The sequence below is a fragment of the Ranitomeya variabilis genome, chromosome 2 (assembly GCF_051348905.1).
Source record: "Ranitomeya variabilis isolate aRanVar5 chromosome 2, aRanVar5.hap1, whole genome shotgun sequence".
Taxonomy (NCBI): Eukaryota; Metazoa; Chordata; class Amphibia; order Anura; family Dendrobatidae; genus Ranitomeya; species Ranitomeya variabilis.
In genome coordinates, this window is record NC_135233.1 from 665,812,527 (window position 1) to 665,956,705 (window position 144,179).

Below are 144,179 nucleotides of genomic sequence, written 5' to 3' on the forward strand. Positions count from 1 at the left end.
GGGTACAACCTACTTCTCTAAAGAGTCTTCAGAAATTCTTGGGATTTGCTAATTTCTATCGCCGATTCATAGCGGGTTTTTCTGCCATTGCTAAACCTTTGACTGATTTGACCAAGAAGGGTGCTGATGTTGCTAATTGGTCCTCTGCGGCTGTGGAGGCCTTTCGGGAGCTTAAGCGCCGCTTTTCTTCTGCTCCTGTGTTGCGCCAGCCTGATGTTTCGCTCCCGTTCCAGGTTGAAGTAGATGCTTCCGAGATCGGAGCAGGTGCAGTTTTGTCGCAGAAAGGTCCTGACTGCTCAGTGATGAGACCATGTGCGTTTTTCTCTCGAAAGTTTTCGCCCGCTGAGCGAAATTATGATGTTGGAAATCGGGAGCTCTTGGCCATGAAGTGGGCATTTGAGGAGTGGCGTCATTGGCTTGAGGGTGCTAGACACCAGGTGGTGGTCTTGACTGACCACAAAAATCTAATTTATCTTGAGTCAGCCAGGCGTCTGAATCCTAGACAGGCGCGCTGGTCGTTGTTTTTCTCTCGATTTAACTTTGTGGTTTCATATCTGCCTGGGTCTAAGAATGTGAGGGCGGATGCCCTCTCTAGGAGTTTTGAGCCTGACTCGCCTGGTGATTCCGAACCTACTGGCATCCTGAAGGATGGGGTGATATTGTCAGCTGTCTCCCCAGACCTGCGGCGCTCTTTGCAGGAGTTTCAGGTGGATAGGCTGATCGCTGTCCGCCTGGTAGACTGTTTGTCCCTGATGACTGAACCAGTAGAGTTATTTCGGAGGTTCACTCTTCCGCGTTGGCAGGTCATCCTGGAATTTTTGGCACCAGGGATCTGGTGTCTAGGTCCTTCTGGTGGCCTTCCTTGTCTCGAGATGTACGTATTTTTGTGCAGTCTTGTGATGTTTGTGCTCGGGCTAAGCCCTGCTGTTCCCGGGCCAGCGGGTTGTTGTTGCCCTTGCCTATTCCTAAGAGGCCTTGGACGCACATCTCTATGGACTTTATTTCTGACCTTCCTGTTTCTCGTAGGATGTCCGTCATCTGGGTGGTGTGTGACCGTTTTTCCAAGATGGTTCACTTGGTACCTTTGCCCAAATTGCCCTCCTCCTCTGAGCTGGTCCCTCTATTTTTTCAGAATGTTGTGCGTTTGCATGGTATTCCTGAGAATATAGTGTCTGACAGGGGTACTCAGTTTGTGTCTAGATTTTGGCGGGCGTTCTGTGCCAGGATGGGCATCGACTTGTCTTTTTCGTCTGCATTCCATCCTCAGACTAATGGCCAGACTGAGCGTACTAATCAGACCTTGGAGACTTACTTGAGGTGTTTTGTGTCCGCTGATCAGGACGATTGGCTTGATTTTTTGCCATTGGCAGAGTTTGCCCTTAACAATCGGGCCAGTTCTGCCACTTTGGTTTCTCCATTTTTTTGTAATTCAGGGTTTCACCCTCGCTTTTCGTCCGGTCAATTGGAGTCTTCGGATTGTCCTGGAGTAGATGCTGTGGTTGATAGAATGCATCAGATTTGGGGACAGGTTGTGGAGAACCTGAAGTTGTCCCAGGAGAAGACTCAACAGTTCACTAATCGTCATCGGCGTGTCGGTCCTCGTCTTTGTGTTGGGGACCTGGTTTGGTTGTCTTCTCGATTTGTTCCTATGAAGGTCTCGTCTCCTAAGTTTAAGCCTCGGTTTATCGGCCCTTATAGGATTCTGGAGGTTCTCAATCCTGTGTCCTTTCGTTTGGACCTCCCAGCATCTTTTACTATTCATAATGTTTTTCATCGGTCATTGTTGCGGAGGTATGAGGTGCCGGTTGTTCCGTCTGCTGATCCTCCTGCTCCTGTGCTGGTTGAGGGTGAGTTGGAGTATGTGGTGGAAAAGATCTTGGACTCCCGTGTTTCCAGACGGAAACTTCAGTATCTGGTTAAGTGGAAAGGCTATGGTCAGGAGGATAATTCTTGGGTGACAGCATCTGATGTTCATGCTCCTGATTTGGTTCGTGCATTTCATAGTGCTCATCCAGATCGCCCTGGTGGTTCTGGTGAGGGTTCGGTGCCCCCTCCTTAAGGGGGGGGTACTGTTGTGAATTCTGTTTGTGGGCTCCCCCGGTGGTGTTTTATGGTAGTGCCACTTATTTGCCTTCTTCTATCCTTGATCACCTGTTGACACCCATTAGGGGAGTTTCCTATTTAAGGCTGCTTGGCTGCTGGTCTGATGCCGGCCAACAATGTATCAGTAGCATTCTGTTGCATTCTCCTGCCTCAAGATCCTGTTCAGCTAAGTTGAATTTTGTTTCTAGTTTATGCTATTTTTGTCCAGCTATTTGCAATGTGACTCTCTGTAGCTGGAAGCTCTCGTGGACTGAAATTGCCACTCCAGTGGCATGAGTTGTCACTGGAGTTTTAAAGTAATTTCAGGATGGTGTTTTTGAGTAGTGTTTTGAAGTTGACCGTGAAGTGACTCTTTCCTGTACTTCTGCTATCTAGTAAGCGGACCTCACTGTGCTAAATCTGCTGTTCATCCTACGTATGTCTTTTCCTCTTGACTCACCGTCAATATCTGTGGGGGGCTGCTATCTCCTTTTGGGGTTCATCTCTGGAGGTAAGGCAGGCCTGTATATTCCACTGATAGGGGTAGTTAGATCTCCGGCTGGCGCGTGGTGTCTAGGGCATCGTAGGAAACACTCCCCGGCTACTTCCAGTGTCGTGTCAGGTTCAGGTCACGGTCACTTTAGTTCCCATCACCCGAGAGCTAGTCCGTTGTTATTTTGAGTTCCCTGCCATTGGGAAAATCATAACAGTTGCCCTCACCAAGAAGGGAGCAAATCCCGAATTGTGGTCAGAGGAGGTCTACAAGGCCTTTCTCTCTATCAAGTTACACTTTTCTAGTGCTCCCATTTTACAATTCAATTTTGCAAATGGACCTCATCACCATTCTTACTCATTGGTGAATAATACAGCATTGTATAACCATCACAAAGAATCAGAAAACCATGGTGTTTATCTTCTTTGCAGATTCCAAACATTCAATGTATAAAAAAAATGTAAAAGTTACATAATAGCCCCAAAGGACATCTCAACTAAAAACTATCAAATATAAATTAAAATAAAAAACCTAATTTAATAATTGGTGTTTCCTTGGTACCATTATTCACTGCAGTACCCCATCTCCCCGATATTATCCTGTATTTTCTATACACTCATTTAGGCCCTCTGGTTTGAGTGCAGATAGACTAAAAATCCAATATGATTACCTGTTTATCAATCTCTGCAGTCGGTTGGGTGAATTTTCAAGTATCTGTTCTACTATAATCAATTTAAGATTAGTGGAATCTTTATTGTGTTCAGCTAAAAATGTCTGGAGAGACTATGCTGGATGACACCAATTCTTATGTTGTGTCTATGCCCATTCATTCTGTTGTGTTTGGCCTGAGTGGTACGCCCAGTGACTTGCAACCTGCATTCGCAGTATAATAAATAGATTGCATAATTGGAGTTGCAATGGATGAACTGTTTGATAGAAAAGGATTCACCTGTTGAAATTGAAGAAAACATTTTTCTCCATGTCTCCTCAACTTATAACACAGGCAGTTTTTTCCATTTCATCGATAAGAGTCAGCAGTTATATTCCCAGTATTGGATGCAGAAATTAAGGATGGTATTTTTGGCTGATGAAGTCTTATTCTACTAGGAACAACATGATTTTTGATGTTCATTTTTTTCTAAAAATAATATTAGGATGTGTAGGGATATTTCCCGATAATATGAGGTCATTGGTGAGTAAACCCCAGTATTTTGATAACACATCTCTTATCAGTTTATAAGACTGATTGAAGGTGTTTATCAAGCCTAATTTTATTCTATTCTCTCTCCAATTGGTGTCTTTGACTGAAGATGATATTATTTTATCTTTTTTTTTGTACTTTAGTCCTGTTGCATGGTTACTGTACATTTAAAGGCATCAATTACGAGGTTTGTTTTATACTGAGGGAATCGACCTTATATGCGCAATTTTTCTGTATTTTTCTATATTGTCCATATGAAATGTTGGTAATCCATTTTGGGTGATGACCACTGTTAAATTCTATGCAGCTATTCCCATCGACACTTTAAAAAAATTTTGAGATAAAAATAGCATCTTGCGGGCCCTTGAAAATCTTTAGATCTAGGAATTTGGTGCTTGTGGGGGAAAAGTTATTGGAAATGTATTTCCCATGAATTTTTATTGAGATCCCATACAAAAAAGCCTGCCTCATCTGAATGATGATCAGGTCATCTATGTACCTTTTGTTGTAGTAGATGAAGAAAAAAGCTTTCCTTCCATTTCAACAGGGGAATAATTCCCTATCAGTTTGTCCATTGCAACTCCAATTATGGAATCTATTTATTAGAATGTGAAAGAAGTGGAGAAATACTTAGAGCACTACAGAGTGAAAAATGGGATTACTGACCACACACTTTATGAAGCACAAACAACTTGGAGTACAAGACGTGTGACATGGCAAGGATCACTGAAGTATACAAAATGAAATAAACATATTAAGGTACAAATATGGAAAAATGACAAAAACACATATAAAAACAATTAAAAAGCCCAAAGGCTAGAATATGTAACAGCCGGAGGACCATATAAGGACTCCTCCGCTGTGTGTACCAGGGGTGTGTTATAAATAATGTACAATCAGGGTATCCTGGGAAAATAACTGTTCAAGCAGTGTAACAAACAATATAATGCAAGATCACAATCTTCAAGTATGAACAGGTACAAAATAGTATGAATTTAACACATAAACCCCAAAGATGTATTGAAGAGGAACAGAGGCAAATATTGCGGTATCCCAAAATAAAAGAAGTCCCAGGAGAGCATGGCTGCATAAGACCTATTGGTAGGTAAGTCAAGTGAAGGCCACCCTGTCACAACATAATGCATGGAGGAAAGAGCCCCACGCATATAGCCACATAGCATGGCTTCCTCAGTGGAAAGTAGAGAGGGAAGAGTTATTGTCCATCTTATATAGTAGGTTTTAATTGCCCATGAGGCAGGTGTGCAGAGGTAGAGTGGGCGCAAGTGCGCAGTAAACAAAACCACTTCCTGGTACACAATGAATGACATAAGTGCGCATACGCAGCGGGAGTGCCGTGATCACACAATGTCCATTGAAATATGGTGGAGGCCTAGTGGCACTTGTGCATAAACAGTAGAGTGTGTAGGACTTGGTGGTCACGTGCTAGTGTATGTGCAGTGGAAGTGCCTTAGGGCGAATCTTGAATAATAGAAGGAAGAAGACGTAAAAACACACAGCGCGTGTGTAAACATTAAAGGATGCATTAGATAGAAAAAACAGGTATCTAATTGGTGGTGAGTGTGAGAAAGTGAATAATTGCTTACAAAAAATTATTGTAAGACTCACATAAAAGTATCTGCCCACAAAAGTATGGGCTAAGACAAAACGGCGCATTAATGCCTATTTGGTATAGGCAACCACAATCTGAACAAAATAAAAACTAAATAGATACATTTGTAAGAAGGCAAATACACTATTAAGAAAGTATGTAGCTCTTTCCATGGGAAAGATAAGATTTACCAGACACGCACTCAGCCAAATGATGGAAACTTGAGCATGATGGGGCATACGTACCAAATTATTATAAATAACCATAATGGAACAAAATAAACGTAAGGGTAAACATATTTATAAATAACAAGTGTCATAATTTGCACAAGCACAAGGAGAGCAAGTTGAAATAAGCTTGTGTCAAAACCATGAATGATAACATGATGGGACAGCAGATAGGCTGAAGAATACTATATACATCAGAAAAAAATATTATTATAAGTAAGGTAGTGCACAAGGTTTAAAAGATGGTGGAAGCAAAATTATTAAGATGAATAGGCACAGTTTGTTTTTCCATAAGTTGAAAATATTTTATGTCATGGTATTAGGGACCAGAAGAATAGGATAAGAGGTGTGTCAATATTGGAATGCGAATGCTATCTATGTTTTGAAGATTATTTTGTTTTAAAAACGATGTGTACAGTTGTATTTTACAATGGTATTTTAACATGAGCTTTTCCATACAGAACTGCTGTATGTAAAGCCTTCCCTGTTCCTTCTTTCTGAATTTTCCTCAGAAACTGGTCCTTCCTATTCATCCTCCATGAACCCAATGCCACTTGGTAACTGTACTTAGACAGATAGTGGCTGATGACTTGTTCATGCAGTTTATTTGAAATGCCCTTTTTATTATAACAATGGCATGTCAAGAACTTTTGTGTCCAGCACTATTGTGTTCCCCCTATTTCCTTATAGGTTGTAAATTTGCAAGCTGGGCCTTCACTCCTAATGTAACTGTTGAACTATGTGTTACTTTCTAATTTCTTTATTGTTTTTACATGTGTCTTCTTAACCCCTAGTGACAAAGCCAATTATGTCCTTAATAGTGTTGAGCGATACTTTCCGATATCGGAAAGTATCGGTATCGGAAAGTATCGGCCGATACCGTCAAAATATCGGATCTAATCCGATACCGATACCCGATCCCAATGCAAGTCAATGGGACGAAAATATCGGAATTAAAATAAACCCTTTATAAACTTGTAGGTTCATTCTACATGAAGGAAAACAACTAAGAATAATGTAGGATGTATTGGGGGACGTGGCGGAGACATTAAAGGCACAGAGGTTTAGCCCAATGTAATAGAATAGCAGGATTTTTTTTTTTTTTATGACGTTCGGCGGTAGAAAGATTTTGACTGTTAATTTTTTTTTTATTTTGTCAGATATTGATGTTTCACTACTTCCACGCCCTTCACCTTCTTTTTTACTTCTCCCACACTTTCTTCTTCTTTATCCTCATCATCAGCTTCTTTGACATCAACTTCTTCACCTTATTCATCTTCTTCTTCATCTTCTACCTATTATTTTTTTGGTTACATTGTTCATATTCTTTTTATTTTACTATTATCTTCATCATATTCTACTTCTTCATCATATTCTTATTTGTGACAGGCATTCCCGTAGTTGTTATCTATAAAAGTTTGAAGATTACACCTTCCGTTCTGCCTGTCACAAAAGAGTTACATTTGTCCGTGTTCAGTTTGGCCTGCAGCATCAGGCTTTATCCAGGGGCACCACGAGGAGGAACGGACTCACCCCCATACACTGCTTAGTCTTCTTCTGCTTATAATTTAGATAATATTTTTTGCTCTGATATTTAGTGTTATGCTTAATGTTCTTCTGCTCTTTGTTCTGCAGCCTCTTGTTCTTCCAGGTCGTCGTCGTCTCCAGGGTCGTCGTCTCCGGGGTCGTCGTCATCGGGGTGGTCTTCAGGGTCGTCGTCTCCGGGGTCGTCGTCATCGGGGTGGTCTTCAGGGTCATCGTCTCCAGGGTCGTCGTCATCACGGTGGTTGTCGTCTCTGGTGTCGTCGTCATCTTAGGGGTGGTCTTCCGGGTCATCGTGTTTAGTCTCTTGAACTTGGAAATGTAGCAGAAGGTACAAGAAGGCTGAGAAAATGCCGAGAACCAGCTGATGGAACTGGAACTCGGATGGCTACCCGAAGGTCCAAGAGCCAATGGAACTACCGAGGACCAGCTGACGTTACTGGAACCCGGTTACTAAGCAGGAGGTACCCGTGCCTGAAAGCACTACCAAGGACCACCTGACGTTGGTGGAACTCGGATACCCAGAGGGAGGCACCTAAGCCAAAGGCTCTGCCCGGAACCAGCTGACGGTACTGGAACCAGGATGGGGAGCAGAAGGTACAAGAGCAAGTGTCTGCGTGGCTTTTGCAGGACACGATGCCGGCTGCACAGCAGGGGAACAGCTGGCGGTGCTGAACCCCACTGACACATTGGCTGGTGTTTTTCTCTGTGCAGCTAGCAGTACCGGGCCCCAACTGGCGGTGTTAGAGCCCGGGTCAGCAGGAGGAGGAGATGGAGCAGAGTGTAGGCCGAAGCCTGCACTGGCGGCAGCTTTGGGTCTGTTGTGCCTGCGTGGCTGTTGCAGGACACGTTGCCGGCTGCACAGCAGGGGAACAGCTGGCGGTGCTGAACCCCACTGACACATTGGCTGGTGTTTGGCTCTGTGCAGCTAGCAGTACCGGGCCCCAACTGGCGGTGTTGGAGCCCGTGCTCTGCAGGGGGAGCAGAGTGTAGGCCGAAGCCTACTTGAACCAATTTCAAAGGTAACCTTTAACCCCCCCTCAGGGGTTACAAAGTAGAAGAGCCACAGCTTATGCAGCAGTAGTGCTGCACAAGTCAAAGGTTGCTCTTTTAATTTTGCTCCTTGCACACGCTGAATGAAACACGTATAACATTTAGCCCTTTATACAGTCAAACTGTGTTGGAGGCGCGAGTTCCCTTTGTAATGAGACGCAGCACAGATGTCAAGAATCCCACCTTGGTGCTGGGTGCAGCCTCCTGAGCGTTGTTATTTGCTGTACAGGAGTCTGCGCTGTCGTGTTATCCCCTGGCCTAGCGCTGTTAGCGCTGCCCATCTTCTGACCTCATTTAATGTCGGCCGCTGCGGTTCGCGATGACCGTGAATCCCAGCCCCGCGGTGTCTTAACATTGTTAAAACACTGCGGGGCTGTGATTCATGGCCTGGCGCAGCACATATGTTCGCCTCTCGCACTCGGGTCCTTACACCCGCTGCAGACTGTGCGGCGTCAGCTGATCCCTTATCGCATGCCACGGCCATGAAGCCGCACAGTCCGAAGAAGGCGGAAGGAGATGAGGGACAGGCGAAGAAATGCACCGTTCATGCCCATCAATCACACCCTCGCAGTCCAAATAAATAAGACACTGAGGGGCGTTGTGTGGGGCAAGGCGGCCGCAGAGGCGCACCCAGCCAAACAATGATGCCAGAAGACGGGCAGCGCTACCAAGGAGCTTGTTGCGTGTCAATACAAAGGAAAATCACACCTGAGGGACGTTTTAATGGTCGCAGAGGACTCATTTTTAGACGTGTTCACTTCAACATGGGCAAGGAGATTAAGTTTCTGAGCCACCTTGCACACATGCAGCATTACTGTCGTACAAGGTGGCTGTAAAACGTAAAAACGCCTGGGGGAGGGGGGACAGGTTTCCTTCAATTTCAGTTCTTGTGTCTGCGTGGCTGTTGCAGGACACGTTGCCGGCTACACAGCAGGGGAACAGCTGGCGGTGCTGAACCCCACTGACACATTGGCTGGTGTTTGGCTCTGTGCAGCTAGCACATCTGGGCCCCAACTGGCGGTGTTAGAGCCCAGGGTCAGCAGGAGGAGGAGAGGGAGCAGAGTGTAGGCCGAAGCCTGCACTGGAGCAAGTTGAAAGGGAAACTTTAACCCCCCCCCCCAGGCGTTTGTAGCTGAAAGAGCCATCGTGTACAGCACTAATGCTGGAAAAGGTAAACTTAGCTCTTTTAATTATGGTCCTTGCACATGCTGAACCTAACACTTATAAAAAGTGTCCCCTCCTACCGTGATACCGTCCGGTAGGTGGAACTTTCCTTTGTGATGTGACGCAGCACAGCCGTCATTCTTACCCCCTTGGCGCCGTGCGCCGCCTCCTCAGCGTTGTTTGAATCAGTCCCGGAGCCTGCGCTGTTAGGTTAGCCCTTGGCCATGCACACATTTTGCGCTGCCCGTCTTCTGACATCATTTGGTGTCAGGCTGGCTGCGCCTGTGCGGCCGCGCTGGCCGAGAGCCCGCCTCGTACTGTCTTCTGATTTAATCCCACTGGGGGCCTGAGATCCATGGACATGCGCAGTGCATATCTGAACCTCCACCTCTCACTCATCTCCCTACGGCTTCTTCTGACTGTGCGGTGTCACGGCCGTGGCATGCTATTAGGGACCAGCTGACACCGCACAGTTTGAATAAGCCGTAGGGAGATGAGTGAGAGGTGGAGGTTCAGATATGCACTGCGCATGTCCATGGATCTCTGGCCCCCAGTGGAATTAAATCAGAAGACAGTACGAGGCGGGCTCTCGGCCAGCGCGGCCGCACAGGCGCAGCCAGCCTGACACCAAATGATGTCAGAAGACGGGCAGCGCAAAATGTGTGCATGGCCAAGGGCTAACCTAACAGCGCAGGCTCCGGGACTGATTCAAACAACGCTGAGGAGGCGGCGCACGGCACCAAGGGGGTAAGAATGACGGCTGTGCTGCGTCACATCACAAAGGAAAGTTCCACCAACTTGACGGTATCACGGTAGGAGGGGACACTTTTCATAAGTGTTAGGATCAGCATGTGCAAGGAGCACCACGAAAAGAGGCACTTTTTCCCTTTGCATCATTACTGCTGCACAAGGTGGCTCCTTCAGTAACAAACGCCTGGGGGGGGAAAGGTTCCCTTAAATTTAACTTGTTGTGCCTGCGTGGCGGTCGCAGTACACGTTGCCGGCTGCACAGCAGGGGAACAGCTGGCGGTGCTGAACCCCACTAACACATTGGCGAGGTGTTTGGCTCTGTGCGGACAGCACTTCTGGACGGCAACTAGCGGTGTTGGAGCCCAGGGACAGGTGGAGGAGGAGGAGGTAGGAGGAGGTAGGAGGGATTGCCACACACACAGCAGGGGAACAGCTGACGTTACTGAACCCCAATAACAGAGGAGGGACTGTTGGGACTGTGCGTACAGCACTACCAGGCAACAACTAGCGGTGTTGGAGCCCAGGGACAGGTGGAGGAGGAGGAGGTAGGAGGAGGTAGGAGGGATTGCCACACACACAGCTGGGGAACAGCTGACGTTACTGAACCCCAATAACAGAGGAGGGACTGTTGGGACTGTGCGTACAGCACTACCAGGCAACAACTAGCGGTGTTGGAGCCCAGGGACAGGTGGAGGAGGAGGAGGTAGGAGGAGGTAGGAGGGATTGCCACACACACAGCAGGGGAACAGCTGACGTTACTGAACCCCAATAACAGAGGAGGGACTGTTGGGACTGTGCGTACAGCACTACCAGGCAACAACTAGCGGTGTTGGAGCCCAGGGACAGGTGGAGGAGGAGGAGGTAGGAGGAGGTAGGAGGGATTGCCACACACACAGCTGGGGAACAGCTGACGTTACTGAACCCCAATAACAGAGGAGGGACTGTTGGGACTGTGCGTACAGCACTACCAGGCAACAACTAGCGGTGTTGGAGCCCAGGGACAGGTGGAGGAGGAGGAGGTAGGAGGAGGTAGGAGGGATTGCCACACACACAGCTGGGGAACAGCTGACGTTACTGAACCCCAATAACAGAGGAGGGACTGTTGGGACTGTGCGTACAGCACTACCAGGCAACAACTAGCGGTGTTGGAGCCCAGGGACAGGTGGAGGAGGAGGAGGTAGGAGGAGGTAGGAGGGATTGCCACACACACAGCAGGGGAACAGCTGACGTTACTGAGCCCCAATAACAGAGGAGGGACTGTTGGGACTGTGCGTACAGCACTACCAGGCAACAACTAGCGGTGTTGGAGCCCAGGGACAGGTGGAGGAGGAGGAGGTAGGAGGAGGTAGGAGGGATTGCCACACACACAGCTGGGGAACAGCTGACGTTACTGAACCCCAATAACAGAGGAGGGACTGTTGGGACTGTGCGTACAGCACTACCAGGCAACAACTAGCGGTGTTGGAGCCCAGGGACAGGTGGAGGAGGAGGAGGTAGGAGGAGGTAGGAGGGATTGCCACACACACAGCTGGGGAACAGCTGACGTTACTGAACCCCAATAACAGAGGAGCGACTGTTGGGACTGTGCGGACAGCACTTCTGGACGGCAACTAGCGGTGTTGGAGCCCAGGGACAGGTGGAAAAGCAGAGGAACACAATGCAGGCCGAAGCCTGAGAAAGTCAAAAGGGAACCTTTAACCCCCCCCAAGGCGTTTGTAGCTGAAAGAGCCAGCTTGTGCAGCACAAAAGATGCAAAAGGAAAAGGTGGCTCTTTTCATCATGCTCCTTGCTAACACAGAACTAAACACTTATAAAATGTGTCCCCTGAAACCGTGAAACCGTCCCGGAGGTGGGACTTTCCTTCGTAATTTGACGCAGCACAGCCGTCATTCCTACCCCCCCGGCGCCGCGCCCCGGCACCTCAGCGTAGTTTGATTCCGTCCCGGAGCCTGCGCTGTTATGTTATCCCTTGGCCAGGCACACTTAGCGCTGCCCATCTTCTGACATCATTTGGTGTCAGGCTGGCTGCGCCTGTGCGGCCGCGCTGGCCGAGAGCCCGCCTCGTACTGTCTTCTGATTTAATCCCACTGGGGGCCTGAGATCCATGGACATGCGCAGTGCATATCTGAACCTCCACCTCTCACTCATCTCCCTACGGCTTCTTCTGACTGTGCGGTGTCACGGGCGTGGCATGCTATTAGGGACCAGCTGACACCGCACAGTTTGAATAAGCCGTAGGGAGATGAGTGAGAGGTGGAGGTTCAGATATGCACTGCGCATGTCCATGGATCTCTGGCCCCCAGTGGAATTAAATCAGAAGACAGTACGAGGCGGGCTCTCGGCCAGCGCGGCCGCATAGGCGCAGCCAGCCTGACACCAAATGATGTCAGAAGACGGGCAGCGCAAAATGTGTGCATGGCCAAGGGCTAACCTAACAGCGCAGGCTCCGGGACTGATTCAAACAACGCTGAGGAGGCGGCGCACGGCACCAAGGGGGTAAGAATGACGGCTGTGCTGCGTCACATCACAAAGGAAAGTTCCACCAACTTGACGGTATCACGGTAGGAGGGGACACTTTTCATAAGTGTTAGGATCAGCATGTGCAAGGAGCACCACGAAAAGAGGCACTTTTTCCCTTTGCATCATTACTGCTGCACAAGGTGGCTCCTTCAGTAACAAACGCCTGGGGGGGGAAAGGTTCCCTTAAATTTAACTTGTTGTGCCTGCGTGGCGGTCGCAGTACACGTTGCCGGCTGCACAGCAGGGGAACAGCTGGCGGTGCTGAACCCCACTAACACATTGGCGAGGTGTTTGGCTCTGTGCGGACAGCACTTCTGGACGGCAACTAGCGGTGTTGGAGCCCAGGGACAGGTGGAGGAGGAGGAGGTAGGAGGAGGTAGGAGGGATTGCCACACACACAGCAGGGGAACAGCTGACGTTACTGAACCCCAATAACAGAGGAGGGACTGTTGGGACTGTGCGTACAGCACTACCAGGCAACAACTAGCGGTGTTGGAGCCCAGGGACAGGTGGAGGAGGAGGAGGTAGGAGGAGGTAGGAGGGATTGCCACACACACAGCTGGGGAACAGCTGACGTTACTGAACCCCAATAACAGAGGAGGGACTGTTGGGACTGTGCGTACAGCACTACCAGGCAACAACTAGCGGTGTTGGAGCCCAGGGACAGGTGGAGGAGGAGGAGGTAGGAGGAGGTAGGAGGGATTGCCACACACACAGCAGGGGAACAGCTGACGTTACTGAGCCCCAATAACAGAGGAGGGACTGTTGGGACTGTGCGTACAGCACTACCAGGCAACAACTAGCGGTGTTGGAGCCCAGGGACAGGTGGAGGAGGAGGAGGTAGGAGGAGGTAGGAGGGATTGCCACACACACAGCTGGGGAACAGCTGACGTTACTGAACCCCAATAACAGAGGAGGGACTGTTGGGACTGTGCGTACAGCACTACCAGGCAACAACTAGCGGTGTTGGAGCCCAGGGACAGGTGGAGGAGGAGGAGGTAGGAGGAGGTAGGAGGGATTGCCACACACACAGCTGGGGAACAGCTGACGTTACTGAACCCCAATAACAGAGGAGGGACTGTTGGGACTGTGCGTACAGCACTACCAGGCAACAACTAGCGGTGTTGGAGCCCAGGGACAGGTGGAGGAGGAGGAGGTAGGAGGAGGTAGGAGGGATTGCCACACACACAGCAGGGGAACAGCTGACGTTACTGAGCCCCAATAACAGAGGAGGGACTGTTGGGACTGTGCGTACAGCACTACCAGGCAACAACTAGCGGTGTTGGAGCCCAGGGACAGGTGGAGGAGGAGGAGGTAGGAGGAGGTAGGAGGGATTGCCACACACACAGCTGGGGAACAGCTGACGTTACTGAACCCCAATAACAGAGGAGGGACTGTTGGGACTGTGCGTACAGCACTACCAGGCAACAACTAGCGGTGTTGGAGCCCAGGGACAGGTGGAGGAGGAGGAGGTAGGAGGAGGTAGGAGGGATTGCCACACACACAGCTGGGGAACAGCTGACGTTACTGAACCCCAATAACAGAGGAGCGACTGTTGGGACTGTGCGGACAGCACTTCTGGACGGCAACTAGCGGTGTTGGAGCCCAGGGACAGGTGGAAAAGCAGAGGAACACAATGCAGGCCGAAGCCTGAGAAAGTCAAAAGGGAACCTTTAACCCCCCCCAAGGCGTTTGTAGCTGAAAGAGCCAGCTTGTGCAGCACAAAAGATGCAAAAGGAAAAGGTGGCTCTTTTCATCATGCTCCTTGCAAACACAGAACTAAACACTTATAAAATGTGTCCCCTGAAACCGTGAAACCGTCCCGGAGGTGGGACTTTCCTTCGTAATTTGACGCAGCACAGCCGTCATTCCTACCCCCCCGGCGCTGCGCCCCGGCACCTCAGCGTAGTTTGATTCCGTCCCGGAGCCTGCGCTGTTATGTTATCCCTTGGCCAGGCACACTTAGCGCTGCCCATCTTCTGACATCATTTGGTGTCAGGCTGGCTGCGCCTGTGCGGCCGCGCTGGCCGAAAGCCCGCCTCGCAGTGTCTTCTGATTTTATCCCACTGGGGGCCTGGGATCCATGGCCATGCGCAGTGCATATCCTCGCCTCTCACTCCCCTCCCTACGGCTTCTTAAGACTGTGCGGTGTCACGGCCGTGGCATGCTATTAGGGACCAGCTGACACCGAACAGTCTGAAGAAGCCATAGGGAGATGAGTGAGAGGTGGAGGTTCAGATATGCACTGCGCATGTCCATGGATCCCAGGCCCCCAGTGGGATTAAATCAGAAGACACTGCGAGGCGGGCTCTCGGCCAGCGCGGCCGCACAGGCGCAGCCATCCTGACACCAAATGATGCCAGAAGACGGGCAGCGCTAAGTGTGCCTGGCCACGGGATAACATAACAGCGCAGGCTCCGGGACGGAATCAAACAACGCTGAGGAGCCGGGGCGCGGCGCCGGGGGGGGGGAGGAATGACGGCTGTGCTGCGTCATATTACGAAGGAAAGTCCCACCTCCGGGACGGTTTTACGGTATCAGTGGACACATTTTATAAGTGTTAAGTTCTGCGTGTGCAAGGAGCTAAACCACAATAGCTACCTTTTCCTTGTGCAGCATTACTGCTGCACAAGGTGGCTCTTTCAGTAACAAACGCCTTGGGGGGGGGGGACAGATTCCCTTACATTTCAGTTGTTGTGTCAGCGTGGCGGTCGCATGACACATTGCCGGCTACACAGCTGGGGATCAGCTGACGTTACTGAAACCCAATAACACTGGGTCGTATGTTTTGACTGTGCAGACGGCACTTCTGAGCCTCAACTGGCGGTGTTGGAGCCCAGGAATTTAAGTTCAGGTGGTAGAAAGATGAACACAACAGGAGACCTGGATAACGTATACAGTGACCTAATTATTTAATCAGGAGGAGGAGTGGCAAATTCCTGCGAGATCCAGGCCTTGTTCATTTTCAGGAAAGTAAGCCGGTCAACGTTATCGGAGGATAGTCGCATGCGACGGTCAGTTAGTACACCACCTGCAGCACTAAAGACACGTTCCGATAATACACTGGCCGCAGGGCAAGACAGCACCTCCAATGCATACTGGCTTAGCTCTGGCCATGTATCCAGCTTTGAGACCCAAAACTTGAAAGGGGAAGAGCCGTCTGGGAGTACAGCAAGAGGGCAAGACATGTAGTCTGTCACCATCTGACGGAACCGTTGCCTCCTGCTGACTGGAGCCGTCTGTGATGGTGTAGACTTTTGTGGGGGGCACAGAAAACTGTGCCACAGTTGGGCCATACTGGTCTTGCCTTGGGCAGAGGCACTGCTTCTGCTCCCTCTTTGTGCAGAGCCTCCACCACTGCCTGGACGCACTGAGCTGCTTTGGAATGCACTAGCAGCACTTCTCTCAGTTGGAATGGAGAAGATGATGGAATTGACCAGTGTGTCTTGGTACTCCCACATTTTTCGCTCCCGGTTCAACGGTGTGATGAGGCTTTCTACGTTGTCCCGGTAGCGAGGATCGAGGAGGGTGAACACCCAATAATCAGACATGTTGAGAATGTGGGCGATGCGGCGGTCGTTTCTCAGGCACTGCAGCATGTAATCCACCATGTGCTGCAGACTGCCAACTGCCCAAGAAACGCTGTCCCCTGCTGGAGGCGTGATCTCTGCCCGCTCGTCATCACCCCACCCTCGCTGTACACACTGAGTACTGGACAATTCGGTAACTCCCTCCTCTGGACGGATGTCTTCCTCCTCCATTGACTCCTCCTCATCCTCCTCACAAACTGTCCCCTGCCTACGCGTTTGTGAGGAACCACGTGGCGCTGACTGTCCAGAAGATGATGGAAATGGTGAATCCTCATCCTCCACCTCTTCCACAACATCATCCCTTAGCGCTTGCAGTGATTTTTCAAGCAGGCAGATAAGGGGGACAGTCATGCTGACTAGTGCATCATCTGCACTCGCAATCCGCGTGGAATAATCAAAGGGACGCAAAACCTGGCAGACGTCATTCATAGTGGCCCACTCTGTGGTTGTGAAGTCTGTATGGCGCTGACTGCGACTTTTTTGCGCCTGAAGCAGCTGGTACTCCATTACAGCTTGCTGCTGCTCACACAACCGCTCCAACATATGTAACGTGGAATTCCACCTGGTAGGTAGGTCACATATGATGCGATGTTCCGGCAGGCGGTGTCGGCGCTGCAGAGCCGCAATGCGCGCTTTTGCCGTGCTGGAACGCCGCAAGTGAGCACACTCTAGGCGGACCTTGTGCAGCAGTGCATCAAGATCCGGATAGTCCCTCAAAAAGCTCTGCACGACCAAATTGAGCACATGTGCCAGACATGGGATGTGAGTGAGGTTGCCGAGGCCCAGAGCTGCCACCAGATTTCGGCCATTATCACACACTACCATGCCTGGCTGGAGATTCGCTGGCACAAACCACACATCGCTCTCCTGCTTGATGGCATTCCAGAGCTCCTGCGCTGTGTGGCTATGATTCCCCCAAAAAATTAATTTCAAGACGGCCTGTTGACGTTTGGCCACGGCTGTGCTCATGTCGGTCGTAACAGGTACACGTTCATCACGGGTCCATGTGGAGGTGGACTGTGACGGCTCTTCTGCTGTGATGATTCTGAGGAACTGGTGTAAGAGGAGGAGTCAATGCGTACAGAATGGATTCCTGCAATCCTTGGAGTGGGCAGGACACGTCCTGTGCCACTCGCACGGTCTGTACCCGGCTCAACGACATTAACCCAATGGGCAGTGAGGGAAAGGTATCGCCCCTGTCCATGCTGACTGGTCCACGCATCGGTGGTGAGGTGGACCTTGCTACTGACGGCGTTCAGTAGCGCGTGTTTTATATGTCCCTCCACATGCTTGTGCAGGGCAGGGACGGCTTGCCTGCTGAAGTAAAAGCGGCTGGGCACATTGTACTGTGGGACTGCCAATGACATCAAGTCACGGAAGCTGTCAGTCTCCACCAGCCTGAATGACAGCATTTCCAGTGAAAGAAGTTTGGCAATGCCTGCAGTCAGAGCCTGTGCTCGTGGGTGGTTTGACGAGAAAGGCCGCCTTTTCTCCCATGCCTGTACTACCGATGGCTGTAGACTGGGCTGGGAGTGTGTGGATGACTGGGAAAGTGGTGCTGCGGGTGGAATTACAGCGGGTCTCTGGACAACAGGGCCAGAGGTTCTTCCACGGCGATCCTGGGAGGAAGCCGAACCAGCTGCGTGTGAGCTAGAGGAAGAGGCAACACGAGCTGAAGAGGTGGTAGCTGCCGCTGTTGGTTGGCCTAGCTCTTCAGTGTGTTTTTCTAACTCCGCCGGGTGCCTGTTGCGCACATGTTTCCACATGTTGGAGGTATTGAGGTTGCTGACATTTCGACCTCTTTTGACTTTTTGATGACACACCTTGCATCTGACATAGCAAATGTCATCTGCAACTGTGTCAAAAAAGGCCCAGGCACTGCAAGTCTTGGGAGCGCCCTTTTTGGCTTTTGGAAGAGACATGCTCCTAACGGGTGCCAAAGCGGAGGCTGCAGGATCCGCAGTCTTCCCCCTCCCTCTCCCTCTTTGGGCCGTACGGGGAATCTCTTCCTCAGAGCTGCTCCCACCACCTTCCTGTCCCTCACGCCAAGATGGGTCAAGGACCTCATCATCTACACTACCCTCTGCCCCCAACTGCTCCTCCTGGGTAGTCTCAGCAGCAGAGCACGCACCAGTAAGTGGCACCTGAGTGTCATCATCAGCTGATGCGGCCTGCGATGTGGTGACCGGAGCCACTGGCCCACCCGCCTCTTCAGAGGAAGAGAGAAAAAGCTGTTGGGCATCACTGCACCCTGCCTCTTCTTCCATTTCTCCAATGCTGCTTGGCTGGCCCCCTGTTTCCAAGCCAAGAGATTCAGAGAACAGAAGTAGATACGGCTCCTGTCCTGGGCTCTCTGTCTGCCTGGGCAATTTGGCAGGTGGTGAAGAGACAGATGGCTGCTCTCCAGTGCTCTGTGTCTGAGAGGATGTGGCACTAATTGAAGTTGATGCATTAGCTGCCATCCATCCGACAACGGCTTCAATTTGTTCTTCACGCAGCAGCGGTGTACGGCGCTCTGACACAAAGCTGCGCATGAATGACTGTTGCCTGGTGAAAGTGGGTGCTGATGAGTCACCGGTGCCCGCAGCAGGCACAGAATCCCCACGTCCCCTCCCTGCTCCGCGCCCACGCCCACGCCCACGTGCCTTACTCACTGCCTTCTTCATCTTGGTTGACTGATAAAGATAAGCAGAAAAGTACTAACAGCTTTGTGTGCTTATTCCTGAGCAACTCCTCCTAACAGGTATAAGAAACACTAATTTTCTAAAGTGTGGACTAGACTTTAATATGAGCTAATGTGGCCTACACAAATGTAAAGTGGTGTAACTGGTGTGTTTGGTGAACTTTATTATTTATTTATTTTTTGGGGGCTGAACTGACAACGGATAGAGCTGCAGTCACACGGAGACCGTGCAGACAGACGTAAACGGCGCTGCAAGGCCCAAAAACCCTCCTCTACGTTATCCTATGTAGTGTTTTTCCACAAGTTAGCTGGAGACGGGTGGAAAGACACTAATAGGATTTTTTGGAAAAAATGTGCAGCAGCCTGCACTACTTAAAACAAAATGAAAATTGATTTGGCGGTATGACGCAGTGAACAACCCTGAGCTGGAGACAACCAGGCTATGGCTGCTCACAGACTACAGGGCGAGCTGCAGTCACACGGAGACCGTGCAGACAGCCGTAAACGGCGCTGCAAGGCCCAAAAACCCTCCTCTACGTTATCCTATGTAGTGTTTTTCCACAAATTAGCTGGAGACGGGTGGAAAGACACTAATAGGATTTTTTTGAATAAATTAGCAGCAGACTACACTACTTGAAAAAAAAAAAAAAAAGAACAGTATGAGGCAATGAACCACCCTCCCTGAACTGAATACAACCAGCTATGGATGGCCTATGTGGCTGCACGCAGACTAGAGAGTGGGCTGCACTCACACACACACACACACACACAGACCTTGCAGATCGCTGTGAAAACAGCGCTACAAGGCAAAAGCAAGGTGAATAGTAGGTGAACACAGCGGTTGCTAAATTAGCCTTTGGAAAGCACAAAGAAGCAAATCGCTATCTCTAAACTGTCCCTCAGTCAGCAAACAGCGTCCTGTCACTAACTGAATTCACAGCAGAGTGATCGCAAAATGGTGCCAGCGACTTTTAAACTGCATCATGACATCATTTCAGCAGCCAATCACAGCCTTGCCAGTAGTTTCATGCCCTCCATGCTAAACAGGATGTGCCCACACTTGGAATCATTCTCATTGGCTGAATTTCTGCATTTTGAATCTTGGAAATTCCGATTCCGGTATCCGATACGCGGCAAGTATCGGAATCCCGGTATCGGAATTCCGATACCGCAAGTATCGGCCGATACCCGATACTTGCGGTATCGGAATGCTCAACACTAGTCCTTAATGACCAAGCCAATTTTTACAGTTCTGACCACTATCACTTTATGAGGATATAGCTCTGGAACTGTTCTATGGATCCCTCTGATTCAGAGAATGTTTTTTTTCATGACATATTGTACTTCATTTTGGTGGTAAAATTTCTTCGATATGACTTGCGTTTATTTATGAAAAAAATTGAAATTTGGCAACTATTTTGAACATTTTGCAATTTTCAATCATGAAGCATCATGAAGATCAAGGAACACAACAGGCAGGTCTGTGATACTGTTGTGGAGAAGTTTAAAGCCAGATTTGGAAACAAATTGATTTCCAAAACTTTAAACATCCCAAAGAGCACTGTGCAAGCGATCATATTGAAATGGAAGGATTATCATACCACTGCAAATCTACCAAGACCCGGCCGTCCCTCTAAACTTTCATCAAAAACAGGGAGAAGACTGATCAGAGATGCAGCCAAGAGGCCCATGGTCACTCTGGATGAAGTGCAGAGATCTTTTCTTGGGTGGAACGCATAGCTCCCAACAGCGTGGAAAGCACGACCATCTTACTTCCGGTATGTCACTTCCGGTTTTGGATGGGAACCTCTTCTATTGGTTCCTGTGTGTGTCTGTCCCGCCACTTCTCTGTTTGAGCATCGCGCGCTGCTCTAAATTCAGACAAGTGGTGGACACCCCATCTGAGGCACGCAAGCCTTCACAACACAAGTATAAGGTAATTAAGGGACAGAGATCAATCTTGGCTCTTATCTGGATAAATGAACTATGACTTAGTCCACAGGAACTGCGACCTGGTACTATTTATGGCCATATTTTTCAACTTGCGTTTCAGATTATCCACTCTCTCAAATAAATTAAAAGTAAGTGTCCCCTTCAGCGTACTTATTACGCACACATATAAAAAGTATATACTACTAATGATAAATCTTTAATTAGACACAGCCTTACCAGGAACTATCCTTACGGATATCCTCAAATATATTAGTGCGGTACATCACATATGTCTGCACGACCTCTTTCCTTAAGATCTATCTCTCTGGAAACTGGGCACTGATGAATTGTGTGTATGCTGTGATATGAACTGCATTATATTTATATACTGCTATGACTGAAATGATGTAAATACTTTTGTTATATTTGTTAATATTTTTTTCATTTGCTTGTTTATTTGCATTTCACTGTTTCACTATTGTAGTCACTGATGAAGGTCAAACGTGACCGAAACGTTTGTTAAGTGTACTATGATAAATCATCACAAATCTCAAAGTTGAGTGCTAGGTTTCATTTTTACCACTATACGGTTTGGGTACTTACCTTAGCACCACCCATAGTAGTGCTCACTGTGATTTTCCATTAAAAAGTTTATTTCAGACCCAAACTTTTTTATTTTCACAAGGATAACAAGAGAAAATGGACAGCAAAATTTGTTGTGCAATTTCTCCTAAGTACACCGATACCTCAAATATGGGGTAAATTCACTGATTTGGTGAATTGCAGGGCTCAGAAAGGAAGGAGCATCGTTTGACTTTTTGAACCCAAAATTGGCTGCAATCAATGGCACATGCTATCTCATGTTTGGAAGATGTACCTAAACAGTGGACACCCCAATTCTAACTCCAACCCTAACACAGCCCTACCCCTGACTCTAATCCCTGCCCTAACCCTAATCCCAACCCAAACCCTAACCACAACCCTTATCCCAACTCCAACACCACCCCCTGAAAAAGGCAGATGCCGAAAAGCGCATCGGGTGGATGCATCCAAGGGACAAACACGACAAACAGGTAATTATGAGAGGATTTCATCCAACTTTTACAGCATTATTTTTAATACCTTCATCATGTTACTTGATCAAGCTGTGACTATTTAGCCTCTCATAAACTCTTTGGCACATGCAATTGTATTTCTTCATTACAATCCTCCATCCTTATATTTGCACATATCTACTATTTACTGTTTGCCCTACCGTTACCTTTATGCCATCTATTGTTATTCAGCACATAGGCACTTTATTTTCTTTTTCTTTTTGTATAACATCAATTGTACTGCTTTCAGTGATATAACTTGCAATCTTCCTTGTCCCTTGTGGTGTGTCCTTTTTCTGGTATCCTTTCCCCCATCCCTGCCTCACTTGTTGTTGTATACAATAATAATAAAAATATTTAATTCATCATAATACTGGACTTCCATATTTGCTGCTTTCCTTTGTTCTTTAACTCCAACCCTAACGCAGCCCTACCCCTGACCCTAATTCCAACTCTATCCCTAATCCCAACCCTAACGACAACCCTAACCCCAACTCCAACACCTCCCTAACCAAACACCCCAACCGCAACCCCAACACATCCATAACCTTAACCCTAACCCCAAAATAACCCTAACCCTAACGCCACAATCGTATCCCCAACAGCACAACCATAACCCCAGCCGTAACCCCAACACAACCTTAACCCTATCCACAACCCTAACCCTATCCCCAACCCTAGCCCCAACCCTAACCCTAGCTCTAAACCCAACCCTAACTCTAGCCCCAACTCTAGCCATAGCCCCAACCCCAACCCTAGCCCCAACGCTAACCCTAGCTCTAACCCCAACCCTTGCACCAACCATAGCCCTACCCCCAACTCTAACCCTAGCTCTAAACCCAACCCTAACCCTAACCTCAACCCTAACTGTAATGGAAATAAATACATTTTTCTAATTTTATTATTTTTACCTAATTAATGAGTTGATAAAGGTGGGTTTGAGTTACTATTTTTTTACTTTGATTACTGTGATAGGGTCTATCACAGTGATCAAAATGAACCAATATGAAAAATCTCCTATTGTTGCCGGATGCAGACCAGCAGATCTCTGCTGGCACACTGCGCATGCACCTGCCATTTTCTACCCTTAAGAAGATACTGAGGGCCGGGGAACCGAGCCGGAGGGTCCAGAGACATCAGAGGTACCAGGGGGTGGGACCCAATTTCTCTCTCCTCTGGCTAGATCACATCAGACAAGAGAGAAATGAATGGGAAATTTGACTCTTTTTTTGCAATTGCTGTTATTCCGTGAATAACTGTAATCACGAGACTAGGGACGGTAAAAACAGACCCGAATCATGTTCTCTCGGGTGTCAGCTACCCCCAGTAGTTGAGATCCAGGAGATTTTCAGATGCTGGAGGGCATTATTACCTTATTTCTCACCATTGTTAAAAAGCGGCCGTTAAAAGGCATATTAGCAGTCATTAAGGGGTTAATTGTCATGTTCTCTGGAATATATTGGCACTATATAAATAAAGTTGTTATATTATTATTTTTACTAAACTTGTAGACATTACATTTACTAATGACGCATACCAAAAATCTTTTTTGTTAGTACCAATTCTTTTTTTTCTGTCTTTTCTGTAAAGTAGTTCAGCCAGAGTTTTCTAAAGCTTTATTAACCCCTTTCTGACATGTGATGTACTATTCCGTCAAGGTGGGGTGGGCCCGTATGCCCACCGACGGGATAGTACGTCATAGCGATCGGCTGCGCTCACGGGGGGAGCTGACTATCGCAGCAGACTTTCGGCACTATGTGACAGGAGAGGTCACGAACCACTCCTGGCACATTAACCACCGAAACACTGTGATCAAACATGATCGCAGTGTTGTGGGAGCATAGGGAAGCATAATGCAGGGAGGGGGCTCCCTGCGGGCTTCCCTGAGACCATCGGTACAAGGTGACTGTGCTCGCATTGTACCGAGCGTCTCCTCCCTGCAGACCCCAGATCCAAAATGGCCGTGGGGCTGCATCTGAGTCCTGCAGGGAGGTGGCTTACCAGTGCCTGCTCAGAGCAGGCGCCGGGAAGCCTCTCTGAAGTACACGTCAGATCGCGGATCTGAGACACAGTGCTCTGCAAAGTGTCAGATCAGCAATCTTACACTATAACATGATGCCCCCACCTGGGGCAATGTTATAGTGTAAAAAAATATATTCAGATGTGTAAAAAAAAATAAAAAAATAAATCCTAAAGAAAAAAAAAAGAAAAAAGATATTGTTCCCATAAATACATTTCTTTATCTAAATAAAAAAAACCAATAAAAGTACACATATTTAGTATCGCTGCGTCCGTAATGACCCGACCTATAAAACTGTCCCACTAGTTAACCCCTTCAGTGAACACCATAAAAAAAAATGAGGCAAAAAACAACTCTTTATTATCATATCGCCGAACAAAAAGTGGAATAACACGCGATCAAAAAGATGGATATAAATAACCATGGTAGCGCTGAAAACGTCATCTTGTCCCGCAAAAAATGAGCCACTATACAGTATCATAAGCAAAAAAATAAGAAAGTTATAGTCCTCAGAATAAAGCGATTATTTTTTCTATAAAATAGTTTTTATCGTATAAAAGCGCCAAAACATAAAAAATTATATAAATGCGGTATCGCTGTAATTGTACTGACCTGAAGAATAAAACCGCTTTATCCATTTTACCAAATGCGGAATGGTAGAAACGCCCCCCCAAAAGAAATTAATGAATTGCTGGTTTTTGGTCATTCTGCCTCACAAAAATCGGAATACAAGGCGATCAAAAAATGTCACATGCCCGAAAATGCTACCAATAAAACTGTCAACTCGTCCCGCAAAAAAGAAGACCTCACATGACTCTGTGGACCAAAATATGGAAAAATTATAGCTCTCGAAATGCGGTAACGCAAAAAATATTTTTTGCAATAATAAGCGTCTTTTAGTGTGCGATGGCTGCCAATCCTAAAAATCCACAAGAATACCCGCTATAAATAGTAAATCAAACCCCCCTTCATCAGCCCCTAAGTTAGGGAAAAATTTAAAAAATTAAAAATGTATTTATTTCCATTTTCCTATTAGGGTTAGGGCTAGGGTTAGGTTTAGGGCTAGGGTAAGGGTTAGGGTTAGGGCTAGTGCTAGGGTTAGGGTTAGGGCTACTGTTAGGGCTAAGGCTAGGGTTAGGGTTGGGGCTAGGGTTAGGGTTAGGGTTTGGATTACATTTACAGTTGGGATTAGGGTTAGGGGTGTGTTAGGGGTCGAGTTCCCGCCTCTGCACAGGGGGAATCTCGGGCCATCTCCGCTGCGGTCTCCTATTCGTCTCCTGCCGCAGTGGAGTCTGCTCAGTGGAGACGTCGGTCCCAGCGTCTCACTCAGTCTGACTCTGTACAAAGGGTTACTGCTGCTTTTCCAGCTTCTGCCATTGAAGCCAGTGCTGGGCAGCTGCTTTTGGGACTAAGTCCTGCTTTTCTCCTTCTGAGCATGCCCAGGGTAAGATCTCTCATTGGAGATCGAGGGTCACATGCTTGGATACTGCAGCAAAGCCCATTGGTTCTCCAGGAAGGTCCTGAAGGTGCTCAGGCACTGTGACAGCATCTAATTGGTCCTTCTAGGAAGGTCTTGTACTTGCTGCAGCTATATAAGGTAGCGCATGGCCGCTAGTATCAATGCATGTTATGAGTTTTGCGCCAATGTGGTCACGCTTGTGTGGATTCAGGGACCCGGCTGAAATAGGCCACTTAGAATACCGGCACCTCTGGTGAGATTGTGTGTATGGTTTCAGGGCCCCGGCTGAAATAAGCCACCTAGAATACCGGCTCCTCCGGTGAGGAGATTGTATGTTTGCCTCCTTGACTGCGCGACGACAAGCTGCTATCTGCTCAGCAGTTACTGTGTATTCCTGTGGAGTTTAACAGGACACAGTCCTTTCTTTATAGCAACTCTGTGAAGCAACAGAGATCACTTCTACCGCCATATAGTGCCACCATTTGCCAGCAGCAGTTTTTTTTCCTGCACGGTGGACCCCGGGCTGCGAACGCACCAAATAACATCTCTATATTTACTTGATGCGTTCCGCCAGCCCTAACCGCCGCCAGGGTGTGTCAGGGTTAGGAGTGTGGTTAGGGTTATGGTTGGGATTAGGGTTAGGGGTGTGGTTAGGGTTGGGATTAGGGTTAAGAGTGTGTTGGGGTTAGGGGTGTGGTTGGGGTTAGGGGTGTGTTTGGGATTAGGGTTAGGGTTGTGTTTGGGTTAGGGTTTCAGTTAGAATTGGGGTTTCCACTGTTTAGGCACATCAGGGGCTCTCCAAATGCAACATGGTGTCCCATCTCGATTCCAGTCAATTTTGCATTGAAAAGTCAAACGGCGCTCCTTCCCTTCCGAGCTCTGCCATGAGCCCAAACAGTGGCTTACCCCCACATATGGGGTATCAGCATACTCAGGTCAAATTGCACAACTTTTGGGGTCCAATTTCTTCTCTTAATCTTGGGAAAAGAAAAAATTAGGGGCAAAAAAATCATTTTTGTGACAAAATATGATTTTTTATTTTACGGCTCTGCATTATAAACTTCTGTGAAGCACTTGGTGGGTCAAAGTGCTTACCACACATCTAGATAAGTTCTTTAGGTGGTCTGGTTTCCAAAATGGTGTCACTTGTGGGGGGTTTCAATGTTTAGGCACATCAGGGGCTCTCCAAATGCAACATGGCGTCCAATCTCAATTCCAGTCAATTTTGCATTGAAAAAGTCAAATGGCGCTCCTTCCCTTCCGAGCTCTGCCATGCGCACAAACAGTGGTTTACCCTAACATATGGGGTATCGGCTTACTCAGGACAAATTGTACAACAACTTTTGAGGTTCAATTTATCCTATTACCCTTGGTAAAATAAAACAAATTGGAGCTGAATAAATTTTTTGTGAAAAAAGTTAAATGTTCATTTTGTTTAAACATTCCAAAAATTCCTGTGAAACGCCTGAAGGGTTAATAAACTTCTTGAGTGTGGTTTTGAGCAGCTTGAGGGGTGCAGTTTTTAGAGTGGTGTCACACTTGGTTACAAAAAAAAAATGTTGGTTCCAAAATTGTGCTGATGTAAAGTAGACATGTGGGAAATTTATACTTATTAAGCATTTTGTGTGACATATCTCTGTGGTTTAAGGGTATAAAAATTCAAATTAGGAAAATGTTAACCAAATTTCCGTTTTTTTCACAAATAAACGCAGGTAATATCAAAGAAATATTACCACTATCATGAAGTACAATATGTCACGAGAAAACATTGTCAGAATCACTGGGATCCGTTAAAGCGTTCCAGAGTTATAACCTCATAAAGGGACAGTGGTCAGAAATGTAAAAATTGGCCCGGTCATTAACGTGCAAACCACCCTTGGGGGTAAAGGGGTTAAAGGAACTATTCGTATTTCTACCTCCACAGCAACTGATATTTAATATTTCTTTAGTTTTATTGCTTTTGTTTCCAAAAGCTATGCTCAATTGAACTTGCTTAGTTACAGACAATGTTTATTATGCTTTCAGGGAGGGCACAAAGTGAAATATTAAAGATTCAATTTCCAGAAAATAACTTTGCTACAAATCAAATTTCTCACTAAAAGCAGCACAATGTGGTGAATTTGAATATTGACAGATCCTCTCATCTCTAATAGGCATTGTATGGAATTGTACCCTCTTTTGTAGGTATTCCACAAATTCCACTTTACTTTTAAGATTTTCTACAAGACTTTGGAGTATGCCTGTTAGAAATATGGCGTATTCACATGGTTGAGTATTTGTGAGGTCAGACTATGATGTCCAAAGTCAGAAAAGAGGTCTTGGTTCACAATCCCCATTCTAAATTTCACCAAAGGTGAGGGTTGAGGTCAGAGCACTGTGGAGGCTAGGCATGCTCTTTTACACCAAACTCCACCAATTGTGTCTGAACTTTGCTTTATGTATTAGGATACAGTCATGATGAAACAGAAAAGTGGTTTTCCCTGATCTGTTACAACAAAGTTAAAATATTAATATAGTCAGAATTTAGGGGCCTCTGCCAACCCTTGAAAAACAACTACCGTATTTTCCGGCGTATAAGGTGACTTTTTAACCCCTAAAAATTGTCCCAAAAGTCGGGGGTCGTCTTATACGCCGGGTACGGCGTGTGCAGGGAGCGATCCTGGATGTTCCCAGGGTCTGAAGGAGAGGAGACTCTCCTTCAGGCCCTGGGATCCATATTCATGTTAAAAATAAAGAATAAAAATAAAAAATATGTATATACTCACCCCTCCGAGAAGCCTGGCTCTCACCGGTGTAAGCATCTGCCTCCGTTCCTAAGAATTGCAGAGCGTGAAGGACCTTCGATGACGTCACGGTCAGGTGACTGGTCACATGAGCGGTCACGGACCAATCACAGGCCAGTCACCTGACCGTGACATCATCGAGGGTCCTTCATGCTGCAATTCTTAGGAACGGAGGCAGACGCTTACACCGGTGAGAGCCAGGCTTCTCGGAAGGGTGAGTATATACATATTTTTTATTTTTATTCTTTATTTTTAACATGAATATGGATCCCAGGGCCTGAAGGAGAGTCTCCTCTCCTTCAGACCCTGGGAACCACACGCTGTATAAGATGACTGGGCGTATAAGATGACCCCAGTCTTATACAGCGGGCATATCCCAAATTCTATATTTTATATGGAAAAGTTGGGGGTCGTCTTATACGCCCAGTCGTCTTATACACCAGAAAATATGGTAACAACTGTAGCATTATCCTTCCTCCATCAAACTACAGCTTTCACACTGAAGTCCGTCAAGTAATGTTCTTCTTGCAGTTACCAAACCCAGACTTATCTATTAGACTGCCAAGTATAGAAGAGCAATTCATCACAGAACATGCATCCACTGCTCTAAAGTCCAGTGCAATTGTGATTGGTGATTTAAGACCTGCACAAATCTATTCAAATATGGAAACCTATGTCATAAAACTCATAGTGCACAGGTTTTGTGTTGTTGTTTAGAAGAGGTGTGGAACTTCTCAGATGGTAGTAGAAATGAGGTTGGCTCTCCATTTCACGTAAATTTCTCAGGTAAACTTTATTCCTTAGACATACAATGTAAACAAAGTAGCCAGGGAGCGGGATTCCTGAGAGATAACGGCAGCTTCTCGTTGGGGCAGGCACTTCAAAGAGTGCAGGTACGGACAATACCTGGACCCATTTTGCATCTGCCTTGATACGAAATGGCCATCGTCCCACAGGAATCCCGCTGCTCGCTTTTTCACTTACATTGTATGTGTAAGGAATAAAGTTCACCTGACATATTTACGTGAATTGGAGAGCCAAAATCATTTCTTCTACCGTCTGCATTCTAGATTCGCTTCCTTTGGGTTGATCAGCTATTCGTCATGGTGTGGGCCAGCTGCTAAAAAGTCTCCAGGGATCACAGCACAAGGTATACAGTTGGAATAGTGACAGTTTTTGTTTTTTGTTTTGGCTTGCACTGTTGAGGTTTGGAACTATGAAGTCATTAAGTATACAGAGTGCTTTGGACTTTTGTGCACTTTATGCCCCAGCACTCTGCATTCCCGCTGTGTAACTTTATGGGAATATGACTGAATTAAACACCTCCAAAAATGCTGTTTTCATTCCTACATTAATAAAAACACTATTATTGTAGTAAACATTATTTTAAGTTTGCAAAGATATCATTATTCATAACATAGCAAAACAAGTCAAGTAATAGTGTTTTTTTTTTCTTTTTTCCTAAGTAAATACTCATCATTTTATAGCCACAATTTTTATATTAATTTAGACTAATGTTTTATTGTATTCCCCCCCAAACAAGTATTAGTATATCACCTAAGGGACCTATTATGTATCTATGCTCCCTGCAGTATCAACTGGGTTTTGCAATTTATTTCACTACCTGCAGTCAATAAGAACTTTTTCATTTCTTCAAAGATTGCATTTGCTTGCGGTTGACAAATTGTGCTGAATAAGCATTATTCTCTACAAAACTATATGAGCTAAGAAATTAACTTGTTTTTACTGGTAACCATGCTGCCAACTTCAATGATAAATAATAATAATAATAATAATAATAATAATAATAATAATAATAATAAACTACCATTAAATATTAACTTCAGAGTTCTACTTGTTTCCACACCAATTTTTTAATGTTATATTAAAATCAATATACACCTTAGTAAATCTATAAGCAAATGCATAAATAAAATATACAAATCTATAATAAAAAAGATGTGTTGGGCAAATTTCATGTTCTTCTAAATTCATGTTCATTCATTTTAGGTGTTGCTTAGCAACATTAGCTGTAACAGCTAGAACACCTTTGATCTTTTTATCTAATATATTAAAAATAAGTGATAGAAAATGATACCATGGAAACAGTTTTGAACTAAGAATAATTTTTTATTAACTTTGAATACACATATGTAATCTACCAGAAAAGACAAACTTATAGTATTTCAGAATATTTGAGCGACTATTTTTAAAGCCGTATTTAAATTTGTCCTAGCAAATTTAATGAAAAATATTTAATGCACAAGTATAGTAAAGTTAAAAACAACAATAAACTAACAGATGGCAAAGAGATGGATGATGCCAATTATTTATTTGCCACACTACTAGAAAAAAAACAGTGATACTGAAAAATTATTACTTTGACCTAGAAATGGCAACTAGATGGCTGATGCCAATTATTTTTTTGCAACAATACTAGAAAACACACAGTGGTCCTGGAAAATTAATTTTGGGCCTAGAAATGACAGCAAGGTGGCTAATGCAAATTATTTATTTACCACATTACTTGAAAAGACAAATTCGGAAAGACATATGTAATAATCTGTTACCCCTGCTACACACCAAGTGGGGGAGCATAGAACAGAAAAAAGAAAGGACACTTCAAATACTGAATCAATGCATTCAAAAGAATAAGTGGAGTACAACGCCAAAATAACAAAAAGATATATTTATTACATAAATGATCATATATTCACATACAGAGAAGGAAAAATAAATAATAAATACTAATGACAATTGCATATTCAGCAAGGAACCAAGTGGAAAAAATGGTGTGTCAGCCAGAAAATACCACACACTTCATATAATAAAGTGCATAGTGCTTTGTGATCATGTCGGTGGGGAAGGACACCAGGAAAAGGGTGGCAAGTACGGAAAATGCAGCAATCCTACATGCCTAGAGCTAATTGCCCCAAAAGTATAAAGACTTCCCAGGCCCCGGGAACCTTACCCATTTTGTGGTTTATCTGGGTCCACACAGTGCTGCCCCAATGCGGGTTTCGTGCTGGCAGGGGGTTTACTTGAAAAGACACAGTACTCAAAAATTATTTGGCCTATCAATGGCAACTACGCTGCTGATGGCAATTATTTATTTCACAAAGTTGTTAACACATACTAGTCGATTAAAATTATTTTTTGTGCCTAGAAATGGCAGCAAGATGGTCCTTTCTTGGACTACTAATGGCAATGAGGTAGCTGATGCCAATCATTTATTCAGACTACTAGAAAACACACAGTGGCTTAAAAGACAGTACTTCCACAGGTAGGGAAGTGCAGAGTACTCAGCAGCTTTTAGCAAAGAGCTAGCACATTACAACCACAGATATGGGTTGCAAAGTGCACACAGCTTTTTTTTGCAGTGTACGCAGTCACTGTCTGTCCCTCACTCCAGCTGCATCCTATCCCTACACTAATAAGAGCATAATGGCAGCAGCACTCATGATCCAGCCTTGATACACATGCTGCACCGGCCAATCACAGCCATCCCAACACTTCTCATGGCTGTGATGGCTCCAGAAGTGCCCACAGTCTGAAAGCATTTTGATTGGCTGCACTGCAGCCTCTCAACCAGCTTCATTAGAAACCGAACAGGAAACCGGACATACAGTAAAAGTCAGTGTACGGGGTTCGGTAAAGGACTCTGCCCATTAAGGACCTCACAGTTTCCCATTTGGGTTTGTGGAGCACCCGCTAGGACAGTAGAGTACTCGGAAACAGGCCAGTTCCTAAAGGGATGTGTAACTGCAGCAGTGACCCAGTCCACGGCCCTGGGTGTCCAATAAAAAGTGAATTGAGATATGGATATAAAGTCTATGGTAGTAGTGTTTGAGATGCCACCTATGGTATTTGGTCAGGGATGACTGACGCTGCTTCAATGTGTCCTCTGGGGATGATGGTACGGCAGCAGGCATGGTATGACTGCCCACAGGTGAAGCTTAATCCCCAGGGCTCCCAGTGTAGTGGGCAAAGATGGTGTAGTGCTAGAAAGAATTAGAGGACACAAGGTTGCAGTCTCTTTACCTTTTACTGGTATGAAGCAGCCACAGTCCAGGGTATGGATCACAGGTGATGGTGGGGTCCAGCCAGCCTGGAAGCAATTCAGTGATCCCCCTAGCCAGGTGGGGTTGGAAGCCTTCCTTTCTGCACTATGCTGTAGTCCCTTGCTGCCTAAGGCTTCACACAAGGTCCTCACTTCCTCTCTGTCCCCTTTTGGTAGGACACTACCCACATGGCAGGCAACTCGATCTTTTTACAGGTATCTGGTTATAACTCTGGGCTCTATGTGTTGTTGTGCATTTGGGTGATAATGGTGAACAAGTAAACAAGCGACTTGCAATCTCCTGTCCACTGGTTTCTGCTGTGGGGCAGCTCCCCTCCAGCTCTTTCCTCTCCTCTGCTTCTCCACCCCTATCAGTCTCCTACAGACTGCGCTGTCTCTCTTTTCTCTTCCAGGAGCTGCTGAACCGCCTGTCTGCACGGCCCCAGTTTTCCACTTCACACTCCTCTCTCTCCTCTCACAATCTGACCTAACTCCTCCTCCAGTCAGAATATATATAGGGAAGTCCCCCTTAAACTGGGAATAGAGCTCCCCCTTCTGTCCTGGAGTCAGAACAGTGTTGAATGTACTTGTTACCTGTTAAAGGGATCCTTCCTTGCTTCCAAGCATGGCATCACCCTCCCCGTGAAGAAGGCAATACCACTGTAACAACCGGTTAACTGGAGTGTTACACTTGCTTATCCCTAGTTTACATGACTGTTTCTCTCAGGGTTCTTCCTATCCAAAATCAGGTGTGCTAATTCGATTATAAATTTTTTACTCCAATTAATTGTATGTGTGTGATGAAGTAGTTGTATTATTCTATGTATAAGCTGACAAAAGAAAGTTTAAATGTCTAAAGCAATATGAGTAAGTGCAAAGAAATAGATTAAGGTGTATGCAGATATTGGATAATCAATCGGTAGCATGTTACTGGAATGTGAATAGTGTGATGAAAAGAAATGTGTTGTCTGATAAACATGGTGATGCTTCCTGTCTATTGGTGGAAAAAGAAGCATTGGATTTTTCTATGCTTTAGTCTTTTGCAAACACTATGAGTAATGCCACGTTTACAAGTTCAGTATTCGGTCAGTATTTTCCATCAATATCTGTAAGCCAAATGCAGGAGTGGTTGAGGATGATAATAAAAGTAACTTTTACTCTAAAATTACAAATAACCTAATTTACATACAACATAGTGCACTCATGTATTTCAATTCCTATGGTGACTTAAAGAATTGATAATACAAAATTACCTACAAAATGGAGAATTAGATATAATATTTTTGGAACATAATTATGACATATCTGAGACATGGCTGGACGAGAGCAATGACTGGGCTGTTAATTTACAGGACTATAGTCTGTTCAGAAATGACCATACAGATAAGTGAGGGGGAGGTGTGTGTATGTAAAATCATCCTTAAAACCCATCCTGCGTGATAACATATGTGAATCTAATGAAAATGTAGAGTCCCTGTGGGTGGTGATAAGGGGAGGGGGAAAAATATGAAATTACCGATAGGGATTTGTTATAAGTCCTCAAAAATAATGGAAGCAACAGAGAATATCCTCATAAAGCAAATAATAGATGAAGCAGCAGCTCAAGGAGAAGTCATTATTATGGGGGACTTCAACTTCTCTGAAATAAATTGTGGGACAGAAACCTGCAGTTCCAGCAGAGGTAATAGGTTTTTTACATCTATGAGACACAATTACCTTTCACAACTGGTTCAGGACCCAACAAGAAGGGGGGCACTGTAGACCTAATATTAGCCAACAGGCTGTTAGGGCTGGCGTAACGCACCAAGTAATTAAATGGATGATATAAGGTGCGTTTGCAACTCGGGGTCCACCGTGCAGAGATGACACCTGCTGCTCTGTAATGGTGGACAGTATATGGCGGTATAATGTGAACATACACGGGTTACCTTCACCCGGTATGTAAAGAAGCGAACCCTGTGGCGTCAATACCGCACAGAGAGCGCAAGCAAGGAGTCACAGAACTCAGCCCCAAGACTCAGGGTCAGAGTCCCTTGAGACCTCTTGCGCTCGACTCCGCCAGAGTGGTGTCAGGAGTAAACTAAAAATAGATTTAGCGCACTGGGTGCGTGCAGCGCTGCTCTGGCTAACGCGGCTGATTGACGCTATAGATTGTGCCTGGTGCTGGATGGCACTAACTGGCGCTAGACAGATCCAACATCCGCGAGCATTCATCAACACTAGGAATGGGAATAATTTGGAGATTTCACCAGAACAGGCATACATCTACACACACACAATAATTGATTCATATATGTAGCCTTCCAGGACCTTCCTAGTGCTCCAATTGGAGCTGCTACAGGACCTGCGTGGGTATGTGTCCATGTTCAGGATTGCATCAGGATTTAGTCAGGATTTTTCATCAGTATTTGTAAGCCCCGCAAGGCATAACACAGGGCCCTATGGCAGGGGGGCGATGATCCCGGATGTGTACAGTTAACACATCCGGCATCATCGCGTCCAAAAAGGGGGCGGGGCTTAGCGCCGAGTGGCTTCGCCGCTCCGGCAGTACCGCCAGCCATCCTGAACGTGGACACGCAGCCTCAGGACACGCAGCCACGTTCAGGATTGCTTCAGATTTTGGTCAGGATTTTATGCAGGTAAAATCCTGACCAAATCTGCACCTGAGGTCACTGGCAGGTCACCTGCGTTGTCCTTGAGTTTTTCTGCAACGTAAGGACATGCTGCGTTCTTAAAAGAAGCGCAGCATGTGAGTTTTCTCGGGTGTACCGCAAGCGTCTTTTACTGCATAGTGGAGACAGGATTTCATGAAATCCCCTCCACTATGCTGTAACATCTGGACGCTGCGTTTTTTATGCATGCTGCTCAACGCTGCGTCAAAAACTCAGCGTTTCCTGAACGTGGACACATACCCTCAGAGATACCATACAGGAGTATCTGAAGAGGAATAACCTCATGACCCAATATCAACATGGATTTACTAGGGACTGTTCCTGTCAGACTAATCTGATTAGCTTCTGTGAAGAGGAAAGTTCCGGACTGGACCAAGTGAACCCAGTGGACGTAGTGTATATGGACTTTTCCAAAGCTTTTGATATGGTGCAACACAAAAGGTTGTTACATAAAATGAGAATAATGGGGATAGGGGAAAATATGTGTAAGTGGGTTGAGAGATGGCTCAGGGATAGGAAACAAAGGGTGGTTACTAATGGAGCACACTCGGACTGGGTCGCGGTTAGCAGTGGGGTACCACAGGGGTCAGTATTGGGCCCTCTTCTTTTTAACATATTTATTAATAACCTTGCAGGGGGCATACAGAGTTGAATTTCAATATTTGCAGATGACACTAAACTCTGCAGGGTAATCAATACAGAGGAAGACAATTTTATATTACAGGAGGATTTACTTAAACTAGAAGCTTGGGCTGATAAATGGCAAACGTGCTTTAATGGGGATAAATGTAAGGTCATGCACTTGGGTAGAAGAAATAACATGTATAATTATGTGCTTAATTGTAAAACACTGGGCAAAACTGTCACTGAAAAAGTATGGGTGGATGACAAATTCACATTTAGTGGCCAGTGTCAGGCAGCTACTGCAAAAGCAAATAAAAATTAAAAGAGACATATGTGTTCACGAGGAGAGCATAATTTTACCTTTACACAAGTCACTGGTGCAACCACACTTAGAATACTGTGTACAGTTCTGGTCTCCGGTGTATAAGAAAGACATAGCTGAACTAGAGCGGGTGAAGAAAAGAGCGACCAAGGTTATTAGAGGACTGGGGGGTCTGCAATACCAAGACAGGTTATTACACTTGGGGCTATTTAGTTTGAAAAAACGAAGGCTAAGGGGTGATCTTATTTTAATGTATAAATATATGAGGGGACAGTACAAAGACCTTTCTAATGAACTTTTTACTCATAGACACTGAGACAGGGACAAGGGGCATCCTCTTCGTCTGGAGGAAAGAAGGTTTAATCATAATAACAGACGTGGATTCTTTACTGTAAGAGCAGTGAGACTATGGAACTCTCTGCCGTATGATGTTGTAATGAGTGATTCATTACTAAAATTTAAGAAGGGACTGGATACCTTTCTTGAAAAGTATAATGTTACAGGTTATATACACTAGATTCCTTGATAGGGCATTGATCCAGGGAACTAGTCTGATTGCCGTATGTGGAGTCGGGAAGGATTTTTCTTCCTCAATGTGGAGCTTACTGTTTGCCACATGGCTTTTTTTTTCCTTCCTCTGGATCAACATGTAAGGGCATGTTAGGTTAGGATATGGGTTGAACTAGATGAGCTTAAAGTCTTCCTTCAACCTTAAAAACTATGTTACATGTTACTATGTTACTATGTTAAAATAAATATAGATAATGGAGACTACAAACTCTAAAAACATTTAAATATACAGTACAGACCAAAAGTTTGGACACACCTTCTCATTTAAAGATTTTTCTGTATTTTCATGACTAAGAAAATTGTACATTCACACTGAAGGCATCAAAACTATGAATTAACCCCTTTCTGACATCTGACGTACTATCCCGTCGAGGTGGAGTGGGCCCGTATGACCACCGATGGGATAGTACGTCATACGCGAACGGTCGCGCTCACGGGGGGAGTGCGGCCGATCGCGGCCTGGGTGTCAGCTGCATATCGCAGCTGACATCCGGGACTATGTGCCAGGAGCGGTCACGGACCGCCCCCGGCACATTAACCCCCGGCACACCGCGATCAAACATGATCGCGGTGTACCGGCGGTATAGGGAAGCATCGCGCAGGGAGGGGGGCTCCCTGCGGGCTTCCCTGAGACCCCCGGAGCAACGCGATGTGATCGCGTTGCTCCGAGGGTCTCCTACCTCCCTCCTCGCCTCAGGTCCCAGATCCAAGATGGCCGCGGCATCCGGGTCCTGCAGGGAGGGAGGTGGCTTACCGAGTGCCTGCTCAGAGCAGGCGCTGGTAAGCCTGCAGCCCTGCACAGCAGATCGCAGATCTGACAGAGTGCTGTGCACACTGTCAGATCAATGATCTGTGATGTCCCCCCTGGGACAAAGTAAAAAAGTAAAAAAAAAATTATCCACGTGTGTAAAAAAAAAAAAAAAAAAATCCTAAATAAATAAAAAAAAAAAAAATTTATTATTCCCATAAATACATTTCTTTAGCTAAATAAAAAAAATAAAAAAAAATAAAAGTACACATACTTAGTATCACCGCGTCCGTAACGACCCAACCTATAAAACTGCCCCACTAGTTAACCCCTTCAGTAAACACCGTAAGAAAAAAAAAAAAACGAGGCAAAAAACAACGCTTTATTATCATACCGCCAAACAAAAAGTGGAATAACACGCGATCAAAAAGACTGATATAAATGACCATGGTACTGCTGAAAACGTCATCTTGTCCCACAAAAAACGAGCTGCCATACAGCATCATCAGCAAAAAAATAAAAAAGTTTTAGTCCTGAGAATAAAGCGATACCAAAATAATTATTTTTTTCTATAAAATAGTTTTTATCGTATAAAAGCGCCAAAACATAAAAAAATGATATAAATGAGATATCGCTGTAATCGTACTGACCCGACGAATAAAACTGCTTTAACAATTTTACCAAACGCGGAACGGTATAAACGCCTCCCCCAAAAGAAATTCATGAATAGCTGGTTTTTGATCACTCTGCCTCACAAAAATCGGAATAAAAAGCGATCAAAAAATGTCACGTGTCCGAAAATGTTACCAATAAAAACGTCAACTCGTCCCGCAAAAAACAAGATCTCACATGACTCTGTGGACTCAAATATGGAAAAATTATAGCTCTCAAAATGTGGTAACGCAAAAAATATTTTTTGCAATGAAAAGCGTCTTTCAGTGTGTGACGGCTGCCAATCATAAAAATCCGCTAAAAAACCCGCTATAAAAGTAAATCAAACCCCCCTTCATCACCCCCTTAGTTAGGGAAAAATAAAAAAATTAAAAAATGTATTTATTTCCATTTTCCCATTAGGGTTAGGGTTAGGGCTAGAGTTAGGACTAGAGTTAGGGCTAGGGTTAGGGTTAGGGTGAGGGTAAGGGTTAGGGCTAGGGTTGGGGCTAGGGTTAGGGCTAGGGTTAGGGTTGGGGCTAGGGTTAGGGTTAGGGCTAGGGTTAGGGCTAGGGTTGGGGCTAGGGTTAGGGCTAGGGTTAGGGTTAGGTCTAGTGTTATGGCTAGTGTTAGGGCTAGTGATAGGGCTAGGGTTATTGCTAGGGTTAGGGCTAGGGTTAGGGCTAGGGTTGGGGCTAGGGTTGGGGCTACAGTTAGGGTTGGGGCTAAAGATAGGGTTAGGGTTTGGATTACATTTACGGTTGGGAATAGGGTTGGGTGTGTCTGGGTTAGAAGAGTGGTTAGGGTTACTGTTGGGATTAGGGTAAGGGGTGTGTTTGGATTAGGGTTTCAGTTATAATTGGGGGGTTTCCACTGGTTAGGCACATCAGGGGCTCTCCAAACGGGACATGGCATCCGATCTGAATTCCAGCCAATTCTGCGTTGAAAAAGGAAAACAGTGCTCCTTCCCTTCAGAGCTCTCCCGTGTGCCCAAACAGGGGTTTACCCCAACATATGGGGTATCAGCGTACTCAGGACAAATTGGATATCATCTTTTGGGGTCCAGTTTCTCCTGCTACCCTTGGGAAAATACAAAACTGGGGGCCAAAAAATAAGTTTGGGGGAAAAAAGAGATTTTTTATTTTCACGGCTCTGCGTTATAAACTGTAGTGAAACACTTGGGGGTTCAAAGTTCTCACAACTAGTGTTGAGCGATACCGTCCGATACTTGAAAGTATCGGTATCGGAAAGTATCGGCCGATACCGGCAAAGTATCGGATCCAATCCGATACCGATACCCGATACCAATACAAGTCAATGGGACTCATGTATCGGACGGTATCCCTGATGGTTCCCAGGGTCTGAAGGAGAGGAAACTCTCCTTCAGGCCCTGGGAACCATATTAATGTGTAAAATAAAGAATTAAAATAAAAAATATTGCTATACTCACCTCTCTGACGCAGCCTGCACCTTACTGAGGGAACCGGCAGCGTTGTTTGCTTAAAATTCGCGCTTTAACTTCCTTACGCGAAGTAATTTTAAAATGCGCGCGTGTCCAGCCTCCCGTGACGTCACGGCTTGTGATTGGTTGCGTCGCCCATGTGACCGCGACGCAACCAATCACAACGCCGGAACTTAATTTTAAAATCCTGAAGGACCTGAAATTACGTCACGGCTTGCTGTGATTGGTTGCGTCCCGGCCACATGGGCGGCGCGCGACCAATCACAAGCCGGGACTTCGCGTAAGGAAGTTAAAGCGCGAATTTTAAGCAAACAACGCTGCCGGTTCCCTCGGTAAGGTGCAGGCTGCGTCGGAGAGGTGAGTATAGCAATATTTTTTTATTTTAATTCTTTATTTTACACATTAATGTTGTTTCGATACCGATACCCGATACCACTAAAGTATCGGAATACCGGTATCGGAATTCCGATACAGCAAATATCGGCCGATACCCGATACTTGCGGTATCGGAATGCTCAACACTACTCACAACACATCTAGATAAGTTCCTTGGGGGGTCTAGTTTCCAATATGGGGTCACTTGTGGGGGGTTTGTACTGTTTGGGTACATCAGGGGCTCTGCAAATGCAACGTGACGCCTGCAGACCAATCCATTTAAGTCTGCATTCCAAATGGCGCTCCTTCCCTTCCAAGCTCTGTCATGCGCCCAAACAGTGGTTCCCCCCCACATATGGGGTATCAGCGTACTCAGGACAAATTGGACAACAAATTTTGGGGTCCAATTTATCCTGATACCCTTGTGAAAATACAAAACTGGGGGCTAAAAAATCATTTTTGTGAAAAAAAAAAAGAATTTTTATTTTCACGGCTCTGCGTTATAAACTGTAGTGAAACACTTGGGGGTTCAAAGCTCTCAAAACACATCTAGATAAGTTCCTTAGGGGGTCTACTTTCCAAAATGTTGTCACTTGTGGGGTTTTTTAATGTTTAGGCACATCAGGGGCTCTCCAAACGCAACATGGCGTCCCATCTCAATTCCTGTCAATTTTGCATTGAAAAGTCAAATGGCGCTCCTTCCCTTCCAAGCTCTGCCCTGCGCCCAAACAATGGTTTACTCCCACATATGGGGTATCAGCGTACTCAGGACAAATTGCACAACAATTTTCGGGGTCCAATTTCTTCTCTTACCCTTGGGAAAATAAAAAATTGGGGGCGAAAAATAATTTTTGTGAAAAAATATGATTTTTTATTTTTACGGCTCTGCATTATAAACTTCTGTGAAGCACTTGTTGGGTCAAAGTGCTCACCACACATCTAGATAAGTTCCTTAGGGGGTCTACTTTCCAAAATGGTGTCACTTGTGGGGGGTTTCAATGTTTAGGCACATCAGGGGCTCTCCAGATGCAACATGGTGTCCCATCTCAATTCCAGTCAATTTTGCATTGAAAAGTCAAATGGCGCTCCTTCCCTTCCAAGCTCTGCCCTGCGCCCAAACAATGGTTTACCCCCACATATGGGGTATCAGCGTATTCAGGACAAATTGTGCAACTAATTTTGGGGTCTATTTTCTCCTGATACCCTTGGGAAAATAAAACAAATTGGAGCTGAAATAAATTTTGTGTGAAAAAAAGTTAAATGTTCATTTTTATGTAAACATTCCAAAAATTCCTGTGAAACACCTGAAGGGTTAATAAACTACTTGAAAGTGGTTTTGAGTACCTTGAGGGGTGCAGTTTTTAGAATGGTGTCACACTTGGGTATTTTCTATCATATAGACCCCTCAAAATGACTTCAAATGAGATGTGGTCCCTAAAAAAAATGGTGTTGTAAAAATGAGAAATTGCTGGTCAACTTTTAACCCTTATAACTCCGTCACAAAAAAAAATTTTGGTTCCAAAATTGTGCTGATGTAAAGTAGACATGTGGGAAATTTTATTTATTAAGTATTTTGCGTGACATATGTCTGTGATTTAAGGGCATAAAAAATCAAAGTTGGAAAATTGCGAAATTTTCAAAATTTTCGCCAAATATTCATTTTTTTCACAAATAAACGCAAGTTATATCGAAGAAATTTACCACTATCATGAAGAACAATATGTCACGAGAAAACTTTGTCAGAATCGCCAAGATCCGTTGAAGCGTTCCAGAGTTATAACCTCATAAAGGGACAGTGGTCAGAATTGTAAAAATTGGCCCGGTCATTAACGTGCAAACCACCCTTGGGGGTGAAGGGGTTAACACATGTGGAATTATATACGTAACAAAAAAGTGTGAAACAACTGAAAATATGTCTTATATTATAGGTTCTTCAAAGTAGCCACCTTTTGCTTTGATGACTGCTTTGCACTCTCTTGGCATTCTCTTGATGAGGTTCAAGAGGTAGTCACCGGAAATGGTCTTCCAACAATCTTGAAGGAGTTCCCAGAGATGCTTTGCACTTGCTGGCCCTTTTGCCTTCACTCTGCGGTCCAGCTCACCCCAAACCATCTCGATTGGGTTCAGGTCTGGTGACTGTGGAGGCCAGATCATCTGGCGTAGCACCTCATCACTCTCCTTCTTAGTCAAATAGCCCTTACACAGCCTGGAGGTGTGTTTGGGGTCATTGTCCTGTTGAAAAATAAATGATGGTCCAACTAAACGCAAGCCGGATGGAATAGCATGCCGCTGCAAGATGCTGTGGTAGCCATGCAGGTTCAGTATGCCTTCAATTTTGAATAAATCCCTAACAGTGTCACCAGCAAAGCACTCCCACACCATCACACCTCCTCCTCCATGCTTCACGGTGGGAACCAGGCATGTAGAATCCATCCGTTCACCTTTTCTGTGTCGCACAAAGACACGGTGGTTGGAACCAAAGATCTCAAATTTAGACTCATTAGACCAAGCACAGATTTCCACTGGTCTAATGTCCATTCCCTGTGTTCTTTAGCCCAAACAAGTCTCTTCTGATTGTTGCCTGTCCTTAGCAGTGGTTTCCTAGCAGCTATTTTACCATGAAGGCCTGCTGCACAAAGTCTCCTCTTAACAGTTGTTGTAGAGATGTGTCTGCTGCTAGAACTCTGTGTGGCATTGACCTGGTCTCTTCTCTGAGCTGCTGTTAACCTGCGATTTCTGAGGCTGGTGACTCAGATAAACTTATCCTCAGAAGCAGAGGTGACTCTTGGTCTTCCTTTCCTGGGGCGGTCCTCATGTGAGCCAGTTTCTTTATAGCGCTTGATGTTTTTTTCACTTGCACTTGGGGACACTTTCAAAGTTTGCCCAATTTTTCGGACTGACTGACCTTCATTTCTTAAAGTACTGATTGTTAGCGGTCGAGTTCCCGCCTCTGCACAGGGGGAATCTCGGGCCAATTCCGCTGCGGTCTCCTATTCTCCTATTCTGGAGTCTGCTCAGCGGAGACGTCGGTCCCAGCGTCTCACTCAGTCTGACTCTGTACAAAGGGTTACTGCTGCTTTTCCAGCTTCTGCCATTGAAGCCAGTGCTGGGCAGCGGCGAGCAGATGCTTTTGGGACTAAGTCCTGCTTTTCTCCTTCTGAGCATGCCCAGGGTAAGATCTCTCATTGGAGATTGAGGGTCACATGCTTGGATACTGCAGCAAAGCCCATTGGTTCTCCAGGAAGGTTCTGAAGGTGCTCAGGCTCTGTGGCAGCCTCTCATTGGTCCTTCTAGGAAGGTCTTGAACTTGCTGCAGCTAGCGGCCATGCGCTAGTATCAATCCAAATATGTGCTTTGCGCCAGTGTGGTTATGTATGAGTGGATTTAGGGACCCAGCTGAAATAAGTCCCTAGAATACCGGCACCTCCGGTGAGGAGATTGTATGTATGTATTTAGGGACCCGGCTGAAATAAGCCCCTACAATTCCGGCACCTCCGGTGAGGAGATTGCGTGTGTGCATAACCACTGACTCAGTAGCGTAGCTACCAGGGGGGCAGAGGGTGCGGCCACCCCGGGCCCACCGCTCACAGGGGCCCACCCGGAGCTACACTACACTTAATTATATCAGCATGCACAGCCCGCCGATATAGTTAAGCTCCATGCTCTGTTGTAGAGCAGGGAGACACAATCTCCCTGCACTACCGCGGGCAGTGACCGGGGAGAGCCAGAGGAACTCATGCCCGAGGGACGATAGGTGCCGGCACTGTACCTGTCTGCTGGCTCCAGCATACAGCAGACAGTCACTCCCACATTGCTCGCTGTCTGAGCGTGTGTGCTCTGCTGCAGAGAAGTCAGGAGGACCACAGCACGGCTTCTGTGAGTGTCCAGAGAAGAGCAAGACAGTCACAGGACAGTGGTGCTGTAAGTAACAGTACAGGTTTCTGCAGGTACTGGCCGGAGATGTCTGCACCGTGCAGTGAGGATGTGGCAGGACACGGCTCCCCTCCTGATAAGACCCTGCCTCGTGCTGTATATCTGCAGTCTATATCTGAGAAACTGTAGATTTATGGGGGCTGCTTGAACTACAGACCGGATCACTGTCAGTGCGGGTCAGCCAAGCATGACCCGATCTGTAAAATACTTCAAAACAGCTGCTATAAGTCTGATGGTGTCTCAGACAGAGACTGACAAGACTGGTCAGTAGGGTTGAGCGAAACGGGTCGATCATTTTCAAAAGTCGCCGACTTTTGGCTAAGTCGGCGTCTCATGAAACCCGATCCGACCCCTGTGCTTGTCGGCCATGCGGTACGCGACTTTCGCGCCAAAGTCGCGTTTCAATGACGTGAAAAGCGCCATTTCTCAGCCAATGAAGGTGAACGCAGAGTGTGGGCAGCGTGATGACATAGATCCTGGTCCCCACCATCTTAGAGAAGGGCATTGCAGTGATTGGCTTGCTGTCTGCGGCGTCACAGGGGCTATAAAGGGGCGTTCCCGCCGACCGCCATCTTACTGCTGCTGATCTGAGCTTAGGGACAGGTTGCTGCCGCTTCGTCAGAAGCAGGGAGAGCGTTAGGCAGGGTCCACTAACCACCAAACCGCTTGTGCTGCAGCGATTTCCACTGTCCAACACCACCTTCGGTGTGCAGGGACTGTGGAAGCTATTTTTTTTTTTTTTTCCCCTCAGCGCTGTAGCTCATTGGGCTGCCCTAGAAGGCTCCGTGATAGCTGTATTGCTGTGTGTACGCCACTGTGGAAACCAACTGCTTTTTTCAAAGCACATATCCTCTTGTTCCTTCCTTTCTGCACAGCTATCTTTTTTGTTTGTCCACACTTTTTATTTAATTTGTGCATCAGTCCACTCCTATTGCTGCCTGCCATACCTGGCTTACATTACTGCAGGGAGATAGTAATTGTAGGACAGTTTTTTTTGTTTTTTTGTTTTTTTTTGTGGGAGATTAAGATTGGCATTTCTGCTACAGTGCCATCCCTGTGTGTGCCATCTCTCACTGAGTGGGCCATAGAAAGCCTATTTATTTTTTCCGTGATTTGTGTTCTAAAATCTACCTCAACACAAAAACACTACATCAATCAGTGGGAGAAAAATATTGGCCTCAGTCAGGGCTTGTGTGCCACTGCTGTGTGTGCTATCTCTCATTCAGTGGGCTATAGCAAGCCTATTTTTTTTATTTTTTTTTTAATATTATTTGGTTTCTAAAGTCTCCCGGAAAAAACAAAAAAAACCTAAAAAAACAGTGGGAGAGTAATATTGCCCTTTCAGCTTGTGTGCCAGTCTTGACTCCTGGGTGTGCCACCTCTCTCCCTCTCATTCAGTGGGCCATAGAAAGCCTATTTATTTATTTTTTTAAATATTATTGGGTTTCTAAAGTCTCCCTTAAAAAACAAAAAATACATAAAAAAACAGTGGGAGAGTAATATTGCCCTTTCAGCTTGTGTGCCAGTCTTGACTCCTGGGTGTGCCACCTCTCTCTCTCATTCAGTGGGCCATAGAAAGGCTATTTTTTTTTTGGTTTTTTTAATATTATTTGGTTTCTAAAGTCTCCCTGAAAAAAAAAAAAACATAAAAAAACAGTGGGAGAGTAATATTGCCCTTTCAGCTTGTGTGCCAGTCTTGACTCCTGGGTGTGCCACCTCTCTCCCTTTCATTCAGTGGGCCATAGAAAGCCTATTTATTTTTTCCGTGATTTGTGTTCTAAATTCTACCTCAACACAAAAACACTACATCAATCAGTGGGAGAAAAATATTGGCCTCAGTCAGGGCTTGTGTGCCACTGCTGTGTGTGCTATCTCTCATTCAGTGGGCTATAGCAAGCCTATTTTTTTTTTTTTTTTTTTAATATTATTTGGTTTCTAAAGTCTCCCTGAAAAAAAAAAAAAACCCTAAAAAAACAGTGGGAGAGTAATATTGCCCTTTCAGCTTGTGTGCCAGTCTTGACTCCTGGGTGTGCCACCTCTCTCCCTCTCATTCAGTGGGCCATAGAAAGCCTATTTATTTTTTTTTTAAATATTATTGGGTTTCTAAAGTCTCCCTTAAAAAACAAAAAATACATAAAAAAACAGTGGGAGAGTAATATTGCCCTTTCAGCTTGTGTGCCAGTCTTGACTCCTGGGTGTGCCACCTCTCTCTCTCATTCAGTGGGCCATAGAAAGGCTATTTTTTTTTTGGTTTTTTTAATATTATTTGGTTTCTAAAGTCTCACTGAAAAAAAAAAAAAAAACATACAAAAAACAGTGGGAGAGTAATATTGCCCTTTCAGCTTGTGTGCCAGTCTTGACTCCTGGGTGTGCCACCTCTCTCATTCAGTGGGCCATAGAAAGCTTTTTTTTTTCCTTGATTTGTGTTCTAAAATCTACCTCAACACAAAAACACTACATCAATCAGTGGGAGAAAAATATTGGCCTCAGTCAGGGCTTGTGTGCCACTGCTGTGTGTGCTATCTCTCATTCAGTGGGCTATAGAAAGCCTATTTATTTATTTATTTATTTTTTTTCTTATTATTTGGTTTCTAAAGTCTCCCTGAAAAAAAAAAATACATAAATTAGGTGGGAGATTAATATTGACATTAGTGCTTGAGTGACAGTCCTGCGTGTGTGTCATCTCTGTGATTTTGTGCCACAGAAAACAGAGTGTGTAACATTGTGCCTGATTTTCCTTGTGGTCTCACCAACCTGTTAAGGGATATTGAAATCATACTGAAGTTATAGCTCACCGTGTAAGTTGTTTGACAGCAACAAATAAAGTTACTTTGGTTAAGATTTTAAAACAATGAGGAAGTCTGGTGCAAGAGGTCGTCGTGGGCGTTCATTGTCAGCTGGTAATGATGGTAGTGGTAGTGGAGCATCAGGTGGTCGTGGGGATAAAAATATTCCACCTAAGTCTGGAGCTGTGGAGCCAGTTTCGTCGTCAGGCTACACAAGGCCTCGAACGCTCTCTTTTCTGGGAGTAGGAAAACCGCTTTTAAAGGCGGAGCAGCAACAGCAAGTTTTGGCTTACATTGCAGACTCAGCCTCTAGCTCTTTTGCCTCCTCTTCCGAAACTGGTAAATGTAAAAGCAGCGCGTCGCTTGTGGATGTTCACGGTCAGGGACAAGTCGCTTCCTTGTCCTCCTCAGCAAAAACTACAACAAGAGAGAAGGATGCAGCAGGCGACACAACGGGTCACTCCATGGAGCTCTTTACACATACCGTCCCTGGCTTAGAAAGTGAAACATTTAACAGGCCATGCCCATTACAAGTATATTCTGACATGGAGTGCACTGATGCACAGCCACAGCCAGAGTACTATGCTGCTCCTTTGACTCAGACCACCACATTGCCCTCTCAGGGTACAGATCCACAATCAGACCCTGATGAGACTATGTTGCCCCGCCACGAACGCTATACCACCGACCGACACAGTGACACAGACGAAGTTGCACACGAGCTCGAAGAGGAGGTAATAGATGACCCAGTTATTGACCCCGATTGGCAGCCATTGGGGGAACAGGGTGCAGGCGGCAGTAGTTCAGAAGCGGAGGTGGAGGAGGGGCCGCAGCAGGCATCAACATCGCAACAGGTTCCATCTGCCGGGCCCGTATCTGGCCCAAAACGCGTGTCAAAGCCAAAACCTGTTGGAGCACAGCGTTGCCATCCGGTTAAAGCTCAGTCTGCAATCCCTGAAAAGGGATCCGAGTCTAGGAAGAGTGCAGTCTGGCATTTTTTTAAACAACATCCAACTGATCAGCGCAAAGTCATCTGTCAAAAATGTTCAACTAGCTTAAGCAGAGGTCAGAATCTGAAAAGTCTAAATACTAGTTGCATGCATAGACACTTAACCACCATGCATTTTCAAGCCTGGACTAACTACCAAACGTCCCTCAAGGTTGTAGCACCCTCGGCCAATGAAGCTAGTCAGCAACGCAACATCCCTTCCGTCACTGTAAGGCCACCATTTTCCGCACCACCGGCAGTATCTGTGCAGGTTTCTTTGCCAGCCAAAAGCAGTCAGGGTCAGGGAATCACCAGTTTTGTAGGAGGAAATATTGCATCTAGGGCACCGGCGGAAACAATACCGTCTCCAACCGTCTCTCAGTCTGCCATGTACACCGGCACACCCGAAAGTTCCACGATCTCCAGCTCTCCAGTCCAGCTCACCCTACATGAGACTCTGGTTAGAAAAAGGAAGTACTTATCCTCGCATCCGCGTACACAGGGTTTTAACGCCCACATAGCTAGACTAATCTCGTTAGAGATGATGCCCTACCGGTTAGTTGAAAGCGAAGCTTTCAAAGCCCTGATGGAGTACGCTGAACCACGATACGAGCTACCCAGTCGACACTTTTTTTCCAGAAAAGCCATCCCAGCCCTGCACCAGCATGTTAAACAGCGCATCGTCCATGCACTCAGGCAATCTGTGAGTACAAAGGTGCACCTGACTACAGATGCATGGACCAGTAGGCATGGCCAGGGACGTTATGTGTCCATCACGGCACACTGGGTGAATGTGGTGGATGCAGGGTCCACAGGCGACATCAATTTAGGGACAGTTGTGCCTAGCCCACGGTCTAGGAAACAGTTGGCTGTAGGCGTTCGCACCCCCTCCTCCTCCTCCTCCTCGTCCTCCTGCAGAAGCTACAGCTCTTCCACAGAACGCAGTCTGCCAACCACTCCATCGGCAGATGACACTGTTGCACACCAGTTGTCCCATTATGGGCCAGCTACTGCCAAGCGTCAGCAGGCTGTATTGGCTATGAAGTGCTTGGGCGACAACAGACACACCGCGGAAGTTCTGTCCGAGTTCTTGCAACAAGAAACACAGTCGTGGCTGGGCACAGTAGATCTTGAGGCAGGCAAGGTAGTGAGTGATAACGGAAGGAATTTCATGGCTGCCATCTCCCTTTCCCAACTGAAACACATTCCTTGCCTGGCTCACACCTTAAACCTGGTGGTGCAGTGCTTATTGAAAACTTATCCTGGGTTCTCCGACCTGCTCCTCAAAGTGCGTGCACTTTGCTCACATATCCGACGTTCGCCTGTACACGCCAGCCGTATGCAGACCTATCAGCGGTCTTTGAACCTTCCCCAGCATCGCCTAATCATAGACGTTGCAACAAGGTGGAACTCAACACTGCACATGCTTCAGAGACTGTGCGAACAGAGGCGTGCTGTTATTTATTTGTGGGAGGATACACGGGCAGGCAGTAGGATGGCAGACATGGAGTTGTCAGGTGTGCAGTGGTCTAAGATACAAGACATGTGTCAAGTCCTTCAGTGTTTTGAGGAATGCACACGGCTGGTTAGTGCAGACAACGCTGTAATAAGCATGAGCATCCCCCTAATGCGTCTGCTGATGCAAAGTTTGACGCACATAAAGGAGCAGGCGTCTGCACCAGAGGAAGAGGAAAGCCTTGATGACAGTCAGCCATTGTCTGGTCAGGGCAGTGTACAGGACGAGGTAGCGGGCGAAGAGGAGGTGGAGGACAAGGAGGATGATGGGGATGAGTATATTTTTAATGCCGAACCTTTCCCGGGGGCACAGGAAATTGGTTGCGTGTCACGGCCGGGTTCTGGTTTTTTGAGGGACACAAGTGACGTAGATTTGCCTGCAACTGCCCCTCAACCAATCACAACCGGAGATTTGACAACTGGAACTTTGGCCCACATGGCGGATTATGCCTTACGTATCCTAAAAAGGGACACACGCATTACGAAAATGATGAACGATGACGATTACTGGTTGGCCTGCCTCCTTGATCCACGCTATAAAGGCAAATTGCAAAATATTATGCCACATGAGAACTTGGAACTAATATTAGCAACCAAACAATCAACTCTTGTTGACCGTTTGCTTCAGGCATTCCCAGCACACAGCGCACGTGATCATTCTCACACGAGCTCCAGGGGGCAGCAGACTAGGAGTGTTAGGGGTGCACACATCAGAAGTGGCGTTGGACAGAGGGGTTTTCTGACCAGGTTGTGGAGTGATTTTGCTATGACCGCAGACAGGACAGGTACTGCTGCATCAATTGAAAGTGACAGGAGACAACATTTGTCCAGTATGGTTACTAACTATTTTTCATCCCTTATCGATGTTCTCCCTCAACCGTCATTCCCATTTGATTACTGGGCCTCCAAATTAGACACCTGGCCAGAATTGGCAGAATATGCATTGCAGGAGCTTGCTTGCCCGGCAGCAAGTGTCCTATCAGAAAGAGTATTCAGTGCTGCAGGTTCAATATTAACCGAAAAAAGGACTCGTCTGGCTACCCAAAATGTTGACGATCTAACATTCATTAAAATGAACCACAACTGGATTTCGAAATCTTTTGCCCCACCTTGCCCGGCCGACACCTAGCTTTCCTATGAAAAGCTCTTGCCTGTGAATTACTTTTCTAATGTCTAATTTGCTGCAGCTGATTGTACAGCATACGACATGTTTACACCTCCCTAAATGGCAAAACTCCCCACACGGGGCCGTGGTATCGCGACTTGGCGCAAGCACCCGTGAGACTGCTGTTTGTCTGAAGAGGTGGGTGTGCTCGCTTTTGGTTGACGGCATTGCTACTGGGTCCCTCATAGTACAATGTAGTGTCTCTGGCGGTGGTGGTGCGCACCCAACGTCAGACACACCGTTGTAACATGAGGGGCCCTGGGGCGGTCCCGCCGGCCTCAAGAGAGTTCCCCCCTACCCCAGCTCAAAATGTGCTCTACCACGTCCAAAATTATGTCGCACAGCTCCACCAATCTTTAGTCTATTCGCTGACATCATTCAATGTCTGGCACTGACAATACAAATTTGTAGACATCTATGATGCAACTTAAAGTAGTCTGTGTCTGTGTCCTATATTGGCACCATTAAATAGTTACTGCCAAATTACTATGTCAGAAACTCAGTAGATGAGCCCACCCCTGTACCTAAGTATGCCACCTTTTTTTTTGTTGTGGTTGTTTTGCGAGACATTAACATCTATTTATATTTTGGGAGTACTGGGACAGACACTCCTTGCACTACTCCTCCACTCACCACCAAGCTGCCTGTGTATCCATGTAACCGCTGTAAAGCTGCCATGAGCCTATTGTTTGTTATTTTAGGCCTTTGATAGCCTGTCTGCGGTCCCTACTTTAAATACTCCTCCACTCACCACCACCAAGCTGCCTGCCCGTGTATCCATGTAACCGCTGTAAAACTGCCATGAGCCTATTGTTTGTTATTGTAGGCCTTTGATAGCCTGTCTGCGGTCCCTACTTTAAATACTCCTCCACTCACCACCACCAAGTTGCATGCCCGTGTATCCATGTAACCGCTGTAAAACTGCCATGAGCCTATTGTTTGTTATTTTAGGCCTTTGAAGCCTGTCTGCGGTCCCTCCTTCCACTAGTCCTCCACTGACCAGACCACTGCTGCCCGTGTACCCCTGGAACCAATTATAAAGTGCCTACAGCCAGCCCATTTTCTTATGTTAGGCCTTTGAAGCCTGTCTGCGGTCCCTACTTTAAATACTCCTCCACTGACCACCAAGCTGCCTGCCCGTGTATCCATGTAACCGCTGTAAAACTGCCATGAGCCTATTGTTTGTTATGTTAGGCCTTTGATAGCCTGTCTGCGGTCCCTACTTTAAATACTCCTCCACTCACCACCAAGCTGCCTGCCCGTCTATCCATGTAACCGCTGTAAAACTGCAATGAGCCTATTGTTTGTTATTTTAGGCCTTTGATAGCCTGTCTGCGGCCCCTACTTGCAATACTCCTCCACTGACCACAATGCTGCCTGGAGTGCCTGCCTGTGTATCCATGTAACCGCTGTAAAACTGCCATGAGCCTATTGTTTGTTATTTTAGGCCTTTGAAGCCTGTCTGCGGTCCCTCCTTCCACTAGTCCTCCACTGACCAGACCACTGCTGCCCGTGTACCCCTGGAACCAATTATAAAGTGCCTACAGCCAGCCCATTTTCTTATGTTAGGCCTTTGAAGCCTGTCTGCGGTCCCTACTTTAAATACTCCTCCACTGACCACCAAGCTGCCTGCCCGTGTATCCATGTAACCGCTGTAAAACTGCCATGAGCCTATTGTTTGTTATTTTAGGCCTTTGATAGCCTGTCTGCGGTCCCTACTTTAAATACTCCTCCACTCACCACCACCAAGCTGCCTGCCCGTGTATCCATGTAACCGCTGTAAAACTGCCATGAGCCTATTGTTTGTTATTTTAGGCCTTTGATAGACTGTCTGCGGTCCCTACTTTAAATACTCCTCCACTCACCACCACCAAGTTGCCTGCCCGTGTATCCATGTAACCGCTGTAAAACTGCCATGAGCCTATTGTTTGTTATTTTAGGCCTTTGAAGCCTGTCTGCGGTCCCTCCTTCCACTAGTCCTCCACTGACCAGACCACTGCTGCCCGTGTACCCCTGGAACCAATTATAAAGTGCCTACAGCCAGCCCATTTTCTTATGTTAGGCCTTTGAAGCCTGTCTGCGGTCCCTACTTTAAATACTCCTCCACTGACCACCAAGCTGCCTGCCCGTGTATCCATGTAACCGCTGTAAAACTGCCATGAGCCTATTGTTTGTTATGTTAGGCCTTTGATAGCCTGTCTGCGGTCCCTACTTTAAATACTCCTCCACTCACCACCAAGCTGCCTGCCCGTCTATCCATGTAACCGCTGTAAAACTGCAATGAGCCTATTGTTTGTTATTTTAGGCCTTTGATAGCCTGTCTGCGGCCCCTACTTGCAATACTCCTCCACTGACCACAATGCTGCCTGGAGTGCCTGCCTGTGTATCCATGTAACCGATGTAAAACTGCCATGACTGCCTACTGTTTGTTATTTTAGGCCTTTGATAGCCTGTCTGCAGCCCCTACTTGCAATACTCCTCCACTGACCACACCAATGCTGCCCGTGTACCCCTGGAACCTATTTAAAAGTTCATAGAGCCTAGTTATATATTTTATTTACTATTAATAAGGCCCTGATGGACTACGCTGTACCACGCTACAAGCTAACCAGTCGACACTTCTTTTGCGAGAAAAGCCATCCCAACCCTCCACCAGCATGTAGAAGACCGCATTGTCCATGCACTCTGGCAATCTGTGAGTACAAAGGTGCACCTGACAACAGACGCATGGACCTGTAGGCATGGCCACGGAAGATTACGTGTCCATTACGGCGCAATGGGTTAATGTGGTGGATGCATGGTCCACATGGGACAGCCTACTAAGTCTGTCTGCAGTCCCTAATTCAAATTGTCCTCCACTGTCTAAATCGGAGCTTCCACCTTCTGGCTTTCGGCCTATAGTATCAGAAATTAAACTGCATTTGGCCTTCAACTTTGGTTAGGGCCTACTAACGGCTTCTGCCCCTCCCTGGTGTTGCCCTCAACTAAATAAAGCTGAGCTTCAACCTTCTGCTCCAAATTACCATTTTGAAAAATGCAATAGGCTTTTCCGGCCTACTAAAGGTGTCTGTCTGTGTGCCCCTGCCTGGTGTTGTCCTCAACTAAATAAAGCTGAGCTTCAACCTTCCGGCTCTCATTAAGTGGTTTTAAAAAAAAAAATGGTGGTTAGGGCCTACTAACGGCTTCTGCCCCTCCCTGGTGTTGCCCTCAACTAAATAAAGCTGAGCTTCAACCTTCTGCTCCAAATTACCATTTTGAAAAATGCAATAGGCTTTTCCGGCCTACTAAAGGTGTCTGTCTGTGTGCCCCTGCCTGGTGTTGTCCTCAACTAAATAAAGCTGAGCTTCAACCTTCCGGCTCTCATTAAGTGGTTTTAAAAAAAAAAATGGTGGTTAGGGCCTACTAACGGCTTCTGCCCCTCCCTGGTGTTGTCCTCAACTAAATAAAGCTGAGCTTCAACCTTCCGGCTCTCATTAAGTGGTTTTAAAAAAAAAAAATGGTGGTTAGGGCCTACTAACGGCTTCTGCCCCTCCCTGGTGTTGCCCTCAACTAAATAAAGCTGAGCTTCAACCTTCTGCTCCAAATTACCATTTTGAAAAATGCAATAGGCTTTTCCGGCCTACTAAAGGTGTCTGTCTGTGTGCCCCTGCCTGGTGTTGCCCTCAACTAAATAAAGCTGAGCTTCAACCTTCTGCTCCAAATTACCATTTTGAAAAATGCAATAGGCTTTTCCGGCCTACTAAAGGTGTCTGTCTGTGTGCCCCTGCCTGGTGTTGTCCTCAACTAAATAAAGCTGAGCTTCAACCTTCCGGCTCTCATTAAGTGGTTTTAAAAAAAAAAATGGTGGTTAGGGCCTACTAACGGCTTCTGCCCCTCCCTGGTGTTGCCCTCAACTAAATAAAGCTGAGCTTCAACCTTCTGCTCCAAATTACCATTTTGAAAAATGCAATAGGCTTTTCCGGCCTACTAAAGGTGTCTGTCTGTGTGCCCCTGCCTGGTGTTGTCCTCAACTAAATAAAGCTGAGCTTCAACCTTCCGGCTCTCATTAAGTGGTTTTAAAAAAAAAAATGGTGGTTAGGGCCTACTAACGGCTTCTGCCCCTCCCTGGTGTTGTCCTCAACTAAATAAAGCTGAGCTTCAACCTTCCGGCTCTCATTAAGTGGTTTTAAAAAAAAAAAATGGTGGTTAGGGCCTACTAACGGCTTCTGCCCCTCCCTGGTGTTGCCCTCAACTAAATAAAGCTGAGCTTCAACCTTCCGGCTCTCATTAAGTGGTTTTAAAAAAAAAAATGGTGGTTAGGGCCTACTAACGGCTTCTGCCCCTCCCTGGTGTTGCCCTCAACTAAATAAAGCTGAGCTTCAACCTTCTGCTCCAAATTACCATTTTGAAAAATGCAATAGGCTTTTCCGGCCTACTAAAGGTGTCTGTCTGTGTGCCCCTGCCTGGTGTTGTCCTCAACTAAATAAAGCTGAGCTTCAACCTTCCGGCTCTCATTAAGTGGTTTTAAAAAAAAAAATGGTGGTTAGGGCCTACTAACGGCTTCTGCCCCTCCCTGGTGTTGTCCTCAACTAAATAAAGCTGAGCTTCAACCTTCCGGCTCTCATTAAGTGGTTTTAAAAAAAAAAATGGTGGTTAGGGCCTACTAACGGCTTCTGCCCCTCCCTGGTGTTGCCCTCAACTAAATAAAGCTGAGCTTCAACCTTCTGCTCCAAATTACCATTTTGAAAAATGCAATAGGCTTTTCCGGCCTACTAAAGGTGTCTGTCTGTGTGCCCCTGCCTGGTGTTGTCCTCAACTAAATAAAGCTGAGCTTCAACCTTCTGGCTCTCATTAAGTGGTTTTAAAAAAAAAAATGGTGGTTAGGGCCTACTAACGGCTTCTGCCCCTCCCTGGTGTCGCCCTCAACTAAATAAAGCTGAGCTTCAACCTTCTGCTCCAAATTACCATTTTGAAAAATGCAATAGGCTTTTCCGGCCTACTAAAGGTGTCTGTCTGTGTGCCCCTGCCTGGTGTTGTCCTCAACTAAATAAAGCTGAGCTTCAACCTTCTGCTCCAAATTACCATTTTAAAAAATGCAATAGGCTTTTCCGGCCTACTAAAGGTGTCTGTCTGTGTGCCCCTGCCTGGTGTTGCCCTCAACTAAATAAAGCTGAGCTTCAACCTTCTGCTCCAAATTACCATTTTGAAAAATGCAATAGGCTTTTCCGGCCTACTAAAGGTGTCTGTCTGTGTGCCCCTGCCTGGTGTTGTCCTCAACTAAATAAAGCTGAGCTTCAACCTTCCGGCTCTCATTAAGTGGTTTTAAAAAAAAAAATGGTGGTTAGGGCCTACTAACGGCTTCTGCCCCTCCCTGGTGTTGCCCTCAACTAAATAAAGCTGAGCTTCAACCTTCTGCTCCAAATTACCATTTTGAAAAATGCAATAGGCTTTTCCGGCCTACTAAAGGTGTCTGTCTGTGTGCCCCTGCCTGGTGTTGTCCTCAACTAAATAAAGCTGAGCTTCAACCTTCTGCTCCAAATTACCATTTTAAAAAATGCAATAGGCTTTTCCAGCCTACTAAAGGTGTCTGTCTGTGTGCCCCTGCCTGGTGTTGCCCTCAACTAAATAAAGCTGAGCTTCAACCTTCTGCTCCAAATTACCATTTTGAAAAATGCAATAGGCTTTTCCGGCCTACTAAAGGTGTCTGTCTGTGTGCCCCTGCCTGGTGTTGTCCTCAACTAAATAAAGCTGAGCTTCAACCTTCCGGCTCTCATTAAGTGGTTTTAAAAAAAAAAATGGTGGTTAGGGCCTACTAACGGCTTCTGCCCCTCCCTGGTGTTGCCCTCAACTAAATAAAGCTGAGCTTCAACCTTCTGCTCCAAATTACCATTTTAAAAAATGCAATAGGCTTTTCCGGCCTACTAAAGGTGTCTGCCCCTCCCTGGTGTTGTCCTCAACTGAACAAAGCTGAGCTTCCACATTCTGGCTTTCGCCCTATACTATCAGATATTAAACTGCATTTGGCCTACTAGTGTGGTTAGGCCCTTGAAACAGTGTCTGCTGCTCTTGGGTTTGCTACTCCACTGAACAAAGCAATGCCGCCTGTTTAGTCCTGTTACCAATTTTGAACTGCATGTAGCCTACTTTATTCTTTGGCCCTATATCTGTTTCCTCCTCATCCTGCCCATTGCCCAGCCACTGCTAAATGAGTCTGCTGGTACATTGACCTAGACCACTACATTCCCCTTGTACTCTACACAGCCAGAATCTGTCCCTGCTGAAAGTAAGGTTCCCCTTCCCGCATGTTATACCACCTTACACAGGGACAAAGAGGAAGGTGCAGATGAAAGTGCAGGTTCCTTCATCAGGTGGGGGGGCATACTCGTTGGCGACGTCACTGGCACAGGGCCCCTCAGAGTACGCAAAAGTGTCGCTGCTGGTGGGAGGTGCCCCCGCCATGCAAACACACCGCCGTACTTTGAGGGGCCCTGTGCCAGTGGCAATGCGAACGAGTGGGCCCCCCCCTGCTTGCTCAGGATCACAGCACTTCAACTTTTAAATACTTACCTTTCCCTGCAACACCGCCGTGACGTAGTCCGCATTTCCTGGGCCCACGAAAAACTTGAGCCAGCCCTACTCCCCCCACAACTTTCCCCCAATTCCCTATGCCCAACTATTATTATACAGTTAATTAAGATTGGCAAGCTTCAGAAACAAGAATGGATGTTTTTGGCATTAAAATGGGCACTGTAGGTGTTTTCCTGGCCTCCACTCACTGCCGACTATGCTTCCCCATTGACTTGCATCGGGTTTCGTGTTTCGGTCGATCCCCGACTTTTAGCGATAATCGGCCGACTGCACTCGACTCGACTCTGGACAAAATCGGGTTTCCCAAAACCCTACTCGATCTTAAAAAAATGAAAGTCGCTCAACCCTACTGGTCAGTAATGTGCACTGATAGATATGACCCCGGCTGCAGGACCCCACAGATGAGGATATGTATATATATAGATATACAGTATATATACATACACATATATATATATATATATATATATATATATATATATATATATATATATATGTGTGAAAGAGACATATCCTTCTGTGTGGGGTCCTGCAGTCGGGGTCATATCTATCAGTGCACATTACTGACCAGTCTTGTCAGTATATACATATATATATATATATATATATATATATATATATATACATACACACACTGCATTTACAGATATGAGATCACACGAACATTGGTCTGATAGATATCCTATAGCCGGGGTCAGGGTCCTATCTATCCATCCATCCTATAGCGAGGGTCAGGATCCTATCAGTCCAGTGTCTGCATGATCTCATATCAGTAAATCCAAGGTGGTAAACATGAAAACCCCATTATGAAACCTTTTATTAAAAATAAAAAAGTTGAGGCTGAATATATGGTAAATAGCAAGACAGAATAAAATAGAAACAGCAAATAGGTGCGTATAGGAGATTATATATTTTTGCAGGACCCTGAACATATACTCTGTCTAGACAACAAGACCCCCAAAGGGGGAGAAGGGGAAAAGGAACAGACAAACCAAGGGGTGTACTTCTTTAGATTGGTAATATTCTACTTCCCTCTTTTTCTTCTGGTTGCCTTCCTTTCCGTTTCTCTCTTTGGGTTCTTGTCCAGACAAGAGTATTCCTTTAGGGTTACCTGGATACATTCTGGGAGGTATACCCATATGCTGGCCTCTATACGCACCTACTAGCTCTTTCTATTTTCTTCTAATTAGCTCTTTGTCATATATATCAGAGCTGTGCAAGTATCAGCCCACAGGATACAAGGAGTGGGAGCTATTGGGGTCATTATACAACATGGGAGCTATTGCAGGTACCTTTATACAGCGTGAGAGCTAATACGGAGTCATTATACAGCATGGGAGCTAATACGGAGTCATTATACAGCATGGGAGCTAATACGGAGTCATTATACAGCGTGACAGCTAATACGGAGTCATTATACAGCGTGGGAACTAATACGGAGTCATTATACAGCGTGGGAACTAATACTGAGTCATTATACAGTGTGAGAGCTAATACGGAGTCATTATACAGTGCGAGAGCTAATACGGAGTCATTATACAGCATTGGAGCTATTACGGAGTCATTATACAGCATGGGAGATAATGCAGGGGTCATTATACAGTGTGGGAGCTACTGTGGGGGCCTGTAAAGAGTTTGGGGCTACTGTGAGGGCACATAGGAGACATTTTACCATGTACGGGCACAGTGGTGGTATTACTATGTGAATCAGTATGAGGAGCATTTCTGTTGTACCACACTGCAGGTGCAGTAATAGGGACACATACGGCAGCGGCTCAGTATTGGGGTGACATAAGGATGAGGTGTTTGTGCAGGTTGAGAATAGTCCCATTGGGGACAGTGCTGAAAATGTGAAAAGTGAAATGTGTCTTTGTTGTAATCTCTGCAGCAGAGTCCTGGCTGCAGAAGTCGCCATGTCGGTCTGGACCAGATGGAAAAGACGAGAAAAGTGAACGATTCCATCAGAAAGAACGTCAGCGGTAAGTCAGCATCTATAAGTGTACTGTAATCACTTGTATGCTTTGTATGACTGGTATCCACCACTATATGGTCACTGTATGGCGGTAATATCAGTGTTAGTCTTTGTGGAGATGTTTTTTTACCTACAGCAGGATCATCTGCTGACGTTCTGCTATACCCACGATTAGAGTGCACTGCCATAGTTGTAATCAGGGGTTAGGGGCCCACTGAGAAGTTTCGCCCCCCCTGAGCTGAACCCCTAGCTACGCCTCTGCACTGACTGCTATCAGTTCGGCAGCAAGCTTGTGCTCCTGTGAGGCTAACAGGGCTAATACAAATTCTAACAGTCTATTCAGTAGGACTATCAGCTGTGTATCCACCAGTATTCTGCACAACACAACTGATGGTCCCAACCCCACTTATAAGACAAGAAATCCCACTTATTAACCCTGACAGGGCACACCTGTGAAGTGAAAACCATTTCCGTTGACTACCTCTTGAAGCTCATCAAGAGAATGCCAAGAGTGTGCAAAGCAGTCATCAAAGGAAAAGGTGGCTACTTTGAAGAACCTAGAATATAAGACATAATTTCAGTTCTTTCACACTTTTTTGTTAAGTATATAGTTCCACATGTGTTCATTCATAGTTTTGATGCCTTCAATGTGAATGTACAATTTTCATAGTCATGAAAATACAGAAAAATCTTTAAATGAGGTGTGTCCAAACTTTTGGTCTGTACTGTAGTTGATTCCAATACTCTTATTTGTCTGTCACAACCATATTATAGACATTGGACATCCACTGTAGTATGTGGAACATATATTGTGCCTTTACATGACTACAACTCACCTCTATATAATCAAAAAATTAATCTGCAGAACTGGACTATTAAGGTGAGTGCAACAGCATGTTTGGAGGATATGTTCCTAGACGAGTTCCCTAATTCATTTTATAGTGCACTTATCCACACGCCCATCAACAACTAAACCTACAGTTTACATGCATCCAAAGTAAGTTCAACATGCTATGGGATGTGCAACTACTATCCTTGCACTTAAGTCTCCTTCGTGGACATTGTGTCATGAACGCGGACACCACAGCCACAGCCGCACCCTTCCCTGATACTTACCTCTCCGCTCTGGCACCTCGGCGTCTTGCTGGTCAGGGGTCGTGGCATGTCGCAGCCTGTCTCCCTACTACCTTCTGACAGCTATCCTTTCTGTCATTTCCGTGTTTGTCCTCTGCTTCCCTGTGAGCCACCTCTCTTGGTATCTGCTGTCTCGGTGTCTGACTCCTCCGGGTCCCTATAGGGATCAGGTCCACCTGGTTCGCTCACCCGGAGGAGGTTCAGCGTCGTGACCCACAGGGTCCACTCTTGGAAGCTCTCCTCTCCTAGGCTTCACACATTGCTTCTAATCCCTACTGTAGATATTTCACCTTCTCCCATCTGTTACTCTGTTCTTTGATAGCTATGGCTTAGTTTTGTCATTTAAACAAAACATCAGTGTTTGTCTCTAAATTCATGTGGGACTCCACACTTCATTTACATTGCACCTTGTCAGATTTCACCTCCATAATACATAAAGTCAGCATGATACCAGTAATGCTTCCTGCTAGTGCATTAGCTTATATCAAGTGGCACCGCCAGGAAGTCAGTTATTTGAAGGCTCAGCCCTGCCCAAACAGTGACTTGAACCCCCAATCTAAGCCTGGGAAATAGACGACCTGAAAGATATATGCAGCTAATGAATTCTTTTGAAAACCATGCTAAGAGAAGAAGAAAGGAAGAGCAAAAACAACAAATTCTAAATGAAAACAGGAGAAAGAGAGCTGACTACAAACTAAAATGTGTTCATACAAATGCACATAGCATGGGAAACAAACAAGCAGAATTGGAGCTGATAACAAAGGAAGAGAGATATGATGTCATAGGCATCACTGAAACTTGGTGGGATGATACACATGCTTGGAGTGCAAACCTTGAAGGCTACAACGTATTTATTAGAAACAAGATTAACATGAAGGGAGGAGATGTTGCATTGTATGTTAGGAAAATGTATATCTCCACAGAGATCCAAGCTTCAGAGACAGGTAGCACTGTATAAACTGTTTGGGTAAGAATTCAAGGAGAGAAAAACAAAAAGGACACTATTGTAGGTGTTTACTATAGGCCACCTGGTCAGATAGAAGATGTGGAAGAACTACTTTTACATCAGATGCCTCTGTTTTCAAAAAGTATGACATAGTGAACATGGGAGATTTTAACTATTCAGATATTTGTTGAGAATCTCTCTCAGGCAAAAGTACTCGGTCCAAAAAATTCCTATCTTCTGTTGCTTACAATTTTATTTTTCAAAAGATAGAAGAGAAAACAAGAGAATCTTCAATCTTGGACCTAATTCTTAACAAAAGGGAGGAAATGGTTGAGGAATTAAAGGTGGCTGGGTATTTAGGAGGAAGCGATCATGCTATCCTCAAATTTTGGAATACAAGGGGGAGAAGACCAGCGAGGACTCAGACATTATGTCTGGACTTCATAAAGCCAGATTTTAATGGACTCAGAAAGAGGGTAGGAAAAGTCAAATGGCTGGATGTTCTAAAGGACAGGAATGTCCAAGAAGGATGGGAGATTTTGCTAAATGAAATTCTCATCACACAACAATCCTGAAAATGTTGGCAGATATGCAACAGATACAGACTTATTTGTGTGCAGGAGGAGTTTACACTTTTCTTACAGTAGATGGCAATGTTGTTACTGTTACATGCTTAGTTGAATGTAATGCATACACTTTGGTTTTACTTCGGTCCTTCAGACTTCCTGTTATGCTGTATTAAGAAGCTGATGTATGTACCTTATGTTCTGTGTAGATAAAAGTTGAATTACCCCATATAATCTACTCGCACAAGTTTCTTCTGTGACCAAAGTATGCAGCAGGTTATGGGCCCAGCTTAGAAGACAAAAAGGGCTTGGTGAATGCAAAAGAATACTTCAGAGCACTTCTCTCCAAACAAGTAAGACACATAAGTTAAAGATAAGCAGCAGTTCAGAGCAGAGACTTAAGGTACCGTTACACTAAGCGACTTACCAACGATCACGACCAGCGATCGTGATTGTTGGTAAGTCGTTGTGTGGTCGCTGGGGAGCTGTCACACAGACAGCTCTCTCCAGCGACCAACGATCAGGGGAACGACTTTGGCATCATTGAAACTGTCTTCAACAATGCCGAAGTCCCCCTGCAGCACCCGGGTAACCAGGGTACACATCGGGTTACTAAGCGCAGGGCCGTGCGCTTAGTAACCCGATATTTACCCTGGTTACCATTGTAAAAATAAAAAAAAACCAATGCATACTCACCTTCTGATGTCTGTCACGTCCCCCGGCGTCCACGCGCTGCTGCAGAGAGCTTTCCCTGCACTGAATGTGTCAGCGGCGCCGGCAGTAACAGCGGTGATGTCACCGCTGTGCTCTGCTTTACGGCCAGCCGGCGCTCACACAGTCAGTGCAGGGAAAGCTCCCTGCAGCAGCACGTGGACGCCGGGGGACATGACAGACATCAGAAGGTGAGTATGTAGTGTTTTTTTTTTACTTTTACAATGGTAACCAGGGTAAATGTAATGTTTACCCTGGTTACAAGTGAACACATCGCTGGATCGGTGTCACACACGCCGATCCAGCGATGACAGCGGGTGAGCAGCGACTAAATAAAGGTCTGGACTTCTAGCTCCGACCAGCAATATCACAGCAGGATCCAGATCACTGCTGCATGTCAAACACAACAAGATCGCTATCCAGAACGCTGCAACGTCACTGCAACGTCACGGATCGTTGTCGTTCTCGTTGAGTGTGACGGTACCTAAACAGTATCGTAGCTAAGCTAAACAATGAGATCCCCGTCAGTAATCAGTAATGGAAGTTCAAAGTGGAGATGTTATTGTCTAAAGATAATTTATGAGAGGTAACCACTACAGACAGACTCAATGATAATAATGACATGGGATAAGAAAAACAGACAAGCGATCAGCTTAAGGTACCATTACATTAAACGACTTACCAACGATCACGATCGTTGATAAGTCATTGTGTGGTCACTGGGGAGCTGTCACACAGACAACTCTCTCCAGCGACCAACGATCAGGGGAACGACTTCGGCATCGTTGAAACTGTCTTCAACGATGCCGAAGTCCCCCTGCAGCACCCGGGTAACCAGGGTAAACATTGGGTTACTAAGTGCAGGGCCGCACTTAGTAACCCGATATTTACCCTGGTTACCATTGTAAAAGTTAAAAAAAACACTACATACTCACATTCTGATGTCTGTCACGTCCCCCGGCGTCCACAGGGTTAAAACTGCTTTCGGCAGGAGCGCTGCTAATATGCACGCGCTGCTGCCGAGAGCTTCCCTGCACTGAATGTGTCAGTGCCGGCCATAAAGCAGAGCACAGCGGTGACGTCACCGCTGTGCTCTGCTTTACGGCCAGCGCTGACAGTCAACCCTGTGGACGCCGGGGGACGTGACAGACATCAGAATGTGAGTATGTACTGTTTTTTTTTACAACTTTTACAATGGTAACCAGTGTAAATATCGGGTTACTAAGCGCGGCCCTGCACTTAGTAACACGATATTTACCCTGGTTACAAGTGAACACATCGCTGGATCGGCGTCACACACGCCGATCCAGCGATGACAGCTGGTGATCAGCGACCAAAAAAATGTCCTGATCATTCCCATCAACCAACGATCTCCCAGCAGGGTCCTGATCATTGGTCGCTATCACACATAACAAGATCGTTAGCGGGATCGTTGCTTACATCACCAAAAGTGTGACGCTGCAACGATATCGTTAACGATATCGTTATGTGTGACTCAGCCTTTATTAGTGGAGGATGATCAGTTAATCCACATAAGGAATGAGAATAGAGCAAAGGGAATGTGGGAAGCATTGATAAAGCTACATGAAAGATCCAGCTTAAAACACAAACTATTCCTGCTAAGAAAACTTTACAAGATGTGATTAAGTGCAAGGAAAGACATGCAGGAGCATATGAACTCCATGATGGAGGTGGTAACACAGCTTAGATCAGTTGGTGAAGACATTAAGAAAAGTCATGTAGCAGCAATATTATTGTGCAGTTTACCAGATTCATACACTGCTCTGATAAACGCACTAGAGACAAGACTTGAAGCAGACATTACACTAGAGTTTGTAAAGACCAGACTTAGGCTAGGTTCACATTGTGTTATGGCTGTACGTTAAATGGACTACGTTACACCACGGCATAACGTGAGTAAAGTAAAACAACAGACATTACACCAAATGGAGAATAAACAAAGCAAAAAGCACAATTTCTAACCCACATGCAGATCACTGGAATGGTACATTTAAAGTAACTGATAAAAAGTCATCCTCAGGCTGGTTTATTGACTGAGGAGCAACAAGTCACATGACTAGTGATAAAAGCTTCTCTACTGAACTTGATGAAAATAAGAAGGAAGCAATTTATCTTGCAGATGGGAGTGAAATAACTGCAGAAGGTATTGGACAAAGAATCCTTATCTGTCCTGATAGATTTGGGCATGATTAAAATTACTAGTAAAGGATGTGTTATATGTTCCAAGACTAGAAGGAGGATTGTTATCTGTAAAGCGTCTGACAGCCAAAAAGACTTACTGTAAAATTCAAAGATGAAAATTGTAAAATCCTAGATGGAGCTAAGGTAATAATTATCGTCAAAGAAGGTGAACAATTATATCATCTAGACACATTAAAGGAACAGATGAAGTTATGTACACATGATCACAAGAATTGTATTCACATGTGCCATAGACGTCTAGGACACAGACATCCTGAGAGCATAATGGCATTACAAAAGAAGAATTTGTCAAAAGACCTATTGATATCTGATTGCTTAATTGCCGTAAAATGTGAATGTTGTATAAAATCTAAAGCTACAAGATTATCTATACCTATAGAGTGTGAGACAAAAAGCACAAGACCACTTGACTTGGTACACACTGATGTATGTGGACTCATGAAAGTGAACACATCAAGAGGTAATAGATATATGGTGACCTTCATAGATGACTATTCAAAATACACAGTCACGTACTTGATAAAGAAAATAAGTGAGGTTTTTGAAAAATTAGAAGACTATGGGACAAATAACAAGTTTCAGAGGAAGCCAATAATCAGAAGTGATAATGGAGGTGAATTTACAGGACACCAAATAGAAAACGACTTAAGACAAATAGAATAGAGCATCGAAAGACTGTTCCATACACACTTCAACAGAACGGGGTAGCAGAAAGAAAAAAACAGAACTCTTACTGAAATGATAAGATGTATGCTAACAGACTCCAAACTACCAGAGAAATACTGGGGTGAAGCAGCAATGACAGCTACTTATCTGCAAATAGACTTTTTTCAAAAAACTGAAAAAAAAACATATGAACTGTGGCAAGGTAAGAAACCAAGTGTGAATCATTTAAAGGGAACCTGTCACCCCGTTTTTTGAAGATGAGATAAAAATAGCGTTAAATAGGGGCAGAGCTGGGCGTTACTTTAGTGTCTTTTGTGTGCCTTTATTACCCACCTATGCTGCCGAAATACCTTTGTAAAGTCGCCGTTTTGGGCTGTCACTCACGCTGGTCTGGTCATATGGGCGTGGTGACAACGCTGTTTCTCCCCCAGATCCTGGTCATCATTCCGTTGGTGGCATAGTGGTGTGCACATGCCCAACTGGAGAATCCACTGCATTTGGTGATGAAAAAGAGCGCAATCTGCGCTATTCATCGGCGTATCTGTGGGCGCGGCCATCTTCCTGTGGCCGCGCGTGCACAGATGGTATTGCTCGGCTTCCCGGGGCTTCAGGAAAATGGCCGCGGGAAGCCGCATGTGCGCAGATGGAGATCGCGGCGGCCATTTTCCTGAAGCCGAGATGCGAACTCAGCTTCAGGAAAATGGCCGCCGCGATCTCCATCTGCGCACGCGCGGCATCCCGCGGCCATTTTCCTGAAGCCCCGGGCAGCAGAGCACTCCATCTGCACACGCGCGGCCACAGGAAGATGGCCGAGCCCACCGATACACCGATGAATAGCGCAGATTGCCCTGTTTTTCCTCACCAAATGCAGTGGATTCTCCAGATGGGCATGCGCACACCACTACGCCACCAACGGAATGATGACCAGGATCTGGGGGAGAAACAGCGTTGTCACCACGCACATATGACCAGACCAGCGTGAGTGACAGCCCAAAACGGCGACTTTACAAAGGTATTTCGGCAGCATAGGTGGGTAATAAAGGCACACAAAAGACACTAATGTAACGCTCAGCTCTGCCCCTATTTAATGCTATTTTTATCTCATCTTCAAAAAATGGGGTGACAGGTTCCCTTTAAGAGTTTTTGGTTGCAAAGTTTTTGTGTTTATTCCAGAAGAAAAATGCTACAAACATCAAAACAGAGCCATTGAAGGAATATTTGTCAGATATAGTGACAATTGCAAAGGATACAGAATCCTAGATCCCAAGACAGACAGAATCGCAGTGAATAACAGTGTTACATTCATTGAAGATCTAAGTGATGACATAATGACATCACTGGAAACTAAAAATTAGAGAAATGACAGTGATATAACTGCAGGATCATCTGCTGAGAAAGAAGTGGAAATCAATGAATAACAAAAAACTGAAAGTCAAGAGATGCAGCGCCATACAGACACAGAACCAAGATGCTCAATGAGAGAAAACAAGGGAAGACCACCTCAATGTCTTGCATGCAAGGCAAGTACAAATAAAATGTATGACCCTACATCTTGGGAGGACATAGCTCAACTTTCAGAAGAAGAGGCCAACAAATGGATAAAGGCTGCAGAAGCAGAAATAAAATCCATGCATGATTCAAAGACATGGACACTGACAGAACTACCATAAGAAAAAAACCTATAGGATGAAATTTTTTTAAAGTAAAATACCAAGCAGATGGCACAGCTGATCGATACCAAGCAAGACTCGTACCTAAAGGCTATTCTAAGAAATATGGAGATGACTATGATGATACATTTGCTCCTGTTGTCAAACATACCACAATCAGAACTTTGGAGTGGCAGCAACAAAACAAATGTAGTTGAAACATCTGGATGTAAATGCAGCATTTCTGAATGGAGACTTGCATTTACATGGAACAACCCCCCTGGATTCAAGGATAAAAGGAAACCAAACATGGTTTGTAAGCTACGGAAAAGTATATATGGTTTAAAACAAGCCGCTAAAGCATGGAATGATAAAATCACAGAAGTACTCATAATTGAACATTTTCAAAGAAGCAAAGCAGATCCTAGTCTATATACAAAGAGACTGACAGACAGATGGATCTATGTGCTGATATATGTGGACGATATTTTAGTTTGTTTTGAAAAAGTAAGGGATGAAGCGGAGATAGGGAAAACTTTGTATGAACACTTTGAGATCAAAGATCTGGGAAATGTGAAAAAGTACTAGGAATAAAGATAGAAAGAGAAGAATACCGGAGTTTCCTTCTTAATAAAAATCACATGACTCAAGACATAATTGAAACATTTAGATTGAAAGATGCAAAACCAGCAAAGTCTCTAATGGAAACCAACAATCTGTCACGGGGAGAGTAGGTGGGCAAGAGCTAATAACCCGGGCCCCTGCAATTTCCCTCAGACTAGGGAAATCCTGACTGACCCTCTACCTAGAGTTTACACTGATGGTGTGCATGTCTAGGCCTCAATCCTCGCCCTGTCTCCTGTTTCAACCCTAGGCTGAAACCACCGCCCACCACCCAGTGAACAAATAATAAACCAAAACCCACAGTTAGCACAGACAAGGATATCGGAAAATATGCACCACGCCGCAGTCACTCAGGAATACACTATAAATGCGCAGGGCAAAATAAATACAAATATAGGAAGGAGTAAATAAGACAAAGGGAAATACACCATCAGCAACTATACTCCAACTACTAGCTCACCACTCCAGACCGAGATAACAACGCACAAGACAGAAGCTATAATCGGCGACGCCCAATGTTCAGGAGAACTATTTAAAGGCAATGGGCATGGCCCAGCTTCCAATCTGAGCATCAGGTAAATTAACCCCGGACCAGCTAGATAAAATCTATCCGACGCCAATGAGCACATAGTGGTCAAAAGCGGAATTACCGCTGTCTGACGAACGACCTGGTCTGAACAGCGTCCGACATGACACAATCTGAAGGAAATAAATAGTGAACAGAATCTGTTACTGAAAAATGAACAATACAGAAAGGCAATGGGGAAATTATTATATCTTGCAACTATTACAAGGCCAGACATTGCAGCAGCAGTGAGAATTTTGAGCAGTAAGGTGTTAAAGCCAAACCAAATTGACTGGAATGCAGTGAAGAGGGCAATCCATTATTTGAAAGGGACTAGCAGCATTAAACTGAAACTACCTGCAAGTGAGAAATGTATTTTAACCGGATACGTTGATGCAGACTGGGCTGGAGATCCAACTGACATGAAATCTACCAGTGACTATCTTTTCTTGCTCTCAGGTGGACCAATTAGTTGGACTAGTATGAAACAATCTATAGTAACACTGTTTTCAACAGAAGCAGAACATGTCACCACAGCACATGCCAGTCAAGAAGTTCTATAGTTAGGACAACTGCTAACAGACTTAGGACAGCAACAATTGTGACCAATAAAGATGTATGAGGACAACCAAGGATGTCTAGTTCTTGCTGAGATGGAAAGAGTTAATCCAAGAACTAAACACATTGATGTGAAATTTCATTTCTTGAGAGCTCATCGGGAACAAGAAATCCTAAATTTAGAGTACTGCCCAACTGAAGATATGACAGCAGATATTTTCACAAAGGCATTGAATGCTGAAAGACATCAGAGACTGAAAAAATTAGGCTTAACTGTTGAGAAAGGGTGTTGGCAGATATGCAACAGATACAGACTTATTTGTGTGCAGGAGGAGTTTACACTTTTCTGACAGTAAATGGCAATGTTGTTACTGTTATATACTTAGCTGAATGTTTGAATGTAATGTATATACTTGTTGTACTTTGGTTTCACTTTCTCTCTGGAAAAGGTCCTTCATACTTCCTGTTATGCTGTATTAAGAAGCTGATGTATGTACCTCATGTTCTGCATAGATAAAAGCTGAATTACCCCATATGATCAACTCTCAAAAGTTTCTTCTGCAACCAAACTATGCAACAGAAAAGAAAGAAGAATTGGAAGCTTTTAAAGAGATCAGGATAAATGAACACAGAACTTAATCACTTTTTAAAAGGAAAAAAGAAATGTATATTAAATGGAAAGAGGGGGCATATCTAAAGATGAATATAAAGCTGTTTACAGGGAATGCAGGGCAAGAGTTAGAAGAGCTAAAGACTGTAATGATGGAAGGCTTGCAAGGGAGACCAAAAGCAGCAAAAAAGGATTTTGTGGGTATGTCAAAAGCAAAAGAAAAGTCAAAGAACGATTTTTACGGTTGAAACTGGTGGTCAAAAATGACGTTGAGAAGGCCAAACTTTAAAATTGCTATTATGCATCTGTGTTCTCTAAGAAAGCAAAAGCAACATCAACTGATATTCACGGTACCATCAATGGAATAAAATAATCCACACTATCTATAAACAGAGAGCTGGCGAGGAAACACATAGCTAATTTAAATTAATTTAAATCTCCTGGTCCAGATTAATTACCTCCTGAGAGAGTTAGTAGTGGAAATTGCAGAACCTCAAGCCAAAATCTTTGAAAAATTCAGGAAAACAGGAGAAGTCCCAAAAGATTTTACAAGGGCTAATGTTGTCCCTATCTTCAAAAAAGGAAAGAAGACGGAGCCAGGAAATTACAGACCAGTGAGCCTTACTTCTATACTAGGAAAGATCTTTAAACAAATTATTAAACAGCATGTATATAAGTACTTGGATAATAATACAGTAACTAACAAGAGCCAGGATGGGTTTATAGCAAACAAGTCACGCCAGACTAATCTAATTTCTTCCTATGATGGAATCACTGACTGGGTGGATCAGGGAAATACAGTAGATATAATATATCTCAAATTATGCAAAGCATTTTTATTATTATTATTATTATTATTTATATAGCACCATTGAATCCATGGTGCTGTACATGAGAAGGGGTTACATACAAATTACAGATATCACTTAAAGTAAACAAGCTAACAATGACAGACTGTTACAGAGGAACGAGGACCCTGCTCTTGTGGGCTCACATTCTACAGGATTATGGGGAAGGAGACAATAGGTTGAGGGTTGCAGGAGCTTCGGTAGTTATGAGGAGGCAGCGGGGTCAGTGCAGGCTATAGGCTTTCCTGAAGAGGTGGGTTTTCAGGTTCTGTCTAAAGGATCCAAATGTGGTTGATAGTCAGACGTGTTGGGACAAAGAATTCCAGAGGATGGGGATATTCGGGAGAAGTCTTGGAGGCGGTGGGATGAGGAACGAATAAGTGTGGAGGAGAAAAGGAGGTCTTGGGAGGACCGGAGATTACTTGAGGGAAGATATCGGGAGATTAGTTCAGAGATATATGGAGGAGACAGGTTATGGATGGCTTTGTAGGTTAGTATTAGTAATTTGAACTGGATATGCTGAGGGAATGGGAGCCAGTGAAGAGATTTGCAGAGGGGGATAGCGGAGGAGCAGTGAGGAGAGAGACAAATTAGTCGGCAGCAGAGTTAAGGATGGACTGGAGAGGTGAAGGGGTGTTACCAGGGATGCCACAGAAAATGATGTTGCAGTAGTCAAGGTGGGAGATGATGAGGGCATGCACAAGCATTTTAGTAGATTGACAAGTGAGGAAAGGATGTATTCTGGAGATATTTTTGAACTGGAGGCGACAGGAGGTGGAGAGAGCTTGGATGTGTGGCTTGAAGGACAGGGCAGAGTCAAAGGTTATTCCGAGGTAGCGGACTTCCGGTAAAGGGGGAAATCGTGATGTCATTAATTGCGATAGATAGGTCAGGTAAGGAAGATCTATGGGATGGAGGAAAGATGATGAGTTCAGATTTGTCCACATTGAGTTTGAGGAAGCGAGAGAAGAAGGAAGATATGGCTCATAGACACTCCGGGATTCTGGACAGCAGAGCAGTGGCGTCTGGGCCAGAAAGGTAGATCTTAGTGTCATCAGCATAAAGGTGGTACTTGAAATCATGAGACTTTATGAGTTGTCCCAGGCCAAGTGTATAGATTGAGAAAAGAGTAGGGGTCCTAAAACAGAGCCTTGGGGGACTCCAACAGAGAGAGGGTGGGATGAGGAGGTAGTGTGGGAGTGGGAGATGCTGAATGTGCAGTTGGAAAGGTACAAGGAGATCCAGGATAGGGCGAGGTATTTGATGCCAAAGGAGGAAAGGATCTGTAGTAGGAGGCAGTGGTCAACTGTGTCGAAAGCAGAGGACAGGTCTAGAAGGAGGAGTACAGAGTATTGTCCATTAGCTTTGGCTGAAAGTAGGTCATTAGTGATTTTGTTCAGGGCGGTCTCAGTTGAGTGATGGGGTGAAAACCAGATTGTAGATTGTCAAAGAGCAAGTTAGATGAGAGGTGGGAGGAAAGTTCAGCGTGGACATGCTGCTCCAGGAGTTTGGAAGCAAATGGGAACAGCGACATTGAGCGATAGCTGGACATAGCAGTTGGATCGAGGGTTGGCTTTTTAAGGATAGGCGTGATTGTGGCATGTTTGAAAGCAGAAGAGAAGGTGCCAGAAGTTAGTGATAGGTTGAAGAGGTGGGTTAGGGATGTGATAAGTGTGGTGGTGAGGTTGGGGAGGAGGTGGGATGGCATTGGGTCAAGCGCACAGGTGGTGAGGTGCGATTTGCAAAGGAGACAATTAAGCCCCCCTTTAGTGATGTTGGGTAGGGAGGTTATGGGGTTTGGGCATTGGTCTGGTATACAAAGTGGTTGTGGTGGTTGAACAATGAAGACTTGCCTTGTCTGGTCGATCTTATTTTTAAAGTGTGTGGCAAAGTCCTCAGCAGAGATGAGGGAGGTTGGAGGGGGCAGTGGGAGGCAGAGGAGGGAGTTAAAGGTTTTGAATAACTGTTTGGGATTGTAGGATAGGGAAGATATGAGGGTTGTGAAGTAGGCCTGTTTAGCAGAGGTGAGAGCAGATTTAAAAGCGAGTGTTGCCTGTTTGAATGCAGTGAAGTATCTCATGCTATCCTTATTGAAAAAAATGAGTCTCTATACCAATGTCGTTGGCTCAGAGACTCTGTTTTGAGAATGAAAAAGAAAGACTTATTAAGTCCCTTTAACATCTTCCACCCTTGCATAGGATATAGTTTTCACTTGGTAGTTTCTAAGGTATGTGTTGTATTTATGTATTAGTAGCAATGCAAGTGGTACATCGCATTGTGACCTATTGGCACTAAGCTGCTTGTTTGCTGGATAAGTTAATCACTGTTCTTTACCATTTGTGTTTAGACACGTGCTGGTAATGTGACTAGTGCAGGCTCTATTAGGTGCATTCATTGATGTTATGTTTAGGGTTTAGATCAACACTAGGGTTGAGCGTAATGGGTCGGCCATTTTCAGAAGTCGCTGACTTTTGGCAAAGTCGGGTTTCATGAAACCCGAACTGACCCCTGTGTGGGGTCGGCCATGAGGTCGGCGATCTTCTGAATCTGGTATCGGAATTCCGATACCGAGTTCCGATATGTTTGCGATATCGGAAATCGGTATCGGAATCCATATTTAAGTGTAAAATATAGAATCAAAATAAAAAATATTGACATACTCACCCTCGAACGCACCCTGGTACTAACTGGCAGCCTTCTTTCCTAAGAATGAGCGCGTGAATGACCTGCGGTGACGTCGCGGCTTTTTTTTTATTGAGTTATAAGGGTTAAAAATTGACCAGCAATTTCTCATTTTTACAACACCATTTTTTTTCAGGGACCACATCTCATTTGAAGTCATTTTGAGGGGTCTATATGACAGAAAATACCCAAGTGTGACACCATTCTAAAAACTGCACCCCTCAAGGTGCTCAAAACCACATTCAAGAAAATTATTAACCCTTCAGGTGTTTCACAGGAATTTTTGGAATGTTTGAAAAGTTAAATGTTCATTTTTATTTAAACAAAATGTATTTCAGCTCCAATTTGTTTTATTTTACCAAGGGTAACAGGAGAAAATGGACCCCAAAAATTGTTGTACAATTTGTCCTGAGTACGCTAATACACCATATGTGGGGGTAAACCACTGTTTCGGCGCATGGCAGAGCTCGGAAGGAAAGGAGCGCCATTTGACTTTTCAATGCAAAATTGACTGGAATTGACATGGGACGCCATGTTGCGTTTGGAGAGCCCCTGATGTGCCTAAACATTGAAACCCCCCACAAGTGACACCATTTTGGAAAGTAGACCCCTTAAGGAACTTATCTATATGTGTGTTGAGAACTTTGACCCAACAAGTGCTTCACAGAAGTTTATAATGCAGAGCCGTAAAAATAAAAAATCATATTTGTTCACAAAAATGATATTTTCGCCCCCATTTTTTTATTTTCCCAATGGTAAGAAAAGAAATTAGACCACAAAAGTTGTTGTGAAATTTGTCCTGAGTACGACGGTACCCCATATGTGGGGGTAAACCACTGTTTGGGCGCATAGCAGAGCTCGGAAGGGAAGGAGCGCTATTTTACTTTTCAATGCAAAATTGACTGGAATTAAGATGGGACGCCATGTTGCGTTTGGAGAGCCCCTGATGTGCCTAAACATTAAAAACCCCCACAAGTGACACCATTTTGGAAAGTAGACCCCCTAAGGAACTTATCTAGATGTGTTTTGAGAGCATTGAACCCCCAAGTGTTTCACTACAGTTTATAACGCAGAGCCGTGAAAATAAAAATTCCTCTTTTTTTTCACAGAAATGATTTTTTAGCCCCCAGCTTTGTATTTTTACAAGGGTAACATAATAAATTGGACCCCAAAAGTTGTTGTCCAATTTGTCCTGAGTACGCTGATACCCCATATGTGGGGGGGGGAAGCACTGTTTGGGCGCATGACAGAGCTCGGAAGGGAAGGAGCGCCATTTGGAATGCAGACTTAAATGGATTGGTCTGCAGGCGTCACGTTGCATTTGCAGAGCCCCTGATGTACCCAAACAGTAGAAACCCCTCACAAGTGACCCCAAATTGGAAACTAGACCTCCCAAGGAACTTATCTAGATGTGTTGTGAGAACTTTGAACCCCCAAGTGTTTCACTACAGTTTATAACGCAGAGCCGTGAAAATAAAAATTATTTTTTTTTTCACAAAAATGATTTTTTAGCCCCCAGTTTTGTATTTTCCCAAGGGTAACAGGAGAAATTGGACCCCAAAAGATGTTGTCCAATTTGTCCTGAGTACGCCGATACCCCATATGTTGGGGTAAACCCCTGTTTGGGTACACGGGAGAGCTCTGAAGGGAAGGAGCACTGTTTTACTTTTTCAACGCAGAATTGGCTGAAATTGAGATCGGATGCCATGTCCTGTTTGGAGAGCCCCTGATGTGCCTAAACAGTGGAAACCCCCCAATTATAACTGAAACCCTAATCCAAACACACCCCTTACCCTAATCCAAACGGTAACCCTAACCACACCCCTAACCCTGACACACCCCTAACCCTAATCCCAACCCTATTCCCAACCGTAAATTGTCATGATCTCCATGGCCAGAGAACTAGCATAAGCCTCAATAGGAACAAGCTCTTGGAAGATGTAACTGTACTGACCATGAACTAAACCTACCGCATCATCTAGAAGTAGCCAGGTAGCATGTCCTACTTTTTATCCCTATATGCCCAGCGCCGGCCGGAGAACTAAATAATGCTAGCAGAGGGAAATATAAGACCTGACTCACCTCTAGAGAAATGCCCAAAAAGGAGACAGAAGCCCCCCACATATATTGGCGGTGATATGAGATGAAACAACAAACGCAGCAGGAAAATAGTTTTAGCAAATTTGAGGTCCGCTTTCTAGATAGCAGAAGACAGAAAGCATACTTTCATGGTCAGTAGAAAACCCTAACAAAACACATCCAGAAATTACTTTAGGACTCTGGCATTAACTCATAATACCAGAGTGGCAATTCCTGATCAACAAGAGCTTTCCAGACACAGTAACGAAACTGCAGCTGTGAACTGGAACCAAAATACAAAAACAAAACATGGACGAATGTCCAACTTATCTAGTAGATGTCTGGGAGCAGGAACAAGCACAGAGAGGCTTCTGATAACATTGTTGACTGGCAAGCATCTAACAGAGAAGCCAGGTTATATAGCGACACCCAGATCTAATCAGAACAGGTGAACAGGGAAGATGATGTCACAAGTTCAATTCCACCAGTAGCCACCGGGGGAGCCCAGAATCCAAATTCACAACAGTACCCCCCCCTCAAGGAGGGGGCACCGAACCCTCACCAGAACCACCAGGGCGATCAGGATGGGCCCTATGAAAGGCACGAACCAGATCAGAGGCATGAACATCAGATGCAGTGACCCAAGAATTATCCTCCTGGCCGTATCCCTTCCACTTGACCAGATACTGGAGTCTCCGTCTGGAAACACGGGAGTCTAGGATTTTTTCCACAACGTACTCCAACTCACCCTCAACCAACACCGGAGCAGGAGGCTCAACGGAAGGCACAACCGGTGCCTCATACCTGTGCAATAACGACCGATGAAAAACGTTATGAATAGAAAAGGATGCAGGGAGGTCCAAACGGAAGGAAACAGGGTTAAGAATCTCCAATATTTTATACGGACCGATGAACCGAGGCTTAAACTTAGGAGATGAGACCCTCATAGGGACAAAACGAGAAGACAACCACACCAAATCTCCAACACAAAGCCGAGGACCAACACGACGGTGACGGTTGGCAAAAAGCTGAGTCTTCTCCTGGGACAACTTTAAATTGTCCATCACCTGCCCCCAGATATGATGCAATCTCTCCACCACCGCATCCACTCCAGGACAATCCGAGGATTCCATCTGACCGGAGGAAAATCGAGGGTGGAACCCCGAATTACAGAAAAACGGGGACACCAAAGTGGCAGAGCTGGCCCGATTATTGAGGGCGAACTCCGCCAATGGCAAAAAAGCAACCCAATCATCCTGGTCAGCAGACACAAAACACCTCAGATATGTCTCCAGGGTCTGATTAGTCCGCTCGGTCTGGCCATTAGTCTGAGGGTGAAAAGCAGACGAAAAAGACAAATCTATGCCCATCCTAGCACAGAATGCCCGCCAAAATCTAGACACAAATTGGGTTCCTCTGTCAGAAACGATATTCTCAGGAATACCATGCAAACGAACAACATTTTGAAAAAACAGGGGCACCAACTCGGAAGAAGAAGGCAATTTGGGCAGGGGAACCAAATGGACCATCTTAGAAAAACGGTCACACACCACCCAGATGACAGACATCTTCTGAGAAACAGGCAGATCTGAAATAAAATCCATCGAGATGTGTGTCCAAGGCCTCTTAGGAATAGGCAAGGGCAACAATAATCCACTAGCCCGAGAACAACAAGGCTTGGCCCGAGCACAAACGTCACAAGACTGCACAAAGCCTCGCACATCTCGTGACAGGGAAGGCCACCAGAAGGATCTTGCCACCAAATCCCTGGTACCAAAAATTCCAGGATGACCTGCCAATGCAGAAGAATGTACCTCAGAGATGACTCTACTGGTCCAATCATCAGGAACAAACAACCTATCAGGCGGACAACGATCCGGTCTATCCGCCTGAAACTCCTGCAAGGCCCGCCGCAGGTCTGGAGAAACGGCTGACAAGATAACTCCCTCCTTAAGAATACCTGTGGGGTCAGAGTTGCCGGGTGAATCAGGCTCAAAACTCCTAGAAAGGGCATCCGCCTTAACATTCTTAGAACCCGGTAGGTACGATACCACAAAATTAAACCGAGAGAAAAATAATGACCAGCGCGCCTGTCTAGGATTCAGGCGCCTGGCGGTCTCAAGATAGATCAAATTTTTGTGGTCAGTCAATACCACCACCTGATGTCTGGCCCCCTCGAGCCAATGGCGCCACTCCTCAAACGCCCACTTCATGGCCAAAAGCTCCCGATTCCCCACATCATAATTCCGCTCAGCGGGCGAAAATTTACGGGAAAAGAAGGCACAAGGCCTCATCACGGCGCAGTCAGAACTTTTCTGCGACAACACTGCCCCAGCCCCGATCTCAGAAGCGTCGACCTCAACCTGAAAAGGAAGAGTCACATCAGGCTGACGCAACACAGGGGCAGAAGAAAAACGGCACTTAAGCTCCTGAAAGGCCTCCACAGCATCAGGGGACCAATTAGCAACATCAGCACCCTGTCTAGTCAAATCGGTCAATGGCTTAACGACATCCGAAAAACCAGAAATAAATCGACGATAAAAGTTGGCAAAGCCCAAAAATTTCTGAAGACTTTTAAGAGAAGAGGGCTGCGTCCAATCACAAATAGCTTGAACCTTGACAGGATCCATCTCAATGGAAGAGGGAGAAAAAATATATCCCAAAAAGGAAATTCTCTGAACCCCAAAAACGCACTTAGAACCCTTGACACACAGAGAATTAGACCGCAAAACCTGAAAAACCCTCTTAACTTGCCGGACATGAGAGTCCCAATCATCCGAAAAAATCAGAATATCATCCAGATACACTATCATAAATTTATCCAAAAAATCGCGGAAAATATCATGCATAAAGGACTGGAAGACTGAAGGGGCATTAGAAAGACCAAAAGGCATCACCAAATACTCAAAGTGGCCCTCGGGCGTATTAAATGCGGTTTTCCACTCATCCCCCTGCCTGATCCGCACCAAATTATACGCCCCACGGAGATCAATCTTAGAGAACCACTTGGCCCCCTTTATGCGAGCAAACAAATCAGTCAGCAACGGCAATGGGTATTGATATTTAACCGTGATTTTATTCAAAAGCCGATAATCAATACATGGTCTCAAAGAGCCGTCTTTTTTTGACACAAAGAAAAAAACGGCTCCTAAGGGAGATGACGATGGACGAATATGTCCCTTTTCCAAGGACTCCTTTATATATTCTCGCATAGCAGTATGTTCAGGCACAGACAGATTAAATAAACGACCCTTTGGGTATTTACTACCCGGAATTAAATCTATAGCACAATCGCACTCACGGTGCGGAGGTAGCGAACCCAGCTTGGGTTCTTCAAAGACGTCACGATAATCAGACAGGAACTCAGGGATTTCAGAGGGAATAGATGATGAAATGGACACCAAAGGTACGTCCCCATGAGTCCCCTTACATCCCCAGCTCAACACAGACATAGCTCTCCAGTCAAGGACTGGGTTGTGAGACTGCAGCCATGGCAATCCTAGCACCAAATCATCATGTAGATTATACAGCACCAGAAAACGAATAGTCTCCTGGTGATCCGGATTAATACACATAGTCACTTGTGTCCAGTATTGTGGTTTATTATTAGCCAATGGGGTGGAGTCAATCCCCTTCAGAGGAATAAGAGTCTCCAAAGGCTCTAAATCATACCCACAACGATTGGCAAAGGACCAATCCATAAGACTCAAAGCGGCGCCAGAGTCGATATAGGCGTCCGTAGTAATAGATGACAAAGAGCAAATCAGGGTCACAGACAAAATAAATTTAGACTGTAAAGTGCCAATGGAAACAGATTTATCAAGCTTTTTAGTACGCTTAGAGCATGCTGATATAACATGAGTAGAATCCCCACAATAGAAACACAACCCATTTTTCCGTCTAAAATTCTGCCGCTCGCTTCTGGACAGAATTCTATCACACTGCATGTTTTCTGGCGTCTTCTCAGTGGACACCGCCAGATGGTGCACTGGTTTGCGCTCCCGCAGACGCCTATCGATCTGAATGGCCATTGTCATGGACTCATTCAGACTTGCAGGCACAGGGAACCCCACCATAACATCCTTAATGGCATCAGAAAGACCCTCTCTGAAAGTAGCCGCCAAGGCACACTCATTCCACTGAGTAAGCACAGACCATTTACGGAATCTTTGGCAGTAAATTTCAGCTTCATCTTGCCCCTGCGATAGGGACATCAAAGTTTTTTCTGCCTGAAGTTCCAAATGAGGTTCCTCATAAAGCAAGCCCAAGGCCAGAAAAAACGCATCCACATTGCGCAACGCAGGATCCCCTGGTGCCAATGCAAAAGCCCAATCTTGAGGGTCGCCGCGGAGCAAGGAAATCACAATCCCAACCTGCTGTGCAGGGTCTCCAGCAGAACGAGATTTCAGGGACAAAAATAACTTACAATTATTTCTAAAATTCTGAAAGCTAGATCTATTCCCTGAGAAGAATTCCGGCAAAGGAATTCTCGGCTCTGATACCGGAGCATGAACAACAAAATCTTGCAAACTTTGTACTTTCGTGGCGAGATTATTCAAACCTGCAGTTACACTCTGTAGATCCATTATAGACAGGTGAACATAGAGCCATTCAAAGATTAGAAGGAGAGAGAAAAAAAAGAAAGACTGCAGCATAGACAGACTGGCAAGTGATCCAATTAAGAGCACACTAACTACTAGAGAAAAAAAAAAAAAAAAAAAAATTTTCAGCAGACTTCTTATTTCTCTCCTTTCTCAGCCAAAGATTTTAACCCTTTAGTGGGCCGGTCAAACTGTCATGATCTCCATGGCCAGAGAACTAGCATAAGCCTCAATAGGAACAAGCTCTTGGAAGATGTAACTGTACTGACCATGAACTAAACCTACCGCATCATCTAGAAGTAGCCAGGTAGCATGTCCTACTTTTTATCCCTATATGCCCAGCGCCGGCCGGAGAACTAAATAATGCTAGCAGAGGGAAATATAAGACCTGACTCACCTCTAGAGAAATGCCCAAAAAGGAGACAGAAGCCCCCCACATATATTGGCGGTGATATGAGATGAAACGACAAACGCAGCAGGAAAATAGTTTTAGCAAATTTGAGGTCCGCTTTCTAGATAGCAGAAGACAGAAAGCATACTTTCATGGTCAGTAGAAAACCCTAACAAAACACATCCAGAAATTACTTTAGGACTCTGGCATTAACTCATAATACCAGAGTGGCAATTCCTGATCAACAAGAGCTTTCCAGACACAGTAACGAAACTGCAGCTGTGAACTGGAACCAAAATACAAAAACAAAACATGGACGAATGTCCAACTTATCTAGTAGATGTCTGGGAGCAGGAACAAGCACAGAGAGGCTTCTGATAACATTGTTGACTGGCAAGCATCTAACAGAGAAGCCAGGTTATATAGCGACACCCAGATCTAATCAGAACAGGTGAACAGGGAAGATGATGTCACAAGTTCAATTCCACCAGTAGCCACCGGGGGAGCCCAGAATCCAAATTCACAACAGTAAATGTAATCCAAACCCTAACCCTAACTTTAGCCCCAACCCTAACTGTAGCCTTAACCCTAGCCCTAACCCTAGCCCTAACCCTAGCAATAGCCCTAACCCTAGCCCTAACCCTAGGAATAGCCCTAGCCCTAACCCTAGCCCTAGCCCTAACCCTAGCAATAACCCTGGCCCTAACCCTAGCCCTAACCCTAGCAATAACCCTAGCCCTAACCCTAGCCCTAACCCTAACCCTAGCAATAACCCTAGCCCTAACCCTAACCCTAGCCCTAACCCTAGCCCTAACCCTAATGGGAAAATGGAAATAAATACATTTTTTTTATTTTTTTATTTTTCCCTAACTAAGGGGGTGATGAAGGGGGGTTTGATTTACTTTTATAGCGGGTTATTTAGCGGATTTTTATGATTGGCAGCCGTCACACTGAAAGACGCTTTTTATTGCAAAAAATATTTTTTGCGTTACCACATTTTGAAAGCTATAATTTTTCCATATTTGAGTCCACAGAGTCATGTGAGGTCTTGTTTTTTGCGGGACGAGTTGACGTTTTTATTGGTAACATTTTCGGGCACATGACATTTTTTGATCGCTTTTTATTCCGATTTTTGTGAGGCAGAATGATCAAAAACCAGCTATTCATGAATTTCTTTTGGGGGAGGCGTTTATACCGTTCCGCGTTTGGTAAAATTGATAAAACAGTTTTATTCTTCGGGTCAGTACAATTACAGCGATACCTCATTTATATCATTTTTTTATGTTTTGGCGCTTTTATACGATAAAAGCTATTTTATAGAAAAAATAATTATTTTGGGATCGCTTTATTCTCAGGACTATAACTTTTTTATTTTTTTGCTGATGATGCTGTATGGCAGCTCATTTTTCTGCAGGACAAGATGACGTTTTCAGCGGTACCATGGTTATTTATATCTGTCTTTTTGATCGCGTGTTATTCCACTTTTTGTTCGGCGGTATGGTAATAAAGCGTTGTTTTTTGCCTCGTTTTTTTTTTTTTTTCTCACGGTGTTTACTGAAGGGGTTAACTAGTGGGACAGTTTTATAGGTTGGGTCGTTACGGACGCGGCGATACTAAATATGTGTACTTTTATTGTTTGTTTTTTTTTTATTTAGATAAAGAAATGTATTTATGGGAATAATATATTTTTTTTTCTTTATTTAGGAATTTATTTTTTATTTATTTTTTTACACATGTGGAAAATTTTTTTTTTAACTTTTTTACTTTGTCCCAGGGGGGGACATTACAGATCGGTGATCTGACAGTGTGCACAGCACTCTGTCAGATCGGCGATCTGCTGTGCAGGGCTGCAGGCTTACCAGCGCCTGCTCTGAGCAGGCACTCGGTAAGCCACCTCCCTCCCTGCAAAACCCGGATGCCGCGGCCATCTTGGATCCGGGACCTGCGGCGAGGAGGGAGGTAGGAGACCCTCGGAGCAACGCGATCACATTGCGTTGCTGCGGGGGTCTCAGGGAAGCCCACAGGGAGCCCCCTCCCTGCGCGATGCTTCTCTATACCGCCGGTACACCGCGATCATGTTTGATCGCGGTGTGCCGGGGGTTAATGTGCCAGGGGAGGTCCGTGACCGCTCCTGGCACATAGTGCCGGATGTCAGCTGCGATATGCAGCTGACACCCGGCCGCGGTCGGCCGCGCTCCCCCCGTTTGCGTGGCCGATCGCGTATGACGTACTATCCCGTCGGTGGTCATACGGGCCCACCCCACCTCGACGGGATAGTACGTCAGATGTCAGAAAGGGGTTAAGTACCATGAAACTGAAATGTATGTTTAAATAGTCTGCTGGTAACCACTAATTACCATCTGCTTTCTCCTAGTAAGGTAGGATGAGGTTGCTCACACATTAATAAAGCTGTGTTTGCATGAATTCAAAACAGGTTCAATACACATCTATGAGACAATAGTGTTATGCAAGGTGGATCAGTGGTTAGCACTGCAGCTTTGCAATGCCGGGCTCCTAGGTTCAGTTCCCACAAAGGACAACTTCTGCAGGAGTTTATATTGTCACGATCCATGTTTGGATCTGTGGCAGATCTTTTTTCCTTCTGATTATAACCTTTTTTCCTTTCTGGTCATTTGGGGTTAATGCAGTTTTCCCCCGGTGGCCGCTGGTGTTATTGCATTTCTTTGCTGCTGGGTCAGCTGATGTTGGTGGTTACCACTCCCACCATCCTTCATAAGGTCACCTGATGCATCAGCTGACTGTTGGTTATACAGGTCCTTTGGATACCAACCTTGCTGGAAAATGAGCTTGCTGAGTGCGGTTGTTCTTCAGCTGAATTCTCGTACCTGGTACATTACTCTGCTGTACGGCGCATTGCAGCAGAGAAAGCTAAGTGTGGTGTTATTGTTTCTTTGTCCCTTTGTTGTGTACTTTCCCTGTGTTGTATTAGTGCAGCAGTGGGACCAGTGCTCTCACCTGCCAATTCCCTACCCAGGGATAGGTACAGGGCGAGTGAGGACTAAGCTGGGCGACAGGTTGAAAGAACCTGTATAGGGACATCAGGAAGATTAGGGCACATCCTTAGGAGAGTGCAGGAGGTGTCTATTTCCCCATTCCCTTTTGCAGGGCTCACCGTTGTTATTGTGTCCCCGGTGTACCCTTGGGTGTTCTGCTGTTTTGTGACCGACCTGTTGTCGGGTCGTGTCACGCTAGGACAGTTACTTCTTGACATGTATGTTCTCTAGATGTTTGCATGGTTTTTCTCCTGGTACTCAAGTTTCCTGCCATGCTCCCAGATTTTAAAGACATATTAATAGGGAATGTAGATTGCGAGCCCCAACTGAGACAGTGATGAGAATGTATGAAAAGTGATTTATGTGATAATTTGCATTTTGTCTTCAGACTTATATGTTTTTTTTTTTCATTTATAATATTCTGAATATAATTGTGACATAGCATGAAGTGACATAGCACGCATAACAACAACATTCCCAAAAGACTAATATTTATAATTTCTCCAAAAATAATAATTAAGTTGTTAGGTGTCGGGATTCTCCCGCTGCACAGGAGGAATCCCAAGCCATGTCTTCTGCGATCTCCCATTCAGCCACAGAAGATCCTGCTCAACAGAGACATCAGTCACAGCTTCTTGCTCAGACCAGAGCTGTGTGTCTGGTCGCTGCTGTTTCTACAGGCTCAGCTATAGTAACCAGCATTAGGCAGCAGCGAACAGACGTTCCTGGGACTAAGTCCAGCTTTTACCCTTCTGAGCATGCCTGTGAGACAATTACTCATTGGTGGTCAGAGGTCACATGCCCAGGTCCTCAAGCGAGTCCAGATTGGTCCACTAGCAGGGTCCTTGCAGACTGGCATCTATAAAAGGATCTCACGGCCGCACGGCTGTGCGCTAGTATAGACCATGACAAGTGTTGTGTGTGCATGTGTGAATAACTGGTGCAAGTTCCTAATGATCACTTACCCTATGGTAGTGCATGAGTACTAGGGTGTTTGGAATCAGAGTCAGCACCAGGTAGTGGCATCGCCAGTGCGAAGTGGTGCGCATAGTGGGTCCAGTCCGACTCTAATCCCCGCTTCCAGTGGGAGTCTTGTGACCTCACTTGCGCTAAATCTGGCTAGTTAGCAACAAGTAGTGGCATCACCAGTGCAGCACCGTGCGCACAGGGGGTCCTGTCAGACTCTTATCCCCACGTCCTAGGGGCTGAGTCCTGAGTCCTCACTCACACCTAATCTACTGTGCCCTGTGACAGGTAACAGGGAACAGCATTATAGTATTCAGTGCACTGCGACTCTGTGGAGTAACAGAATTTGCAGCTGTTCACACCGGGTGATGTTTAACCCGCGTGTTTTAGTACTCTACCGCTATCTACTGTCTGTCATTACCTAGCTGCAGGTTCCATCTCTGCACAGTGGATCCCAGGTTGCGACCGCACCTTATTAATATCTTTTATTTGGTGCGTTCCGCCTAACATAAGTTTTCACTGACTAATCCAATTGGAGAGAAGAAAAATTGTTAAGACATAACTTTTATTAATAATATTAAAAAATTTGCTGTGTAATTGTGAAGTTTAAAATACTCAAAGTGCACAGCAAATGTTTGAATATTATTATTAATAATTATGTCTTAGCAATTTTTCTTCACCCCAATTGGACTAGTCAGTGATAACCTAGCATGCATCTACACAGTAAAAGCTCAAATGGAGAAAGTCTCCTGTAACTGCTGTGTGACTACAGTTTAAACTTGTTTTTTCATAAATTGGTTTCTAGAAATCTTATATTTATGTGTGCCAACAAGAGAATTTTGCCTCATTAGAGTTTTCTAAACTATCTACAAAAGAATGAATGGATTTTGTGAGCCTAAAAATACAGGCGTGGGCCAGTCAATTAAGAGCTGGCGGACGTAAAAAAAAGTACCTAATTTCACCTATTATGCATTTTTAGACTGTCTGGACTAATTTTTGCAACCTACATATTTAACATCATTATCAGGTTCTGGTAACCGCCCCAAATTTTATTCCAAAGCTCGGTTTGGGTACCAGAACTGTACTCGAACTTGAACCAGAACACAAATCTCATTGAAAATAATGGTAACCCCAGCTTTTGAGCTGCAAAATTTTCTCCATCTCCCCCGACTTCCCCTGGAACGCTGAACATTGTAACAGACTTCCGGAAGAAGTTTGTTTTTGGCGTTTAGCACTGATCACTAACTGTCCAGTACAAACCCCAAACATTTAAGTTCGGATTCACTGATCTCCTATCTTTAGTTAATGTATGAACAATTTCTGTTGTTGTTTTCATAAAAATACACATATAGAAAATTACAAGAACCAAAAAGTGCCATGTTTATAAAATTAACTTATTTTTTTTTTTTAAATAAGTTAATTACAATAGGTTATTTTCTGTATATATATTCCTGTACATAGATGAGACACAACAGGTAATAAAGGGAAAGTAACTGCTTTACACAGGCATCTTGTCTTATCATGATCTAAACATAAAAATGTTTTCTTCACACACGGAATTCTAGCATCCCAAGCTGACCATTGAATATAAAATATTTTGCTTAATGAAATTTGAATCATTTTATTCTACAAACAAGTTAATAGTTAAAGCAAGTCTAATTGATCAATAAAACCCTTTAAACGGTTTACTATCTTTGGGCGATTTCAAATGAGATTCAAAAATGTTCAAAGAATAATATTAATGTGGAGAAGTGATATAAAATAATTATTTAATCTATTAAATAACAATTAGATTTGTGAAACAATGCCTAATAAACTAAATATACTTGTAGATAGAATTATAAATATAATATTTATTTTGAAGTCCAACTTAAATAAAATATTTATCTTACTATATATACTAAATTAGATCAGATCTCTTCAGTTATAAATATATAATCTTATGCAGCAACTGTTACAGTTATTTTGCAAATGCTTCATAGTATTTTGTTAATCACCATTAATAGTTCTGTTTAAAGTAGGATGAGCACATATTAAAAGAGTACTTTGGCACATTATCTGATGGAAAAATAACATTTAATTGAACAGCATTACTATCTATTATTTTTACAGGGAAAATTTGACATTGTAAAATGATAAATGGATGTGAAATTTTATTCTTAACAGACTAAAATGTTAAGAAATAGAGCACTGAATGAATTTACCATTAGAAATAATTTAAAAAGACCAGAGGCAATTAATTAGTCGCTGCAGCTGGAATAGAGGTATATTTATGGTAATGTAAAAGAGCTCTTTCCTAAGAGAAAACAGACAGCAGCAATATGTTTCAAATAGAAGCAATTTACATTATAGATTAACAGCTTCGTTTTACTCACTGCTGTCGGAATGTGCTTACTGCACAGCAATATTTCATGCAATGAGCATCAAAAAAGTCTACAATTTGCTAAACCATATCACACTATTTGTTTGAAGTACAAATTTATTTGAAACACAGAATTAAGTATTTTACTATATTAACCCCTTAATGACCGCCGATACGCCTTTTAACGGCGGCAATTAAGGATACTTATTCATCAGCGTAGCTTTTAAACGGCGCTGAAAAATAACTGTATAGCACCCCCCGTGTCAGAACTTCATGATTTGGGTCGGTTTTTACCGACCCAAGTATTGCGATCTCCATTCAGCAACCACCTAAAATTTCTGAATTCCCATTTAATTTCTCTCTCCGCTGATGTGATCGTACATTAGAGGAGAGAGAAATCGGGTCTTCCTATCCCCCCGGTACCTCCGGTATCCCTGCATCCCCCTATGAAGTCCCCCTGATGCAGGCATCTTCTTCTGGGAAGAAAATGATGGTCGCATGCATAGTGCGCCCACAGAGATCTGCTGGCCAGCACCCGGCAACAATAGGAAATTTTTCCTAATTGGTTCATTTTTATCACTGTGTTAGACCCTATCATCACAGTGATTAAAATAAATAAAAATAGTTAATCAAACCCCCCTTTATCACACCCTTAGTTAGGTAAAAAAAAAAGAAAAGAAAATAAAAAAATGTATTTATTTTCGTTTTTCCATTAGGGTTAGAGTTGGGCTAAAATTAGGGTTGGGCTAAAGTTAGGGTTAGGGTTGGGCTAGGGTTAGGGTTGGGCTAGGGTTAGGGTTGGGACTAAGTTTAGGTTAGGTTAGGTGAACTAAAGTTATGGTTAGGCTAAAGTTAGGATTGGGCTAGGTTTAGGGTTGTGGTTATGGTTGGGATTACAATTAGGGTGGGGTAGAGGGATAGGGTTATGTTAGAGTTAGGTTTTTGGTTAGGGTTATGGTTAAGGTTGGGATTAGGGTTAGGGGTGTGTTGGGGTTTAGGTTGAAGTTAGAATTGGGGTTCCACTGTTTATGTACCTTATGGGGTCTCCAAGCACGACATGGCACCACTATTGATTCCAGCCAATTTTGCTTTCAAATAGTCAGACTGTGCTCCCTCCCTTCTGAGCCCTGCCATGAACCAATCAGTGGTTTTCCCCCACATATGGGGTATTGTCACCCTCAGGGGAAATTGAACAACAATTTTTCTGGTCCATTTTCTCCTGATACCCTTATGAAAATAAAAAAAATTGGTTCCAAAGTAATTTTTTTGTGAAAAAACTAAAATGTTCATTTTTTCTTTCCACGTTGCTTTAGTTCTCGTGAAGCACCTGAAGGGTTAACAAACTTCTTTAATGTGGTTTTGCATGCCTTGTGGGGTGCAGTTTTTAGAATGGTGTCATTTTGGGGTATTTTCTGCTATATTGACTCCCCAAACTCACTTCAAATGGGAGGTGGTCCCTAAAAAAAATGGTTTTGCAAATTTTGCTGGAAAAATTAGATATCTCTCATCAAATTTTAACCTTTATAACGTCCTAACAAAATGCAATGTTTCCAATATTGTGCTGATGTAAAGTTGACATGTGAGAAATGTTATGTATTAATTATTTTGTGTGACACCACTCTCTGATTTAAGAGTACAAAAGTTAAAAGTTTGAAAATTTCTAAATTTTCATAATTTGTGCAAAAATTTCATTTTTACCATAAATAAATGCAAGTTATATCGAAGAAATTTTACCACCGACATGAAGCACAATATGTCATGAAGAAACAATCTCAGAATCAGTGGGATGCGTTGAAGCATTCTAGAGCTGTAACCTCATAAAATGACAGTGGTCAGAAATGTAAAAATGTACTTGGTCATTAAGTAACAACTTGGCTCTGTCACTAACGGGTTAAGACAGATTTGTCAGTAGAAATATTGAATGTTTCTTACTCATATTTTATTACACTGTTTATTTTGTTTAATTGCTTCATTAACTAGAATGCATACCCATAGAAATCTACACATTCACGCACCTGAGGCCTTTTAGGCCTGTTTACAATTATCATGGAATAACTCAAATAAAAATACTTTTCAAAGTTTATTGCAAAGTAAGGATGCATTCCCACTAGTGCAGGACGGGATTCCGTAATGTATCTGACCTCCTGGTGACCCCAGTTAAGGCTGGCGGACGCATACCTGGGGCCTCGCAGGCCTGCCAGGTTACTTGTTTTCTATTTTCTGTAAAATTACTTTAGTTAGAATTTTGAAACTCTAGGTATTCCTCAGGTATATAGTTGTTAGTAATTTCCAGTTGTTCATATATTTTTATAACAAACCAAAAAGAAAAAAAGTGTAGTGGCACAACTCACTATTCGGAGGATATATATCAAGGTGTATCATCAGAATGGGGCAGATCCACAGACGTCTCATGCTGCAGTGCTGACGTGAGGAAAAAACAGTCTTTCACAGATGAAGAGCAAGAGGATAAACGTAGCACTCACCGGCACTATGGTACGAAAGTTTTCTTTATTGCAGCATGTATAATGACATCTTCACGGCACGGGCGAGTTTAGCAAGTGAGGAGCGTGCAGGACGGGACAACAGCCGTTTCGCGCTGAACAATAGCGCTTCTACGGGTCCATGTCAGGGAGGAAGTTCCGCCGGGAGAAAAAGGTGAGTAACCCCTCCCCCTGCGTCAAACTCCCAATCGGACTATGGACAAGGTGCAAAGTGCATTAAAATCATTTAAAAACAAAAGGTAACAAACTGATTATTATAACTGGACACGTATGGATCTTTTAACAACAGTTCTTATCGCAAAATTTCTTACTATCCGAGATAACGCAACCTCCTATGACAAAAACATTATAATGGTATGAACTGTGGTTAATTATTTTAAGGAGTGCGAACAGGCAGACGAGGTGCATATGCTAAGCACGAGGTCTTTGGAATTCAAACTGACCAATCTCTCAGAGAGAGAAATCAGATTATTCTGGACTAATAACTCACTACGATCATATGTCGATAATGGACGAGTTCCAAGAGGACTGCGTGTGTGGAAAGAAATGTCCTATTTTAGCAGTGATACCACACTCAAAATGGAATGGGAACAAGTGATGTTACGATGTTCCCAGGAGCTGCTTCATTTAGTACTTAAATCAAACATAAAAAATTATGACATAGTGAGTGCAGAGATTGCTAAAACACAGTCTGAACTGCGGAGCAGATTAACCGAGAGTCAATGGACAGCATTTAATACAAAACTGGACGCTAAACTTATTCCCATACAAGCGGAGATAAAGCAGAGAAAAAGAGATAAATTTCTCCGTGACAAAAACGATTATGATTCTGGTAATATTTTTAATTGGAACAAAGTGAATAAAGATAATCGAGGTGTAAATAATAGTGGAGGCAGTTTCAGACAAAGAAAACGCAGTTTTAAAAAAAGGCGAAAGCAACAAAATAATAAAAAAGACTATCTAACAACTGAATCTGACTCTAGTTTGAGTGAGGGTCCAATTACCAATGTAGGATCATCAGAAGACCCGATGTCAGAAGCCCAAGCAGCTGCGTTACTCCCTTTAGGAGGAAAACATGGAGGGGCAAACGCAAGTCACGGCCCCGATCGACAGCACAAAAGGAAATTTGTGTCATGGAGACAGGAACGGTATTGAGAACTTGTCCTGAAGATTATGTGCTTAATCTGACACATCATGAACTAAATCCAGCTCAGTTGTTGTTATTGTCTAAAGGCTTAAACTACTGCATTCCAAATGATTTTGATTTTGTTTCTTTTCAGATAGATTTATTTAAGGCTACTAGAAAAATGCATCTACACAAATCTTTTCTTTCTAATGTCACGAATACTAATATTGTAGAGGGAGAAAAACCCTGCGTAGTGGGACCATTAGGTTTCATGGCAGGTGCAAAAGAAGATGTTCTTTCTGATCATCGCCATGACGCTTTACAACTACTTAGTCTAACAGATACGGAACCCGTGAGGACAGAGAAATCTACTTTGAGGGAAACCACTCCTTTTATGGGTGGAGTCCCTTCTACATATATGCCTCCCGTATCTCCAGGGAATTTGATTGATCTGTTCGAAACATTAGTTTTGAAAGACATAGAAGCGTTATTATATAAGAAAGCGACCCCGAATTTGGCAGTTGATGAGAAAAAAGCTCTGATGGAAATAGCTAGCTGGACTGATGTCATCGTACGCCCCGCTGATAAGGGGGGCAAGACGGCCCTATTACCAAGAGAGGCATACTTAGCGGAAGCTGAGAGGCAATTGTCAGACATCACTACCTATGCCCGATTATCGGGAGACCCCACGCAAAAATTTAAAAGCAACTTGTGCACTTTTCTTAGGAAATCAGTAGAGAGTGGAGTGCTAACACAAAAAAAGGCAGAGAAGTTACTTCCTAATTTTCCTACCAAGCCCCACTGGTACTATTTGCCGAAAATCCATAAATCAGTCACATGTCCCCCGGGTAGACCGATCGTGTCTGGGATAGGGTTGCTCACTGAGCCCCTATCCCAGTACATTGATTGGCTTCTATGCCCCCTATTGAGTGACATCCCGTCGTATATTAAATATACTAATTCTTTCTTGAGACACATCCAGAATTTCGTCTGGCAGCCGGGGTTCTCCCTGGCTTCCATTGACGTGGTCAGTCTGTACACTAATATCCCTCAAAATTTAGGCGTAGACACTGTCAGAAGGATTTTGAATACCACTGACAAAAGTCCTGGATATATTGATTTTGTGTGTGAAGGTCTGAGTTTTATACTCACACACAATGCATTCATGTTCTTGGATGTATGGTACAGACAGACCACGGGGACTGCCATGGGGACCCCGGCTGCATGTACGTTCGCCAATCTATATATGGCGGTGTTTGAAGAAGATTATGTGTATTCCTCTAGGAACGTCTTCTTGAAACACATTAAACTCTACATGAGGTATGTGGATGACGTGATCCTAATATGGGACGGCACTGAAAAAGAATTTGAGGCATTTGTCAATTACCTCAACGACTGTAACACAATGGGGATGTCCTTCACACGTCTATTTGGGGGCACCAATATAGATTTTCTCGATGTAGCTGTGAAGGTAGTAGAAGGGGAGATTTGCACATCTATCTTCCGAAAACCTACTTCTGTCAATTCCATTCTGCATTATGACAGTTACCATCCGAATCATGTGAAAAGAGCCTTACCCTATATTCAACTATTGAGGACACGGCGACTAAATAATACATCAATTGGTTTCCAGTCGCAATCGGAGGAACTCTTTCATAGATTTCGAGATAGAGGGTATCCAGAAAATTTGTTAAAAACCACTGCAGAACGAGTGGGAATAATGCCCCACCAGGAGGAGAGACCACGAGATAAATCAAAACAGAGGTTCACATTCTGCTTCCAATATGGCCCTATGGATGGTGAGATACGTTCCACCATCCGTAAACATTGGCATGTTTTGGAAGGAGACAAAGATCTGGCGGATAAAACTGTAGAAGGACCACTTGTATCTAATAGAAGGAGCACTAGAGTGAGGGATGTATTGATACGTAATCGAGTTGTAAAAGATAAAAAAAGTACTTGGTTGGATCAAACCATCCCAAAAGGAAATTACCGGTGTGGGCAATGTCAGTTCTGTCAGTATCATGAGTTTGACGCAGGGGGAGGGGTTACTCACCTTTTTCTCCCGGCGGAACTTCCTCTCTGACATGGACCCGTAGAAGCGCTATTGTTCAGCGCGAAACGGCTGTTGTCCCGTCCTGCACGCTCCTCACTTGCTAAACTCCCCCGTGCTGTGAAGATGTCATTATACATGCTGCAATAAAGAAAACTTTCGTACCATAGTGCCGGTGAGTGCTACGTTTATCCTCTTGCTCTTCATCATATATTTTTATGTTATAGGCATTTCGGTATAACAACCTTTTTTTGGGGACTACCCCATATTCACGCACCTGGTGCCTTTTAGGCCTGTGTGCAAATAACACGGAATAACTCAAATAAAAATACTTTTCAAAATTTATTTTACAATTGCAAGGTAAGGATGCATTCCAACTAGCGCTGGGGTCCGCCAGGAGGGGATCTGTAATGGATCTGACCTACTGGTGACCCCAGCTAAGGCTACTTTCACACTAGCGTTTTTTTGCATATGTCGCAATGCGTCGTTTTGGCGAAAAAACGCATCCTGCAAAGTCATTTGCAGGATGCGTTTTTTCCCCATAGACTAACATTAGCGACGCATTGCGACGTATTGACACACGTTGCAACCGTCGTGCGACGGTTGCGTCGTGTTGTGGCGGACCGCCGGCAGCAAAAAAAGTTACATGTAATGTTTTTTTGTGCCGACGGTCCACCATTTCCGACCGTGCATGCGCGGCTGGAACTCTGCCCCCACCTCCCCGCACCTCACAATGGGGCAGCGGATGCGTGGAAAAACAGCATCCGCTGCCCCCGTTGTGCGGCGCTTGCACAGTATGCGTCGGTACGTCAGCCCGACGCACTGCGACGGGCCGAGTACGACGCTAGTGTGAAAGTAGCCTAAGGCTGGCGAAATCCCGCCATTCTGGCAACCTTAGCTGGAGTTACCAGGAGGTCAGATCCATTATGGATCCCCTTCTGGCGAACCCCAGCGCTACTGGGAACACAGCCTAAGATGTGTATATTTCAAAACATAATTATGTGCATAAAACAACAAAAAAGTAAGTAAATGGGCATGCCAAATATAGGCATTCTATATGCAATTTTTTTATGAAAACATTTTTTGGTTATAGCAAACTTGGTGCAGGAATATTTATTTGTAACTTTACATATTCCCCCGACAATTCTCGCATATTATTTTTTCGGCTGAATGTTCCTTGCATACATTTTGTCCGCAAGTAGAAAAGAAACGCTCCGATTTTCTTTCCTTCTTTGCTGGACAAATATAGCAGCGCTTTCTTTTTTTTTTCTCTTTGCTCTGGATGTTCCAGAAAGTGTATTCCACATCGGATCCTTGCCTCCGTAATTTACCTTGATAAGCATATCATGCTACTTCTCTCCATCATAGTAGGCATCAAAAGTTCATAAGACACCATTGTTGCTTGATTGCAGAAACCGAATACACTCTCGTAGATTGTTTGCTGTGCATTGTGCTTCATGATTGGAGGAATTTCGCGGCGGTTTGGCCTCATAGTACCAACAAGTGTAAGTTGCTTTTGAAGCAAAAAGTTGGCCATTTCAAAATTGGTAAAGTAATTATCCATTGTAATATTTTTATTCTTTTTTTTTTTCTTATTTTTCTTATTTTTATTATATTTATGTTGTCATGCAGAATCCACACTCTTCCCAGCAATAGCAGAGTCATAAGAGTTCTTCACCAGCAACAATACAGACAAAAAGACTGAGTATCAACATGTAAACCTAGTACAGGCCTAAAAGGCCCCAGGTGCGTGAATATGGGGTAGTCCCAAAAAAAGGTTGTTATACCAAAATGTCTGTAACATAAAAATATATGAATAACTGGAAATTACTAACAACTATATACCTGAGGATTACCTAGATTTTCAAAATTCTAACTAAAGTACTTTTACAGAAAATAGAAAACAAGTAACTTGGCAGGCCTGCGAGGCCCCAGGTATGCGTTCTAGGGTTAACCGCTTACTGACAGAGCTAATTTTGACCTTAATGACCAGACCACATTTTTTAAATCTAACCAGTGTCACTTTATGAGGTATTAACTCCAGAATGGTCCAACAGATCCTGGTGATTTTGATATTGTTTTTTTTTTCTTCGTGATATATTGTACTTCATGATAGTGGTAAATTTTGGTCGATATGTATGAAATTATAAAAAAATCTTAATTTTTAAACTTTAAATTTGTATGCCCTTAAATAAGATATGTGTACCACACAAGATAATTAATAAATAACATATATCACGTGTCTACTTTACACCAGCACAATTTTTAAAACATTAAGTAAGAAGGGTTAAAATTTGACCATCAATTTATGAATTATCCAGCAAAATTTACACACCATTTTTGGGGGACCACATAAGATTTGAAGTGATTTTGAGGTGTTTATATGACAGAAAATATGCCCCTAAAAACTACACCCCCTCAAAGTCCACAACATCACATTCAAGAAGTTTATTAACCCTTCGGGTGCTTTACATTTTACCTTTTTTCACAAAAATGTTGCTTTAGCCACAAATTCATTACTTTTACAAGAGTAACAGAAGAAAATGGAGACAAAAATTTGTTGGGCAATTTCTCCTGTGTATGCCTGTTACCCATACATGAGGAAAAACTACTATTTGGGCACACAGCAGTGCTCAGAAGGGAAGCAGCACTGTTTGACCTTTTGAACGTAATAAGGCTGGAATCAAGAGCGGACACCTTGTCATGTTTGGAGTGCTTCTGATGTGTCTTAACAATGGAAACCACACACATGTGACCCCATTTTGGAAACTACACTCCTCAAGGATTTTATCCAGGGGTACGAGGAGGATTTTTAACCCAAAGGTGCTACACAAAATTTGATAACATTAGGTCATCATATTGAATATGTCGTCATTAGTGTTGAGCGCAAGTGCTCGCTTCTCACTATTCACTACTGTATCACATACAATTTGCATTTAGCTTAGGGAGCTAGAGAGAGTCGCAGGAGCAGGCAGTGTGACAGAATCCAGTCTGTAGACAGGTAGTAGGCCAGTTCAGTCCATTTGCAAATATAAAGCTGAAGTTTGTTTTGTGGGGGCTGAAAGAATATAATATATTTTGATCCATCAAGTATTACGTGATTTGAGGTTCTTTTTGGGGTTATGTAACAAACCCAAAAATAGTTGAAAAATTTTCCTTGGCTACATTTCTCAACCATACACTATTTCATAGCTTGAAGTCAATTTCTGTGCTATCTAAACCTGAGAGAAAGCTTTTAAAATTTTGTAGGATTCCATTTCTTAGCCATACAGTGTTACCTGGTCTGTGAACATTTCTGTGATCTCTAAAAGTAAACAAAAGCTTTTAGAAATTTTGTAGGCTTTCATTGCTTCCTTTTCTCAGACATATGTCAACAAATACTGTATTCCCTTAAAAATCAATTTTTTATTTTTTAATAATGACTAAAAATACACACCTATTTCAAGTGTAACCTACAACAGTCAAAAAAGAAGTGTCTTCACCTAAGGAACAATTATGTCCTTTGTACTGCAGTGAGGATGGTGCACTGTAACAGATAAGCAGGGTCCACAGAAAAAATCAAAGCAAATGTCTTTTATTGTCCAAAAACTCACACATAGGAGGGCTGTACTCTGGATCACAGCCGGGTTTCTGTAACCACAGTTCAGAACTCAAAGCCTGTTGCCATGGACAATGGCACTGCTGTGTCTTTTGGGTGTAACAGCTGCCTGGAAGTCTCTGGCTCTGTGCTAGCTCCACACAGACCTGGGGTTGCACAAAGACACCTGCACTGCAAATTGGAAACTCCAAACTGACACACAGGGCAAAACTGACAGATTTAAATGGAATTGAGGCCATATTGCCACTTCCAGAACCAGGCTGGAGAGTGTGAACTCTCCCACTACCATTCCGTAGTTCACTCCAAAAATGAAAGCCCTTAAAGGGAAGGTGACATCAAATAAAAAATTTTTCCAGCGATTGAAGAAATTTAAAGAATTAATGTTTAAATTTTCCTAAAAAATATTATCATTTGTTTATAATTTAGTAAAATATGAAAAATAATTTTAAAAGGTTTGGCATTTCCACTTTTAAACACTAGGGGGAGCAGCTAATGAAATTTGACAAAAACCTAGTGCACAACTAGCTCACATTACTGCACTGCAGTAATTATGGGCGGAGTCTGCTGACGTGTGATGTCACTCCTCTCCTCCCCTTCTGGGTGTTTGCTAAGGGATAAGAGAGGATGATATTCAGGAACCCAGTGAGCAGCCATTTTATTGGTGACTGCAGAGTAAGGCTGCCGTCACACTAGCAGTATTTGATCAGTATTTTCCATCAGTATTTGTAAGTCAAAACCAGGAGTGGAACAATTAGAGGAAAAGTATAACAGAAACATATGCACCACTTCTGTATTTATCACCCACTCCTGGTTTTGGCTTACAAATACTGTGGTAAAATACTGACCAAATACTGAATGTGTGACGGCAGCCTTATACTGACAAGTAGACAGTCACCGAGGATGGCAGGCAGCAAGGATTCTGGGAGATATATGGTGGAGGGAGCAGGGTGACAGCAGCACAGAGTATTTCAGGAGAGCAGTGTGCTGGTCTATGGGGGGCACCATGTTTGGTGTGAGGAGCAGCCAGGGATTGTACATAGAGCGCTGTCTTTTATACACATGGATGAACCGTCTGCTCCACAGAAATCCAGGAAACATTTCTGCTGATTGATGACCTGTTCTGATCCAGACTTTGCATGCAAAGACCCCATTCCCCTTCTCTGCTCCTGTCTTCTCCATCCTGTCCTGGCAATGTGTGAAAGCGATACGACAGGCGCAGTCCAGGATGAAGCTGGGAAGGAAATGTAGCCATATAGTAACGATAAACATGAGACCCCTCTCTTCAGCTGCCTCACCAGCCCTGACTGCACCTAACTGGAGGTCATGCTGCCCCCTCTATTACCCCAGACCAGTGTGCAGCTGCTCAACCAGAACAACCCTAGAATGGGTCCCCTTTATGAAGATAATACTGCCATAGTGTTCTCACATAATACCGCCATATATATCACACATAATACTGTCCTATAGTTCTCACATAATACCATCATATAGATCGCAAATAACGACGCCATAGTGTTCTCACATAATACCGCCAGATAGATCACACATAATATCGTCATATAGATCACACATATCGCCATATAGATCACTCATAATACCGCCATACAGAGCACACAATACCACCATATAGAGCACACATAATACTGTACTATAGTTCTCACTAGGGTTGAGCGACTTTCATTTTTTTAAGATCGAGTAGGGTTTTGGGAAACCCGATTTTGTCCAGAGTCGAGTCGAGTGCAGTCGGCCGATTATCGCTAAAAGTCGGGGATCGACCGAAACACGAAACCCAATGCAAGTCAATGGGGAAGCATAGTCGGCAGTGAGTGGAGGCCAGGAAAACACCTACAGTGCCCATTTTAATGCCAAAAACATCCATTCTTGTTTCTGAAGCTTGCCAATCTTAATTAACTGTATAATAATAGTTGGGCATAGGGAATTGGGGGAAAGTTGTGGGGGGAGTAGGGCTGGCTCAAGTTTTTCGTGGGCCCAGGAAATGCGGACTACGTCACGGCGGTGTTGCAGGGAAAGGTAAGTATTTAAAAGTTGCAAGTGCTGTGATCCTGAGCAAGCAGGGGGGGGCCCACTCGTTCGCATTGCCACTGGCACAGGGCCCCTCAAAGTACGGCGGTGTGTTTGCATGGCGGGAGCGCCTCCCACCAGCAGCGACACTTTTGCGTACTCTGAGGGGCCCTGTGCCAGTGACGTCGCCAACGAGTATGCCCCCCCACCTGATGAAGGAACCTGCACTTTCATCTGCACCTTCCTCTTTGTCCCTGTGTAAGGTGGTATAACATGCGGGAAGGGGAACCTTACTTTCAGCAGGGACAGATTCTGGCTGTGTAGAGTACAAGGGGAATGTAGTGGTCTAGGTCAATGTACCAGCAGACTCATTTAGCAGTGGCTGGGCAATGGGCAGGATGAGGAGGAAACAGATATAGGGCCAAAGAATAAAGTAGGCTACATGCAGTTCAAAATTGGTAACAGGACTAAACAGGCGGCATTGCTTTGTTCAGTGGAGTAGCAAACCCAAGAGCAGCAGACACTGTTTCAAGGGCCTAACCACACTAGTAGGCCAAATGCAGTTTAATATCTGATAGTATAGGGCGAAAGCCAGAATGTGGAAGCTCAGCTTTGTTCAGTTGAGGACAACACCAGGGAGGGGCAGACACCTTTAGTAGGCCGGAAAAGCCTATTGCATTTTTTAAAATGGTAATTTGGAGCAGAAGGTTGAAGCTCAGCTTTATTTAGTTGAGGGCAACACCAGGGAGGGGCAGAAGCCGTTAGTAGGCCCTAACCACCATTTTTTTTTTTAAAACCACTTAATGAGAGCCGGAAGGTTGAAGCTCAGCTTTATTTAGTTGAGGACAACACCAGGCAGGGGCACACAGACAGACACCTTTAGTAGGCCGGAAAAGCCTATTGCATTTTTCAAAATGGTAATTTGGAGCAGAAGGTTGAAGCTCAGCTTTATTTAGTTGAGGGCAACACCAGGCAGTGGCACAGAGACAGACACCTTTAGTAGGCCGGAAAAGCCTATTGCATTTTTTAAAATGGTAATTTGGAGCAGAAGGTTGAAGCTCAGCTTTATTTAGTTGAGGACAACACCAGGCAGGGGCACACAGACAGACACCTTTAGTAGGCCGGAAAAGCCTATTGCATTTTTTAAAATGGTAATTTGGAGCAGAAGGTTGAAGCTCAGCTTTATTTAGTTGAGGACAACACCAGGCAGGGGCACACAGACAGACACCTTTAGTAGGCCGGAAAAGCCTATTGCATTTTTCAAAATGGTAATTTGGAGCAGAAGGTTGAAGCTCAGCTTTATTTAGTTGAGGGCAACACCAGGGAGGGGCAGAAGCCGTTAGTAGGCCCTAACCACCATTTTTTTTTTTTAAAACCACTTAATGAGAGCCGGAAGGTTGAAGCTCAGCTTTATTTAGTTGAGGACAACACCAGGGAGGGGCAGAAGCCGTTAGTAGGCCCTAACCACCATTTTTTTTTTTAAAACCACTTAATGAGAGCCGGAAGGTTGAAGCTCAGCTTTATTTAGTTGAGGACAACACCAGGGAGGGGCAGAAGCCGTTAGTAGGCCCTAACCACCATTTTTTTTTTTTAAAACCACTTAATGAGAGCCGGAAGGTTGAAGCTCAGCTTTATTTAGTTGAGGACAACACCAGGCAGGGGCACACAGACAGACACCTTTAGTAGGCCGGAAAAGCCTATTGCATTTTTCAAAATGGTAATTTGGAGCAGAAGGTTGAAGCTCAGCTTTATTTAGTTGAGGGCAACACCAGGCAGGGGCACACAGACAGACACCTTTAGTAGGCCGGAAAAGCCTATTGCATTTTTCAAAATGGTAATTTGGAGCAGAAGGTTGAAGCTCAGCTTTATTTAGTTGAGGGCAACACCAGGCAGGGGCACACAGACAGACACCTTTAGTAGGCCGGAAAAGCCTATTGCATTTTTCAAAATGGTAATTTGGAGCAGAAGGTTGAAGCTCAGCTTTATTTAGTTGAGGGCAACACCAGGGAGGGGCAGAAGCCGTTAGTAGGCCCTAACCACCATTTTTTTTTTTTAAAACCACTTAATGAGAGCCGGAAGGTTGAAGCTCAGCTTTATTTAGTTGAGGACAACACCAGGGAGGGGCAGAAGCCGTTAGTAGGCCCTAACCACCATTTTTTTTTTTAAAACCACTTAATGAGAGCCGGAAGGTTGAAGCTCAGCTTTATTTAGTTGAGGACAACACCAGGGAGGGGCAGAAGCCGTTAGTAGGCCCTAACCACCATTTTTTTTTTAAAAACCACTTAATGAGAGCCGGAAGGTTGAAGCTCAGCTTTATTTAGTTGAGGACAACACCAGGCAGGGGCACACAGACAGACACCTTTAGTAGGCCGGAAAAGCCTATTGCATTTTTCAAAATGGTAATTTGGAGCAGAAGGTTGAAGCTCAGCTTTATTTAGTTGAGGACAACACCAGGCAGGGGCACACAGACAGACACCTTTAGTAGGCCGGAAAAGCCTATTGCATTTTTTAAAATGGTAATTTGGAGCAGAAGGTTGAAGCTCAGCTTTATTTAGTTGAGGACAACACCAGGCAGGGGCACACAGACAGACACCTTTAGTAGGCCGGAAAAGCCTATTGCATTTTTCAAAATGGTAATTTGGAGCAGAAGGTTGAAGCTCAGCTTTATTTAGTTGAGGGCAACACCAGGGAGGGGCAGAAGCCGTTAGTAGGCCCTAACCACCATTTTTTTTTTTTAAAACCACTTAATGAGAGCCGGAAGGTTGAAGCTCAGCTTTATTTAGTTGAGGACAACACCAGGGAGGGGCAGAAGCCGTTAGTAGGCCCTAACCACCATTTTTTTTTTTAAAACCACTTAATGAGAGCCGGAAGGTTGAAGCTCAGCTTTATTTAGTTGAGGACAACACCAGGGAGGGGCAGAAGCCGTTAGTAGGCCCTAACCACCATTTTTTTTTAAAAAACCACTTAATGAGAGCCGGAAGGTTGAAGCTCAGCTTTATTTAGTTGAGGACAACACCAGGCAGGGGCACACAGACAGACACCTTTAGTAGGCCGGAAAAGCCTATTGCATTTTTCAAAATGGTAATTTGGAGCAGAAGGTTGAAGCTCAGCTTTATTTAGTTGAGGACAACACCAGGCAGGGGCACACAGACAGACACCTTTAGTAGGCCGGAAAAGCCTATTGCATTTTTCAAAATGGTAATTTGGAGCAGAAGGTTGAAGCTCAGCTTTATTTAGTTGAGGGCAACACCAGGCAGTGGCACACAGACAGACACCTTTAGTAGGCCGGAAAAGCCTATTGCATTTTTTAAAATGGTAATTTGGAGCAGAAGGTTGAAGCTCAGCTTTATTTAGTTGAGGACAACACCAGGCAGGGGCACACAGACAGACACCTTTAGTAGGCCGGAAAAGCCTATTGCATTTTTTAAAATGGTAATTTGGAGCAGAAGGTTGAAGCTCAGCTTTATTTAGTTGAGGACAACACCAGGCAGGGGCACACAGACAGACACCTTTAGTAGGCCGGAAAAGCCTATTGCATTTTTCAAAATGGTAATTTGGAGCAGAAGGTTGAAGCTCAGCTTTATTTAGTTGAGGGCAACACCAGGGAGGGGCAGAAGCCGTTAGTAGGCCCTAACCACCATTTTTTTTTTTTTTAAACCACTTAATGAGAGCCGGAAGGTTGAAGCTCAGCTTTATTTAGTTGAGGACAACACCAGGGAGGGGCAGAAGCCGTTAGTAGGCCCTAACCACCATTTTTTTTTTTAAAACCACTTAATGAGAGCCGGAAGGTTGAAGCTCAGCTTTATTTAGTTGAGGACAACACCAGGGAGGGGCAGAAGCCGTTAGTAGGCCCTAACCACCATTTTTTTTTTTTTAAACCACTTAATGAGAGCCGGAAGGTTGAAGCTCAGCTTTATTTAGTTGAGGACAACACCAGGCAGGGGCACACAGACAGACACCTTTAGTAGGCCGGAAAAGCCTATTGCATTTTTCAAAATGGTAATTTGGAGCAGAAGGTTGAAGCTCAGCTTTATTTAGTTGAGGGCAACACCAGGGAGGGGCAGAAGCCGTTAGTAGGCCCTAACCAAAGTTGAAGGCCAAATGCAGTTTAATTTCTGATACTATAGGCCGAAAGCCAGAAGGTGGAAGCTCCGATTTAGACAGTGGAGGACAATTTGAATTAGGGACTGCAGACAGACTTAGTAGGCTGTCCCCTGTGGACCATGCATCCACCACATTAACCCATTGCGCCGTAATGGACACGTAATCTTCCGTGGCCATGCCTACAGGTCCATGCGTCTGTTGTCAGGTGCACCTTTGTACTCACAGATTGCCAGAGTGCATGGACAATGCGGTCTTCTACATGCTGGTGGAGGGTTGGGATGGCTTTTCTCGCAAAAGAAGTGTCGACTGGTTAGCTTGTAGCGTGGTACAGCGTAGTCCATCATGGCCTTATTAATAGTAAATAAAATATATAACTAGGCTCTATGAACTTTTAAATAGGTTCCAGGGGTACACGGGCAGCATTGGTGTGGTCAGTGGAGGAGTATTGCAAGTAGGGGCTGCAGACAGGCTATCAAAGGCCTAAAATAACAAACAGTAGGCAGTCATGGCAGTTTTACATCGGTTACATGGATACACAGGCAGGCACTCCAGGCAGCATTGTGGTCAGTGGAGGAGTATTGCAAGTAGGGGCCGCAGACAGGCTATCAAAGGCCTAAAATAACAAACAATAGGCTCATTGCAGTTTTACAGCGGTTACATGGATAGACGGGCAGGCAGCTTGGTGGTGAGTGGAGGAGTATTTAAAGTAGGGTCCGCAGACAGGCTTCAAAGGCCTAACATAAGAAAATGGGCTGGCTGTAGGCACTTTATAATTGGTTCCAGGGGTACACGGGCAGCAGTGGTCTGGTCAGTGGAGGAGTATTTAAAGTAGGGACCGCAGACAGGCTATCAAAGGCCTAAAATAACAAACAATAGGCTCATGGCAGCTTTACAGCGGTTACATGGATACACAGGCAGCTTGGTGGTGAGTGGAGGAGTATTTAAAGTAGGGACCGCAGACAGGCTATCAAAGGCCTAACATAACAAACAATAGGCTCATGGCAGTTTTACAGCGGTTACATGGATACACGGGCAGGCAACTTGGTGGTGGTGAGTGGAGGAGTATTTAAAGTAGGGACCGCAGACAGGCTATCAAAGGCCTAACATAACAAACAATAGGCTCATGGCAGTTTTACAGCGGTTACATGGATACACGGGCAGGCAGCTTGGTGGTCAGTGGAGGAGTATTTAAAGTAGGGACCGCAGACAGGCTATCAAAGGCCTAACATAACAAACAATAGGCTCATGGCAGTTTTACAGCGGTTACATGGATAGACGGGCAGGCAGCTTGGTGGTGAGTGGAGGAGTATTTAAAGTAGGGACCGCAGACAGGCTTCAAAGGCCTAACATAAGAAAATGGGCTGGCTGTAGGCACTTTATAATTGGTTCCAGGGGTACACGGGCAGCAGTGGTCTGGTCAGTGGAGGAGTATTTAAAGTAGGGACCGCAGACAGGCTATCAAAGGCCTAAAATAACAAACAATAGGCTCATGGCAGCTTTACAGCGGTTACATGGATACACAGGCAGCTTGGTGGTGAGTGGAGGAGTATTTAAAGTAGGGACCGCAGACAGGCTATCAAAGGCCTAACATAACAAACAATAGGCTCATGGCAGTTTTACAGCGGTTACATGGATACACGGGCAGGCAGCTTGGTGGTCAGTGGAGGAGTATTTAAAGTAGGGACCGCAGACAGGCTTCAAAGGCCTAACATAAGAAAATGGGCTGGCTGTAGGCACTTTATAATTGGTTCCAGGGGTACACGGGCAGCAGTGGTCTGGTCAGTGGAGGACTAGTGGAAGGAGGGACCGCAGACAGGCTTCAAAGGCCTAAAATAACAAACAATAGGCTCATGGCAGCTTTACAGCGGTTACATGGATACACAGGCAGCTTGGTGGTGAGTGGAGGAGTAGTGCAAGGAGTGTCTGTCCCAGTACTCCCAAAATATAAATAGATGTTAATGTCTCGCAAAACAACCACAACAAAAAAAAAGGTGGCATACTTAGGTACAGGGGTGGGCTCATCTACTGAGTTTCTGACATAGTAATTTGGCAGTAACTATTTAATGGTGCCAATATAGGACACAGACACAGACTACTTTAAGTTGCATCATAGATGTCTACAAATTTGTATTGTCAGTGCCAGACATTGAATGATGTCAGCGAATAGACTAAAGATTGGTGGAGCTGTGCGACATAATTTTGGACGTGGTAGAGCACATTTTGAGCTGGGGTAGGGGGGAACTCTCTTGAGGCCGGCGGGACCGCCCCAGGGCCCCTCATGTTACAACGGTGTGTCTGACGTTGGGTGCGCACCACCACCGCCAGAGACACTACATTGTACTATGAGGGACCCAGTAGCAATGCCGTCAACCAAAAGCGAGCACACCCACCTCTTCAGACAAACAGCAGTCTCACGGGTGCTTGCGCCAAGTCGCGATACCACGGCCCCGTGTGGGGAGTTTTGCCATTTAGGGAGGTGTAAACATGTCGTATGCTGTACAATCAGCTGCAGCAAATTAGACATTAGAAAAGTAATTCACAGGCAAGAGCTTTTCATAGGAAAGCTAGGTGTCGGCCGGGCAAGGTGGGGCAAAAGATTTCGAAATCCCGTTGTGGTTCATTTTAATGAATGTTAGATCGTCAACATTTTGGGTAGCCAGACGAGTCCTTTTTTCGGTTAATATTGAACCTGCAGCACTGAATACTCTTTCTGATAGGACACTTGCTGCCGGGCAAGCAAGCTCCTGCAATGCATATTCTGCCAATTCTGGCCAGGTGTCTAATTTGGAGGCCCAGTAATCAAATGGGAATGACGGTTGAGGGAGAACATCGATAAGGGATGAAAAATAGTTAGTAACCATACTGGACAAATGTTGTCTCCTGTCACTTTCAATTGATGCAGCAGTACCTGTCCTGTCTGCGGTCATAGCAAAATCACTCCACAACCTGGTCAGAAAACCCCTCTGTCCAACGCCACTTCTGATGTGTGCACCCCTAACACTCCTAGTCTGCTGCCCCCTGGAGCTCGTGTGAGAACGATCACGTGCGCTGTGTGCTGGGAATGCCTGAAGCAAACGGTCAACAAGAGTTGATTGTTTGGTTGCTAATATTAGTTCCAAGTTCTCATGTGGCATAATATTTTGCAATTTGCCTTTATAGCGTGGATCAAGGAGGCAGGCCAACCAGTAATCGTCATCGTTCATCATTTTCGTAATGCGTGTGTCCCTTTTTAGGATACGTAAGGCATAATCCGCCATGTGGGCCAAAGTTCCAGTTGTCAAATCTCCGGTTGTGATTGGTTGAGGGGCAGTTGCAGGCAAATCTACGTCACTTGTGTCCCTCAAAAAACCAGAACCCGGCCGTGACACGCAACGAATTTCCTGTGCCCCCGGGAAAGGTTCGGCATTAAAAATATACTCATCCCCATCATCCTCCTCGTCCTCCACCTCCTCTTCGCCCGCTACCTCGTCCTGTACACTGCCCTGACCAGACAATGGCTGACTGTCATCAAGGCTTTCCTCTTCCTCTGGTGCAGACGCCTGCTCCTTTATGTGCGTCAAACTTTGCATCAGCAGACGCATTAGGGGGATGCTCATGCTTATTACGGCGTTGTCTGCACTAACCAGCCGTGTGCATTCCTCAAAACACTGAAGGACTTGACACATGTCTTGTATCTTAGACCACTGCACACCTGACAACTCCATGTCTGCCATCCTACTGCCTGCCCGTGTATCCTCCCACAAATAAATAACAGCACGCCTCTGTTCGCACAGTCTCTGAAGCATGTGCAGTGTTGAGTTCCACCTTGTTGCAACGTCTATGATGAGGCGATGCTGGGGAAGGTTCAAAGACCGCTGATAGGTCTGCATACGGCTGGCGTGTACAGGCGAACGTCGGATATGTGAGCAAAGTGCACGCACTTTGAGGAGCAGGTCGGAGAACCCAGGATAAGTTTTCAATAAGCACTGCACCACCAGGTTTAAGGTGTGAGCCAGGCAAGGAATGTGTTTCAGTTGGGAAAGGGAGATGGCAGCCATGAAATTCCTTCCGTTATCACTCACTACCTTGCCTGCCTCAAGATCTACTGTGCCCAGCCACGACTGCGTTTCTTGTTGCAAGAACTCGGACAGAACTTCCGCGGTGTGTCTGTTGTCGCCCAAACACTTCATAGCCAATACAGCCTGCTGACGCTTGGCAGTAGCTGGCCCATAATGGGACAACTGGTGTGCAACAGTGTCATCTGCCGATGGAGTGGTTGGCAGACTGCGTTCTGTGGAAGAGCTGTAGCTTCTGCAGGAGGACGAGGAGGAGGAGGAGGAGGGGGTGCGAACGCCTACAGCCAACTGTTTCCTAGACCGTGGGCTAGGCACAACTGTCCCTAAATTGATGTCGCCTGTGGACCCTGCATCCACCACATTCACCCAGTGTGCCGTGATGGACACATAACGTCCCTGGCCATGCCTACTGGTCCATGCATCTGTAGTCAGGTGCACCTTTGTACTCACAGATTGCCTGAGTGCATGGACGATGCGCTGTTTAACATGCTGGTGCAGGGCTGGGATGGCTTTTCTGGAAAAAAAGTGTCGACTGGGTAGCTCGTATCGTGGTTCAGCGTACTCCATCAGGGCTTTGAAAGCTTCGCTTTCAACTAACCGGTAGGGCATCATCTCTAACGAGATTAGTCTAGCTATGTGGGCGTTAAAACCCTGTGTACGCGGATGCGAGGATAAGTACTTCCTTTTTCTAAACAGAGTCTCATGTAGGGTGAGCTGGACTGGAGAGCTGGAGATCGTGGAACTTTCGGGTGTGCCGGTGTACATGGCAGACTGAGAGACGGTTGGAGACGGTATTGTTTCCGCCGGTGCCCTAGATGCAATATTTCCTCCTACAAAACTGGTGATTCCCTGACCCTGACTGCTTTTGGCTGGCAAAGAAACCTGCACAGATACTGCCGGTGGTGCGGAAAATGGTGGCCTTACAGTGACGGAAGGGATGTTGCGTTGCTGACTAGCTTCATTGGCCGAGGGTGCTACAACCTTGAGGGACGTTTGGTAGTTAGTCCAGGCTTGAAAATGCATGGTGGTTAAGTGTCTATGCATGCAACTAGTATTTAGACTTTTCAGATTCTGACCTCTGCTTAAGCTAGTTGAACATTTTTGACAGATGACTTTGCGCTGATCAGTTGGATGTTGTTTAAAAAAATGCCAGACTGCACTCTTCCTAGACTCGGATCCCTTTTCAGGGATTGCAGACTGAGCTTTAACCGGATGGCAACGCTGTGCTCCAACAGGTTTTGGCTTTGACACGCGTTTTGGGCCAGATACGGGCCCGGCAGATGGAACCTGTTGCGATGTTGATGCCTGCTGCGGCCCCTCCTCCACCTCCGCTTCTGAACTACTGCCGCCTGCACCCTGTTCCCCCAATGGCTGCCAATCGGGGTCAATAACTGGGTCATCTATTACCTCCTCTTCGAGCTCGTGTGCAACTTCGTCTGTGTCACTGTGTCGGTCGGTGGTATAGCGTTCGTGGCGGGGCAACATAGTCTCATCAGGGTCTGATTGTGGATCTGTACCCTGAGAGGGCAATGTGGTGGTCTGAGTCAAAGGAGCAGCATAGTACTCTGGCTGTGGCTGTGCATCAGTGCACTCCATGTCAGAATATACTTGTAATGGGCATGGCCTGTTAAATGTTTCACTTTCTAAGCCAGGGACGGTATGTGTAAAGAGCTCCATGGAGTGACCCGTTGTGTCGCCTGCTGCATCCTTCTCTCTTGTTGTAGTTTTTGCTGAGGAGGACAAGGAAGCGACTTGTCCCTGACCGTGAACATCCACAAGCGACGCGCTGCTTTTACATTTACCAGTTTCGGAAGAGGAGGCAAAAGAGCTAGAGGCTGAGTCTGCAATGTAAGCCAAAACTTGCTGTTGCTGCTCCGCCTTTAAAAGCGGTTTTCCTACTCCCAGAAAAGAGAGCGTTCGAGGCCTTGTGTAGCCTGACGACGAAACTGGCTCCACAGCTCCAGACTTAGGTGGAATATTTTTATCCCCACGACCACCTGATGCTCCACTACCACTACCATCATTACCAGCTGACAATGAACGCCCACGACGACCTCTTGCACCAGACTTCCTCATTGTTTTAAAATCTTAACCAAAGTAACTTTATTTGTTGCTGTCAAACAACTTACACGGTGAGCTATAACTTCAGTATGATTTCAATATCCCTTAACAGGTTGGTGAGACCACAAGGAAAATCAGGCACAATGTTACACACTCTGTTTTCTGTGGCACAAAATCACAGAGATGACACACACGCAGGACTGTCACTCAAGCACTAATGTCAATATTAATCTCCCACCTAATTTATGTTTTTTTTTTTTTCAGGGAGACTTTAGAAACCAAATAATATTAAAAAAAAAAAAAAAAAAAAAAGGCTTTCTATGGCCCACAATTAGAGAGAGAGAGGTGGCACACCCAGGAGTCAAGACTGGCACACAAGCTGAAAGGGCAATATTACTCTCCCACTGTTTTTTTATGTTTTTTTTTTTTTCAGGGAGACTTTAGAAACCAAATAATATTTAAAAAAATAAATAAATAGGCTTTCTATGGCCCACTGAATGAAAGGGAGAGAGGTGGCACACCCAGGAGTCAAGACTGGCACACAAGCTGAAAGGGCAATATTACTCTCCCACTGTTTTTTGTATGTTTTTTTTTTTTTTTTTCAGGGAGACTTTAGAAACCCAATAATATTTAAAAAAAAAAAATAAATAGCCTTTCTATGGCCCACTGAATGAAAGGGAGAGAGGTGGCACACCCAGGAGTCAAGACTGGCACACAAGCTGAAAGGGCAATATTACTCTCCCACTGTTTTTTGTATGTTTTTTTTTTTTTTCAGGGAGACTTTAGAAACCAAATAATATTAAAAAAACCAAAAATAAAATAGCCTTTCTATGGCCCACTGAATGAGAGAGAGAGGTGGCACACCCAGGAGTCAAGACTGGCACACAAGCTGAAAGGGCAATATTACTCTCCCACTGTTTTTTTATGTATTTTTTGTTTTTTAAGGGAGACTTTAGAAACCCAATAATATTTAAAAAAAAAAATACATAGGCTTTCTATGGCCCACTGAATGAAAGGGAGAGAGGTGGCACACCCAGGAGTCAAGACTGGCACACAAGCTGAAAGGGCAATATTACTCTCCCACTGTTTTTTGTATGTTTTTTTTTTTTTTTTCAGGGAGACTTTAGAAACCAAATAATATTAAAAAAACCAAAAAAAAATAGCCTTTCTATGGCCCACTGAATGAGAGAGAGAGGTGGCACACCCAGGAGTCAAGACTGGCACACAAGCTGAAAGGGCAATATTACTCTCCCACTGTTTTTTTATGTATTTTTTGTTTTTTAAGGGAGACTTTAGAAACCCAATAATATTTAAAAAAAAAAATAAATAGGCTTTCTATGGCCCACTGAATGAGAGGGAGAGAGGTGGCACACCCAGGAGTCAAGACTGGCACACAAGCTGAAAGGGCAATATTACTCTCCCACTGTTTTTTTAGGTTTTTTTTTTTTTTCAGGGAGACTTTAGAAACCAAATAATATTAAAAAAAATAAAATAAAAATAGGCTTGCTATAGCCCACTGAATGAGAGATAGCACACACAGCAGTGGCACACAAGCCCTGACTGAGGCCAATATTTTTCTCCCACTGATTGATGTAGTGTTTTTGTGTTGAGGTAGAATTTAGAACACAAATCACGGAAAAAATAAATAGGCTTTCTATGGCCCACTGAATGAAAGGGAGAGAGGTGGCACACCCAGGAGTCAAGACTGGCACACAAGCTGAAAGGGCAATATTACTCTCCCACTGTTTTTTTATGTATTTTTTGTTTTTTAAGGGAGACTTTAGAAACCCAATAATATTTAAAAAAAAAAATAAATAGGCTTTCTATGGCCCACTGAATGAGAGGGAGAGAGGTGGCACACCCAGGAGTCAAGACTGGCACACAAGCTGAAAGGGCAATATTACTCTCCCACTGTTTTTTTAGGTTTTTTTTTTTTTTTCAGGGAGACTTTAGAAACCAAATAATATTTAAAAATAAAAATAAATAGGCTTTCTATGGCCCACTGAATGAAAGGGAGAGAGGTGGCACACCCAGGAGTCAAGACTGGCACACAAGCTGAAAGGGCAATATTACTCTCCCACTGTTTTTTGTATGTTTTTTTTTTTTTCAGGGAGACTTTAGAAACCCAATAATATTTTTTTTAAAAAATAAATAGCCTTTCTATGGCCCACTGAATGAAAGGGAGAGAGGTGGCACACCCAGGAGTCAAGACTGGCACACAAGCTGAAAGGGCAATATTACTCTCCCACTGTTTTTTGTATGTTTTTTTTTTTTTTTTCAGGGAGACTTTAGAAACCAAATAATATTAAAAAAACAAAAAAAAAATAGCCTTTCTATGGCCCACTGAATGAGAGAGAGAGGTGGCACACCCAGGAGTCAAGACTGGCACACAAGCTGAAAGGGCAATATTACTCTCCCACTGTTTTTTTATGTATTTTTTTTTTCAGGGAGACTTTAGAAACCAAATAATATTAAAAAAAGCAAAAAAATAAATAGGCTTTCTATGGCCCACAATTAGAGAGAGAGAGGTGGCACACCCAGGAGTCAAGACTGGCACACAAGCTGAAAGGGCAATATTACTCTCCCACTGTTTTTTTATGTATTTTTTTTTTTTCACGGAGACTTTAGAAACCCAATAATATTAAAAAAAAACAAAAAAATAAATAGGCTTTGTATGGCCCACTGAATGAGAGATGGCACACACAGGAGTGGCACACAAGCCCTGACTGAGGCCAATATTTTTCTCCCACTGATTGATGTAGTGTTTTTGTGTTGAGGTAGATTTTAGAACACAAATCACGGAAAAAATAAATAGGCTTTCTATGGCCCACTCAGTGAGAGATGGCACACACAGGGATGGCACTGTAGCAGAAATGCCAATCTTAATCTCCCACAAAAAAAAACAAAACAAAAAAAAAAACTGTCCTACAATTACTATCTCCCTGCAGTAATGTAAGCCAGGTATGGCAGGCAGCAATAGGAGTGGACTGATGCACAAATTAAATAAAAAGTGTGGACAAACAAAAAAGATAGCTGTGCAGAAAGGAAGGAACAAGAGGATATGTGCTTTGAAAAAAGCAGTTGGTTTCCACAGTGGCGTACACACAGCAATACAGCTATCACGGAGCCTTCTAGGGCAGCCCAATGAGCTACAGCGCTGAGGGGAAAAAAAAAAAAATAGCTTCCACAGTCCCTGCACACCGAAGGTGGTGTTGGACAGTGGAAATCGCTGCAGCACAAGCGGTTTGGTGGTTAGTGAACCCTGCCTAACGCTCTCCCTGCTTCTGACGAAGCGGCAGCAACCTGTCCCTAAGCTCAGATCAGCAGCAGTAAGATGGCGGTCGGCGGGAACGCCCCTTTATAGCCCCTGTGACGCCGCAGACAGCAAGCCAATCACTGCAATGCCCTTCTCTAAGATGGTGGGGACCAGGATCTATGTCATCACGCTGCCCACACTCTGCGTTCACCTTCATTGGCTGAGAAATGGCGCTTTTCGCGTCATTGAAACGCGACTTTGGCGCGAAAGTCGCGTACCGCATGGCCGACAAGCACAGGGGTCGGATCGGGTTTCATGAGACGCCGACTTAGCCAAAAGTCAGCGACTTTTGAAAATGATCGACCCGTTTCGCTCAACCCTAGTTCTCACATAATACCATCATATAGATCGCAAATAACGACGCCACAGTATTCTCACATAATACCGACATATAGATCTCACATAATACCGCCATATAGAGCACACATAATACCGCCATATAGAGCACACATAATACCACCATATAGAGCACACATAATACTGTCCTATAGTTCTCACATAATACTATCATATAGATCGCAAATAACGATGCCATAGTGTTCTCACATAATACCGACATATAGATCTCACATAATACCGCCATATAGAGCACACATAATACCGCCATATAAATCTCACATAATACCGCCATATAGATCACACATAACGGGGGAGAGGATTAGATACACAGCTCAGCAGTCAGTATCACACAGGACAGTATTAGATACACAGCTCAGTCAGTATCATACAGGATAGGATTAGATACATGGCTCAGCTGTCAGTATCACAAAGGATAGCATTAGATACACAGCTCTGCAGTCAATATCACACAGGGGAGGATTAGATACACATCTCTACACAGTAACACACAGAATAGGATTAGATGCATGGCTCAGCAGACAGTATCACACAGGAGAGGAGTAGATACTCGTCTTAGCAAAGTATCACACAGGAGAGGATTAGATGCACAGCTCAGTCAGTATCACACAGGATAGGATTAGATACATGGCTCTGCAGACAGCATCACACAGGAGATGATTAGATACACAGCTCAGTCAGTATCACACAGGATAGGATTAGATACATGGCTCAGCAGACAGTATCACACAGGATAGGATTAGATACACGGCTCAGCAGACAGTATCACACAGGAGAGAATTAGATACATAGCTCAGTCAGTATCACACAGGATAGGATTAGATACATGGCTCAGCAGACAGTATCACACAGGAGAGGATTAGATACACGGCTCAGCAGACAGTATCACACAGGATAGGATTAGATACACAGCTCAGTCAGTATCAAACAGGATAGGATTAGATGCATGGCTCAGCAGACAGTATCACACAGGAGAGGATTAGATACACATCTCAGCAAAGTATCACACAGGAGAGGATTAGATACACGGCCCAGCAGACAGTATCACACAGGATAGGATTAGATACACAGCTCAGTCAGTATCACACAGGATAGGATTAGATACACGGCTCAGCAAAGTATCACACAGGAGAGGATTAGATACACAGCCCAGTTAGAATCACACAGGAGAGGATTAGATGCATGGCTCAATTAGTATCACACAGGATAGGATTAGATGCATGGCTCAGCAGACAGTATCACACAGGATAGGATTAGATACACTGCTCAGCACAGTAACACACATGGGAGGAGATAACTGCTCAGAGTCAGCACCACAAAGGAGAGGATTAGATTCCCTCTCCCCCTCCCCACTGATACTTACTTCACGGCTTCCTGCTGAGTCCTTTCTCCCTTCCCTCCTTGGTTTTCTCCTTCCCCTCCTCCTATAACTGCAGGGCTCCTGCGATTATACTGTGAAACTGGAGCTCACAGCACACTTTGTGCTCCAGGAAGATGGCGTTGATCTCCTGCCTCTGCTGTGGTGAGGACGGCTCAGGGGGCGTGGCCAGACCAGAGCAGAGAGCAGCACAATGTAAACTATATGGTCGGACGCCGACTGCAGATCTCTATGCCCAGGGCTGCCGTATTTGCAGAGTGTAAGCGTCGTGCAGCTAGACTTACACTCCCGCAAAGCAAAATGGCGGCGCCCAGTGGCTGAAAAAAAAATTAATAATAAAAAAAAATGTTAAAGTTAAAAAATGTAAATTTGTATTAAAAATAATTGTTTATATAAACAATCATTTTTAATACAAAAAATAAAATGCGGCACCTTCCCTTTAACGGTTTTTTTTAAGAATCTGACTGGGTCACAACCTGGAGCCAATCCACACTTTCTTTTATTTTGCCTTGTGATTCAATAGGCGTCCTGCTGTGAACCCAAGGCATTGCAGCAGGTTTAATAAGACTCCATTCGCATCCTGGGGGACACATCGACCCTCACATATGATCCCCCTCACTGCCTCACACCTTATATAGGGTGAACAAGACCACTAAGATTATACCTATATCATAGCTTTACCAATCAAGATCAAAATAATCCTAATAATCCCTATCTTGTTGCCTAATGTGGCACTACTTGACAGCCAAGGTTGGCACCCTAGGAAATATGAGATTGGTGCCCCCCGCTTGCCGACGGCTCACCCTCACCTTCTAAGGCCCTAATATATCTTAAGGGCAGGTAAGAGTATAGGTGAGGTGAAAGAGTAAAAACTGATAGTCCTATAGTTCAATGTGTTTTATAAAAAAAAAATTGGAGTAACTGGCCCATATAAGACCAACTGGTACCTGGACAGAGAGATTCAAAGAATTCACCCCAGCTATAGTACTTTCTGTATCACTGGATTAATATTAAAGGTGCAAATAGTGCAAGCAGTACGGAATAAAAGGGAATTTAAAGTGTGATGTTGATAAATAGATATCATAGTTTTACAATTCAAGATCAAAATAACTCCTGATATATTTATTAAAAACCACAAGTAATATATTAAAAAAAAAAAAGAAAGTATGTTATATAATTCACCACAACCAAAGACAAAAATCTGTCTTCTGTCAGTCAATTAAGGTTTTTTTATTTTATCATATCTTAGATCCTAAAAACTTCCCATAAACCTCCACAGTTCAATCGGGCTTAATGCTCATAGGATACAGAATACACACGTAAGAATTAATTACTGTTTCCCTATGATAGTGGGTATCAAGACCTCCAAAATCAACAAACCCACACTCATATATTACAGCAATTTAAACATGCAGATAGTAGGTTTACATCTACCCTATATGGGGGACATATTATTCATCACTCACTCAAAGTTCTCAATTAGCCAGTATATAGAGCTAGTGAAAACATATTATTTATCTCTCTAATAGTGCAATCCACTCAAATATATGTCCTGCTAATAGTGGACAATATATTGCTATACTCGCTGAAACAACCAATGTGCAAAGCAGTATAAACATGAGACCTTACTTGTCATGTACACTCACTGGCCACTTTATTAGGTACACATGTCCAACTTCTTGTTAACACTTAATTTCTAATCAGCCAATCACATGGCGGCAACTCAGTGCATTTAGGCATGTAGACATGGTCAAGACAATCTCCTGCAGTTCAAACCGAGCATCAGTATGGGGAAGAAAGGTGATTTGAGTGCCTTTGAACGTGGCATGGTTGTTGGTGCCAGAAGGGCTGGTCTGAGTATTTCAGAAACTGCTGATCTACTGGGATTTTCACGCACAACCATCTCTAGGGTTTACAGAGAATGGCCCGAAAAAGAAAAAAAATCCAGTGAGCGGCAGTTCTGTGGGCGGAAATGCCTTGTTGATGCCAGAGGTCAGAGGAGAATGGGCAGACTGGTTCGAGCTGATAGAAAGGCAACAGTGACTCAAATCGCCACCCGTTACAACCAAGGTAGGCCTAAGAGCATCTCTGAACGCACAGTGCGTCGAACTTTGAGGCAGATGGGCTACAGCAGCAGAAGACCACACCGGGTACCACTCCTTTCAGCTAAGAACAGGAAACTGAGGCTACAATTTGCACAAGCTCATCGAAATTGGACAGTAGAAGATTGGAAAAACGTTGCTTGGTCTGATGAGTCTCGATTTCTGCTGCGACATTCGGATGGTAGGGTCAGAATTTGGCGTAAACAACATGAAAGCATGGATCCATCCTGCCTTGTATGGAGCATCTTTGGGATGTGCAACCGACAAATCTGCGGCAACTGTGTGATGCCATCATGTCAATATGGACCAAAATCTCTGAGGAATGCTTCCAGCACCTTGTTGAATCTATGCCACGAAGAATTGAGGCAGTTCTGAAGGCAAAAGGGGGTCCAACCCGTTACTAGCATGGTGTACCTAATAAAGTGGCCGGTGAGTGTATGTCCCATTCAATTACATACTGTATGGCAACAGGTATATTCACATTGGGGTATATAAAATGCATCTATGCCTCCCAATCACTTTCATATCCTCTATCAGACCTCATATAGCATACGTTTCATCAATTCCCCATAGTGAGTGCATTTTATAGTATATTATATTAAACTCAGCCCAATGACCGAAGCCGTCCCACCAATTCCTGTGGCTGAGTCCATAAGATCCCAGTCTCAGCAGAGTAGAGGACCCAATGTATCACCAGTCGTCCTCTCTCAAGAACAGTGTCTCACAACATGTTTCATCATCAGAGGATTAAGGACATCTATCCTATGTCAGATGCGAGCTGTTGCCACATAATCACTAATAGTGTTCTTCACCTGCTGATAAATATCCTTTATTTAATTAACTCACCATATAAGCTAGATAAAATAATACAATAGAATGCATATATACACGTATGAGAAATAAAAAATATTTTTGAAGGCTGCAATAAATGTAGAAATTTATATATAATGATATGTCAAATCCTGTTTAATATTCATCCCTAAAGGTACTCTCGTTTACAACATATAGATTCACCATGATTCCCTACTTAAAAGTTTTCTATGGTGGTCCCCTGTTCTACAGGGTTTAGAAACCTTTACTATTCCAATAACGCTGCACAAAGTAGTGTCTCCATTATGGTGTAATGAAAAATGCTTTGAAGCCGCTGAGCATTTTACCATCTTAACATTAGCTGCATCAGATAGATGGCGTCTAATAATGACTTTCAATGCTACATCCCACATATTGGATTTTACAACATAAACAAGTTAATAAATATACTACATAAGTGATGTTGCAATTTTTAATTTGTTTTACTTTATATGATTTAATGGTAATTGTTAAGTTGAATTCCCTAGTATTCTCAATGTGGTTGCAACATATGTGTGATGTCCACATTTATAAAAGCGCACTGAATGGAGCCAAGTTTTCTAATTTCCCACATTATTCTTATTATATAAACTTGGGGACAAAATATCTCCTAGAGATGATGATCTCTTGGCCGAAAATCTTATAGGCTGAGACAATACATTTTTTAACATATCATTTTGATGTAACATTGTTATATATTGTTTTGTATAATTATTTTATTATAATATAATAATATTATTATATTATATAATATCTAATATTATTAAATAATATAATATATTGTATAATATATAATATAGTTTTCCGTAAATTGTAGTTTATTTACGAAGATTTTAGAATAATACAATGAATACACAGAATTTGGCTGGCTGGGCGCGACCAATTAGCGAAGCTGGGTTCAAATCCCGCACCAATTCGCGGCCAAAGTGCGCCTGTCACTGATTGTTCGCGGCCAGCCACGTAGTATATAGCACAGCCACATAGTATATAGCACAGCCATGTAGTATATAGCAGCCCACATAGCATATAACACAGCCACATAATATATAACAGCCCATGCAGTATATAACACAGCCCACATAGTGTATAACACAGCCACATAGTATATAACACAGCCCATATAGTATGTAGCACAGCCCACATAGTATATTGCACAGCCCACTTGTCATATTGCACAGCCACATAGTATATAACACAGCCCATGTACTATATAACACAGACAGCCACGCAGTATATAGCAAAGCCACGTAGTATATAGCAGAGCCACATAGTATATAGCACAGCCACCTAGTATATTGCACAGACCACGCAGTATTATTCCACAGCCATGTAGTATATTACACAGCCCACGTAGTATATAGCACAGCAATGTAGTATATAACACAGCCCATGCAGTATACAACACAGCCCACATTGTCCCGCATAGTATATAGCACAGCCAAGTAGTATATAGCACAGCCACGTAGTATATTTCACAGTCCACGTAGTATATAGCACAGCCCACATAGTATTTAGCACAGCCACATAGTATATTGCACAGCCGACGCAGTATATAACACAGCAACATAGTGTATATAACACAGCCCATGCAGTATATAACACAGCTCACATAGTCCCATGTGGTATGTTGCACAGCCACGTAGTATATTGCACAGCCACGTAGTATATTGCACAGCCACATAGTATATTGCAGAGCCGACGCAGTATATAACATAGCCCACGCAGTATATAGCACAGCCCATGTAGTATATTACACAGCCACGTAGTATATTGCACAGCCCACATAGTATATAGCACAGCCACATATTATATTGCACAGCCGATGTAGTATATAACACAGCCCACGCTGTATATAACACTGCCCACGTAGTATATAACACAGCCAACGCAGTATATAGCAATGTGGGCACCATATCCCTGGTAAAAAAAAGAATTAAAATAAAAAATAGTTATATACTCACCCTCCGACGGCCCCTGGATCCAGCCCAGGCCTTTCCCGCTCCTTGCGCGCCGCTCCGGTCCCAAGCAGCAATAACACGTGATGATGTAGCGGTCTCACGAGACCGCTATGTCATGTCCGGTCATTGCTGCAATGCATTCTGGGGACTGGAGTGGCGCACTAGGAGCGGGAAAGGCCTGGGCTGGATCTGGGGGCCGTCGGAGGGTGAGTATATAATGATTTTTTTTTTATAATTATTTTTAACATTATATGTTTTTACTATTGATGCTGCATAGTCAGCATCAATAGTAAAAAGTTGGTCACACAGAGGGTTAATGGCAGCGTTAACAGACTACCTTACACCATGTTATGCCGCAGTGAAAGGCAGTCCTTTTAACGCTATGTGGGCGCTGACTGGGGGGGAAGTATGGAGGGGGCACTGACTGCAGGGGAGTAGGGAGGGGTCAATTCACGGCCGGACTGTGCCCGTCGCTGATTGGTCGCGGCCTGCCGGTCGCGACCAATCAGCGATGTTGGATTTCCATGACAGACAGACAAACAGACAGAAAGACAGACAAACAGACAGAAGTGGACCTTAGATTCTTGGTGGTTTCTCTGTACTTCTTTCTTTCATGTTTCCACATTTTTGTGAGGATTTATTTATGAAGTGAGGTGCTTTCCTCTCCCTGCCACAGTGTTACGAGTTGCTTATTTTGACTATTGTTTCAAGTATCACTGTGTTTTATTGACGAGCAACTCGTCTGACCTTAACCCCATTGAGAATCTATGGGGTATTGACAAGAGGAAGATGAGAGACACCAGACCCAACAATGCAGATGAGCTAAAAGCTGCTTTCAAAGCAACCTGGACTTCCATAGCATCTCAGCAGTGCCACATGCTGATCGCCTCCATGCCACATCACATTTATGCAGTAATTGATGCCAAAGGAGCCCTGACCAAGTATTGAGTGCATTTACTGAACACACATTTCAGTAGGCCAACATTTCAGATTTTAAAATCATTTTCTCAAGCTGGTGTTGTCAAGTATTCTAATTTACTGAGAAAATTATGTTTGGGTTTTCATTGGCTGTAACCATAATCATCAACATTAACAGAAAAAAAACACGTGAAATAGATCACTCTGTAATGACTCTATATAATATGTGAGTTTCACGTTTGTATTAAAGAACTGAAATAAATTAACTTTTTGATGATATTCTAATTTTGTGAGATGAACCTGTATTTCTCTAGAGTTTTCACCAATGAGATTAATAATTACTCCATTTAGAAAGGATATGGCGATGGATTAAGAAGGAATATTTCCTCAGATATCACATTTAATAATGAATTGATTCATGTCAGTAAAAGTCTGAAAAAGTGGCTATTCACAATGGATGTTGGACAGAGCAAACAATTTGATCACTACTATAAACAGACAAGACACGTTGAAATAAAAAAACAACAAGAAAATCACACCAAGATCAAACTGCGTTTGTAACACAACATAGTCCACAATTTAAGGAAAACAACAATATTATACAAAAATAATATAAAAAATATATATTCCATCAAAATTATGTTAAAAAATGTATTGTTTCAGCCTATTTATCAACAAGCGAAGAATAGTATTAGTGATTATGTTGTAACAATCACATGACTGGGATAGGATGTGTCTGCTCATAGAAATCTTCCCACATTGGGGGCTTGTGACTTTTATGCTGAATGGATTACTTATTTAAAAGAATTTTCCTAATAAAATTTATCCAAGAAGTATCATTTCTCCTTGGGGAGATTGACATGCTAAGCATGCCGAGATGAGGAGACTTAAAGCTGCAATGCTCCTCTGGGTATTATGCTAATTATGCAAATTATCTCTTCAGAGAGGAAGAGGGCTAGCCACCAATTGGAAGGTAGCAATCCTACAAGTCAATGTTGACCCTTTAATGAGCCTTGTCATATGACTTAGGTAAATAGCCAAACCAGAATCTCAATTTGCAGACTCTGTGTTATGGGGTACTGCCCCTCATCAGTGCAGTCAAGGGGCTGTTCTACAAGTCTTGGAATCCCCAAGGCTTGTGAGACAAACCTCTGTATCTATCATTTCCTCCATTGCTCCAGGCTCCTCCACCTCCTCTAGTGCCTCTGCAGCCCCTTGACAGCATGTCACCACAGCCACCAGAGTGACTAAGCGCCCAGTCAATGAGATGTAACGCATATGCCCATGTTTGCTTGTCCAGGTGTAAGTGGTGAAATGCACCTTGGCAGACATATATTTTTTCAGGTCTTTGGGCAGAGCTAGGGCATGCTGACTTAGTAAGTATGTTTAGATATTTGTGCGGTCTCTGTTGAGAAACTTGGTGATTGTCAGCTCACCACGGGGGCTTGTTCACACATGTGATCCCTATTTGGCTTATTTTTGTCATAGTATTTTGTTACAAACATATTCTGAGTGCTTGCATATGTGCTTGAGCCTCTGATGGACCATTTCCACTCTTGTGACCTATGACTTCATACATTGATTCATGCATGTTTATATTTTGTATATATGACAACTGTCAGGTCAGCATTTATATATGATTTGATTCTCAGGGAGATTGATCAGTTTGCCTATATAGTTATTTATATCACATAATTTGTTAGACACCCAATATATTTTTTTTTCCAGCCATGGGCATTTGACATCATTCTGCCTGGAAATCCTTTAATTGCCTCTTTTATACCAGATCTATCATGTATTCACAACATTGACTTCCTTTATAATATTTTTTGAAGATTTTTATAATTTTGCACATTTCCTATTTCACTTGCCTTTCATTGTCTTGCATGTCGCTCCATCATGATTTTAATTGTTTTTAATTGCATTTTTTGTCTGTCTTGGCATTATTGTTGTAATAAAGCCTATTTCTATTTATTATTGCCTTGTGTGCACTTTATTTTGTGCTCCTTTTCTTTACTATTTATAATTCTGGTTGCGCATTGAGTAGCACCTGGCTGTATGGTGTAATTGTATTTTATTAAGTGGTGCCCACCTTCTTTCCATTTCAAGTTCTCTGCATTAGAGCTGTGTCACTCGCACACAGTAATGGAATAGATGCTCTGCAAGATAGCTGGTATGGCGCTAGGCATGACCTCTGTTAACCTCACAAGGGAACGTGACTGCTAACGGGGTAAAGGCAGACAGTGGTCACACAATCAGCAAGTGAACTCAACCAACTCCTCTCCGGAGGTGCCAGAATTCTAATGGCTAACCGCCAGCCCTGAATTCATACAGACAAATTCCTCTCTGGAGGTGCCGGAATTCTAACGGCTTTACGCCGACCCTGAGCACATGCTGGCAAAGACCACATTAGAGCAAAGTCTCATACACATGTAAACAAAGATGATACTAGTGCACCTGTGTGTGCCTCTGAGACCCTTTTAAATGTTCAGCTCATGTCCAATCGGACAGGACCTTGCTCGCGGACCACTCCGATTTAGGATATCACATATTACAAAAGGAAGAAAAGTCTAGGAGAGAAAATTAATCTCGGTGCTCAAAAGGAAACTGGGTTGAAAGGATGTTATTTTGTAAGAGTTAAAGGGAATGGCTTGTTAGCAAGGACTGTGTAATACTATGGACTAGGGTTGAGCGAAACGGGTCGTTCATTTTCAAAAGTCGCCGACTTTTGGCTAAGTCGGCGTCTCATGAAACCCGATCCGACCCCTGTGCTTGTCGGCCATGCGGTACGCGACTTTCGCGCCAAAGTCGCGTTTCAATGACGCGAAAAGCGCCATTTCTCAGCCAATGAAGGTGAATGCAGAGTGTGGGCAGCGTGATGACATAGGTCCTGGTCCCCACCATCTTAGAGAAGGGCATTGCAGTGATTGGCTTGCTGTCTGCGGTGTCACAGAGGCTATAAAGGGGCGTTCCTGCCGACCGCCATCTTACTGCTGCTGATCTGAGCTTAGGGAGAGGTTGCTGCCTCTTCGTCAGAAGCAGGGATAGCGTTAGGCAGGGTCCACTAACCACCAAACCGCTTGTGCTGTAGCGATTTCCACTGTCCAACACCACCTTCGGTGTGCAGGGACAGTGGAAGCTATTTTTTTTTTTTTTTCCTCAGCGCTGTAGCTCATTGGGCTGCCCTAGAAGGCTCCGTGATAGCTGTATTGCTGTGTGTACGCCACTGTGGAAACCAACTGCTTTTTTCAAAGCAAATATCCTCTTGTTCCTTCCTTTCTGCACAGCTATCTTTTTTGTTTGTCCACACTTTTTATTTAATTTGTGCATCAGTCCACTCCTATTGCTGCCTGCCATACCTGGCTTACATTACTGCAGGGAGATAGTAATTGTAGGACAGTCCCTGTTTTTTTTTTTGTTTTTTTTTGTGGAAGATTAAGATTGGCATTTCTGCTACAGTGCCATCCCTGTGTGTGCCATCTCTCACTGAGTGGGCCATAGAAAGCCTATTTATTTTTTTCCTTGATTTGTGTTCTAAAATCTACCTCAACACAAAAACACTACATCAATCAGTGGGAGAAAAATATTGGCCTCAGTCAGGGCTTGTGTGCCACTCCTGTGTGTGCCATCTCTCATTCAGTGGGCCATACAAAGCCTATTTATTTTTTTGTTTTTTTTTAATATTATTGGGTTTCTAAAGTCTCCGTGAAAAAAAAAAAATACATAAAAAAACAGTGGGAGAGTAATATTGCCCTTTCAGCTTGTGTGCCAGTCTTGACTCCTGGGTGTGCCACCTCTCTCTCTCTAATTGTGGGCCATAGAAAGCCTATTTATTTTTTTGCTTTTTTTAATATTATTTGGTTTCTAAAGTCTCCCTGAAAAAAAAAATACATAAAAAAACAGTGGGAGAGTAATATTGCCCTTTCAGCTTGTGTGCCAGTCTTGACTCCTGGGTGTGCCACCTCTCTCTCTCTAATTGTGGGCCATAGAAAGCCTTTTTTATTTTTTTCCTAGATTTGTGTTCTAAAATCTACCTCAACACAAAAACACTACATCAATCAGTGGGAGAAAAATATTGGCCTCAGTCAGGGCTTGTGTGCCACTCCTGTGTGTGCCATCTCTCATTCAGTGGCCCATACAAAGCCTATTTATTTTTTTTTGTTTTTTTTTAATATTATTGGGTTTCTAAAGTCTCCCTGAAAAAAAAAATACATAAAAAAACAGTGGGAGAGTAATATTGCCCTTTCAGCTTGTGTGCCAGTCTTGACTCCTGGGTGTGCCACCTCTCTCTGTCTAATTGTGGGCCATAGAAAGCCTATTTATTTTTTTGCTTTTTTTAATATTATTTGGTTTCTAAAGTCTCCCTGAAAAAAAAAATACATAAAAAAACAGTGGGAGAGTAATATTGCCCTTTCAGCTTGTGTGCCAGTCTTGACTCCTGGGTGTGTCACCTCTCTCTCTCTAATTGTGGGCCATAGAAAGCCTATTTATTTTTTTCCTAGATTTGTGTTCTAAAATCTACCTCAACACAAAAACACTACATCAATCAGTGGGAGAAAAATATTGGCCTCAGTCAGGGCTTGTGTGCCACTCCTGTGTGTGCCATCTCTCATTCAGTGGGCCATACAAAGCCTATTTATTTTTTTGTTTTTTTTAATATTATTGGGTTTCTAAAGTCTCCGTGAAAAAAAAAATACATAAAAAAACAGTGGGAGAGTAATATTGCCCTTTCAGCTTGTGTGCCAGTCTTGACTCCTGGGTGTGCCACCTCTCTCTCTCTAATTGTGGGCCATAGAAAGCCTATTTATTTTTTTCCTAGATTTGTGTTCTAAAATCTACCTCAACACAAAAACACTACATCAATCAGTGGGAGAAAAATATTGGCCTCAGTCAGGGCTTGTGTGCCACTCCTGTGTGTGCCATCTCTCATTCAGTGGCCCATACAAAGCCTATTTATTTTTTTGTTTTTTTTTAATATTATTGGGTTTCTGAAGTCTCCCTGAAAAAAAAAATACATAAAAAAACAGTGGGAGAGTAATATTGCCCTTTCAGCTTGTGTGCCAGTCTTGACTCCTGGGTGTGCCACCTCTCTCTCTCTAATTGTGGGCCATAGAAAGCCTATTTATTTTTTTGCTTTTTTTAATATTATTTGGTTTCTAAAGTCTCCCTGAAAAAAAAAATACATAAAAAAACAGTGGGAGAGTAATATTGCCCTTTCAGCTTGTGTGCCAGTCTTGACTCCTGGGTGTGCCACCTCTCTCTCTCTAATTGTGGGCCATAGAAAGCCTATTTATTTTTTTGCTTTTTTTAATATTATTTGGTTTCTAAAGTCTCCCTGAAAAAAAAAATACATAAAAAAACAGTGGGAGAGTAATATTGCCCTTTCAGCTTGTGTGCCAGTCTTGACTCCTGGGTGTGTCACCTCTCTCTCTCTAATTGTGGGCCATAGAAAGCCTATTTATTTTTTTCCTAGATTTGTGTTCTAAAATCTACCTCAACACAAAAACACTACATCAATCAGTGGGAGAAAAATATTGGCCTCAGTCAGGGCTTGTGTGCCACTCCTGTGTGTGCCATCTCTCATTCAGTGGGCCATACAAAGCCTATTTATTTTTTTGTTTTTTTTAATATTATTGGGTTTCTAAAGTCTCCGTGAAAAAAAAAAAAACATAAAAAAACAGTGGGAGAGTAATATTGCCCTTTCAGCTTGTGTGCCAGTCTTGACTCCTGGGTGTGCCACCTCTCTCTCTCTAATTGTGGGCCATAGAAAGCCTATTTATTTTTTTGCTTTTTTTAATATTATTTGGTTTCTAAAGTCTCCCTGAAAAAAAAAATACATAAAAAAACAGTGGGAGAGAAATATTGCCCTTTCAGCTTGTGTGCCAGTCTTGACTCCTGGGTGTGCCACCTCTCTCTCTCTAATTGTGGGCCATAGAAAGCCTATTTATTTTTTTCCTAGATTTGTGTTCTAAAATCTACCTCAACACAAAAACACTACATCAATCAGTGGGAGAAAAATATTGGCCTCAGTCAGGGCTTGTGTGCCACTCCTGTGTGTGCCATCTCTCATTCAGTGGCCCATACAAAGCCTATTTATTTTTTTGTTTTTTTTTAATATTATTGGGTTTCTGAAGTCTCCCTGAAAAAAAAAAATACATAAAAAAACAGTGGGAGAGTAATATTGCCCTTTCAGCTTGTGTGCCAGTCTTGACTCCTGGGTGTGCCACCTCTCTCTCTCTAATTGTGGGCCATAGAAAGCCTATTTATTTTTTTGCTTTTTTTAATATTATTTGGTTTCTAAAGTCTCCCTGAAAAAAAAAATACATAAAAAAACAGTGGGAGAGTAATATTGCCCTTTCAGCTTGTGTGCCAGTCTTGACTCCTGGGTGTGCCACCTCTCTCTCTCTAATTGTGGGCCATAGAAAGCCTATTTATTTTTTTCCTAGATTTGTGTTCTAAAATCCACCTCAACACAAAAACACTACATCAATCAGTGGGAGAAAAATATTGGCCTCAGTCAGGGCTTGTGTGCCACTCCTGTGTGTGCCATCTCTCATTCAGTGGGCCATACAAAGCCTATTTATTTTTTTGTTTTTTTTAATATTATTGGGTTTCTAAAGTCTCCCTGAAAAAAAAAAAACATAAAAAAACAGTGGGAGAGTAATATTGCCCTTTCAGCTTGTGTGCCAGTCTTGACTCCTGGGTGTGCCACCTCTCTCTCTCTAATTGTGGGCCATAGAAAGCCTATTTATTTTTTTGCTTTTTTAATATTATTGGGTTTCTAAAGTCTCCCTGAAAAAAAAAATACATAAAAAAACAGTGGGAGAGTAATATTGCCCTTTCAGCTTGTGTGCCAGTCTTGACTCCTGGGTGTGCCACCTCTCTCTCTCTAATTGTGGGCCATAGAAAGCCTATTTATTTTTTTGTTTTTTTTAATACTATTGGGTTTCTAAAGTCTCCGTGAAAAAAAAAAAATACATAAAAAAACAGTGGGAGAGTAATATTGCCCTTTCAGCTTGTGTGCCAGTCTTGACTCCTGGGTGTGCCACCTCTCTCTCTCTAATTGTGGGCCATAGAAAGCCTATTTATTTTTTTCCTAGATTTGTGTTCTAAAATCTACCTCAACACAAAAACACTACATCAATCAGTGGGAGAAAAATATTGGCCTCAGTCAGGGCTTGTGTGCCACTCCTGTGTGTGCCATCTCTCATTCAGTGGCCCATACAAAGCCTATTTATTTTTTTGTTTTTTTTAATATTATTGGGTTTCTAAAGTCTCCCTGAAAAAAAAAAAAACATAAAAAAACAGTGGGAGAGTAATATTGCCCTTTCAGCTTGTGTGCCAGTCTTGACTCCTGGGTGTGCCACCTCTCTCTCTCTAATTGTGGGCCATAGAAAGCCTATTTATTTTTTTGCTTTTTTTAATATTATTTGGTTTCTAAAGTCTCCCTGAAAAAAAAAATACATAAAAAAACAGTGGGAGAGAAATATTGCCCTTTCAGCTTGTGTGCCAGTCTTGACTCCTGGGTGTGCCACCTCTCTCTCTCTAATTGTGGGCCATAGAAAGCCTATTTATTTTTTTCCTAGATTTGTGTTCTAAAATCTACCTCAACACAAAAACACTACATCAATCAGTGGGAGAAAAATATTGGCCTCAGTCAGGGCTTGTGTGCCACTCCTGTGTGTGCCATCTCTCATTCAGTGGCCCATACAAAGCCTATTTATTTTTTTGTTTTTTTTTAATATTATTGGGTTTCAGAAGTCTCCCTGAAAAAAAAAATACATAAAAAAACAGTGGGAGAGTAATATTGCCCTTTCAGCTTGTGTGCCAGTCTTGACTCCTGGGTGTGCCACCTCTCTCTCTCTAATTGTGGGCCATAGAAAGCCTATTTATTTTTTTGCTTTTTTTAATATTATTTGGTTTCTAAAGTCTCCGTGAAAAAAAAAAAAACATAAAAAAACAGTGGGAGAGTAATATTGCCCTTTCAGCTTGTGTGCCAGTCTTGACTCCTGGGTGTGCCACCTCTCTCTCTCTAATTGTGGGCCATAGAAAGCCTATTTATTTTTTTGCTTTTTTTAATATTATTTGGTTTCTAAAGTCTCCCTGAAAAAAAAAATACATAAAAAAACAGTGGGAGAGAAATATTGCCCTTTCAGCTTGTGTGCCAGTCTTGACTCCTGGGTGTGCCACCTCTCTCTCTCTAATTGTGGGCCATAGAAAGCCTATTTATTTTTTTCCTAGATTTGTGTTCTAAAATCTACCTCAACACAAAAACACTACATCAATCAGTGGGAGAAAAATATTGGCCTCAGTCAGGGCTTGTGTGCCACTCCTGTGTGTGCCATCTCTCATTCAGTGGCCCATACAAAGCCTATTTATTTTTTTGTTTTTTTTTAATATTATTGGGTTTCTGAAGTCTCCCTGAAAAAAAAAAATACATAAAAAAACAGTGGGAGAGTAATATTGCCCTTTCAGCTTGTGTGCCAGTCTTGACTCCTGGGTGTGCCACCTCTCTCTCTCTAATTGTGGGCCATAGAAAGCCTATTTATTTTTTTGCTTTTTTTAATATTATTTGGTTTCTAAAGTCTCCCTGAAAAAAAAAATACATAAAAAAACAGTGGGAGAGTAATATTGCCCTTTCAGCTTGTGTGCCAGTCTTGACTCCTGGGTGTGCCACCTCTCTCTCTCTAATTGTGGGCCATAGAAAGCCTATTTATTTTTTTCCTAGATTTGTGTTCTAAAATCCACCTCAACACAAAAACACTACATCAATCAGTGGGAGAAAAATATTGGCCTCAGTCAGGGCTTGTGTGCCACTCCTGTGTGTGCCATCTCTCATTCAGTGGGCCATACAAAGCCTATTTATTTTTTTGTTTTTTTTAATATTATTGGGTTTCTAAAGTCTCCCTGAAAAAAAAAAAACATAAAAAAACAGTGGGAGAGTAATATTGCCCTTTCAGCTTGTGTGCCAGTCTTGACTCCTGGGTGTGCCACCTCTCTCTCTCTAATTGTGGGCCATAGAAAGCCTATTTATTTTTTTGCTTTTTTAATATTATTGGGTTTCTAAAGTCTCCCTGAAAAAAAAAATACATAAAAAAACAGTGGGAGAGTAATATTGCCCTTTCAGCTTGTGTGCCAGTCTTGACTCCTGGGTGTGCCACCTCTCTCTCTCTAATTGTGGGCCATAGAAAGCCTATTTATTTTTTTGTTTTTTTTAATACTATTGGGTTTCTAAAGTCTCCGTGAAAAAAAAAAAATACATAAAAAAACAGTGGGAGAGTAATATTGCCCTTTCAGCTTGTGTGCCAGTCTTGACTCCTGGGTGTGCCACCTCTCTCTCTCTAATTGTGGGCCATAGAAAGCCTATTTATTTTTTTCCTAGATTTGTGTTCTAAAATCTACCTCAACACAAAAACACTACATCAATCAGTGGGAGAAAAATATTGGCCTCAGTCAGGGCTTGTGTGCCACTCCTGTGTGTGCCATCTCTCATTCAGTGGCCCATACAAAGCCTATTTATTTTTTTGTTTTTTTTAATATTATTGGGTTTCTAAAGTCTCCCTGAAAAAAAAAAAAACATAAAAAAACAGTGGGAGAGTAATATTGCCCTTTCAGCTTGTGTGCCAGTCTTGACTCCTGGGTGTGCCACCTCTCTCTCTCTAATTGTGGGCCATAGAAAGCCTATTTATTTTTTTGCTTTTTTTAATATTATTTGGTTTCTAAAGTCTCCCTGAAAAAAAAAATACATAAAAAAACAGTGGGAGAGAAATATTGCCCTTTCAGCTTGTGTGCCAGTCTTGACTCCTGGGTGTGCCACCTCTCTCTCTCTAATTGTGGGCCATAGAAAGCCTATTTATTTTTTTCCTAGATTTGTGTTCTAAAATCTACCTCAACACAAAAACACTACATCAATCAGTGGGAGAAAAATATTGGCCTCAGTCAGGGCTTGTGTGCCACTCCTGTGTGTGCCATCTCTCATTCAGTGGCCCATACAAAGCCTATTTATTTTTTTGTTTTTTTTTAATATTATTGGGTTTCAGAAGTCTCCCTGAAAAAAAAAATACATAAAAAAACAGTGGGAGAGTAATATTGCCCTTTCAGCTTGTGTGCCAGTCTTGACTCCTGGGTGTGCCACCTCTCTCTCTCTAATTGTGGGCCATAGAAAGCCTATTTATTTTTTTGCTTTTTTTAATATTATTTGGTTTCTAAAGTCTCCCTGAAAAAAAAAATACATAAAAAAACAGTGGGAGAGTAATATTGCCCTTTCAGCTTGTGTGCCAGTCTTGACTCCTGGGTGTGCCACCTCTCTCTCTCTAATTGTGGGCCATAGAAAGCCTATTTATTTTTTTCCTAGATTTGTGTTCTAAAATCCACTTCAACACAAAAACACTACATCAATCAGTGGGAGAAAAATATTGGCCTCAGTCAGGGCTTGTGTGCCACTCCTGTGTGTGCCATCTCTCATTCAGTGGGCCATACAAAGCCTATTTATTTTTTTGTTTTTTTTAATATTATTGGGTTTCTAAAGTCTCCCTGAAAAAAAAAAAACATAAAAAAACAGTGGGAGAGTAATATTGCCCTTTCAGCTTGTGTGCCAGTCTTGACTCCTGGGTGTGCCACCTCTCTCTCTCTAATTGTGGGCCATAGAAAGCCTATTTATTTTTTTGCTTTTTTAATATTATTGGGTTTCTAAAGTCTCCCTGAAAAAAAAAATACATAAAAAAACAGTGGGAGAGTAATATTGCCCTTTCAGCTTGTGTGCCAGTCTTGACTCCTGGGTGTGCCACCTCTCTCTCTCTAATTGTGGGCCATAGAAAGCCTATTTATTTTTTTGTTTTTTTTAATACTATTGGGTTTCTAAAGTCTCCGTGAAAAAAAAAAAATACATAAAAAAACAGTGGGAGAGTAATATTGCCCTTTCAGCTTGTGTGCCAGTCTTGACTCCTGGGTGTGCCACCTCTCTCTCTCTAATTGTGGGCCATAGAAAGCCTATTTATTTTTTTCCTAGATTTGTGTTCTAAAATCTACCTCAACACAAAAACACTACATCAATCAGTGGGAGAAAAATATTGGCCTCAGTCAGGGCTTGTGTGCCACTCCTGTGTGTGCCATCTCTCATTCAGTGGCCCATACAAAGCCTATTTATTTTTTTGTTTTTTTTAATATTATTGGGTTTCTAAAGTCTCCCTGAAAAAAAAAAAAACATAAAAAAACAGTGGGAGAGTAATATTGCCCTTTCAGCTTGTGTGCCAGTCTTGACTCCTGGGTGTGCCACCTCTCTCTCTCTAATTGTGGGCCATAGAAAGCCTATTTATTTTTTTGTTTTTTTTAATATTATTGGGTTTCTAAAGTCTCCGTGAAAAAAAAAAAAAAACATAAAAAAACAGTGAGAGAGTAATATTGCCCTTTCAGCTTGTGTGCCAGTCTTGACTCCTGGGTGTGCCACCTCTCTCTCTCTAATTGTGGGCCATAGAAAGCCTATTTATTTTTTTCCTAGATTTGTGTTCTAAAATCTACCTCAACACAAAAACACTACATCAATCAGTGGGAGAAAAATATTGGCCTCAGTCAGGGCTTGTGTGCCACTCCTGTGTGTGCCATCTCTCATTCAGTGGGCCATACAAAGCCTATTTATTTTTTTGTTTTTTTTAATATTATTGGGTTTCTAAAGTCTCCGTGAAAAAAAAAAATACATAAAAAAACAGTGGGAGAGTAATATTGCCCTTTCAGCTTGTGTGCCAGTCTTGACTCCTGGGTGTGCCACCTCTCTCTCTCTAATTGTGGGCCATAGAAAGTCTATTTATTTTTTTCCTAGATTTGTGTTCTAAAATCTACCTCAACACAAAAACACTACATCAATCAGTGGGAGAAAAATATTGGCCTCAGTCAGGGCTTGTGTGCCACTCCTGTGTGTGCCATCTCTCATTCAGTGGCCCATACAAAGCCTATTTATTTTTTTGTTTTTTTTAATATTATTGGGTTTCTAAAGTCTCCCTGAAAAAAAAAAAAAACATAAAAAAACAGTGGGAGAGTAATATTGCTCTTTCAGCTTGTGTGCCAGTCTTGACTCCTGGGTGTGCCACCTCTCTCTCTCTAATTGTGGGCCATAGAAAGCCTATTTATTTTTTTGTTTTTTTTAATATTATTGGGTTTCTAAAGTCTCCGTGAAAAAAAAAAAAACATAAAAAAACAGTGGGAGAGTAATATTGCCCTTTCAGCTTGTGTGCTAGTCTTGACTCCTGGGTGTGCCACCTCTCTCTCTCTAATTGTGGGCCATAGAAAGCCTATTTATTTTTTTGCTTTTTTAAATATTATTGGGTTTCTAAAGTCTCCGTGAAAAAAAAAAAAAAACATAAAAAAAACAGTGGGAGAGTAATATTGCCCTTTCAGCTTGTGTGCCAGTCTTGACTCCTGGGTGTGCCACCTCTCTCTCTCTAATTGTGGGCCATAGAAAGCCTATTTATTTTTTTCCTAGATTTGTGTTCTAAAATCTACCTCAACACAAAAACACTACATCAATCAGTGGGAGAAAAATATTGGCCTCAGTCAGGGCTTGTGTGCCACTCCTGTGTGTGCCATCTCTCATTCAGTGGCCCATACAAAGCCTATTTATTTATTTATTTTTTTTAATATTATTGGGTTTCTAAAGTCTCCCTGAAAAAAAAAATACATAAAAAAACAGTGGGAGAGTAATATTGCCCTTTCAGCTTGTGTGCCAGTCTTGACTCCTGGGTGTGCCACCTCTCTCTCTCTAATTGTGGGCCATAGAAAGGCTATTTTTTTTTTTTTTTTATTAGTATTTGGTTTCTAAATTGTCCCTGAAAAAAACATTTTATCTTATTTGGTTTCTAAAGTCTCCCTGAGAAAAAAAAAAAAAAAAAAATTAGGTGGGAGAATAATATTGACATTAGTGCTTGAGTGACAGTCCTGCGTGTGTGTCATCTCTGTGATTTTGTGCCACAGAAAACAGAGTGTGTAACATTGTGCCTGATTTTCCTTGTGGTCTCACCAACCTGTTAAGGGATATAGAAATCATACTGAAGTTATAGCTCACCGTGTAAGTTGTTTGACAGCAACAAATAAAGTTACTTTGGTTAATTTTTTAAAACAATGAGGAAGTCTGGTGCAAGAGGTCGTGGCCGTGGGCGTTCATTGTCAGCTGGTAATGATGGTAGTGGTAGTGGAGCATCAGGTGGTCGTGGGGATAAAAATATTCCACCTAAGTCTGGAGCTGTGGAGCCAGTTTCGTCGTCTGGCTACACAAGGCTTCGAACGCTCTCTTTTCTGGGAGTAGGAAAAACGCTTTTAAAGCCGGAGCAGCAACAGCAAGTTTTGGCTTACATTGCAGACTCAGCCTCTAGCTCTTTTGCCTCCTCTTCTGAAACTGGTAAATGTAAAAGCAGCGCGTCGCTTGTGGATGTTCACGGTCAGGGACAAGTCGCTTCCTTGTCCTCCTCAGCAAAAACTACAACAAGAGAGAAGGATGCAGCAGGCGACACAACGGGTCACTCCATGGAGCTCTTTACACATACCGTCCCTGGCTTAGAAAGTGAAACACTTAACAGGCCATGCCCATTACAAGTAGATTCTGACATGGAGTGCACTGATGCACAGCCACAGCCAGAGTACTATGCTGCTCCTTTGACTCAGACCACCACATTGCCCTCTCAGGGTACAGATCCACAATCAGACCCTGATGAGACTATGTTGCCCCGCCACGAACGCTATACTACAGACCGACACAGTGACACAGACGAAGTTGCACACGAGCTCGAAGAGGAGGTAATAGATGACCCGGTTGTTGACCCCGATTGGCAGCCATTGGGGGAACAGGGTGCAGGCAGCAGTAGTTCAGAAGCGGAGGTGGAGGAGGGGCCGCAGCAGGCATCAACATCGCAACAGGTTCCATCTGCCGGGTCCCTATCTGGCCCAAAACGCGTGTCAAAGCCAAAACCTGTTGGAGCACAGCGTTGCCATCCGGTTAAAGCTCAGTCTGCAATCCCTGAAAAGGGATCCGATGCTAGGAAGAGTGCAGTCTGGCATTTTTTTAAACAACATCCAATTGATCAGCGCAAAGTCATCTGTCAAAAATGTTCTACTAGCTTAAGCAGAGGTCAGAATCTGAAAAGTCTCAATACTAGTTGCATGCATAGACACTTAACCACCATGCATTTTCAAGCCTGGACTAACTACCAAACGTCCCTTAAGGTTGCAGCACCCTCGGCCAATGAAGCTAGTCATCAACGCAACATCCCTTCCGTCACTGTAAGGCCACCATTTTCCGCACCACCGGCAGTATCTGTGCAGGTTTCTTTGCCAGCCAAAAGCAGTCAGGGTCAGGGAATCACCAGTTTTGTAGGCGGAAATATTGCATCTAGGGCACCGGCGGAAACAATACCGTCTCCAACCGTCTCTCAGTCTGCCATGTCCACCGGCACACCCGCAAGTTCCACGATCTCCATCTCTCCAGTTCAGCTCACACTACATGAGACTCTGGTTAGAAAAAGGAAGTACTTATCCTCGCATCCGCGTACACAGGGTTTTAACGCCCACATAGCTAGACTAATCTCGTTAGAGATGATGCCCTACCGGTTAGTTGAAAGCGAAGCTTTCAAAGCCCTGATGGAGTACGCTGAACCACGATACGAGCTACCCAGTCGACACTTTTTTTCCAGAAAAGCCATCCCAGCCCTGCACCAGCATGTTAAACAGCGCATCGTCCATGCACTCAGGCAATCTGTGAGTACAAAGGTGCACCTGACTACAGATGCATGGACCAGTAGGCATGGCCAGGGACGTTATGTGTCCATCACGGCACACTGGGTGAATGTGGTGGATGCAGGGTCCACAGGGGACATCAATTTAGGGACAGTTGTGCCTAGCCCACGGTCTAGGAAACAGTTGGCTGTAGGCGTTCGCACCCCCTCCTCCTCCTCGTCCTCCTGCAGAAGCTACAGCTCTTCCACAGACCGCAGTCGGCCAACCACTCCATCGGCAGATGACACTGTTGCACACCAGTTGTCCCATTATGGGCCAGCTACTGGCAAGAGTCAGCAGGCTGTATTGGCTATGAAGTGTTTGGGCGACAACAGACACACCGCGGAAGTTCTGTCCGAGTTCTTGCAACAAGAAACGCAGTCGTGGCTGGGCACAGTAGATCTTGAGGCAGGCAAGGTAGTTAGTGATAACGGAAGGAATTTCATGGCTGCCATCTCCCTTTCCCAACTGAAACACATTCCTTGCCTGGCTCACACCTTAAACCTGGTGGTGCAGTGCTTATTGAAAACTTATCCTGGGTTCTCCGACCTGCTCCTCAAAGTGCGTGGACTTTGCTCACATATCCGACGTTCGCCTGTACACGCCAGCCGTATGCAGACCTATCAGCGGTCTTTGAACCTTCCCCAGCATCGCCTAATCATAGACGTTGCAACAAGGTGGAACTCAACACTGCACATGCTTCAGAGACTGTGCCAACAGAGGCGGGCTGTTATGTTTTTGTGGGAGGATACACATACACGGGCAGGCAGTAGGATGGCAGACATGGAGTTGTCAGGTGTGCAGTGGTCGAAGATACAAGACATGTGTCAAGTCCTTCAGTGTTTTGAGGAATGCACACGGCTGGTTAGTGCAGACAACGCCGTAATAAGCATGAGCATCCCCCTAATGCGTCTGCTGATGCAAAGTTTGACGCACATAAAGGAGCAGGCGTCTGCACCAGAGGAAGAGGAAAGCCTTGATGACAGTCAGCCATTGTCTGGTCAGGGCAGTGTACAGGACGAGGTAGCGGGCGAAGAGGAGGTGGAGGACGAGGAGGATGATGGGGATGAGTATATTTTTAATGCGGAACCTTTCCCGGGGGCACTGGAAATTGGTTGCGTGTCAAGGCCGGGTTCTGGTTTTTTGAGGGACACAAGTGACGTAGATTTGCCTGCAACTGCCCCTCAACCAATCACAACCGGAGATTTGACAACTGGAACTTTGGCCCACATGGCGGATTATGCCTTACGTATCCTAAAAAGGGACACACGCATTACGAAAATGATGAACGATGACGATTACTGGTTGGCCTGCCTCCTTGATCCACGCTATAAAGGCAAATTGCAAAATATTATGCCACATGAGAACTTGGAACTAATATTAGCAACCAAACAATCAACTCTTGTTGACCGTTTGCTTCAGGCATTCACACAGCGCACGTGATCGTTCTCACACGAGCTCAAGGGGGCAACAGACTAGGAGTGTTAGGGGTGCACACATCAGAAGTGGCGTTGGACAGAGGGGTTTTCTGACCAGGTTGTGGAGTGATTTTGCTATGACCGCAGACAGGACAGGTACTGCTGCATCAATTGAAAGTGACAGGAGACAACATTTGTCCAGTATGGTTACTAACTATTTTTCATCCCTTATCGATGTTCTCCCTCAACCGTCATTCCCATTTGATTACTGGGCATCAAAATTAGACACCTGGCCAGAATTGGCAGAATATGCATTGCAGGAGCTTGCTTGCCCGGCAGCAAGTGTCCTATCAGAAAGAGTATTCAGTGCTGCAGGTTCAATATTAACCGAAAAAAGGACTCGTCTGGCTACCCAAAATGTTGACGATCTAACATTCATTAAAATGAACCACAGCTGGATTTCGAAATCTTTTGCCCCACCTTGCCCGGCCGACACCTAGCTTTCCTATGAAAAGCTCTTGCCTGTGGACTACTGTGAATTACTTTTCTAATGTCTAATTTTCTGCAGCTGATTGTCCAGCATACAACATGTTTACACCTCCCTAAATGGCCAAACTCCCCACACGGAGCCGTGGTATCGCGACTTGGCGCAAGCACCCGTGAGACTGCTGTTTGTCTGAAGAGGTGGGTGTACTCGCTTTTGGTCGACGGCATTGCTACTGGGTTCCTCATAGTACAATAAAGTGTCTCTGGCGGTGGTGGTGCGCACCCAACGTCAGACACACTGTTGTAACATGAGGGGCCTTGGGCCTGAGGGGCCTTGGGCCTGTAACGCCGGCCACAAGAGAGTTCACCCACCCCCAGGTCAAACATTGCTCTACCACTTCCACAGTTATCTCTCTCACTTCCACCAATGTTAAGTCTATGCGCTGACATCCTTCCATACCTGCCACTGACAATACCATTGTGTTGACATGTATGATGGTACTTAACATAGTCAGGGGCAGTGTCCTCTATTTACCACAGTAAATACTTTGTGCAAAATTAGTAGGTCTGAAACAACGCAGAGGATCCCACCCCTGAACCTAATGATTGCACCCTTTAGTGTTTTTGTTTTGTTTTAATGCGAGACATTCACATTTAGTTGTTGTTTTGGACTACTAACTGGCAGACACTCATTACAAAAGGCCTCCGTTGACCAGACCACTGCTGCCCGTGTACCCCTGTAACTAATAATAAAGTGCCTACAGCCAGCCCAATTTAATTATATTAGGCCTTCGAAGCCTGTCTGCGGTCCCTCCTTCCACTAGGCCTCCACTGACCAGACCACTGCTGCCCGTGTACCCCTGTAGCTAATAATAAAGTGCCTACAGCCAGCCCAATTTAATTATGTTAGGCCTTCGAAGCCTTTCTGCGCTCCCTCCTTCCACTAGGCCTCCACTGACCAGACCACTGCTGCCCGTGTACCCCTGTAACTAATAATAAAGTGCCTACAGCCAGCCCAATTTAATTATGTTAGGCCTTCGAAGCCTGTCTGCGGTCCCTCCTTCCACTAGGCCTCCACTGACCAGACCACTGCTGCCCATGTACCCCTGTAACTAATAATAAAGTGCCTACAGCCAGCCCAATTTAATTATGTTAGGCCTTCGAAGCCTGTCTGCGGTCCCTCCTTCCACTAGGCCTCCACTGACCAGACCACTGCTGCCCGTGTACCCCTGTAACTAATAATAAAGTGCCTACAGCCAGCCCAATTTAATTATGTTAGGCCTTTGAAGCCTGTCTGCGGTCCCTCCTTCCACTAGGCCTCCACTGACCAGACCACTGCTGCCCGTGTACCCCTGTAACTAATAATAAAGTGCCTACAGCCAGCCGAATTTAATTATGTTAGGCCTTCGAAGCCTGTTTGCGGTCCCTCCTTCCACTAGGCCTCCACTGACCAGACCACTGCTGCCCGTGTACCCCTGTAACTAATAATAAAGTGCCTACAGCCAGCCCAATTTAATTATATTAGGCCTTCGAAGCCTGTCTGCGGTCCCTCCTTCCACTAGGCCTCCACTGACCAGACCACTGCTGCCCGTGTACCCCTGTAGCTAATAATAAAGTGCCTACAGCCAGCCCAATTTAATTATGTTAGGCCTTCGAAGCCTTTCTGCGCTCCCTCCTTCCACTAGGCCTCCACTGACCAGACCACTGCTGCCCGTGTACCCCTGTAACTAATAATAAAGTGCCTACAGCCAGCCCAATTTAATTATATTAGGCCTTCGAAGCCTGTCTGCGGTCCCTCCTTCCACTAGGCCTCCACTGACCAGACCACTGCTGCCCGTGTACCCCTGTAACTAATAATAAAGTGCCTACAGCCAGCCGAATTTAATTATGTTAGGCCTTCGAAGCCTGTCTGCGGTCCCTCCTTCCACTAGGCCTCCACTGACCAGACCACTGCTGCCCGTGTACCCCTGTAACTAATAATAAAGTGCCTACAGCCAGCCCAATTTAATTATATTAGGCCTTCGAAGCCTGTCTGCGGTCCCTCCTTCCACTAGGCCTCCACTGACCAGACCACTGCTGCCCGTGTACCCCTGTAACTAATAATAAAGTGCCTACAGCCAGCCTAATTTAATTATGTTAGGCCTTCGAAGCCTGTCTGCGGTCCCTCCTTCCACTAGGCCTCCACTGACCAGACCACTGCTGCCCGTGTACCCCTGTAACTAATAATAAAGTGCCTACAGCCAGCCCAATTTAATTATATTAGGCCTTCGAAGCCTGTCTGCGGTCCCTCCTTCCACTAGGCCTCCACTGACCAGACCACTGCTGCCCGTGTACCCCTGTAACTAATAATAAAGTGCCTACAGCCAGCCCAATTTAATTATGTTAGGCCTTCGAAGCCTTTCTGCGCTCCCTCCTTCCACTAGGCCTCCACTGACCAGACCACTGCTGCCCGTGTACCCCTGTAACTAATAATAAAGTGCCTACAGCCAGCCCAATTTAATTATTTTAGGCCTTCGAAGCCTGTCTGCGGTCCCTCCTTCCACTAGGCCTCCACTGACCAGACCACTGCTGCCCGTGTACCCCTGTAACTAATAATAAAGTGCCTACAGCCAGCCCAATTTAATTATGTTAGGCCTTTGAAGCCTGTCTGCGGTCCCTCCTTCCACTAGGCCTCCACTGACCAGAGCACTGCTGCCCGTGTACCCCTGTAACTAATAATAAAGTGCCTACAGCCAGCCCAATTTAATTATTTTAGGCCTTCGAAGCCTTTCTGCGCTCCCTCCTTCCACTAGGCCTCCACTGACCAGACCACTGCTGCCCGTGTACCCCTGTAACTAATAATAAAGTGCCTACAGCCAGCCCAATTTAATTATGTTAGGCCTTCGAAGCCTTTCTGCGCTCCCTCCTTCCACTAGGCCTCCACTGACCAGACCACTGCTGCCCGTGTACCCCTGTAACTAATAATAAAGTGCCTACAGCCAGCCCAATTTAATTATTTTAGGCCTTCGAAGCCTGTCTGCGGTCCCTCCTTCCACTAGGCCTCCACTGACCAGACCACTGCTGCCCGTGTACCCCTGTAACTAATAATAAAGTGCCTACAGCCAGCCCAATTTAATTATGTTAGGCCTTTGAAGCCTGTCTGCGGTCCCTCCTTCCACTAGGCCTCCACTGACCAGAGCACTGCTGCCCGTGTACCCCTGTAACTAATAATAAAGTGCCTACAGCCAGCCCAATTTAATTATTTTAGGCCTTCGAAGCCTTTCTGCGCTCCCTCCTTCCACTAGGCCTCCACTGACCAGACCACTGCTGCCCGTGTACCCCTGGAACCAATTATAAAGTGCATAGAGCCTATTTTTTAATTTAATTTAATATTAATAAAGCCAGGATGAACTACGATATACCACGCTATGAGCTACCCAGTTGACAATTCTTTTGCGAGAAAAGCCATCCCACCCCTCCACCTGCATGTTAAAGACCGCATTGTCCTTGCATTCTGTCAATTTGTCAGTCCAAAGGTATACCTGACAACAGACACATGGACCTGTAGGCCTGGCCATGGAAGGTTACGTGTCCTTTGTGGCTCAATGGGTTAATGTATTGGATGCATGGTCCACACAGGGGACAGCCTGCAAAGTCTATCTGCAGTCCCTAATTCAAGTTGGCCTCAACTGAATAAAGCTGAGCTTCTACCTTCTGGCTCTGATTAACTGCTGTTTTTAAAAAAATTGGCTTTTCCGTCCTTCTAAAGGTGTCTGCCCCTGCCTGGTGTTGTCCTCAACTGAATAAAGCTGAGCTTCAACCTTCAGTTCCAAATTACCATTTTTAAAAATGCAATTGGCTGTTCCGGCCTACTAAAGGTGTCTGTCTGCCCCTGCCTGGTGTTGTCCTCAACTGAATAAAGCTGAGCTTCAACCTTCAGTTCCAAATTACCATTTTTAAAAATGCAATTGGCTGTTCTGGCCTACTAAAGGTGTCTGTCTGCCCCTGCCTGGTGTTGTCCTCAACTGAATAAAGCTGTGCTTCAACCTTCAGTTCCAAACATACAACAAAAAACTGGTACAATACAAAAAGTGGCCTCCAGCTACAAAAACTTTCTCCTACAAGTAGTTAACTGACAGTTTTTTTTCCAGTGAAAACACAGATATGGCATCCAACGAGTGTTGTCCTGTCTCGTCTTCTTTATATTATTGCCAAGAAGCTGCAACTGAATAAAGCTGTGCTTCAACCTTCTGTTCCAAATTACCATTTTTAAAAATGCAATTGGCTGTTCCGGCCTACTAAAGGTGTCTGTCTGCCCCTGCCTGGTGTTGTCCTCAACTGAATAAAGCTGAGCTTCAACCTTCAGTTCCAAATTACCATTTTTAAAAATGCAATTGGCTGTTCCGGCCTACTAAAGGTGTCTGTCTGCCCCTGCCTGGTGTTGTCCTCAACTGAATAAAGCTGTGCTTCAACCTTCAGTTCCAAACATACAACAAAAAACTGGTACAATACAAAAAGTGGCCTCCAGCTACAAAAACTTTCTCCTACAAGTAGTTAACTGACAGTTTTTTTTCCAGTGAAAACACAGATATGGCATCCAACGAGTGTTGTCCTGTCTCGTCTTCTTTATATTATTGCCAAGAAGCTGCAACTGAATAAAGCTGTGCTTCAACCTTCTGTTCCAAATTACCATTTTTAAAAATGCAATTGGCTGTTCCGGCCTACTAAAGGTGTCTGTCTGCCCCTGCCTGGTGTTGTCCTCAACTGAATAAAGCTGAGCTTCAACCTTCAGTTCCAAATTACCATTTTTAAAAATGCAATTGGCTGTTCCGGCCTACTAAAGGTGTCTGTCTGCCCCTGCCTGGTGTTGTCCTCAACTGAATAAAGCTGTGCTTCAACCTTCAGTTCCAAACATACAACAAAAAACTGGTACAATACAAAAAGTGGCCTCCAGCTACAAAAACTTTCTCCTACAAGTAGTTAACTGACAGATTTTTTCCAGTGAAAACACAGATATGGCATCCAACGAGTGTTGTCCTGTCTCGTCTTCTTTATATTATTGCCAAGAAGCTGCAACTGAATAAAGCTGTGCTTCAACCTTCTGTTCCAAATTACCATTTTTAAAAATGCAATTGGCTGTTCCGGCCTACTAAAGATGTCTGTCTGCCCCTGCCTGGTGTTGTCCTCAACTGAATAAAGCTGAGCTTCAACCTTCAGTTCCAAACATACAACAAAAAACTGGTACAATACAAAAAGTGGCCTCCAGCTACAAAAACTTTCTCCTACAAGTAGTAAACTGACAGTTTTTTTTCCAGTGAAAACACAGATATGGCATCCAACGAGTGTTGTCCTGTCTCGTCTTCTTTATATTATTGCCAAGAAGCTGCAACTGAATAAAGCTGTGCTTCAACCTTCTGTTCCAAATTACCATTTTTAAAAATGCAATTGGCTGTTCCGGCCTACTAAAGGTGTCTGTCTGCCCCTGCCTGGTGTTGTCCTCAACTGAATAAAGCTGTGCTTCAACCTTCAGTTCCAAACATACAACAAAAAACTGGTACAATACAAAAAGTGGCCTCCAGCTACAAAGACTTTCTCCTACAAGTAGTTAACTGACAGATTTTTTTCCAGTGAAAACACAGATATGGCATCCAACGAGTGTTGTCCTGTCTCGTCTTCTTTATATTATTGCCAAGAAGCTGCAACTGAATAAAGCTGTGCTTCAACCTTCTGTTCCAAATTACCATTTTTAAAAATGCAATTGGCTGTTCCGGCCTACTAAAGATGTCTGTCTGCCCCTGCCTGGTGTTGTCCTCAACTGAATAAAGCTGAGCTTCAACCTTCAGTTCCAAACATACAACAAAAAACTGGTACAATACAAAAAGTGGCCTCCAGCTACAAAAACTTTCTCCTACAAGTAGTTAACTGACAGTTTTTTTTCCAGTGAAAACACAGATATGGCATCCAACGAGTGTTGTCCTGTCTCGTCTTCTTTATATTATTGCCAAGAAGCTGCAACTGAATAAAGCTGTGCTTCAACCTTCTGTTCCAAATTACCATTTTTAAAAATGCAATTGGCTGTTCCGGCCTACTAAAGGTGTCTGTCTGCCCCTGCCTGGTGTTGTCCTCAACTGAATAAAGCTGAGCTTCAACCTTCAGTTCCAAATTACCATTTTTAAAAATGCAATTGGCTGTTCCGGCCTACTAAAGATGTCTGTCTGCCCCTGCCTGGTGTTGTCCTCAACTGAATAAGGCTGAGCTTCAACCTTCAGTTCCAAACATACAACAAAAAACTGGTACAATACAAAAAGTGGCCTCCAGCTACAAAAACTTTCTCCTACAAGTAGTTAACTGACAGTTTTTTTTCCAGTGAAAACACAGATATGGCATGCAACGAGTGTTGTCCTGTCTCGTCTTCTTTATATTATTGCCAAGAAGCTGCAACTGAATAAAGCTGTGCTTCAACCTTCTGTTCCAAATTACCATTTTTAAAAATGCAATTGGCTGTTCCGGCCTACTAAAGGTGTCTGTCTGCCCCTGCCTGGTGTTGTCCTCAACTGAATAAAGCTGTGCTTCAACCTTCAGTTCCAAACATACAACAAAAAACTGGTACAATACAAAAAGTGGCCTCCAGCTACAAAAACTTTCTCCTACAAGTAGTTAACTGACAGTTTTTTTTCCAGTGAAAACACAGATATGGCATCCAACGAGTGTTGTCCTGTCTCGTCTTCTTTATATTATTGCCAAGAAGCTGCAACTGAATAAAGCTGTGCTTCAACCTTCTGTTCCAAATTACCATTTTTAAAAATGCAATTGGCTGTTCCGGCCTACTAAAGGTGTCTGTCTGCCCCTGCCTGGTGTTGTCCTCAACTGAATAAAGCTGAGCTTCAACCTTCAGTTCCAAATTACCATTTTTAAAAATGCAATTGGCTGTTCCGGCCTACTAAAGGTGTCTGTCTGCCCCTGCCTGGTGTTGTCCTCAACTGAATAAAGCTGTGCTTCAACCTTCAGTTCCAAACATACAACAAAAAACTGGTACAATACAAAAAGTGGCCTCCAGCTACAAAAACTTTCTCCTACAAGTAGTTAACTGACAGATTTTTTCCAGTGAAAACACAGATATGGCATCCAACGAGTGTTGTCCTGTCTCGTCTTCTTTATATTATTGCCAAGAAGCTGCAACTGAATAAAGCTGTGCTTCAACCTTCTGTTCCAAATTACCATTTTTAAAAATGCAATTGGCTGTTCCGGCCTACTAAAGATGTCTGTCTGCCCCTGCCTGGTGTTGTCCTCAACTGAATAAAGCTGAGCTTCAACCTTCAGTTCCAAACATACAACAAAAAACTGGTACAATACAAAAAGTGGCCTCCAGCTACAAAAACTTTCTCCTACAAGTAGTTAACTGACAGTTTTTTTTTCCAGTGAAAACACAGATATGGCATCCAACGAGTGTTGTCCTGTCTCGTCTTCTTTATATTATTGCCAAGAAGCTGCAACTGAATAAAGCTGTGCTTCAACCTTCTGTTCCAAATTACCATTTTTAAAAATGCAATTGGCTGTTCCGGCCTACTAAAGGTGTCTGTCTGCCCCTGCCTGGTGTTGTCCTCAACTGAATAAAGCTGAGCTTCAACCTTCAGTTCCAAATTACCATTTTTAAAAATGCAATTGGCTGTTCCGGCCTACTAAAGATGTCTGTCTGCCCCTGCCTGGTGTTGTCCTCAACTGAATAAAGCTGAGCTTCAACCTTCAGTTCCAAACATACAACAAAAAACTGGTACAATACAAAAAGTGGCCTCCAGCTACAAAAACTTTCTCCTACAAGTAGTTAACTGACAGTTTTTTTTCCAGTGAAAACACAGATATGGCATCCAACGAGTGTTGTCCTGTCTCGTCTTCTTTATATTATTGCCAAGAAGCTGCAACTGAATAAAGCTGTGCTTCAACCTTCTGTTCCAAATTACCATTTTTAAAAATGCAATTGGCTGTTCCGGCCTACTAAAGGTGTCTGTCTGCCCCTGCCTGGTGTTGTCCTCAACTGAATAAAGCTGAGCTTCAACCTTCAGTTCCAAATTACCATTTTTAAAAATGCAATTGGCTGTTCCGGCCTACTAAAGATGTCTGTCTGCCCCTGCCTGGTGTTGTCCTCAACTGAATAAAGCTGAGCTTCAACCTTCAGTTCCAAACATACAACAAAAAACTGGTACAATACAAAAAGTGGCCTCCAGCTACAAAAACTTTCTCCTACAAGTAGTTAACTGACAGTTTTTTTTCCAGTGAAAACACAGATATGGCATCCAACGAGTGTTGTCCTGTCTCGTCTTCTTTATATTATTGCCAAGAAGCTGCAACTGAATAAAGCTGTGCTTCAACCTTCTGTTCCAAATTACCATTTTTAAAAATGCAATTGGCTGTTCCGGCCTACTAAAGATGTCTGTCTGCCCCTGCCTGGTGTTGTCCTCAACTGAATAAAGCTGAGCTTCAACCTTCAGTTCCAAACATACAACAAAAAACTGGTACAATACAAAAAGTGGCCTCCAGCTACAAAAACTTTCTCCTACAAGTAGTTAACTGACAGTTTTTTTTCCAGTGAAAACACAGATATGGCATCCAACGAGTGTTGTCCTGTCTCGTCTTCTTTATATTATTGCCAAGAAGCTGCAACTGAATAAAGCTGTGCTTCAACCTTCTGTTCCAAATTACCATTTTTAAAAATGCAATTGGCTGTTCCGGCCTAGTAAAGGTGTCTGTCTGCCCCTGCCTGGTGTTGTCCTCAACTGAACAAAGCTGTGCTTCAACCTTCAGTTCCAAACATACAACAAAAAACTGGTACAATACAAAAAGTGGCCTCCAGCTACAAAGACTTTCTCCTACAAGTAGTTAACTGACAGATTTTTTTCCAGTGAAAACACAGATATGGCATCCAACGAGTGTTGTCCTGTCTCGTCTTCTTTATATTATTGCCAAGAAGCTGCAACTGAATAAAGCTGTGCTTCAACCTTCTGTTCCAAATTACCATTTTTAAAAATGCAATTGGCTGTTCCGGCCTACTAAAGATGTCTGTCTGCCCCTGCCTGGTGTTGTCCTCAACTGAATAAAGCTGAGCTTCAACCTTCAGTTCCAAACATACAACAAAAAACTGGTACAATACAAAAAGTGGCCTCCAGCTACAAAAACTTTCTCCTACAAGTAGTTAACTGACAGTTTTTTTTCCAGTGAAAACACAGATATGGCATCCAACGAGTGTTGTCCTGTCTCGTCTTCTTTATATTATTGCCAAGAAGCTGCAACTGAATAAAGCTGTGCTTCAACCTTCTGTTCCAAATTACCATTTTTAAAA